Below are 144,179 nucleotides of genomic sequence, written 5' to 3'. Positions count from 1 at the left end.
GAAGTTGCAGTCCACTTGCTACCATCATATTTCTACCAGAGAAGAAAGTAATAGCATTGCATGTTAGTTAATGGTGCCATTCAGGCACGACAAATTATATGCTTTTCCCAATTTTCGTACAAATTTTTCTTTACACTCATCACTCAAGATTGATTATTATAAAGGCAAAAGTGGATAGTGAAATTTCCTAAGCCTATACACGAATAAATTTTCCAAACATTTTCTAGAAAGACAAAAATTCTATATAAGTATACGCTTTTACGGACACTACTACCCAGTACTGAGAGTTATCCTTAACATTAACCTATAAGTCCAAAACCACAGCGACTTTCTCCTAGCGTTTAAATGAATCTATCATGTTCGACATCATCGAGCGCATTTCTTCCTAGTGTTTATATAAACCCAAGTGTAACACCTCCAGAGCTTGTTCTCTTAAAATTTATAAGTGAAACTCCGAGAAATGAGAGTGAGACATGATCCAAATAGCGATGCACTTTTTGCACTTCTGAGGGTCATACTGACATGGTTGGGGCCGTGAACAGTGCGTATCCGTGCTACATGTACAAAGTGTGTCACTACTTAGATAATATAATCCATTCATTTTTATGAGCGTGTTCAAGTCAAACATCACACAGAGTTCGTTCTCATAGCGTTTATATGAACTTATATAGTCTAACACGCTCCTGCAATTGCCCTACACTTGACCTATATCAAGACTGACATCAGCCAGCGCTTGTCCTATACTTAACTGATTTCAAGTCTGACATCAGACAGCACGAAGAGTCAGCTACAAAGGACTATCAAGTCTGACATCAGCCAGCGCTTGTCCTATACTTAACTGATTTCAAGTCTGACATCAGACAGCACGAAGAGTCAGCTACAAAGGACTATCAAGTCTGACTTTAGCCAGTGCTTGTCCTATTCTTAACTGATATCAAGTCTGACATCAGACAGCACGAAGAGTCAGCTACAAAGGACAGTCAGCACTGAACGCTGACTGTCTCAGCTCAGTTCAGTTGAAGGGCAGAGTAGCGACGGTCAGCTGAGATCCTGTTCGCTTGCTCAGCCACACTCTGGAAACATTTAAAAGTTTCAATCAAATCCGAGAGTATTTATCCTAAGCTCAAACCATAAAATTTGGGAGACTTTAGTTGAAGACCAAGGAAGATTTAGTTTTTTACCTTCAGAGTCAAGCGACCTTATTTAATAAAATCATATATATTTTCACGCCTTGCGACTTGATGATCAAAGGAGGGTGGACTATAGCCATAATAATGCAGATGTTGCACTTCAATCAACGGACGTAAAAAGAGAATGTGTTGAATTTCTCTTTAGTCTTCATCCTGAATCGGGTCCTGACCATGAATAAAATTCATACAAAAGGCATATTTCTCTTTTTTTTCAGAAAAATTATATTTAAATTAAATGGAAAACAGTCAATCCACTTAATATTATTTAAGCTGCTCAAATAACTTTTTACCTATTGTAATTCTTATTTAGCCATGAAAAACATTATTGATTATAAATAATATTTTTTGGACGCAGAAAAAACTGCTTACCCGATGCCGGTCTAGCTATTGTAATTCGTATTTAGCAATGAAAAACATTGTTGATTAAATATGATACTGTTTAACGCAGAAAAACCTACTTTCCCGATGCCGGTCTAGCTATTGTAATTCGTATTTAGCAATGAAAAACATTGTTGATTAAATATAATACTGTTTAACGCAGAAAAACCTGCTTATGCTTACCCTATACCGGTTCCGAGCAAGAAGGACACAACGTTGGTCAGGAAGAATGAAAAACATTATTGATTAAAAATAATAATGTTTGACGCAGAAAATAACTCTTTAGCTATTTTAATTCGCATTTAGCCATGCCAAACATTATTGATTAAAAATAATATTTTTGGACGCAGAAAAACCTGCTTACCCTATACCAGTTCCGAGCAAGAAGGACAGAACGTTGGTCAGGAAGAGCGTGTAGAGAACGCCGCGCGAGAACAGCGCTGATTCGCCGACTTTGAGGCGCCGAAGACTCGCCCCACGACGCAGGTTACACCCGACGGCAGGCAGCCTGGCACAGCTCGCAGGTCTGGGGAGGGTGCAATTTTAAATTTGATATAACAACGCTGGAAGTTTCGGGGAAGCTGGAATTTCAGAGTAAAAAATTAAAATCTAGCAGTTCCGGGTAGGATGGAATTTTAGAGTAAAATTGCAAAAAATGGTGGTTCTGGAGAGTGGGAAATTTCAGAGTACAAAAAGTTGATCACGCGGCATGTCTGTACAAATATTTTGTTTTATACTTCTATTACTTTGGTGAATTATTTCTATAGGCTATCATTTATTTGCGCTATCAAACCAATTGGGAATTTAGAGTTGAATATTTGAACCGGAACTAAAATTTCACTTTTATTTATATTACAGGGTAATTCACGGAAACTTCCTGATTTGAAAGCTCGTAGAAAAAGAACTAGTAAAGATATCATTGCAATATAAATTTTATTAAAAAATACATCACCTGAATTTTTGTATCACTAAGTTACTAAGATGTCATCGGGCAAATGACGTTAGTCGACATTTGAAGTTGCGTTCACCTCGCTGAAGCATATCGACGGGTAAGTTGCGATGGCTTGGCGTATGTTGTTCTTCAAATGAGGTAGCGTCCTAGGACAGTCATTGAAAAAAATTTATAACGGCGTCAAAAGTTGGCTTAATTAGCCCTTAATTCTTTGAGAAAAACGAACGCGCTGTAACAGTGATTGCAGCTTGGTACACGCAAATGGCAGACGTCTTTTTTTTGCCAAAACTGGCAGATATGAATGTCAGGGATGTCTGGTTCCAACAGGATGGAGCCACGGCCCACACCGCGCGATGTTTAATGGATCTTCTGAGATAACATTTGACAGAGCGCCTCATCTCCTTGAGAGGTGACCTTTGGCCGACCCGATCCCCCGGTTTGGCTGCGAGTGATTTTATATGGGGTTCTTCAATTAATTGTTTCCAATGATTGTCCAAGGACCCTGCTTCATTTGAAGAACAACGTGCGTCAAGCCATCTAAAATAAACCCGTCAATGTGCTTCAGCGAGTTGAACGGAACTTCAAAAATCGACCAACTGAATGCATTGATGATAGGGGCCGTAATTTGTCCGATGCCATCTTTGAAACTAAGTGATACAGAATTCAGGTAATGTCGTCTCTCAATAAAATTCATATTGGAATGATATCTTCACAAGTTCTTTTTTTGTTGAGGTTTCAAATCAGGAAATATCCGTGAATCGCCCTGTATCTAAGTGCAAGTTGTTTGTATCGTCGGCCTTTTCTATACATGTTAGGACACAAAAATTTGTTTTTTTTACTATACTGGCAACTTTTTTATTAGGATGACAGCGTAAAAATTTAGCTACAACTATTTTCCAAAATAATACTTAATTCGTAGAAAAAAATTCAAACCTGGTTCTGCGTGTGGTGGCAGTCGCTGCCACGACGGTGCCTGCCATAACTTAGAATGATTCTTAATGTGTAGGTAAAATTTCAACCTGGTTTTGCGTGAGGTGGCAGTCACTGCCACGTTGGTGCCAGCCATAACTTCAAATGAAACTTAATGTGTAGGTAAAATTCCAACCTAGTTCTGCGTGTGGTGGCAGTCACTACCACGACGGTGCCTGCCATTACTAAAAATGACAAAATGATACTTAATATGTAGGTAAAATTCCAACCTGGTTTTGCGTGTGGTGGCAGTCGCTGCCACGACGGTGCCTGCCATAACTTAGAATGATTCTTAATGTGTAGGTAAAAGGCCAACCTGGTTTTGCGTGAGGTGCCAGCTGCTGCCGAGGCGGTGCCACTGCCGACGGGGGTGCCACCACTGCAGCTGCTGCTCGCTGTGCTACCAGGGTGACTGAAGTGCCATTCCCTGCAGGGTGCAAGTCTTATGAGGGCATTTTCTCATTTATGAAAAAAATGCACAATTGTGCTCGCCATGTCCGTCTGTCTGTCCGTCCGTGACTTCATGTTTTCGTCGACGAGAAAATGCGCTCTCTGTCACTCACTGCAGTGAGTACTGAGTTATATTTTTTATTGTGTTTAACTGGGACGAGTCATGACCGAGTAATCATGAATTTATTTCAAAATAATATGTTGCATGGTTAATGAACTCAGATATAGTGAAAGTGCGAAGATAATGAAAAACAACAGTTATGGAGGATATTGCTAAACATTTACGTCATTACCTTTTTTTCACTAAATAATAAAAATATTGTGACTAAACTAAAACGGATAATAATCAACAAGTTGACTACCATGAACATAATATAATAGTGGATGAATTAAAGTCTTACATGGACAAAAGCTGGCCGGGTCTCCGGCTCTATTTTAAACTAAAACGTATTAAATTTAAAAAAATGAAGATGAAGGATGAAATGATAATATGAATAATATTAAATGACGAATAAGAATTTTTTGCGGTAGCTGGTTGAGTCCTTTTCCAGCTAGGTACAAAAACATTGTAACTACTAAAGTGGAATTTTAATGAACAACTTGATGCCCATGATTATAACGAATTAAAGCCCGACTTCGGCGGTAGCTTATCGAGTCTCGTCGTGCTACAGTTAGGCAGAAAAATAATTTAATCAAATCAAACGGATAATAATCATAAACTTGATGACCATGAATATAACAAAGGGCGAATTAAAGCCTGACTTGGGTGGTAGCTGGTCAGGTCTGCTGCTCCAGTCCCAGACCCAGTCGGTGTCCGTGTTCTTCTCGACCCTGACGAAGGCGTCGCTGTCTTTACTGTAGTAGTTGATGTATACGGTGCCCAGCTGCTCCAGCCTCCCGTCCGCCGTAAGCTCCGTGTTGGGCGAGTTTGGTGGCGACTTCGGGCTGAAAAAGATATCAATAGGATTAATTACATTGAATTATTATTTCAGTAATGAAAGTATTAAAGAGGAGATGAGGATAGAAATCTTATTAGTGAAGACGACAATCCCGTTCATAAACCGCATGCAACTGAAGTTTACGGCGAGTCACTGTGGAACGAGCACTAAAATTGATGGGATTTACTATCAGCTCGCGATGGTGTCCTTTAGTACTATCTTATATAGTCTATAGGATATGTGATGAAGAATAAAAATGATAGACTTCAGTCATTTACGCTCATCTAGAATTCTTGAAGGGGTATAAAAGTTACGCTCGCTCCTTTCGTAAACAAGAATGTGGGATGTATGTAACTAGCGCTCTTCTAGCATACAGCAAGGAGATACACAAGTAAATTACGCTCATCTAATAGCGGTTTCAGCGTTTAATAGGCCGTAGGCCTTTCGCCGATTCATAACATTCACAGTATTTTGCGGTCTCGTACTCGCAACTCGCTGCTACAATTCTGCTGTGCTTGACCGCCCGGTTTCCTTGCCGATTTTGACCAAAAACTGGCGCACAGAGCTGGGATCGAACCCGCGCCTCTCTGTGCCAATCTTGGTACTCTGAACTGTAACCACTGGGCGACTAAGCAAAGCGACTAAGAGAATCTAGCATACAATGAGGAGATATAAAAGTAAATTACCCTCTTTTAGCATACAATAAGGATATATACAAGTAAATTGCGCTCTTCTGGCATAGATTGGAGACAGATACAAGTGAAATGCGCTCTTCTAGCATGCAATGAGAGATCCTCGAACAAGTAATTCACACTCTCCTGGGCAAAAAGTAACTCACGATCCCCTAGGAGAGTCTCGTCTCGAGGAAGAGAGGGAGACCAAGGCAGAGCTCTGGTTGCTTCCTTCTCTCTGCGCCTCTTTCAGCAGTCGCAGGTACTCTTCGCCGTTGCCGAATCCCAACGGCCCGACGCTGTCGTGCTGCTCGGCCCAGCTGGCGCTCGTCATTGGAACAGCGCTCGAGGACTGCAGCAACATCGATGAGTCCTGTGCAACGAAAACGTATAGACGAATAATATGGTGAAAACGTATTGACGAATAATATTGTGAAAACGTTTTAGACGAATAATATTGTGAAAACGTTTTAGACGAATAATATTGTCAATTTTATGAGAAAATTTTTAATGGGAGGATGATTAGAAAGGGTTTATGAAGTGTTTCATCCTCCGAGTAATACTTATTATTGACGCAAAAATAAGAGCAAGGAAGGATTTGAGACGGGGATAAGTTTACGAATTGTATAGAATTCCAATTTAATGTAGATTGTAGAAGAAATGTAAATGGCAAAGATATTTTTGGGAATAGGCAGTACAAATTCAATTTCAAAATTTTAAACAGGAGACGGATACATAAATGACAGAAGTGCCAAAATAAATATCAAAAGAACGTCCAGACCAGTCGCCCTGATGGCTGAAGTACAAAAACTGCAATGAGAGACGATGAAGGATCTAGGAGAGTGGATGGATATACTAATTAAGGAACAAAACTTTAAACGAGCAATTTAGAACGATTTAAAAGAGTACATACCATATGTACTAATTCAATGTCAAAATTGAGACTATGAACTTGAACGGATTTAGGAGAATGGATTAATTCAATGACAAAAATTAAAAGGAAAACATTGAAGCATTTAGGAGAAGGATAAACCAATTACACGACGAAAATTGAAACGAGGGACTTAGAATCATTCAGCACATATGACGGTACCAATTAGACGATTAAAATTTGTGAAATTTTCGATTCTGAAGCGTTTATACTTCATCCAATGTAAAATGTATTTTAAAGGACAATAACTATCACAAAGTGAAGTGTTATCAATAGACTTTTACCCGTATTTATACCCTAATAGAATTTTTTACGCGCTCTACCTGTAAAAATACCCCGTTTTACCGGGTTGAAGCCCAATACTTCAGTACATGTTCTACCCCAATACAACCAGAATACACGTACGATTGTCAACAGGAATACTAGAAAAAATAGCAGTACCGTCACCTGTTGTGACTTCGGCCACACCTACAACAGAAACAAATGGCAGCAAAACAAAATAATAAACGTTGGCCAAAGTGACTGGGGTGACTTTGGCCAACGTTTATTATTTTGTCTTGCTGCCATTTGTTTCTGTTGTAACTGTAGCCGAAGTCACCCCAGTTGACGGTAGTAAATTATTCACAAAGTGTCCAGAATATTTACCAGAGATTGAGGCACCATGAAGGGACTACTAGTGACGTGAGGTAGCGGTGGTGGCAGGTCACTAGCTGCAGCACTAGTGACAGCACCAGAGGTAGCACCACTATTGTCCAGGTGGGTGCAGGGAGGTGGGTTGGGTGGATCCTGTTGCTTCTGAAGAGGATGTGGCGGAGTCGGTGGGTTGCTTTTCGTGAGATCTACCCAGGATTCTGAAATAACATGAAATTAATAGTAGATTCCCAGTGAAAATTTACAGGCGCGGCAGCTTCTGATTTGGATTACCAGAGGCTGGGGCGACTCTAAATTTTGTTACCCAGTGAAAATTTACAGGCGCGGCAGCTTCTGATTTGGATTACCAGAAGCTGGGGCGACTCTAAATTTTGTTAGAGTAGGTAGGTAGTTCCATGGACATTGTAATTAAAGCACTAAATTCTCTGAAATTTGTCTATGATTTGACGGCATTCAAAAATAAAATACAATGGTCACAATTACAAAAACGATTGCTGAAGCGAAAAGAAATACGAACTAGATTCATATATAACTTAACTGGATCTATCTACAAATATTGAGAGATGTATCCTGAAGAAGATAAGGGGGCTAAGGCAAAAAATCGAAGTTCCGGATATTGAGGCTCCTGAATGATATGACAATGCAATTCTAGAATTGACCGCGAGATAATTTAATTAATTTAACAAACAGCCGGAAATGTAATAAATAGAAGTTTAATTGGACCATTAATTAACAGTAGTATAACAAGAAAAAACGCTGGATGAGCAATTACGAAAAAAATGTAACTCAGTATTCACTGCAGTGAGTGACAGAGAGCGCATTTTCTCGTCGACGAAAACGTGACGGACGGACAGACAGGCAGACAGACAGACGGACATGGCGAGCACAATAGTGAATTTTTCCATAAATGAGAAAATGTGCGAAGATGAAGAAGATTATGGTAGGTCAATACGCGGCGTTCTGAGAGCCAGCGCTGCCTGGAGAGAAACGCTGCCTGAGCTATTTCGGGACAGTGGGAGTGAAGAGAGAAGCGGAGGGGGGAGGTAAGAGAGAGAGTGGGGAGAGAGAATGCGGAGCGAGCGAGAAGAGAGAGAGAGGAGAATGAGAGAGTGTGAAAAGAGAATGGGAGCGGGCGGGAAGGGAGAGAGAGGAGAGAAAGGGAAGAAAGAGAGGGAATGGAGAGCGGACGTAAAGAATGAGAAACAAGAGTGAAGAGAATGTGAGGAACGGAAGGGTAAGCGAAAATGAGTTGCGGATATCGAGAGTGAGTAAGGAGCGGGAGCGAAGATGGTGTGAACTGTGAGGAACGGAGGTGAAAGAGGTGAAAGGAGAGGATATAGCGAGCGTAAGGAGCTGAAGAGCCCAAATAAGGCGATAAAATGGCACTAGAGTCAAGAGTGGGACTGATGAGAGGAAGAGAATGGAGACGCAGAAGACTGAAGTTCTCTTTCAGCTTTGTATTGAAAGAGAACAAGGATATTGACCTCACAACGCTGCCTACGAAGTTTACCGATGACAAAGCACGCAGTCACTGGAACAATGTAAACAACGAGCGTCGGCGCGGTATCGCTTGTGACAGCGCGCTTGAGAAATCTAAGAATGGCCGCCAAGGGTGACACTACCAAATGGTAGCTCGACCACCAAGTACATTTGGTAGCTTGACTACCAAAGATATTTGGTAGCTTGACTACCAAATTCACTTCGTAGCTTGACTACGAATAAAGAATGGTAGACGGCCAAGGGTTTCCGATACACCGGTGGTCCTAAAGTTGGTTTGATTGATTCCTGGGAGTAACAAACAGTTTTTGCTTTTTGGCATAATGGACATTCGTTTTTTATAGACAACATATGAATATTTTCACGGCTTAAACATACCCATATAGTAGGTATATCAACGACAACAATTGAGAAAGGATAACATGCTTTTTATGACATGTTAAATTTGAAACGAGATACAACCAAGCTCAAGGTTTTTTCGAAAAATTTGTGGTAAAAAAACATCAGCCGTACCTCTCACGGGCCTTACTATCAAAACTAGTTACAAGTTGGTAACTTCGTCAGCCAATCAGAGGCGGCTTTTCAAGCTAAACCCGCCAATCACAAACGAGAAATCGACGCTACGTGTACTTGAGCAAGTATACATAAGAAAATATAACTCAGTACTCACTGCAGTGAGTGACAGAGAGCGAATTTTCTCGTCGACGAAAACTTGAGGTCACGGACAGACGGACAGACAGACAGACGGACAGACAGACAGACGGACATGGCGAGCGCAATAGTGCATTTTTTCCATAAATGAGAAAATGCGCTAAAAAGAGTAATATTAGCATAAACACAAGGTCGCATACGGTACCTGGCACACCTAGTAGCCAGCCATTGGCTGGACTTGCCCATCTTACGATTGCTAAGGCGACCAATGCTGTTTACGGTGAAATGCGAGGCGGAATTTTTCTTTCGCGGTTAATTTCAGGTTTAAAACGTAGCATAAATATCATGCAAAAATATCATAGTTAACTAAATTCACGCCCGTATGAATGCATTCTGAGATTTTCTGACTCTTGATTGAGTATACAAACTGAAATTTATTTGAAAAGTAAAGTAGCAGCATTCAATGAAGATCAATTATTAAACATTGATGAGAAATCCATAGAAAATCGAAAATTTCGTTGAGCTTAAAATGGCATAGCTCGGAATATAGGTATCATACTTGAGGTTTGAAAATACCATTATCTAGAATCCCGTTATTAATTTTAACCCAAATTATTTTAAATATCAGAAAGTCAAATTCAAACTAACATTTGACATAAAACTAGTCACGTTTCGAACTTGGATTTTTTCTTTTTGAATAAATAAGAAGTTCACCAAATAAAATCAACTAAAATTCCCAATCTAATCATTTTCATACTATTTTGCAATGCCTCTTAATTCCCGTATTAAAAGAGAAGTATCAGATTCAGGTTCTCGACAAAGTAGTATATTGCGAGTTCGCACCTCAATTATTGACCCTTTACATTTATACATACTGCGGCAGGCATCAAAAGCATGTAAGCAAAGTTTTAAAATATACAGTGATAATTTGTGATAAGTGATAAGACGCCTCTACTTGCAAACTCTTAGAGATCCGAACCGGAGGTTCGAGATTTTTTGCTCTCACATACGAACATGTTTCTGCTTACGAATCGAATTACATTCAGAACCGATTCGGTGCTATATTTTATTTGTCTACATAAAATACATATTAAATGCTAATATTGCTTCCATTTCAATTATATCCAAGAACATTTCCTAACACGGGCACGGAACGACGACTGAAGTTCGTAAGTGGAGGTATCATTGTATGTTAAACTCGACGCTATATAATAGGACCCGGCATAAGAAGCCGATCACTGTGGACGAAGCCACAAAAAATGGGATCATCAGTCACTTCAAGAGGAGCTCTTAAGACTAGTAATACCATCCTCTTCAAATTTCCCAAATTTGCATTTTAGAATTTAAAAAAACCAAACAATTCTTTAAACCACCTAATTTAATTGTCAGGAACTTACTTAAATAACCCACAGTTAAAAGAATGAGTGTCATGATAACTACTTCATGATTCAAATATTACATACGATAAGAACGATTTGGCCGTAATAATCGCTGCTTAATTAAAAGCAGTCTGAACATTCAGACAATAGCGATGAAATTCAAGAAAATTGGGACTATTCCATACTCGAAATATGCCGCACTTCAGAAAATATGTGTATATTAATACGTTAGAAGATGTAATATATTGCATCAAATATGAACAAAGCATTAACAGGCTCAAGAGTTGAACTACAAATTTCACCTACCTATTTAGCGATCGAAGTATATATGCTAATATAATTTCAGCGGGAAAAAAAACTTGATTCAGAAAGTAATGAATAAAATATCTGTCATAATAAGCGGCGCAAATGAAAAAAATACTCTTAAAGCTGCAAATGAAAAACAATAGACATCAACAAAGAAATAAATAAAAAAGTTCGGAAATTAATATTAAAGTAGCTTTCTGATTAAATTAAATGTGCGCTTCCATCAAAGAGTTAAAAATGACCATGCCAATAGGTGATTCCACAAGATATCCAGGTTGTCGTAAATCTGTTTCATCTGCGTAGATTATGGAGGTAAACTGTAAAACTACGCAGGCAAAATGATTATTTGTGGTTTGGAAGCTCTGTCAGTACAAGCTCGTAAAGGCAGCCAAAAAAAGTGAAAGGGTCATACCGCATCGCATGACAAACTCATTCACCTTGTTACTCGGTTCAACAATTGCCGCGAGGAAAAAATGGTTTCCCTCTGAAAAATGTTGACATTGATTGATATATAAGCTTAAACTAAAAGACTGAAAATCTTTGGCCACCCAAAAAAAAGCATGGAAATTACCAGCACTAAACAACGTGTAATCAGTCAAGAACTCAAGAAACGTAGTCAAATGTTGTGTGTTAGGCGTAAGTGATAATGACTACAGCTGTGATGTAATATGAATGATTAGTATAGAAATAAATTAACGAATCTCAAGAGTTTCCATTTCTTTACCGAATTGGAAATGCAGCCCCGCAGGCTTCCGTTTGTAAACACGTAGAAGCTATAAACCAAGTGGTGAGCTGTGAAGAAAGACATTGATCCGCAGAACTTGTCGATAGTATAAATAATGCCGAGGCTTGGAACAGCTGAAACGTTGTTGGATGGAGCAGCTATATTGCAACAGATGTTCAGTGGCAGGAGATTCATAAATAGATTCAGTGCACCTGCGTGCACGATAGTGTAAGAATTTATTGGCTACGATGGCTCCGAAGAGTCGGAGAAAAATGCTACGATGCTTCGCTTGATAAAGATTTTATATTTTTCACAGCCTATATTCATTTCCCATTTCAATCAATTTAGATTACAGCATGCGATTTCTGAATAAACATGACCATGCATATGCTGAATTATAATCATATGAGATGCTCAGTAGTGGAGCGATAAATATTTCATTTATCGGTGAACAATGACAATTAAAAGCAATATTTATAAAAAAGTTTACACAGAAAAGTGAAAACGCATGAAATTTTTAACTAGAAGCAGATACACTCCCGACTTATCACATTAAATACTCGCAAACAATACACGAGGCACTCATGGCCATGCATGGTAGCGTGTTTACTCTGTACACAATACAGATCACCACTTGTATATTAATCATTATTATTACGACCCTGTATTAATATATATTAATGCATGGTCTATCTAATTGAACACGACAGTTAATTGCTGATCGTGAATGATAAACTAAGTAGTAAGATATCCTAAACCCCTCAATTAAGATCGACATAATTAAACAAGACAGTTAAACGCTAATCTTGAACGGTAACCTACGCAATATGAGACCCTAGACATCCCAAGGCCTACATTATTAAGCATGACAGTTAACCGCTAATCGTAAACAGTAACTTACGCAGTATGAGCTAAAATCGAACGTAGGTTTGAGAATTTTTAGTAACGAAATTAACTTAGTTGCGTAATAAGCATTCTCCGAAATGCGTCCGCGCAGTGACTACACAACTAAATGCGTAGGCGCTTCACTTTAGCAGGCCTAATACGCAACAAAACTGAATGACGATGCCAGACTATTTATAGTAGCGTGTGATGCGAATTCGAAATAATAAAAATATTGCCGCACAGTAAATTCTAAATAGTTAAAAACATACGAACGAGCTGCGTAAATTGTACAAGATAATAAGTATGAATAATATTATTATCGATAAGATGAGGAAATTTAAATAATTTACTGACGCTACAATTAACAACGTATGAAATACTAATATTATCGAAGTTTTTGCTATCAATAACCGTAATTCTAACGTAAGTTGCGAAAAAATATCAAAAGTATTACTACTCTCATTACAACGAAGTAACGAAAAGCCGAATGGTGTAAACAAAGCAAGACCACAAAGCAAATTCAATTTTCAGAGTGACGCTGAATAATTTTACGAATAATAACTAAGATTCGCTGTTCATTGCACATACGAAAAAGGAGCAGAGGAACAATCCATTGTGAAGATTAAGAAAGTTTAAAACCCCGGCAGATGACGATGTTTTGACTGCATCTCTTAGTGGACACAAAAACGTCACAGTGGCGCCATATTGGCAAATGAAATAATTTTTAGCATTTATTATACCTAGATCTACGTAGTTCGAAATTTTATTTGATACCTACATGATGATGCTGGTATCCATGATACTTTACTTGTCTACTCATAGGACTCAAAAAATATAACTCAGTACTCACTGCAGTGAGTGATAGAGAGCGCATTTTCTCGTCGACGAAAACGTGAAGTCACGGACGGACGGACGGACAGACAGACGGACTGATGGACAGACGGACATGACTAGCACAATAGTGCATTTTTTCCATAAATGAGAAAATACGCTAAAAATGATGAGTCTAAAAAATTATGCTTCACCACTTCGAGTCATCGAGTCACAACTAAACTTCACCGTAACTCGATCTTTCGTGGCCCTCAGACACCAGACGCCGTCAATTGTCAAGACAAAGAAGTCATAACACAGCTTTGGAAATTTGCTAGCCAATTGAAGGTTGGTCAAACCAATTGAATTGGTTGGTCAATAGACCAATTCATTGGTCAAATCAATTGAAGGTTGAGATGTAGTGACAGTTTGAACCTCGAGATGAAGCGAACTCTATAGAATATTCTTCGAATAAATACATATATTTGTAGGTTCATTTTGTAATTTTAATAGCGAGAATTTGTTGAACAAAATAATCAATAGATGTAATTACAAATTTAAAAACGTGTTTTTGACTGGTAAATTGAGACGGTTTAGTTAGGCACTTTCAATTATTTCCGATAGAAACAAAAATTTGTTTTATTGAATAAGTAAATACAAAAGTAATTAGTAATTAATATTGTAACATAACAATGTTATTTCCATTTGTAAACTAAAATATTTCATTAGGCTGTTATACTTACTCATGAAGGGAGGAGTATCCATGATGTTATATTTTGGCAGTTGAGTGAAGGAAACACAAATGAAATCTTCTTGATTAAGCGAATTTAAATCTACACAAATTCATACTATACTATCACATGAGATTCTGTAATCTTAGATACAAAAAAAATTACCAAGGACCTTCACAAAATCTTCAAGTCCGCTAATAAAGCTTCACGTTAATTGATGCTAATAATATCCAGATTATTACGAGACTCAAGTTTAAATGATGCTTCAAGGATTTAAGAGCAGTTTCCTGCACAAACTTTGTTAGTCAATTTAATAAGTTATTAGCTCGAAGGTTTCGGACAAGGTCGTAAGGATCAAAGTGAAGAGTTTCTAATAAAAAATTTCCGTATTTGCAGAAAAAAAATTCCGGGTAAGTAAATCCCGCTACAGATGAAAACTAAAATTTTTTTTACCTGAATCCCAAAAGGAACGCAAAAAAATAATTCCATGCACACAAAAATAGCCGATTCTAGTTTTAAATGCATTATTTTTGACGCAGTAAAGTATCAGCTAACATCAACCGCAAAAACTGATACCGATACAATCCAGATAGGAAATTTGATATGGAGGCGGACTTCGTACGAAGAACGTGCAAAGAACCATGATAAAATAGCCAAATTAAAAAAATTATTTTAAGAAATCGTCTTGCAATAGCTTATTCTGTTCTTGTCATTTAGCAGCATCATTTGAAGACTATGTTACTACTTCGAAAACTAACAGTCTGCCAAAGGTTTCTAACAAGAACGAGTGAAGGTCCATCAAAATTTAGCAAGATCGACGAAACTTAACACTGATTTTTTAATAGGAAATCTCTCTAGAAACAAGGTATGTTTCAACCCCAGCAAATGAGACTAAAACGCTGCTGAAGTCATTAGACGATAGAGGGACTAACTAACCTTCTGCAGTGAGCGTACGCAACGAAAATTTCTCATCAAAAAGCAACGTCTGGTGGAGGTAATAGGACGTTTGCATGATAAAAAATTACCAACAGAAACATTGAAACGAAACATAAAACGTAAACAGACACAGCATTATTTTTATCCTACAACATTATACAACGATAGATCAAACGTTTTCTCGGTAGAATCTAGATAATATAAAAATATTAGTTTGCAAAGCCACATTTACTTCAGTTCCGTGCATGGAAGGCAGAGCATGTTTACACGCAGCGACATTAAGTCCTGACCTCGCATTTTATGGTAATTTTCTTAACGCGTGACTCGCATTTTGCCTCTAACAACTATGACTAAAGTTGACATACGGTGATCATGCTTATATTGAAAATGAATATTTCCGTTGTTCTGACCAACAGAAATATCATAAAATTTCTAATTCAATATACGTTTTTTATACATTTATTAAGAAAATTTAGGAAAACGTTGAAAACAACAAGGGGATTATTATTCAAATCATCTTATAACCTAATTCATAACTTTGATTTTATGCAATACTTCTTGCACTCACAAAAATCAATTTGACCAGTATTCGACTGAATTCAACGTTTAAATTTGCGCAAAACGCAAACAAGGAAATCCGTTTCCTCTGAGAGCAAAACGAGCGACATCCTTTAGCAAGCCATGACAGAACAATTGTGGCGTTAGCGAGTGTTACTTAAAAGAGGATCTCCTATTGGGCACACATTTGAACAATATTAGAACAAGCCCATTTCAATAACGTTCAATTAATCGCGTCCACAAGAACACTAATATTTACATCAATGTTGACCCTACCTACGTTGAAAAGGTTCGATCGGAAAAGCTTAACAATGCTTATGCTCATGATTCAATGAGAACAACTAATTTGCATGCATCAACTGAATCAAATCTAAAAAAACTGCTAAACCTTTTGAAACTAAAATTTTGGACTCCAGCTAATTCATCTTCAAAAAGTTCTGAAAATAAACATTCAGCTGAACCGTTCGGGAAATAAATATAGGTTGCTCAATTTGTCAACAAACATTTATATAAATCCAATAAAATTGAAGCAAGAAATTCATTTATTTCTTGCTTCAATTAAAAATTGAAATTTTTTAATATTTATTTAAAATTTCTCGTTAGATCTTTACTCATCATCCAAGTAGAGAATATGTCCCAGAAGCGATGCACTTTTTGTCTCTTTGTGGGTCATCCTGGTCCAATTTGGCACATTAGTGCTAAGAACAGAAAATGTGTCTTTATTTGGACACACTACCCAATAATTTTTCTGCGTGCACGAGGAGACGACAAAGCTGCGGCAAACCGCGCCTTGTTCTTTCGAAAGCGCGAGGCGGTGGCAGGGCGAGAATGACGCAATGGAACATAGGGTCTTGCCTCAGCTTTCATTTCAGTTATCTAAAAGATTAGTTTTTATTTCTTTTATGTAGCATAACGCCTGTTAGTGAGACACTAACTATTATAGTACTATTTTAGTAACACACAATACAAATTACTTCATAATCGTAAACTCATGAACGATGGACTTTCCGTAAGTAACTAATGATTACCAAAATATCAAGTCCCAGGACCATGAGATAGTTGTACAATGAATCATATTTTAAAAGAGTACGAAAAAAAATGATAAGAATCCACCAGTTACGATAAAGTTAGTGGGCTTCGTTCCAATAAGTTCTTAAATAAAAACAAACTTGAGTTATTGCTTAGAAGCAGAGCTTCAAATTTATCTTTCCCGGAGTGATCGAACTCGAAGAAATTCACAAAGGTGTAATATTGTATTGAACTATAAATATAGAATAGTACTGTGTTACGATAGAAATAAAAAAAAAATAACTTAATTAAAATTTATCTGCCTTTTGCGAATTTTCAAAAGAACTCAGAAGTTGAATCAGCTACTTAGCTAATGGGACAAGAAAGGTTTCTTCAGAACTAACCGCTTGCATCTGCTTAGTCTTCATATGCTATTGCGTACTGCTACGCAACAGTTTTAATATTAACCTACAGCGCTGCAGGCTTCAGTATGCATTGCATTGATTGCAATACTGTAAATCGAAATGAAAGAACAAATTGCTTTTGATATTCATTTCTTTCAAATTGAAGTAAATTTTTACAAATTCATAATAAAGTATTTCTGTTTAGAATAAATCATGACCGTATATCACCTGGAAGAATAGTCCAATTGCACTTATTCAATCCTTAGTCAGTAACAAACGCGCGAGTGAACGGGAATATTTGAAATATACGAACAGACAATTTTGTATATATTAGCACGTTCAAAATGAATATCATTCTATATACAGAAAAACCTAGCTTTCTTATCAACACTTTGCACTATAAAAATTTTATACAGAACATAGGTTATTGGGAGATGAATAAAGAATGAAAACAAAGAGTTTCAATAACCAGCTGTTCTCTACTGAAGGTGCAGACGCGCATGCGCACAACGCCAACGGTATCAGGCACTTATGATAACGCCACACTGACATGAGCTATCTCAACGTTGAAAAACTCGCAACTGTCAACAACTCTTTTCGATTCTCAAGAAACAAAAATCTTCACACAATACGTAAGAATTAACACAAACAGTCACAGTGAGCAGAAGTGAACTCTTCTGCGTTCTACCCGTTTGAAGGTTGGCATCATAGTGGCAACACTTCGTGTAGTGCATGCCAGGTATCGCCAGATACATACCAACATTAAACCACATAAAGACTAGATATGTTTTTATTTCAAATTATGGGTTTTAAATAGGTCACGAAGCAAATTATTGCAATAAAATCTAGAGAGAAATGAGATGTTTTACATAATGTAGTAGCATTTGCTCTTGAAGAAAAAAAATATAAGGAAATGTTCGTAACGCAATCATACATGATATAAGTCGAACGTTACTGGTGAGAGTTGAAGGAAACCTCTTTGAGGCTCCTTTAGACAGGAAATTTGCAAGTTTGAAGGATTAAAATAAAGGACATCACCGTTAACCTTAAAGAAAGAGAGAAAGCAATTTTGTAACTAGGCAGAATAATGTGGAGGATTTTCAATCGTTGGCAACTTTGCTGGTCGGACCATCATGCGGAGCGGCAAGCCGCTGTAACGTCACGTACGCAAAACATTAGAACACGTACGCAAAACACCTGGCAGAAATTTTTCTCCAGCAGTAAATTCTTTGAAAAATTAAGCATTATTTGATAGACATAAATATTTCTTTGAATTTCAAGTAACGAAGTGTTGCGCACCACTAAATGATTCCTGATACATCACTATTAAGTTTTTCTATAAGAATCGTGGATTTCCCGAAACCTAATTATTCATTCAGAAGGAGAATTCCGGCAAATGCAACAAGAAACAGTAATAAAATATTTCGACATCAGAAGTGTAGACATTCAACGTCAGCAGTATTGATTCAAAGAAATATCAAAGCCAACAAACTATTATTCAGAAGCACGTTGGGTGCTGGTGAACGGTGTGAACCCGAGTTAGGTAATTCAACTTTTCAGGGCGCACTTACACTCAAAAAGAAACAAGCAAACACGATACGATGTTTAAGTTGAAAGCAGATTTAATTCTAAACTTAATTTTCGGTACCGGTAGTGTATAACGTTTTACATTATTAAAATATGCACTTTGCACCAAATATTGAAAATAAAATTCTCATCGGATTGAGAGGAAGTTGCCAATGGTGAACTAACCATTCTAACTTTACTTTAAAGTTCAAGCGCCCTCGTAGTAATATAAAAAATGTTGAATATAGAGTAGGCAGTGAAAATCGGCGGTAGCGTCATCGGGAGAAATTGATCACAATTCAGTTAATACGGATGAAAGAAAAAAGTTCATCATAAGCAAGTTTATATTTCAAGAAGGAAAATAAAATAGAATATCAGCCCAGGGTGGCGGTAACAGTAAAATGAAAAATACAGGAAACACGTAATCGAGTTAATGAAAACTGAGAATATGGGTCGGTAATTAACTATTCCTAACTAAGCATTCTGGAAGGAAGACAGGAACCTGTGCAAGTAAATGAAGTGACAAAATAAACAAATTCGTATGTGATGCAGAACAACAAAGAGTAATAATGATGAAAGTCCTCTTTAGATCGACCCTAACACAGTTATGAGTTCACAAGCAAAAGGATACATACATCATTGAGGTCATCCTGTCCGATTAGCGACTGCTGACGCACGCAGGCATGCATATAAGTCGACTTGAACGCAACGGGTTAGACTCGTGAATGATTATCGTCATGACACATCTCAGCAGATATTGCACTTTAGTCGCCGCTCGTAAATAATACTGTAAAATACTTCTAAAAACTACGATTTGGAGGGTTTGATTACCATAAAATGAATAATAAGCTGTGGCAGTCGTGCTACAAAGTTGTGGTTCAGTTTTGTTTACAAAAGAAAAACTCGTTTCTAATGGAGGTCGGTGACACAAGTGCTGTAGCAGTGTGGACTGACTTATTTGGCATGGACGCCTGGGTTTATTCATAATTGCATTGTCTGATAATAATAATAGTATATTCATGTGCGGCATAAACTTTCATCTGGCACGAAAAACTCATTTGCAAACAAATAATTTTCGTTTGTTGTTTGATAAAATTACTAAATAATTGATATTCAGAAAATGAATATTTGAACTTCATTCAATAAGTATCAATATTTGCGCATGAGTGGAATAGTACCGTAACTCTTATGAATGAGGTTGGACATCATAAAACATAAAACAATTTATAAAAAATTACCACTCATCAATTAGCAATTGACAGGGTAATATGACGTCAATACAAATATGTACGTAGCTTAAATAAGGATGAATTGTGAGGGCAAATATGATGTCGCAGAAATGCAAAGTCACATAAATATAAGACACCTGGAATTAGGCCACAGAAAACGCGCTTCGTAACTAAACAAAGGCAAATATTGTTTCAATAGAGTCTGATAAGTTCATAAATGATATTTTGTTGAGCATGAACGTCAATGCCAAAGACAAGAATCCCATCGTTCAGAATCGTCCTCGCTGCCAGCCCTTACTGCGCACTAGACGAAAGCGCAATTTATGCTTCGGGTCAATCAACTTTTCCTCATAACACTTATTTGCATCAAAATAGAAACACGAACTGAGAAGGAGTATGGAGGAAGGAGTTATATAGGCTATTTCTCCTGTGCAATGGACACTAGCTTGACTGAAGGAAGTGGTGATGTGGCATGCGGCATCAATCGACTGGCGCTGCAGGAAGAGACGTGGCAACGTTGCTCACCAGATGAGCGTGACGTAAGAGGGTAAACAAGTGGCACGTGTGCAAATAGGGATGCTCGTCTCTCAGCAACGGCGACTAAACAAACAATATCGATACTGGTAACTAATGTTAAGAATTTCAGATGAACCTAATGATTAAAGTGAGATTTTAGAGCTGAAGTACGCACCGTAAAACCAGGAAAAATAACGCATAAGTCGACGTTAAAAGCGACAGCATACGCAAGTTAGGTAGCACCGTAAGCTAAGAGTTGACTCGTTCAACTGCTGATCTGTCACTCTGAAAATGCAGCGTCGTACATTCATCAGGCACCCATTCAAATTAATATTCCCGCCTTTCGAGTAGGAAAACACGATCAGAATTAATTCATGATAATGAACTGTCATGAGAATATAGACTCAGATGCCCTGGAAAGAACAGCGATTGTTAATGCAATTGTTCATGGCACAAACCCAAGAAACACTTATTAAATCGTTTTACCGACATAAGGCTACACCAGAAAAATCGTCACTCTAACATTTTTTAAATAATAAGTCATGTTCAGTGTAGCTAGTAGGGGACTTGAGATATTGATTGCTGGAGGCTTTTTAACAGTTGTCATCCCCAGCAGCTAACATCTCGTTACCAGGCCTTCATAGCATTAACGAAGGGTAATGTATCCGTATTTATATGGTTAAGAAGATAAATACTTTCTTAACTTAACGGAGACCGATTGAAATTAAAAATACAAGAGCAAATAAATAATTTGACAGCTGCTGGTGAGACGTCAATCGGCTCATGTTTGCCACAAGCATGTTAAGCGTTGACTACGTAAAGAATACTTACTGTGTCCTCGAGCGATGCTTCATGAAGCGAATTTCAATTTGTCCGCTCATAATGCATTTATTTTAATCTAAATTCGCGCTAACACAGTATAACTGAAGGTGACTTACCGCTCAATTCTGCTGCGTGTTCTGAATCGAAGTCGTCTGCAGCATCGATTCGTTCATCAACAGCTTCAATGTCGACTCCAGCTTCATGGGTGCCATCGGCAGGCACTTCGTCTTCATAATTTTCATCATCCCTTTTCACATCTACGAACTCTTGTTCGGACGGTGCACGTCTTACTGGTTCCTCATGTGAATCTTGTGAAAGATAGTCTTCGTAACCGAGAAGGTCGCAGGGTTCGCTTTTAGAACTCTCAGTTTGGTCCGTTATAGGAGATGGTGCAAGATTGGACGTTTCGGCGACCTCTAAGGGTTCGGTCTCATAGAAGGACGGGCTTTCGAAAGATTTGGAAGCCCCAGAAGTTCCGCATGAAATGAAATCAATGTTATCGCTTTTAGCAGGCGATCCAAGATCATAGCTCACGTTCAAATGTATAACAGTTTCGAGCAGAGATTTAGGAATCTCGTTAGAAGTTAACGTGGTCGAACATGGCTGGTCAGACGTGGATATGTTCTGTATGAACTCGCGATCAATACCTGCATCTCCAGTAAACATCCTTAGGTCGGGAATAAGTAACGAGGTTTGGTTGATGGCACCATCTACTTTCTGTTTCTGAGAGATAAAGTTATTAAACTTTAAGTCGTTATCTTCGAAGATATTCTGAGGATTAATTTTACGACAGGTCTTACAGCTAAAACCTGCACTACTTTCACCACATATGCAGGATGAAACATCGCTTGATTTCGCTATGGATTTGGCCATTTCAACGTTTTCAACTAAGGAAGGCAATTGCTGATAAACAGGTCCAGTATTGATGGTGTAAATATCATGGATGCAGGGATTTTCAGGCAATTGCACAGCTACAAGTTCAGAGAAACTGGGCGCTTTTAATAAACCATTGAATGTTCTGGATGGTTTCTCACTGGGAAATTCGATGTTCAGATCAGAAAGAGATTTTGACCGTACAAAATTTGTTTCCTCCTTCAAGTCAGAAGTAAGCCTAGCGCTATTGGTAAGCGATACCAGGGAACTAAACGAATCGTTTGGAGGAATATCAGACATAATCACGAGAAGGAACCTGTGAAGGAAATTAATTAAATTTTTTCATACTTGAAGTGAGACATTCTGAACACAAAATGGTGAACTAATGTGCGAAACAAAGAGCTAAGTAAAAGAAAAGAATGTGCTTGGCCACAAAACAACGTTAGTGTTAAGAATGTAGTACCTAATTGGCTGGCAGTAGTTTATATACAGAGTGATTCACGGAAACTGCCTGTTTTGTATATCGCGCCAAGCAGCGAGATGTTGTAGGAAAGGGGCATTTCATATGAAAGAGAAGGCCATGAAGTTTTGTGCCCAGCCTTGTCAGCTGCCACTATGCATTTGACAAGAGAGCAGCGTGCGTTTGCTTTCGAGGCGTACTTTCCAATGGCCGTTCCGTTATCACTTTTCAATGAGCATTCCGTCCTCGGTTCCGTATTCGTCCTTCACGTCGGTTTCCTGATCGGAAATCGATTGTTACGTGGGTGAACACATTTAGGGCCAGTTATCTTAAATAAATTTATTACGACTGTCCAAGGACCCCCTACCTTATTTGAAGAACAACATAAGCCAAGCCATCGCCAACATACCCGTCAATATGCTTCAGCGAGTTGAACGGAACTTCAAAAATCTACTAACTGAATGCTATGACAATGGGGTCCGTCATTTGTCCGATTTCGTCTTTTAAACGAAGTGGTACGAAAATTTAGGTAATGTATTTTTTCAATAAAGTTCATATTGTAACAAATCTTTACTAGTCTATTTTTTTATTGAACTTTCAAATCTGGAAGTTTTCGTAAATATCCCTGTATAATTAAGGTGGAGCATGTAAAAGCCGTCTGCCCAGAAGATGAAAGAAACGGCCTTTCACCGGACGGAACTGAAATTCAATATGATAACAATTATAACACCTTGAGTAGAGGTGGAAAAGAATACGATGACCAAACGACAAACAGCAATGTAAAATACATTTTATAACAGGGAATAAATAAATCTAAATCCCGAAGATTATGCCATTATCGCTGAGCATGACGAACGACTTGCCCAGGAATTAACACTCTTACTTGACATGGCCGAAGGCTACCGCCTACAACAAACCATTCCCTTAATGAAGAACCTAGTCGCCTTAATGAATTTTAAAATTAACATTTTAACTCATCAAGGTTTCTTATCATCAATTCACCATATATACATGGGAGCAAGCAGTTTGTCACTTGTGTAAAGCAAAGCTGGTAAAATAATTGTTTTAATATTCTGGAGCTTTAAAAACTTAACTACAAGACAAAATCAAGTAGGATTAAAATAACATACATGCAAGTAAGAAATAAAGATTCAAAAAAAGTTGAGAAAAGGGAACCAAGTTGTACCCGTAACAAACTCGTTTTTATTTTTCTCTATAATATTAAATTGTTAAAAAAATTCTACAGATGAAGCATCAGAATTTCAAACATTAAACGTTTACAGCACACTTTCTGTACAGGATATATTTTCTTAAGCGTTGCGCGTCTACATTACCGTGTCCTGTTGGTTCTCACCCTACCACAATGAAAGTGAGTATATAACTTATATTTATATAACTGATAGACTTGCAAGTCAAATGATCAAAGTGCAAAGGCAAGATCGGTCTCGTAGGTCAACACCCTCTCACTGCTTGCTTCTTTAACTGCAACCGTGCCACGTGAGACGAACGTGGCCAAGGCATCGAAGCGAGCTGTTATTTCATAGGTTAAACATTTTTCAGATTTACAAAAATTGCTAGGAGTAATTTTTAGTGTAATCACTCTTTCTAAATTCAAAATTTTGTTTGCAGGCGTTGGACACTTGGTATTTATTCATCGCTGAAATTTTTGAAAAAGGTAACCTAATGCATAAATCTTCTTTATTTTTTTTATTGTTCTCAGGCTGCATTGAGAGCGGGAAGTTGATTATTTATAGAACAGACAATTTTAGTCAGGCAGTGGGTGCATGACAATTGACAAAAAAAAAAAAACCTTGAAAGTGATTGGCTTCAAGAAATGCAGCACAAAGCTTGGACTGAATTCTGCTTCAAGGTACAGTGGCAGTAAACATTGCGGATTAAATCTCGTCAATCGAGTTTCATCAGGGATTACTTGCGATAAACATCATCGTGTATTCAAAACGTGTAGTTAATTATGCTATTTTTGAGCACAACTTGTAAGCTCCTAATTCTTCAAGACTGCTTGGATTAATTAATTATTCTAGCGCGCACTCGGTTCATCAGAGACAAATATAAAACTTTACAATGACGATCCGAATACGAGCCTGAATTGAAACGGAAGAAAGTAAACCATACCAAGCGAATAAACACAAGTTTAATTCATTTATAGCCCGTTCCCACATACCAGCTTTGTTTATTGTCAGCGTACGCGCTTGCAGAAAAATTTTGCAGGTTAAAATTGGGATTGGATTTACAGCAATACATCGCTGAAACGTGTAACAAAAAAAAAACTGTGTGACACAGCACTGCAATTGCATGACGGCAATGATGACGCGAGCATGTCCGACAGTCCGAGTTCAGCGATGTTCTGAACTGCACCGGGCTGGTCGCTTGAGCTTAGGCTAAGCATTTCCCCAGGCAAAGGCAAAGTGGCAACCGCCAACCACAGGCTCGCTGCATTCAATAAGCTTTTAGAGGAGTTACGTACTTGCGCTAAAAACGCAAAACTTCATGCATCCTAGAAATATATCTGTTGATTGAGTACCATGACCTGAGAATAATTGGTTTTAATTCTATTCCAAAAGCTAGGAAAGGCATATTAATTTGTGTACACTTCATTCAAAGAAAAACGAGCAGGTAAAGCTCACTACTGTAGTTGTAGTGTGAAAGAATGAGTTTAGTGGTAAAAACGTATAAGCGCTTCATGCTAGCAGCTAGGGAAGCAGTAGCGGATGAAATACAATTGAAAGAACTCCATTAAGTATACATAGATTATAATTCATAAATTTGTCCTATCACACGTCATGGATACCTACTAGTCTACTACTTTTGGTTTATAATTTAGGTCCTGTAAATAGCCTGTAATGGGATTCGTATTTTCGAATATATACGTTCTATAATAATAAAATAAATCGTTGTAGCCTATGATACCTAATTTATAAATATACATCGAGATGATAATAACGTAGACTTGACCTTGAGAATATTATAAATAAGAATTGAATCGTAATTGAAGGTAGAGAAGTTGGAAACAAAATGGAAGACATGGCTGCGGATTGCAGTGTTCAAGTACTATAGGCTAATAAGTAATATGCATTATGTTTAGCACTCAAATCCAACGCACTAAAATATCTAATCAGCAATTTGTACTAAATGGGCAATAATTATTTAGGAATGGTATGATTTCCCTGGATAATAAAAAATTCTGTCAATTAACACAGCTCAACACAGAATACAGTTACACTGATGCGTAATGCTGCAGTCGACGCTAGGCGCTTCGAACGCGCCATCCCGGCAACAAGTTGCGTCGTTGGCGGCTATGATTCTACGAACGACCTCGAATTCGCAGGTGGGAGGAACGACGGCGAAGATCCGTTGAATGCTCAGTGACAATATAAAATGCTCGCGAATTTATAACAGAATTTTACTGAAGCTAATTTTAAAAAAATGTACATTAATGACATTTATTAGGTATTCTCAATAACACGCAGTATTAAGAAACAAAGGATGGCGAGGCTCAGTCATTGGATACTTGGACGCCTAATTCTGACAGCAAATAGTAATGCAATAAATATAAACGTTAAATTTCCCGGAATATTGCTGTAAGTTAATAATGCAAAAAACTGACAATAAATGCTCATTTCACATCTATAGCCGTCGATATTTCAGCACTAGTGTCACAAATTAACAAAAGCGTTGAAATAATGGGAGGACGAACCACAACCTCACTCGACCAGCACCAACCTCACAATGCCTGCCGCAGTGCCGCGGAGCGGGAGTGCGTGAGTTCTGCTAAACTCTGATGCGAGAATCCTTATAAAATGCAAGGTTGTGGCGTTGAGAGAAACTAAACTTGGCTTATCTGAAGTTCCTCGGCTATAACGAAAAAAGTCGATCACTACATACGAGCTGAAACTTCAGGGATGTACAAAAATTTTAACAGCATAGAACTTGACTTGAGGGCATCAAGAACTTAACGATTAATTTTTCTCATCTGAATTAGAATCTGGAATTAATACCTACTACCGTAGGGAAAAGTTGTTCTGTATTCAGGATGAAAATTATTTCTTGCTACTATTTTTTACCTACAATTGTTCACTAGTCAAACTCGCGTAATCTCGGTTAATTATACTGAATTATCTTCATAAACAAATTGTCTCAACACGTTTTATGATATTTTTCCATGTCCAGTGATTCCACGTCAATTAACATAAGTCATTGAAAAATAATATGTACGGCGCAAAAGAGCTAAAATTGATTAAAATAACTTGTAAGAATGTCTGCAATTTGAAACTCTTTATCGAATTGCTTTTAGTTCAAGGGCTCGTCGTCGGTAACTGTTGACGTCATGAACGTCGGCCTTCACTGATAAAGACGCAATTTCTGTGGCGATCATAGTAGACGTATTTTCAAGTTAAATATTGACTTTATACGAGTTGATTCAAATTTTGACTTCGCACAAATTTCTTTGCTGCAGACAGCAGAAGCTCAAATATCGAGGCGTAATTTGTCAACTGGTGCATAGAACAGAAAAAAACTGAAATATTTGGAACTGTCAACGAATTTGAATGATCTAAAGATAACATGGGATTCACAGTGCATTATCCTATTGATAATCGAATTAAATAATATAACGAATTGGATTAGACTAAAAATTGTTAAATTATGGATCGGATTGCAATACGCTCGTGAATGAAATTTAAGGAGTGGTAACAAGGAAGAATGTGTACAACTGTAACTCACTTGAGATAAGGGAGAAGAAGGAAGAGATTGGGCGTGGACAATGATAGGGCTAATTTTTCTTTCATGTGTAAATTTGGAGGTCATGGTTCGTTTAAACACAATATTACAGGTTTAATTTCTAACTAATGCACTTGAAGAAGACTTATATTTATCATACAAAACAGTACTTAGTTGCTTTTTCAGTGTTGTTCTTATTCATTACACCCTCCATGGGCTCACTCTGACCAGCCTCCTCTTATCTCTCTTCATCTCACCTACTACTGTTCTCTCTTCATCTCACGGTCTCACCTACTACTGTACTACTACAGTAGTAGTAGTATGTGGACGCATATTTATAAAATTGACTGCTTAGTATCACATCACAGCCATTTACCATCTTCCCATGCAGTCTCGGGTTCAAGTGCAAGTGTACGGTGCTTTTTGCTAGGAAATAAATCTCGCAAATCAGCCTGTCTACCATACAAGCTTGTCTTGTCGCGTACGATCCATACAAAATCGACAGTAGGATTTGCAGTGGTTAACTATGGTGGTGCTGGTCGTAAATAAATTAATATAATGTTTTCCTGTAACGAATAAACGTCTTAGTCTAAGAGATTTTCATCTAATTATTTGAGTCTTCTTCAGTCTGAGTTCCGTACATCTGAACTGACCACTTCTCTGCGCTGAGCCGTTAGTATAACGCTTGGTCGACAGTAAGAATTTTCTAGTATATTGATTGCAACGCTTTTAGGTAAGTGATTTGTGCGCAGTAAAAAAATATATAAACATGGTTTTGCGTTTTGATCGTCCCTCAATAATTGATCCATATAAGTGGCATGATAAACGAATGCGAACTTAATCGGTAGATCTATTTGACTATTTCTCTTCGAAAACCGATGATTGCCATCTGACCTTTTGGCTTCAACATCACAACTCGCATTTGTGTCGGAAAAAATGCATAAACGATGAATGCAAACTATGAATACGATATTACTGGTGGATTAAGTCCTTTATAGGACGTAACCTACCAGATAATTAAAAAATGAAATATTAGAATAGAATAAAAAATGCAATTTTGGGATAGAAAAGTACAAGGACCATTTGCCACAAACTTGGATATTAATTAAATTTATATTCTGCTTTGAATGATTTTTATTTCTCATGACTGCGAACATATCTAAAACTCGCAAGAACAGTAATGCTCAATATAGTCAGGTAAACAACTATTACCTACTATTTCTGCCAACCTCGGCGATAGGATGTTTAAATATTTTCTCCTGAAATTGCCGCTTAGTGTTCCATACACACAGATTGAGTTCCACAACATTGTCTCTACTCTTGAAATGAGAAAATCTCTGTGCTTGACTTTACTATTAAGTTCGGAACCGAGCTTGACTTCCCTAAAGGACCTTAACATTCTAACATTGCCTTAATTGTACGGGGTTATGATTGGTGCTAAGTGCTAAATCCGTCGTACTTAATGTATTTCGCATGAGATAAAATTTTTTAGTACCTAAAAGAAATGGAAATAGGAGAGAAAATGAATTTCGATATTCACTGCTGCATTTCACTTTACTCTGTTCATTCTATGCCACATAGCTACTGGCAAAGTTACATGCAATCTCCTATTGAATAGTGCCAACTCTTCTGAAATTCCAAACTATCTCATCAGTGTCGATATATTATGGCAATTTAAGCCCATATACAAGGTGAACGTAATGCACGGGCAGTCCATCAATAGAAGAAATCCAAAATTGTAGCTGCCGAATGGCCTATATGAAGTAATTTAGGCAGTCGATACTGCTTCGTTGCAGACTCTTCCAGCCAGCTACCGGCTACACATTGGTCCGCAAAAATTACGGACCAGGCAAAAAGTCGAGCAGCTACCTCAATCAATCGTTAGTTATGGAAAGATCGGGTTCCAAAGGCCGGATCCCTTGTGAATCAAGTCACGAAAAATTCAAGAATCGGCAACAGGCCATGGGCCTATTTCTTCAGTGCCGACACTTCTATTCTAGTCTATTTCTCATCAGCTAGAAAATTAATCAGCCTATCGCTAGACTTTGGCTAACACGACAAAATCAGTTGTTTCCGACCCTGCAAAATGGCGTGCGCCGTGCAACGACATGCTGATTTAACCAAGTTGCCTAATTTAGGTGAAAATTAGAATTCTTGATTACCAAAAATATTTCATAATCGAGAATGCATAAAAATACGAGTTTTTTTCTCTAAGCAGAACAGTCGGCGCTGGAAGTTTATGTTTAGATTCTAGCTGGAGGTTAAAGGATAAATATCAACTAGTTCGATTCCCGCCAAAAAACTCGCTTCCGTAGCTGCCATGGCATAAGCCAGACGGGGAGTCTGCATCGTACCTATGTCGGCTATGTGATTGCAGTTACCTTACCTGGTCTCCATTACTTTGTTCTCAGACAAATTTTGCCGGTGTTGGAGTTAACTGCGGTGTAGCTTTAGAAATCCGTGATAGACATGCTCGGGTTATTTCGTCACAGATTGGTGGATCAACTCCCTGCTGGTATCGTGGACGCTTCTAGACCTAGTATAAATGCGTTCAAGAACACAGACTAGAACTAGATGAAGCAATGCAGGAGCATATATAATGATATATGTCTACTAGAAGATTCTCCCACCTCACTAATTGGTGGATGTACAGGAGATACTTAACTTCGACGTCAATTTTGGATGGATCTGGTCAAAAGTCCAGTCCTCAGAGATCTGCAAGAGACAAGGCAAGAGCATACGTAATATGAATCGGCGACAGATCAAGTCAGCCTTCTCGTCAACACCGTCATTGCTATGCTAAGTAGTGCTAACTATTACTATTCTATGCTAAGTTAATTAAGGGTATTTAACGTCAGCCGTGCGGACCAAAGCACTGACAGTGATCACTGATTATGCAGTGTTGGGTGTCAGCGTAGTTCATTAACTTTACCTAGATTGATTGCGCAATGTTGGGTATCAGCGTAGTTCATAAACTTTACGCTAGACTCTCTACCTTTGACTATGTTCATTCCTACTCATTAGCTTCCATTATCTAATCTCATCGAAGACGCTGTTTGGCCCAGCGTATTAGCAAACACGGCTTGCACCGTAAATACAATATTTCGTGTGACTGCTGCGTGCATGACTACTCTCGAAAACCGAAGTGATCTAAAACGCAGGGAATATTCTTAACACAAAACTGCGCTTTGGGCAAAATAGCGGTTGGGGAAATCGCTTCTTATTATTATACAATATGCATGACTAGTAAAAAGTGAAATAAATTGTAATGCAGCCCTACGAGTTCCAATCATCATTACATTATAATAACATGGCGCTTCTAAACATGTGTCAGTCCGTTTTTTGCTTATAAGAACGAATTAATATCTCTTACATTGAAAATATTTCCTATCCTCTAGGATTATCAACTGTAAGCGAGTCAGAAAAAAAATGTAACACGTTAGAGGGAGTAAAATCGAGACGAAGCTGTAATATGTGAATGGGTATATTTATAAACACAGTTGATTTAGATTTTAGAACAAGTCATGGTAGTGAAAAAGTTGTGCTAACACACATCGATTTTGATTGACGTTATTAGTGGTCTCTGTGAAGAAATTGACGACCGTAGAATAATTTTTAGAAAACTTACCAACGTTGGAATTAGAAATTGGAATAAAACTAAGAAATTAACGACTTTTTATGCATATATACTTGAAAAATGGGAATGGAAATGAAACGAAGTAATTGATTACTGTTTATTATGCATATAAAAAATTGACACGAAACGTCCATGCATATATACTATATTTGTGTAGTTTGGCAGAAGAAGCATATATACAGTACTAGTAGACATTTTTAACAAAGCTCGTTAGGAATAAACACATTTTAAGCCTGTAAATAATAAACGAATTTCGATTATTACAATTAATTGACATAAGCCAGAAAAGAGATATGCTTTTGATTGTAGAATTTTCAGTGTATTGACTTTGCTGGTTGGCTACCTAAGACTCATTTCACTCGTTAAAGGTTCAAGAGCCCGAAATTTACACAAAAACGGTTAACGTCAAAATTTAAATGTTCGTACCTGCAGGATAGTTTTTATCAATAGATTGAAAATTGTAGGTAAAAAATACATTGTGCATTTCCTTTCAGTTTAGAAAATGTTTCTCTCTTTTGTTACGATTCGATGAACATTGACGAAATAGACATCGGTTTCATAATAAATCAGTTTTTGTTTAAAAATCGTAGCAAAGCTAGTTTTCTCTTAAGAGAGGTGTGGTTTGGGCACACTACACTAAAAGCAGCTGCGGTGAGTCAACAGAAAAATCTTATCAGTAACAATAAGTTTTCGAATCCGAATATACATAATGATGGAACTGAAAGTGCGTTTGTATGAGGTGCAGCTAACGTTTTTTATATAAATGAGTCCTTGAAGTTAATGAAATTTTATAGCATGGAATGTTCAAGATTTGTGTTTGAGGCAGCATAAATGTTTCTTAGAAAGTAATTAAAAGCTCTTTGACAACATTCCGCTCAACAAGTTAATGAAGATAATTACCACCCGAAACATCGAATGCATTTTACTGCAAAGAATTATTAGCATAACAATCCTTTTTCGGTAGAGCTTCAACTTCTTATTACTTTCTGAACTTTTTCAGTTCAAATGACGACACTCGAAGGACATATCTAGCCAGGTGGATGTTCGTTAGACTTGAGTTTAATTTTGAACCTCTGCAGACATCATTTCTTTTCCTTTGAACCCATCGGATCCATGTTTCGCTTCTCGAGGAATGACTTCATAACATCCAGTCTCTAAAGCTTGGTGATATGCCCTTAATTCGTAGGCATCTGCATTAGCTCCGTAAGGAGATAATTTCTTCAAAAGGGTTGAATTATCACAGTAAGGCACTTGTAATTCTGCAGGGTATGCCCTTGGAGCCAATGTCAGCGCCCTTACTGCTGCATAAGACAAAATACCGATGCACAGCAACGCAAGGATGATCCCAAAACTGATTTTATATTTTGTGTTGCCCTCAATTTTGATGGGTCGATCAATGGCTTGCTGATCCTCGAGAGACATGATTAAATTCCAGTGGGAAAACTTGGATGTTCTTTCGAAATTTGTTGACGATGTTGAGCTAAATACCGTCACTGAGGCCGACACTTGAAATTCTAAGCATTAAATGTTGAATAGCTTCCCGTTTTCAGTTGAGTTCATCAATGCATTGAAAACAAAAAATTTTCTATGAAAATGCCGATACCTTATAATTTACTACGATTTATCACTTCATAAAGTTTCACAAACTTGACACGTCAGGCTAGTTTACGATGCTTTTTTTTTGTTGCGACTGAACCCGGATGTTTTTTTTCGTGATCTTCAGTCACCACATTCCGTCACGAATTAGCTTGAGTAGATAATCGCGGGTCAAATTCACAAAGTAAAAATGCTTGATGTCAATTATCAAGCAAACAATCGCGCTGAGTAGGCTAGTAGGTAAACTGTGGCGAGCTCACTTGTTCGACGCGCAACATTACTGTCGGTGTGCGGCGCTGGAATATTGGAACGACTCGAGCTCTACCCACACACAACCTTGACGTGCATACACGGCTGTAGACTACGCGCCGTTGACGACACAAGGCAATAGTTTAACCAACTATTCATATAACATTTCAGGATAGAGGTAACTGAAGCAAATTATTACACAATAAAAATTATATAAAATAATTCTCTTTAATTTGACATGTACGAATAAGGATGAAGACTAATATTATCAATGTTAAAGCGTTAGACATTTCCTTCAGATGCAATGAATTTCTAATGAGATAAGCATTTGACCAAGTCTGACCGCTTGTGAGATAGATGATCAAGGTGATTCCATGTCGATCTGGAATTGAAGGCCTAAAATTTATAGATGCGTTCAATGGATATCTCCATAGGGTTTGTATGAGCCTTAAAACATAAAATCCGACTTGAAACGCGATACGATATGTTAGAATGTATGCCACTCTTTAAAATATCTCTGTTAAATTTGGGTAGTTTTATTTTCTGAACATTATGGTTGCAGTGCAGTGTTTTTCCACATTTAATAGACTTCCGCATACATTGGTTATGGGTACATCGGACAATAATGCTGATACCCACCACACAAAGACGGCTTTGAGACCAACATAATGTTTAACTCATGTCGTTGCTATGTCGAGGTTATGAGAGACTTCTTGAAACTCGAGTCAACTGTGCCCTCTGATCGTGAAAGCTCATGAGCAGTTACAACGTAGTTCTTCCACTGTGCGGTGCACAAAGAATTTATCTGTTGAATTTTAAACTCTAGGATGAGAAATGCTTAAAGTTTTCGCGCTCACTTCTGTGGTTTAAAGTTGTAATCCATTATTAGTGAATATTTCGTTTACAATATGTTAATTAAAAAATGTACTGCTGATGCCTAAGAATACACAATACTTCAGATTTTAATAACCCAGAAACGGTTTGAGAAATATTCTAAAGATTTTGCCATTAATTGTACCCATATTGATAGTCGATATCCGTACTAATTGACCACATGAATGGTCACTTTTAGTATTATAGGCATCTTCACTATAGTACCTACAGTAGGCATCTTCACAATAGTACCTACAATAGGCATCTTCATTGACTCCATATTAGGATCAATAATAGGTGCGCAATAAAAAAACTACTGATGTTCCTGGTCACGCCTCTTCAGGTAAAGAAAAAAAATTAATGTGAAACGATTTGTGGAAGTTTGTAAGAAAGTTTTGCGTTTACATTCACACGAAGCTAAGTGCACCTTACTGTTTAATTGATTTACAAGAATTACCTGGTATACAATGACGAGTTGGGCAGAGTAAAAGTTATAAAATTTGAGGATGAGTAGGAGGACCATTATTATAAAGCTAATTATTGGATCTAGCCTGCAGGAAATAAATATTGATTCTAATCATTCAATTCAGTATTTGTATTTAACACGATCATCGGTTCGAAACAGTGGTTAGCCTAATTACCATCGATCATTTTATTTCAATTGAATAGACCTAAAGTTGCTTCGCAGATCGCATTATTTTAATACAAACCATCAAGACATTCTACGTATACAATCAAACACTGAAAAAAATATTAGGCAGATTTTCACTGATAAATGCGAGCATATAAAGCAATACGACCGGCCAATTGTGAAGAAAAATGCTAACGTGAAGTTATTTCACTATTATGCACAATGGATTGGACTTTTCTGCACCAAAATTTCAAATTAGTCAAATTACACGTATTACACATTGTCTTGCGAACCTTTTGTTCGCAAGACTATACAGTATATAAATAGCTACACAAATGCGTTGTCAACAATACAGAAATATAACGATTTCATTGGATTTTAGTAGGAATACTTAATATATAATAAATAAATACAAGTGTTATTTGTAATTAGACTTTCGATTTTCATTCTTTATAAACTAAGTGTACTTTAGTAGAATACATTTTCAAGGCATTTTTTACAGAGAATTTCATGAAATTGGAGAAAAAAAACAATAAAGCACAGATGATTGAAAGATAAACTGGTTGTTGTAACCTCGCATTCGCCGAAACGAAAAATAAAAAATCATTACTCAGAACCAAATAATGATTATTTTAGAATATTTATATATTAGAACTCTCCAAAATCAATGAAAATTGTAGAACATCCAATCGTTCTTTTTCCACGTATGATAGTTGGATTTTGAATGAGATCGAGTATGACGGTCAGCCCTCATGTCCGGAATGAAAACTGCGCTCTTGCAGAAGATATTTCTTCCCTATAAATTATTTATAATTTTTTGAACGGTATGAAAAAATTACCTTCTGGACCAAAATGAAACATCCCGCATGCTGGTTTCTATAATGGATTCAAAATGTTGGATGCCTATCCTGGAAATCAATATTCAATTTTTTGAGTTGTGAAGAAACGTTGCGTAAAAAATATTTCAATGACTGAGCGTTCTAAAATATCAGAATATATCCTACTCGCTAAAAGTTTGTAGATTAGAATCACAATGGCATCTAAACAGAATAAAATAATATTTTTTAACTTGCCTAAAAGATCCAACAAATTTTTACTTCGGGTTCGCTATGCATTTTAGAGATGAGTTAAAAACAAAGTTTTCAAATAAATAAAAAATTCTTCACAAAGCCTGTGTATTTCAAACCATAGAATTATTTTAAAAAGTTTAGTATACAGTCACAGACAACAAACATACAAAACACGAAACTAATAAAAGAAAACAAGGGTTTGACGCCGCATTGACTCCTCCGTACAAGCCATAAACAGAGGAACCATATCCATGATCAGGATCCTCAGCTGAGAGAATTTCAAGTCTAGAATCCGCCGGTTGGTGAAGCTGGGAAGGATCTCCTACCAAATGTAGGTCTATATCTACCGGCAGGGTTGCCTGATGTGGTGGGAGATGAATGCCTGATTCTAAGGCACAATTTTTTACAGGTAAACAAGCACCGAAATCATTGATACGAAAACACGGACCAACGCAAGGTTGAAGAGGGATCGGAGGAACCAATGGTCCATGTCTAGAAGGTTGAGGAATCGACCCTCTCACTGCATGCTGTTGGTTTCCAAGACACAATTCATTCCTGAGACAATTGCAGTTCAAATCGGGTGCGTAACACGGATTGCCGCAAGGTTGACACCTGAAATTTGATTCTTTTTGGTACGAAAACTCTTGTTTGTATTCTTGATGATGGCCATGGTTGATAGGCGAAGGATTTGGATAGTAGGCAGGATGATTGTCGTAATTCATTACAGAAATTACGAAGAGTGGTTGCGCAAAAAGCATCAGAGAAGACGCAATGAGAAAATAGGTTTTCATTTTGATGAGTATTCTTTCAAAATAAGTGTAGAAAAAATTACTTCCACTCAGGTCTTTCCGACGGAATAACCTTCATTCGCTAAGTGGAATTAACGTGTCTTCAAATTTCATTATGAAACACAATGAAATCCTAAAGGTTGGAGTTGTTAAACTCTGTATTGTATTGTCACGAAACGTGTAAAGGTTCAAGAGGTTTCCAATAACAAGAAAGAGCAATATGCATCTTTTTCTGAATGGACTGTACGAATATCAGTTGTCACACATGACATCAAACGTCTTCAATTCTGCCGATGCTCACAGAAGCTGATCATTTACTAACTCGTTTCCGAGCTTTGGAGTGGTCATTGCCAAGTCGGAACTTTCCAGTCCAGATCAAGTAGATAAACAGCAAACGGAAGTGGCCAGATAACAATAATGTCTTAGACCTGACTTAATAAGCACTTAGGATTATGCAAATCGACTTCTCAACGGCCTTAACTAGTATCGAGAGCCATTAGTCATCAAACAGATACACACACCTCAACGTTAGTAAACTCGTGTAGACTAATAAATTGAAAACGAGAAATTAACACGGGAAAAAATTCCAAAAACAAACGCCCTACAACATCTAGAAGATTAAAGTCTTCTACTAAGAATGAGGAAAACTTCGAATTATATGCAATTAAAAATGAAACATCGACTATTCAATTTTTTTGGAGAAATGCGATTACCGAGCGAATGATTTATTCGATGCATATGAATGCCGAGAATGTGAAAGCCTAAAGTAGTATTCAAAATTCACGTGGAGTTTATTGAGGTAAATTAATGCAAAATCTGTTTGAAAGCTGTATGAGGTTTGTTTCTTTAAATTTAGACGATTTTGCAAAGAATGTTGTTTACAAGAATGCTAACCCTCAAAGAAATTCATTAATTATTGTATTTTTCTTTAAGTTCACTTTATTGCGTGAAAATATAGTGATTCAATAGACAAATATCCCCAAGCAGCAGTTCACCGAAAATATTTTGCCAAAGATTCAACCGTGTAGTGAAACTAAGACGATGAATTCAGCGCACGATTCGTTGCTTTATACACAACAAAAACATCATAGGATGAATTTAATAGCAAAGCCGTGAAGCCTTCCATGATGGTCAGCCAACAGTTTTATTCTAAACTCTGTTAAGGGAGGTTTTCCGTGAACGTAGCACTGAATTATATCCGGCTAGGTTACTTGCCTATAAAAAATGAGCTCAGCGCCGCATTCAAACAAGAATGAAATGCAGCATAGTTTCTGTGTAAAAAGAAAAAATATTAAAGTCGAATTGGAACAGGAACCATAAAATCACATAAACAGGAATAATTTTGGAAAATTAAGGTCGGTGATCATTCTTGAACATCAAGCAATGTTGATAATGATTAATTAACTGCATGATGATTAGTTTTTATCGTTAAAATATAAAATTTTTACATTAGGTTGGGTTCAGTTGGCGTAAGATATTGTATATAATTGGTTAACTTCGTTATCTAACAGTTACTAGGAGTTTCTGAAGAACATAATTTGGGCACCTGCTTAGGGTAATACAAAAAAGCCTGAATACAGAAAATTAACAAATGAGCTAGTTTTGCCCGATGAAAACAGACCAATTTAATGCATTAAATTTTCAGCGAGTATTTCGATACCTAGGAAGGAAATTTATAAAAATTCTAAGAGATGATACCATACGAAAAATTTACGGTCATGTTATAACAGTTAACGTCTTCTATAAAATGTTCAAGCATGTAGAGACAATGAAGAATAGAGCTATCATTACTGATACCTTCAGATACTGTGTGAAAATTTATAGCAAACCTTTTAAGAGCCATCCGGTTTATGCATAACTAGCGTTGAAATTGATCATAATTAGTATAAATGTGTCTTCTATTAATGAGAATTTGGGCGCGTAAATTGTTATATTTCAAAGATTCCTCGTCTCTTCCATCTATTTTTCGTATCGATTTGAAAATAATAGTGTAATTAACTCCCAGCATGTAGTCGAATTTTGTTTTCATATATACGTAAGATCAATATTGAATAGGTAAAGAAAGTCAACTGATCTTAATGATCCGATATTGAAACTCAACAAACTTATTTCAAGTCTCATTTGTGCAGCCATTTGTGTGTCTCTTTCGCCAGATGATAAGTAATTTTAGCAACATCGCAGAAAAATGCCGAGACCTATGAATTTCGATGGCGTGTTCATTGTTAGTTGTCTTTTATGTTTGGCAACTCATTTTGTAAACACAGCAAGGAGTCATGAGAATCACAATGGCCACGAGGAACGATATCCTGCAAGTTACAATTTGTCACTAGAAGCGGTTGGAAAATATTCCTCATTTCAACACACACATTCCACCATACTTGACCTGGATGGCGTAATGGTTCTCAGCTGGACTCCCGATCTCGAAAAACAGGTAAGGAAAATTAGTAAACGTGATAGAATGTTAATTAGGAAAACAATCTCAATAACTTGAGATTTTTAAATGGATGCTTATTATATCATTGAAAATTTAACTATTGTATTAAATGACAACTGAAACCATGTTTTAAGTAATGAGGTTGCGATTATATTAAATTAAAATAATATTAATTAATAATTAATAGTAATAATTGTAAAAAATAATATTTAATGAATTAGGCAATATTAGAATTTATTTCTAATTTACGATAAATTAAACATGCAAATTTGTGAATAAAAATCCTCAGTGTAACCTATCAGACACTGCAAGTAGCTGGTAAGCTTTACTTATGTTTATTAATTTAGTAACCCGCGGGCACCGTATAACAGTCCTGGAGAGCCTTATGGTAGAGAAATAATTATTTTCAGAATAATATGTGATACGAGGATAAATGTTCTTATACATTTTCACCGGAATCGTAACAACTCAAAGTGAATTCATAATTATGATGTTTCGTTTCCAAGGAAGTAACGTTCACCATATCAGCTCGGACTCGTGGCTGGGTTGGTCTAGGTATCAGCAGCAACGGAGCCATGCACGGCGCTGACATCGGTGAGATTTGCGATCAAACTTTGCTCGACACTGGGAGGCAATCACCGAAGCGTATTGTTTGCATACACATATCATTACAAATAATATTTGTATGGTAGCAAAAACAATGATGACGTTACATTGTAATGATTAATCACTGTAATCATAACAGGATTATGGTGATTAATGTGATGGTAAAAACTCAATAATAAGAGAAGTGTGATGAATTCGGTAATGTAGCAGTAAATTTCTTACTTGAAAGAAATTATTATTTAAGGCACTTAGGTTATGACGACGAAACATGAAATTATTATTTGAATTTAGGATTTGATATCAGTAGCTTTTCAAACACTGATATGCTCAACATGACCACGTTAATAAATGGCATGAACGTAAATATGATGAATAAGGCAATCAGAGTTATGTTATGACTATGGTGACTATGCTATGAATGTGGTAATTTTAGCAATAGTATGCATGACCTGCTCTCAAAATGGCACGAGCATGGAATTAATAATAATGTAACAGATAAAATAAAGAAATGGATTTCTCACGTCAATAATAATAATAATGGTTAAACTTTTTTAGGATGACAGAATAAAAATAATTAAATTGAAGTGTAAATGTGATTTTGAAACATTATAATGGTGACTGAAGTGATACAATTTCACTAATAATATATGAATTATATATGAATTATTATATGAGTGTCAGTAGTAATGTAACTTAAATTAATGGAATAGTTCTAGTATAATACACGAGACGACAAATATGTGTTATTGTGTCGAAATTCTGAGCATTAAATGATTTTTATTGCATTAAATTCGGACAATGAAATAATTTTGTTGCATCGAAATACTGACTAAGAAATAGTTTAATTTCATCAAGATACTGAATATGAAATAATTTAATTGCATCACAATACTAAATATAAAATAATTTAGTATTGTGATGCAATAAATAACACCACAATACTGACTATGGTTTATTATAATTGCATCAAAATACTGAATATGGAGTAATTTAATCGCATCACAATACTGACTATAAAACAATTTAATTGCTTAAAATTATATCTAACGAATAATTTAATTGAACCACATTATTGATTATCAAATAATTCGATTGCTTCAGAATGCTGACTACGGAATAATTTAAGTGAATTAAAATACTGACTTTGGATTAATATAATTGCACTACAATACTGACTATCAAATAATTTGGTTGTTTCAGAATACTGACTAAGGAATAATTTAAATGAATTAAAGTACGGAATATTAATTAATATAATTGCATCAAAATACTGACTATGGATTAATATAACTGCATCAAAATACTGACTATGGATTAATATAACTGCATCAAAATACTGAATATAGATTAATATAAGTGCATCCAAATACTGACTGTGGTTAAATTTAATTGCATCAAAATACTCACTAGTGATAACAATACCTCAGTGACGGCATGGGTGAAGGGCGACCGTGTGTACGTCCAGGACCGTTACGGTGACGGTCACAAGACGCCGCCCGTGGATGACAAGGGCCACTGGCAAGCCTTGGCAGCTTATGAGAACAACACGCACACGGTCGTCACGGTCAAGAGGGACATCAATACATGCGATCTGCAGGACTTTCCTCTTACTGTGAGTACAACTTATATTTTTAAATTCTATACTCGATGCAAGGATATCGATTGCGTACTGTACTGTGAGTACAACTATGTTTTTAAATTCTTTACTCGATGCAAGGATATCGATTGCGTACTGTACTGTGAGTACAACTATGTTTTTAAATTCTTTACTCGATGCAAGGATATCGATTTCGTACTGTACTGTGAGTACAACTTATGTTTTTAAATTCTATACTCGATGCAAGGATATCGATTACGTACTGTACTGTGAGTACAACTCATGTTTTTAATTTCTATACTCGATGCAACAATATCGATTACGTACTGAACTGTGAGTACAACTATGTTTTTAATTTCTATACTCGATGCAACAATATCGATTACGTACTGAACTGTGAGTGCAACGAGTGCTTTTAAATTCTATACTCGATGCAAGGATATCGATTACTGTACTGCAAGTATTCATATATTCAATGCAATGATATCGATTGCGTACTGTATTGTGAGTACAATTGTGCTTTTATTTCCTTTACTTAATGCAAGGTTAACGATTACTGTACTGCGAGTACAGCATTGGCAATTAAATCATAACTTCAGTAGAATTTATGTATGAATAACGATAATAATTGGCCTTGTAATATCGCAGAACTGATAAGCCAGTGTCAGGGCTGGTGGAATAAAACTGTTGACTCAAATAAATAAAATTATAATTCCGTGAGCAGAACGATACTACGCGATTTATCTTCGCCTGGGGCCCTGTTGATCCTGAAGGAGAATTTCCACCATACCATGGACCGAGGCGCGGAGCGAAGTAAGATTACGGTCAAATTTCTAATTTAAATCTATTCCTGGGGCCATACTTTCAAAACTCGCTAAGTGAACATAAATACTCACGCTCTATTTTCTTATCTATGATTGGTGGATTTGCTTGAAAGGCCGTCAATGATTGGCAGATGAACTTACGATCTCTTAACTTTCTTTGAAAGTATAGGCCCTGGTATTTGATTGGAGTAGATAATTCAGGGTACGAAGAAATGATGAAAAATTGCTTACATTAAACATCCTTTTGCTTCCATGATTGAAAATTAGAATCCAGTTTTCATGATTTATGTTGATTTTTAGCGCATTTTCTTATTTATGAATAAAATGCCTTATTGTGCTCGTCATGTCCGTCCGTCCGTCTGTCCGTGACTTCACGTTTTCGTCGACGAGAAAATGAGCTCTCAGTCACTCACTGCAGTGAGTACTGAGTTATATTTGTATTATTATTATTTATATAATTTTTTTATTTATTTTTTATTTTTTTTATAAAATATATATATTATAAATTATTATTTCAGGTTTGCGCTCGCTTTGTTGCCATTCCACAAACCCACTCCGAACCTAAAAAATTACAAGACATGGCGTATTTCTCTTGAGACTCCGCTGCCTCCAGACAAAAAAACATTTTACTGGTGCCACATTGAGAAAATTCCTCAGTTGGCGAAAAAACATCACTACATCGGGGTAAGTAATTGTTCCAGCGATTTGTAAAGAATAAGCTTACTTCTTGTAGAGGAGATCCACCGCTGCATATTTAGAACGGAAAACCTCAAACAATCACCGAAGACTTAAAATGATAGTAGGAAACGAGATCAAATGTGGCAAAATAACTTATAACATTAATTAGGAAATGAGGATATTTAGAATTTCAAGAGATTTAAAGCATTAATAGATTTAGAGCACTAGGAATTAAAAACAATCAAGAGTTTTATGAAATTAGGACATTTAGAACATTATAAGATTGAGACATTGTAGATTTCGAACATTATTAAGAAGGGTCCAGAAAATAGTAAGATTATTGAGAAATTCCAAAATTGGTTTCAAAATAAATCATTGGTTTAAAAAATGGACAAAAACTGCGTGCTGGAAAGCCTTTTCGCAACGGATAATCCAGACTCCCTAAATTAAAAACGCTTACTAACTTGTATAATTATTTTCTTACAGTTTAGCATGATATACGGCAACAACTCGAAGACATTTTTGCATCACTCTGTTGCGTTCGAGTGCAGAAGTAATGACCCCAAACGTCCAGCATCTGATATATATGAACAGGTATTTATTTTTCGTGTAAATTTGCATTGTCTATTGATTGTACTTGTGTCCTTAAAATGTGGTTGAAATTATGACTGAGTTGGTCTCCTAAATGTTTCTTGTGAAGATATGACAAATAAATCTGACGTTTTTCTTGCTTTTAAATTCTTGATTAACTCGCGATTTAGGAAAACTAATGATATACATATTCGTGTACGTATCTTGTATACGAACAGAACGTTGGGCACGCCGGATACGAGTGCTATACCCCCAGCATGCCAGACCACTTCAAGACCTGCGAGACATTCTTCATCAACTGGGCCATTGGAGGCGAGGTTATTGTCACTAAATAAATACATTGTTAAGGATAGTTAAGATATTTATATATTGATTCACTTTCGTTTGATACATGACTAGCAAGCACTTCAATGCCTGCAGTAACTTTTCCCTCAGTTAAGCTAATTTCGAGGGAAAGTTTAGGGTGTATGAATGAGCTATTAGCAACATTTGGCGTAATAATTTCAATTTTTGATGGCAATGGAAAGTCACTGAAAAATCTGGCAAGTCATAAATTCGAAATATAACTTGTTTTAACTGTAAGTACGAGTGAAATTTCATTTCCAAACTTCAACGTAACTAATAATATTTATGCATTAATTAGTTCGAAAGTTTTTAGCAGAATGTAAGCGTTTGCTTTAATGTTTACTTGCATAGTGCTCAATCGCGTAGCCAGAATACGTACAAACGAGTGTATTCTGGGGCTAACTTCTGAACCGGTCTTTGGATCCTTTGTGAAGTAACGTAATCAACGCATTGAAATGGGAGGAATAAACTTCAAAAGTTATGAGCCGCAGAAGGAGCTCTACTTGTGTGATCGCTGTCTCGACGAGCGGACTCGCTGCCTCCAAAATGAAAATTTGATCTACCCCGAACGCGAGCCTGAACCTGTTCCACCCGATAACTACAAGGATATTTTCCAAGCTGCCAAGCTCAAAAAGCATCGAAATGTGCACAGGAGACATCGGGCTCACGACAACCAAGGTGATGGCCGAGAGAGAGTAGCGCTGATGTGGAAATCTGAACAAGATGGGCAGATAAGGCAACGTCACCCCAGACCGGTGGAAGTTCTTCAGCGTTGCCAGGAGGTTTTACCTCCCGTTCAGAAGAAGCCGTTGCCACGGCCTCCAAGTCGCTACAAGGAACTGCCGATACGGAGGGACGGCATTGCTGAAAATTACGCTGGATGTGATCCACACTCAAGACGAGAGTTTGAAGATGTGGAAGTGCCTCAGCGTTGCCAAGATGATTTTCCTCCCGTTCGGACGAAGCCGTTGCCACGGCCTTCAAGTCGCTACAAGGAATTGCCGATACCGAGGTACGGCACTCTTGAAAATTACGCTGGATGTGATCCACACTCAAGACGAGAGTTTGAATACGACTTCAGGAATTAGGGTGCAGTTGTTTTTTAAAATGGAGTTCATCAGCAACCAATTCTACATCACGGGCAGTGAATTCCATCTTTTGGTTGACTTTGGAAGAATAATTAAAACTGAACATAGAGTTATTAGTTATGTGTGGAGCTACTCGTAACATACGAATTTACTTGTGATGCGTAAAGTTAGTTGCTGTACAATAAGTTACCTGCCGTACGTGGAATTATTTGTTTAGCTGTGAGGCTAATTGTGATACTAGAAGTCACATGTTTCTGTTTAGTTACTCAGTTAATAGTTCACATTGGATTGCTGGCTTGAGATATTCACTGAAAAAAGGCCTAATGCTAAATTTGTCAAGAAGGGAGCGCAAAATTAGCAATATCACGGAACCCTTACAACGCATCAACAGTGCTTGTTCATTAGTTAAGGAAGTCTATCCAGGAAAATGCAAACCTACCTGCTCAGGGAAACGAAACGACGCACTGCCTTAAATGTTGTAGTACAGCGAAGAAAAACCTTAGAACAAATTGCATCACGTTTCTTGTACAGTGATTTATATTTTTACAGTGATTTTTGCTACTACTACGGAACTTATTACGGAACTTCTCATAATCGTCTAGTCATCGTTCTCAGAAAATGTGTGGCGGCTACAAGACAGAAGATTTATAATTTTTAAAGTAGTTAAAATATCGGAGATTATTTCTTAAAATATAATTTCTGCAATAAGATTAACCTCCTGAATATCCTAAACGATATAAATGTACGTGCTTCAGAATGTTGTTATTGAGTCTAGCTGAATTTCCTGATGATGTTCGATGTAAGAATTGCTTTAAGGTGATTAAAAACTTGCGTCGCTGCGTTTAAAGAGAAACACTATATAATAGTATTTAACGGTTATGCTGCATGTCAATAATAATAGTTAACGGCAATACTGCACAGGGACTATAAATTTCCTAATAATGTTCGAAGTAAAAAAACTTGCGTCGGTGCGTTCAAGGAGAAACACTAATAATAGTATTTAACGGTTATACTTTATGTCAATAACAGCAAATAACGTCAATACTGCCCAGGGAGCTAAAGGAATATCACTTATAATTGTTATAAAGAGTTATACTGTGCAAAGGGAGATCTTCTGCCTCACACGGTGGGTGTTCCATAAGACTTTTAATTATTTTTTTTCTTTTGACTCTAAACTTTATTAATTTTCTGACTGTATTTGTGTTCTAGATTTATCGAACTGACGATGGAGCTGGTCTCCGAAACGTTTTCAATTGAGAAATGCTGAATTTTTGTGGAGTTTTCTTCGCTTTTAAATTTCTAGTGAATCTGCGATTCAAGCAATCTAGTGACATTATTATTTATAATTGTTATGAAGGATTATACTGTGCACAGGGGGAACTACTGCCCCAGACTGTGGGTGTTCCCATCGGGGAGCAGTACGGCGGGGCTGACTACCTTCTCATCCAAACTCACTATGACAACCCCCATTTGAAACGAGACATTACGGTGGCCTTCTCCATGGATATTTATTACACTGAAAATCTCAGGTCTGTAATCTGTGAAGCCATCGTTGATCTTCAAAATAAATGAACTTTTCTATAAAGCTTTTGACCTAATTGGGTCAAGTAATCTGCATTAGAGCGGCGATGAAAGGAAGATTTCAGTATTTAATTTGATAACTTCATTCAATAAAGCATGGAAATTTTTTACAAGTTATGAAATTTTATTGACAATTGGAAGCTAGTTAATTATTCTAGCAGACTTGGTTTGGTAAACATGTTCTCTTACAACTCTCGAATGCTCACTTGATGAAAAGGTTGAATCAGTCAACATACATTGTTTCAATAACATAAATATCTTTTTACAAGGCCGAATGAAGCTGGAAATTTCGCAGTCAGTCGCGCCATTAATTGTTACAAATAAAATAATTATCTTTTTACAAGGCCCAATGAAGCTGGAAACTTCGCAGTCAGTCGCGCCATTAATTGTTACAAATAAAATAATTATCTTTTTACAAGGCCCAATGAAGCTGGAAACTTCGCAGTCGGTCACGCCATTAATTGTTACAAATAAAATAATTATCTTTTTACAAGGCCCAATGAAGCTGGAAACTTCGCAGTCGGTCACGCCATTAATTTCGGCCTAACAATTCCACCCAAAACGCCACTGTGGGTGACAGCTGGCCATTGTTCCGAACACTGCACCAGGCAAGCATTCCCACCTACAGGAATTAACGTCTTCATGGTCTTCCTACACGCACATTACCTAGGTGAAAATAAATGCTTATTAATTTTCATCTAGATTTTGTGTGATAGATCAGTTATGCATGCTTCGGCAGATGAAGGAGATAAGTTTAAACCGCATTACAATTATGTATTACGATTAGATATTCTAGGAAATTATAGAAAATTATTGTTCCGTTCGGTTTCTATACATATATATATGGTTAGAATATGTTATAGGTACTGATTTCAAGGATAATAGTAATGTAGGGCTGTCAAACTCGTAGCTGGAGTAGTTCACTAGGAAATGAGTACAAGTAGCACAAACTGTAGTATGAGAATATATGCTGCACAATTGTACTATAAGAGAAAATGCTGCCCAGACTATAGTACAAGGTTACATGCTGTGCCGACTGCCATGATGCCATTGTGATTTAAAAGTTCCCTTTTGAAATCTGCAACAGGTGATCAATAAACTCATTTTCTATAGAAATATATAAATTGCTTTCATTTTTGGTTGCAATAAGGAAAACTTTCTATTATGATATTTTACTTTGCGTTTGTAGCATTAATTTTACAGTAAATATTTCACCTCGACTTTAGCCTCAGAACTTTTACATACAGTGGGGGGAAATAAATATTCGTACACTTGAAAAATCGTATTTTAATGTATGTAAGTACACAAACTTAACAGGAAAAGTGATGTGTACGAATATTTATTTCCCCCCACTGTATAAGGTAAAGAGGTATGAAAATATTATATTTTCACTTATGTTTTACAGACATGGAATACGTGTATTCATTTTATGCAAAGAAAAAAAAATTGCAAGAAATGCGTCGGAACGACTTTCTCCTCATTCTTTATTCACTAGTTTTTTATAACGGTATTTAGTTTATAGGATCGGGCAGTTCGCTTGTAATAGAAACCTTAACTACTAACTAACTAGAATAATTCAAGTGAGGAGACGACCTGAAATCTGGGTCGTTGTCAGAAAAATTTCTTGGAAATTTTTCTCATTTATTTCCACAAATTATATGATCAGAAGGATATGCAATTTAAGAACCATTTAAGAACAAGTAGTTTATCGAATTTGAATTTCTGCGTCGATTGGGTTCGAAAATTTGAGATAAAGTACTTGAATAAAATAAAACACTTATTTAACAATTTCACAGCGAGGGCGATAAGAGTGCGACACTTCCGGGATGGTGAAGAACTCCCTCTTCTGGCTGAGGTAGGTACAGGCTTATGAATTAATTAATAATATTTTTATTATTGTGTTGTGCCTTTAATCTCATGCATCAAAGTCTTTAATAAAAATTATCAAAAATTAAATTGAGCTCGTAAAATACTTATAAAGCTATATCAACTAATTATTTAATTGATAAGCAACTAAACTGATGTGTATTGGCTATTTATTGGAAAGGTACACAGGCATTGGAAAGGTCCTTATTGGCATGATTGATTACTATGTAATTATTTATAGCACAGTTCGGTAAAGGTGAATAGCATCAATATCACAATCAAAATATATAGCTTGAACCTAAAATCGTAAAATACGCTGATAAACGTTTTCAAGTTCACTCGAGAATAACAATATATTAATTTATTTACGTTGCATTTTAAAGAACTGAAAGAAAGCTATTGAATGGTTCGAAGCATAAAAACGATACCGTCCACAGTATTTCAGATTAATTTTTTTTTGTGTAGGACTCCCACTTCGCGGCAGATTTCCAGCAGTCCAGGAAACTGAGCGAAGAAGTGTCTCTTCGGCCCGGCGATCACATTACTGTTGGTGAGCAATTTGATTTATTTTAATAGACGAGACACGATCGTTCTTTACAGGTTATATAGAGCAACATTTAATTGAAACTTGCATGCTTAACGAATTAAGATTTGTTTTTAAGTGTGCTAACAGATATTAGAATGAAGAAATGTGTATACCTTATGACATCTTAACGCACAATTTCAAATGAAATGACTGAAACTGATTTTATGATTTATATAAATTATAGAAATCCTCAGAGCACATTTAATTTCCGTTATCGACATATATAAACCCATTATTGGTAAAATTCCTTGCAAATTCGAAGTTTCTTTTTAAATTAACCACATTCTACCGCTCCGTTGTTCTCGCGAATACGCTAGAATTATTCCGGATATCAACAGATTTTATTCCGACATTAACAAAAATCTGGGCAGAATGCGACTACCAGTCAACAGATCGCGACACCGCTACGTTTTCTGGCTGGGAGGCAAAGGACGAAATGTGCCAAGCATTCATCAGTTACTACCCAAGAGTTGACTTGGCCTTATGTAGGTCCACTCCTACCGTCAACACGATGAGGGACGCTCTCGAAATGCCGTATATACCCAGGTGCTCATCAAACGGCTAGAATTATTTATGGCTCCGTGTGAATGTTTATGATTCCGTACCAAAGAATGTTTATGGTTCTGTACCAAATTCGTTTATGGTTCCAGTATCAACTTAGAAAGTTTATGGTTCCGTACCAAATTCGTTTATGGTTCCATACCAATTTAGAATGTTTATGGTTCCGAACCAAATTCGTTTGAGTTTCGCAAGCGGTCAATTCTGACATGTTTATATATACAGTGGGGGGAAATAAATATTCGTACACTTGAAAAATCGTATTTTAATGTATGTAAGTACACAAACTGAACAGGAGAAGTGATTTATATTATGTATAGAGGCGCATTATATTAAAAAATAGCATCAATAGAAATTAAATCTCAATGCAACAAAAATTAATGCAACATGTTAACTTCTTCGGGTCAAAAAAGTATTCGTACAAAACAACTTTTGACTAATATTTCACACCAGAACATTCCAGAATGTACTAGAAACATGTAGCACGTTCCAGTAATGTAATCAGTAACCATAGTTAACGTATTTTGCAACTACCAGATCATTCTGCAACTGCCCGTAGTACAAGAAGGTCTCAAAAATGGCTAAAGGTAAAGAACTAACAAGATCCCCAAAACAACTATTTCTATCGCGTTGGAAGGAAGGAGAAAGTTATAGGAAGATTGCTAGCCACTTGAATGTTCCTTTTAGTACAGTTGCTTCGTTCATTGGACGCTTCAAGACCCGTGACAGCGTTGAAAACCAAAGACGATCAGGTGCTCCTAGGAAGATTTCTGCACGATCTGCTAGATTATTGGGACGAAAAATCCAAGAAAATCCACAGATTACTCGAGGAGAGTTGCAAAGTCACCTGAGTGCCTCAGGAATTCAAGTAACCAAACAAACGATAAGCAATGAACTTCACAGAAACGAATTAAAATCACGCACCCCAAGAAAGACCCCACTCCTAATGAAACGACATCGAGATGCCAGGCTGAAATTCGTCAAGGAGCATAAGGACAAAGACTATGCTTTTTGGGAAAAGGTTCTTTGGACGGACGAAACAAAAATTGAGCTTTTCGGTCGAAATTATCGTCACCATGTGTGGAGGAAAGACGGTGAAGCCTACCTTCCAAAGAACACTGTGCCTACTGTAAAGTTTGGTGGTGGCAACATCATGATCTGGGGCTGTTTCTCCGCAAAAGGTGTTGGTAACATATCACTTATAGATGGTAGGATGAATGCTGCAAACTACCAGAGCATCCTGGAAAATAATTTGACGACTTCTGTTGAGAAACTAGAGCTACCTGGTGGTTGGATTTTCCAGCAGGATAACGATCCTAAGCATACTGCAAGATCCACAAAGAAATGGTTCGCTGATAGAAATGTACACGTTATGGAATGGCCAAGCCAGTCGCCGGACTTAAATCCGATTGAAAATTTGTGGCGGTATTTGAAGATTCAAATTAAGAAAAGGTCCCCAACAAACATTGAGAATCTTAAGGTGGTGTGCCAAGAAGAATGGTATAAAATACCAGTCAGCATCTGCAAATCATTGGTCGAGACGTATAGAAATAGTCTGGTATCTGTTGAGCTGAATAAAGGGTATTCAACCAAGTATTAAATTAAAATAATGCGGATTTATTGTTTTGTACGAATACTTTTTTCACCCGAAAAGTGAACATGTTGCATTGTTTTTTGTTGCATTGAGATTTAATTTCTTTTGATAGTATTTTTGAATACTATGCGTCTCTATACATAATTTAAATCACTTTTTCTGTTAAGTTTGTGTACTTACATACATTAAAATACGATTTTTCAAGTGTACGAATATTTATTTCCCCCACTGTACCTAGTTTGTGATCACATTGCTGTGATTTAAATATGATCATAATGTGTAAAGGCATATTTGAATAACACGTTTAGAGAACAGCGCCCAAATAGCAAATAAGTGTATTCTGAAGATATTAGTATAAAATCGATCTGGTAAAATAATAAGGTCTAATTATCAATTCATGTAACAAGCACTATTGTTAAAAACGCAGATTATCATAATTGCGATGTTGTTTCACATTCATCAGAATTTTTTGTAATATATCGTGCAATACTTGAAAAATTAGAACCCGAGCCATTTGACTGATCCATGATAAACGAATTCTATTCCATCAAGTAGCAGCAGCAATGCAACTTAAACTGCCATGTACATGCATTTATTGAAGTGTTAGAAATTGTGCATACGCATTCAATAGGAATGCGAAAAATGATTGTTAATAAACCTAGGACTATTTATTCAGTGGCCAATTGGAACAATAAAAAAGTTATATTCTACCATACGAATGTCTGAAATATATCTTCCAAACTCAAGAGCAGCCATAGTTCTATTAATTAATAACATTTTTATGCTAAAAACTTGAATGAGATTGCAACGCGATAAGTAAACGATTCGACTAATAACATGATTATTCATATCTTTGAATCGGTTATTTTCAGCGGCCTGAGGTGACATTATGTATGAACTATTAACATTTCATCGACTTTTTCTCATTCAATAAACACTCTAATTGAAAAATGCAGAACTAATTACCTTACTCTAGCTTCAAATTTTCCTGCAATTTACAAAGTTTCAAGTAAATCTAATGATTGATATTCTGATACCCTGATAACTTCTACCTTATTTTCATTAGACCAGGATGGGCAATTACAACAACAATAATAAAATTCAAATTTCAATTGACAGAATAAATCACTATACAAAGTTCCAATTAAATTTCATAATTTTCTAATACGAATGTATATTTTGCAGCGACGTTGATCTATCGGAATACGTGTTCTGTATGAAGCTGCTCAACGGCCAGCACTATCAGCCTTCTGTCAACGCCATCGACTGGAACGCAAGAGACAAGCGCAGGACCAACCAAATCATGGCGCAGGGCGAACATTTCATCAAGTGTTTAACGCACGGTCGAGTCGCGATGAATGTAAGTGACTAGAGAGTGAACTTTTCATTTTGTGTTTAACGCTCCTCCAAGTCGCAATCGAAGTTACTCGGGAGTGAACTTTCATAAAGTGTTTAACGCACGGCCGAGTCGTAATGAAAGTAAGTTCCTAAGGAGTGAACATTTCATAAAGTGTTTAACGCACGGCCGAGTCGCAATGAATGTAAGTTACTAAGGAGTGAACTTTCATAAAGTATTTAACGCACGGCCGAGTCGCAATGGAAGTAAGTTACTAGGGAGTGAACTTTCATAAAGTTTTTAACGCACGGCAGAGTCGCAATGAAGTGAACATTTCGTCAAGTGTTTAACGCTAGGCCGGGTCGCAATGAAAGTAAGTTCTAAGGAGTGAACTTTCATAAAGTGTTTAACGCTAGGCCGGGTCGCAATGAATGTAAGTTACTAAGGAGTGAACTTTCATAAAGTGTTTAACGCTAGGCCGGGTCGCAATGAAAGTAAGTTCCTAAGTCGCGAACATTTCATCAAGTGTTAAATGCGAGGCCGAGTCGCATTTGAAGTTAGTTCCTACAAGGGCGAAATTTTCATAAACTGTTTTACGCACGGCAGAGTCGCAATGCAAATAAGTTACTAGGGGACGTGCAATCATAAATAGTTCCGAGTATGTCACTCCGTCAGCCAATTACTAACGGCTTTTCAAGCTAAACTCACTAATCGCAGGAGAGAAATCGGCCGTTACGTGTACTAAGCGCGATATGTGCACAGGAGCGAGTTTTGAAAGTTCGGCATCAGACGAATTTATTGAGCCTCAAAGGTACGCCGGGGACTAAATGTGTTCAAGGTTCTGGAAGTTTACGAGGGGGGAACTAACGCAAAAACGTCGGTGATAGAAGGAGAATGTGATCAAAAGATAAAAATATATTTAGATTTCGGTAGTCCGCAAAACAGCAACGCTCTGGAAAGAAGATTAAATTAGTTAACTAATGATTTGGTTCGTTAGAAGTCATATAATAAAAAACATGAATTAATCGAGGTAACTATACAGTAATCCATATACCGAATCAACATATGCTTTTCTCTATGATAATTTTATTTAAAGGTATCAACATAAAATAATCTTGCAAATTAATTCATAAATATCTGATAAATTGGTAAACAATTTGAAAACAATTTTTAATAACGAATAATTTTTTTTTAGCTGGATCACAACACCACGCGGTATCCAGGGAATGCATCTCCTTTCCAGCAACGACCGCTGCATAACCAGTGCCTTGGAATGCCGGACAGCGATTTCTACGCGGAGCACAGCCATCATCATGAACATGATCACCATGACGAGGGCAATCATGGTCAACATGATCATGGTCAACATGATCATGGTCAACATGATCATGGTCAACATGATCATGGCCAACATGATCATGATCAACATGATCATGATCAACATGATCATGATCAACATGATCATGGTCAACATGATCATGGTCAACATGATCATGGTCAACATGATCATGGTCAACATGATCATCCCGATCATCATGATCAGAGGGTTCAGAACGGATTTCAAGATCATGCAGACGATGAAGAATCTAACGAGCGTCACTCAGGAGACCACGAACATAGTTCTCATGAACATCATCATTCTGGCGATAGTGAAAATGACGACCATGCCCATCACCCTGAACATGATCATCCTGATCATAATGATGACAGTGAAGATGAACAAGACATGTTAGACTATGACTATGAAGAACAAGATAGCTCAAGATCAACGGAACTTAAGGTTCTATCATTCTGTACCATTCTTGTACCACTTACATTAATGGTGTTCATAAATTCATAAATATATTTCAAGCATAATATAGGAAGATGGTATTGTTAAACCTGATGAAAATTATGATTTACTTAGAAATAAATTCAATTGTAATTGCAGTTGGGCACGTATCTTTCACGTATATTTAGTTATGAATTTCTTTGTTACATAGAAAGTTGTTTCGAAATTGTACAGGGTAGACTAAATATTTTATCCGCGAAAAAGGACACGGACACGAACGATTTTTACATAATTATAAAGTATATATTATTTTCATGAATTATGCATAATAGGAGTAAAATAAACGATGATTGACACATTCGATTTTCATTCGTAGTACAGTTTGAGGTAGGATGAAGTTTGTGAAGACAAATTATTTATACTCGTACTGTAAACAATATTTGACTAATAAAATGAGCAAATCCTTCCAATCTTGGAAATAATGTTGCTCATCTATGAAAATCAGGAAATAACCATTATATTTTTAAACTAAAAAACTCTAAGTGGATCATTCGAAATGAGCTGAAATTAATTAAGTTATACCAAGATACATTTGACTTTCACTGTGTTTGATGGTCGTTATAGTTATTTAATTTTGAATGCTAAATTTATCTAGAAAAGTTAGATGGCACAGCTAGTAATGTTCAGTAAAAGTTTACTATATGTGGACCGAAGAAACGCAACACTAGATGAAGTAAAATAAGCGTCATGTAAATGAAAAATTTAGCATATTGTGATATTGAGATTCAATATTGCATTATATTGAAAAAGAATGATGCTTTCAAAAAAGGCATTTGAAAATCAAAACGAAGCGTTGACAATTGCTGTATAGGATCAGCAACATGAGCTCGAGTAAATCTTACCGCTGCAAGAATCTACAATCGGGATTGTGGGCATTTGAGGGTTCGAGGAGATTTGGCCAATATCACATTGAAGAAAAAATGGATGAGAGTGCCGATATAAGAGGTTACCAAGAGACTTTCAAAAGCTATTGACACTTCGGCGCGCACGCTCGTCAATCTAAATCAATAAACACAAGACAATATTTTCTAAATATAAATCTTGGGATTAAATTCTGTGAAATTCAGGTGTCGATGAAATTTGGATGATGAAAATTTACAATGCAACGAAATGAATGAGGATACCGCCATGGGTTACTATGAGACATTGGCAATAGCTTCCGACGTTGAGGCATGCACGCAAGTCAATCTAGCTAGCGAGGGAGGTGGCAGCGAGAGGGTAGCTGCCTACCTACAAACATTCAGTCAGTACATCTGGCTAGGTGCCACGCTTAGCACAACCCTCCTCTACTCTCCTCTTCATGTCGTGCTTAACCAACATGACGACGATAGCTTCCGTTGCAATGAACACCTGACTCCGAACACAGTTTCGTGCAACGCTCAACCAGATACCGTCAAAAATTTCAAATGTAAATAGAGTTTTATGATGAAACCGCGCTTCGGTAAGAAGCGTGAACTAATTATGGACTGCCGTGGCGATTTTCGTGCATGTGTTGAAGCAGTGATAATGAGGCATATCGGTCATAGCTGCCCGAGGTCTTCGCTCAAAGGGCGTCCGTGAGCAATGAATGTGCACAAGCGAACCGGGACTGGCTATATATGCAGCATTCATCTTTACTTTTCAGTGAATGCGACGCTAGTGAGTTGGTGAATCAAGATCAGTGAATGCGACGCTAGTGAGTTGGTGAATCAAGATCAGTGAATGCGGCACCGGATAGTTGGTGAATCAAGATCAGCGAATGCGACGCTAGTGAGTTGGTGAATAAAGATAATTGGTGAATAAAGAGGAATGCGTCTCGAATTGATAACAGTTACTAAACTACGTTTTTAGTTTACACTAGCAATTGCGTTGATTAATACTGCACTAATCAAAGTGTAGAATAAAAATAAAAACTTTAAAATCTTATCAAATTCGCGAATAGGTGAGTTCACCTTTAAAAGAAATCAACCATGACAATATACGACGAGCCAAGTGAGTGTTGTGGTTGTGGTTGGAATGCCTATTTGCTAAGGCCAGAAACTTTTGTTCCTATCTTCTATTTTCAGTGCGTGCAGTAATTGATTCAGATTAAGGGAGAAAATCCTTGATTGCATTGGGCATTCCCCTCGTACGGCACCTGATATGACTTCATTTTGGATCTCGATAGTGATCAGTCGATGACTTGAGTCGATATGCTGGCGAACTGGCGTAATTTGACTGGAACCTTCACCTCCTTTACCTATTGTTTCTACTCAACCTGCCCCAGCCCAACACCAGTCGTTGAAACGTTATCCGGCACCACCTTGCGTGGGTATCTTTACTACCACCTGCACTGGAAGAGAATAACCATTGACATAAGAAGAACTACGGATCCGCACAGCCGGTCTAAAGTGTCGTGATTAAAAAGGAAAATTCTCGCAAGTTTTAAGTTAAGTTAAATGTGGAAGACATAATTTAAGTTGCGAATCACACACTCGATGTCTTTTAATTGTGGTTTGCAGAACGATTGTACGTTCATAAAGTCCTTTTATTAATTCCAGTTTTGGTGTTCGGAAGCACCAAAACGATCTCTGAAGAAGAGTTGGTTGGAATTGCTTCTTTTGAAGTTTGTTTGGCGAATGTACACGTTGCTTGTAACGTGTGAAGGAACTTTTTCTAGTTCCTTCTTGGTTGGAAGTCATTCGTTCCAAATATTTTTAGCTGTCTTTGGACCATTCTCGTCGTCAGTATTTTGTATATATGGAATTTTTTAACTACATTGAGTTTCTTACGAAAGCGCGGATACAATTAAGGAAATAAACATAAAAATACAAAGTTCATTTTCAACACAAAGTGTAGCGAAATGCAATAACAATTCGCTGTGGCATCTTCGTCATTCCGTCCTCGCGCAAGTGCCCCAATATTTAAATCTAAATTCAAATTAAACTGTTAAACTGTTATAAATGATAGCTCTACAATAACTCTTCGTTATTTTTAAATACAACTTTTGGTAAATCGTGAAGCACGAAAATCGTCAAGTGGAGATCGCGTTCGAGACCACCAGTAGAAGAACATTCCAGGCGAGAGTGGATCAATCAAGTTTACAATAATAATCCGAGATAAAAATTACTACGAATAACCGAAAATAATATGCTTGTAAAGGATTCGACAGTTTGATAAAAGTTATGCTCAGGAGAAGAAGAGGACAAAAAAGTTTAGAAAATGGACGCCTAAGTTTATTTATTTACTTTGAGATCTCAATATCTCAATCATCACTTTGAAACAGTCAATCGTTTTCTAGCGTTTCACCGAACGCGAAACTCACTCGGAGGGATTTACTTGAAGTATTTATCGTCCACCTTATTCCATACTTCGAAATCGTCAAGATGATGTTCACTGGAGGAGCAACTAAGAAAAAAACGCAAAGCCAGAGTACTAGCAGCAGCAGCAACAGCAACAGCGGCCATAGGCGAACACCCCACGACAGATACATGGTCGACAGACAGCGATACTGCAGCTACGAGGTTGGTAGTTACATTAAATATAAATAAAAATGATCATCAAATTCAAATATCAAAATATGACAATAAATATATCGAGAAAACATACAGCAACAATGGAGGATGCTCTTATGCAACTGCTAAAAGTAGAAAATTGATTTCGAAATTTGATTCTATAATGCCTCCTTATAACATTTCGAATTGATTTTACAAATCGTATATGATTCACGTGTGGAAATTTTTGGAAATGGTAACAATTCATAACAAATCATTGATTCTGCTTTGATCAGTTCACAATATTATAGAATATCAATGCATAGCATTTAAATCGTTGAAATCGGAGAGCTGGAACTCCATCAGCGAAATGGCATTGACTTGAAAAAATAATTTTGTCCATATCCAACACACAGGAAATGAACTGAATAAATACTTGGTGGAGATAAAGGCATGCATCACCCATTTATATTATATGATATACGGTTGCGAATAGTAAATGAAATTAAATGAATAAAAGTAATGAACGAGAAAAAATTACACTTCTCCGTTTTTTACGTCTAAAAAATCAAAGTTTTTTTAAAGACTGCTGTCTTGGTGCGATTTTCAAACCAAAGGTAATGAAAACACATGTTTATTAGAAAAATTGGCATTTCTCAATTTGAAATAATAGTATCAAAATGAAGCTAATATAAAGATAAAATATTATGTTCATTGTTACATTATATCGCAGGCAATCAGATTTTACTCATGCAAAAACTGTCTTTTATTTTGTCACTTGCATTTCATTATTCAACAGGCTTTCGGGTTAAAATGGCTCGAAAAATGCAAGTACGTACTTAAAAAAAGATACTTCAATTATTTAAATAAAAATAATAAATTTGTCTTTCTCGATTGTATATTTCATGATATTAATGAAGGTAAAAAATTGGCATTAAATTAACGCATGCATAAACTTATCTCTGTAATTTGGAGTTATATCAGTAGCGAACTTTAATAATGTTCCGAATGAAATGCGCTATATTATGATGAACATTCAAGGCATTGGTCTCAATCTGTTTTCGCGCATGTGAATCGCAGATTTCATCCATTGATAAATCGTGATGATAAATTGTTAGTTTAAAAAATGGAGAAAAATATGAATCTACAGCAAAAAAGTAACAAACCGATGAGGAACATTCAATAATTTTGATTCTGCTGTTCTGACGATATTAATAAATAATAAACGAACGGATGTTCCTACAGTTATAATTTAACTATGTGTGAATTATAACATCGATAATATGAATCACTGCACGCAGACAAATATTAAAGAATATAAGGATAGAAAATATAGCCAATTGTCCTTCCACCGCTCTCGATATTGAAGGGCTTAATTAAATAACATCAAATAATGAATTTCTTTGCAAATACAAGTAAAAAGTTCTTCTCATTTCAAGTCAATCATAACCATCCTGAGGTCAACGCTTCAAGATTTTATCGTGTTTTCTGCTGACCTAAGAATTTTCAACTTGAAAGCTTTTATAGTCAATTAGTGCCGCAGGTTCAAATGGTCATCTGGTCATTAGTTTTCAACAACTCGAACGAGATCCGCTGATAGTAAGATATCCTATGACCAAAAATTACCCCATGACCGTGCATAATTTAACGATCACAAGATATCTTAGGACCATGAATTATCCCATGGTCGTGCATAATTTGACGATCGGGTCATCTAATGATCGAGCATAATTTGACGATCGGGTCATCTGATGATCGTGCATAATTTGACGATCGGGTCATCTGATGATCGAGCATAATTTAACGATCGGGTCATCTGATGATCGAGCATAATTTGACGATCGGGTCATCTGATCTGATGATCGAGCATAATTTAACGATCGGGTCATCTGATAATCGAGTATAATTTAACGATCGGGTCATCTGATGATCGAGCATAATTTAACGATCAGGTTATTCTATGATCATACGTTATTCGATGATCGGATGTTATTAGCTGATGGTACATAAGATGATGATCGGGAACGTTTCGTCATAGTAAGCAATTTGATTATCGTATGTAGTGTGTATAATCCGAATTGATCTGATGTTCGTAAGTAATCTGATGACTGTAATTAAGCTGATTAGCCGTTAAATTTTCCTAAATATTAGTTGATTCAATCGTTTTTCACTACACTTTATATTAGCTGGAACAGCAATCAACAGTTCAACACGGATGACTATCTCGCATGCCAAGGACGCTCATGCATCTCACAAATGGACTTGTTCTATCGAAAATAAAAACTAAAACATAATTGAAGGAGCTAAGGTATAAATATAATAATAGCATAAACAAGAATATAAATAACAATTTAGATACTTTTTAGGTATAAACATATTAGTTATATTAATATTATTATTAATATACAAATATTATATACAACATATACTTGTATATTTGCAAAATTTTGTATATTATAATACAAATGTCATTAGTGTTAATAATAATAATAATAATAATAATAATAATGATAATAATAATAATTATAGTAACATATTAAAAGGTATTCGCCATTTTCTATCAGCTTTAGCTTTTACTCTGGCATTTTCTATGCAGCAGGTGAGCTTTGTACGCGTCACTTCAGCTTGACCCGCGCATCGTTTACCTAGCATTTTTTGTCACGTCACAACGTCACCTGAAATAAAGATTGCAAACAAAGACGAAGAAGGAATTATGTTATTACGTATTAAAAGAAGATTGCAAACAAAGACGAAGAAGGAATTATGTTATTACGTATTAAAAGAAGATTTGCAAACAAAGACGAAGAAGGAATTATATTATTACGTATTAAAAGAAGATTGCAAACAAAGACGAAGAAGGAATCGTATTATTACGTATTAAAAGAAGATTGCAAACAAAGACGAAGAAGGAATTGTATTAAAATTAAGAGAAGATATGTGCGAAAATTTGACTTTCAAGCATTGATCGTCATGAGTGAATTCCATTAGGAATTTTTAGTACTTAAGACGATCGTACAAAGTATTAAAAATGATTATGTGATGAAATATTTGTAGAATTTTTGCTCATACAGACTATTTGTTCATAGCCTATATATATAACGTAATAAATATATACAAAATTCACGAAAATGAAGCTCATTTTCAGAATTATTCGAATGATATGTGAAGAATTAATACCGGCAAATAAAATTACGAACTGAAAATTAAAATCTGGTACCAGTTCATCATTAGATAGAAACATCATAAGGACAGGTTATAAAGAAACCAAACAGGAAATAAACAGTAAATTTCTGAAAAACTCGGTCAGTAATGCAGAGAAAAGCACGTTTCACCATAACAGGATAATTGACAGCCTGGTGAATCACGAGACGGGTAATGCTTCTAAGTTGCCCTGACAATGCTTCTAAGTTGCCCTGACAATGCTTCTAAGTTGCCCTGACAATGCTTCTAAGTTGCCCTGACAATGCTTCTAAGTTTCCCTGACAATGCTTCTAAGTTGCCCTGACAATGCCTTTAAGTCGCTCTGATAATGCTTCTGAATTTCCCGAGCAATGATTCTAGGTTACCCTGACAATGGCTTGAAGATCCATTGGAATGGCTCTAATTTGCCCTGTCAAGTTGTAAAGTTGCTATAGCTCTGAGCTCATCCGACAATGGCTCCAAGTTGTTCCAATGTTGGCACACAGTTGCTATCTCAATGTCTCCAAGGTTGCCTGTCAATAGCTTCAAGTTTTCCTGTAAATGGCTCTAAGTTGTCCCGTCATTGGCTCTAAGTTGCTCTGAGTCTTGCCAGTAACAAAATTATCCCCACAATGATTCAAAGTTTAGCTGCGGTGGCTCTTACATGTTATTTCAGCCATAGAACTGGATGAAAATGAAATCACTTATCTATAACATTTTAAACAATTTTTAAACAATTCTTTGTAATTTTTTTTTCTCTGTAGTATTAAAGTAAGAGATTGTCTTATTAGGTGATGCATGGTATTTTGAAACAAACTTCCGACCGAAGTTATGCACAAACATTTAATTGTAATTACAAATTTGTTTTTAGCTGGTCTTCTGATATTATATACCATATATTATACCAAATAGCTGGTCTTCTGATCTAAGATAGAAGACAGTTTAACCACTATAGGAAACAGCTATAGGATTGAGTGATTTTACATCAGCTTGCTCAGCTGAGGGCAGGTGTACGTTAAACCTGGCAAATTGTTTGAGACAAACGGTCTGATCGTCGGTCAATTTAGACGACGCCGGTCATTAACTTTGGACATCCACTTACACGGCTACACTGATGTCACCGCCTTCGTCGTCCACCGACCCTCAGGCATTGCCCTACCACCGGTATTCGCAAAATCGCCGAAAAACGGTCTGAGGTGTCGGCCGCTGCGTGAAATTCAACGGTATCGCAGTTTTTAGCGAATTTTCTCATTTATAGATAAAATACACTATTGTGCTCGTCATGTCCGTCTGTCTAACCGTCCGTCTGTCTGCCCGTCCGTGACTTCATGTTTTCGTCGACGAGAAAATTGGCTCTCTGTAATTCACTGCAGTGAGTACCGAGTAATATTTTTTTTAATTGTGGTTTAGGTTTCATATGTTGAAATCGAACTTGACAAAACCGGCGACTCAGTTTAATTTCACTGGTAAGTCTGCCACTAGAACGCCAGTCAGACCGTTACGGCGTTTTTCCTAACAGTGCACCGGTGACGGGGTATGCCTGAGGGATGGTGGATGACGAAGGTGGTGCATCAGTGTTGCCTGAACAGAGTATCTCACCTGGGGCCATACTTTCAAAACTCGCTAAGTGAACGTAAGTACTTACGCTCTATTTTCTTGTCTATGATTGGTGAATTTTGTTTGAAAGGCTGTCAATGTCTGGCTGATGAACTTCCGATCTCTTAACTTTTTTTTGAAAGCATAGGCCCTGAACAGAGCAAAGAAAACGAGTCATACGGGAGAGAGAAAGAACACGGCTGGTCTGAGATTATTTTGAACGCTTAAACGCCGTGTTGACCCAATAATAGAATCTTCTATGTCTGACTTCAGTAAATGGACCACCCAAGCCAGACAAACTAAGACGTATTGCTTTAAACTCAAATCTTTAAAGAGTAAAAACAAGACGCAGCCGTAAATCTTTTACACTGGCTACGAAGGTCAGCTTGCGGGGATATAAAGTAACAAAGTAAAGAGCACACAAAGGTGACATATCATTCGAATCAGAATTGGAATTAAATATAAAATATAAAATAAGAATTCCACCTAATTCAATTGTCATTGATGATAAAAATAATAGGTTAAATTTTCACGTCTGTGACAGGAAACCCAGGCATTCATTTAGAACGTATTATTTCACCACAAAGGTACTTTTTTTTGTGGCAGATAAAGCCGAGAATGCTTGCCATGTGAAGGATATGGAAACATCATCAATAGCCAATTGACGGATTTCGATCGAACAGCATATAATTGTTCATAACTTTATTCAAATTAGAAACTTTTGCTTGACTCATCAATGAACGTAGTGGACATTTATCAAAGTCATTAGAGAACTTATTCTAATTTCAAAGAAGCCAAACTTAAAATCTATGCTTCGACGGAATTTCAAGTCAGAAAAGTTTTTAGGACGTTGGTTTTTCGTTCGCATGTTTATGAAGTCGTTTTTCACTACACGTGGTTGGTGCATAATAACATGAGGCGTCCCGAGGTGTCACTGGGCGCTACAGAGATGAGCCTTTGTTCTTACGACGTCGTAAGTCGTTATTAACGTCACTCTTAGGGAGCCAAACTTCACCTAGAGAATGTCACTTATTTAACGACCAAAATTAAGCCTACTTTACTGACAGGTGAGCCTACTTCAGTATGAATTCAGTAGTCAGTTCAGTACTTCAGTATGAATATATTGAGTGGCCTGTTCAAGAAAAATCAAATTACAAATTTACTTTGATATGATTTACAAATTAACTTTACTTCATAATCTCAAAGTAAAGTAACACCTCATAGTTAAAACACTCTCATACTATTTAATTTCCATGCGTGACTGTTGATCATACATTTTACATAGTGTTTATTCATTTCATTCAAACTTCAGAAGATTACATTATTCATAAGAAAATAATTTCTTAATGGTACTAATTTCATTATTAGGTCAAACATTGCAGTATTTATCCATGACAACATTTCAAGAGTTAATACATGCATATTGTTTCTATAATTGTTTGAATTTTTTTTTATTAAATGAATTTTTCATGTATCACGGATTCTCTATGTATAATGTATTTTTTACGTAAAACGTATTAGACAATTTAAATATAAATTTCTTTTATTTGAAAATCAGCAGCTCTAAAATACTTTGTAGGCCTTGATATATACTTCGTATATATATCATATACTTCGTATATATTGATATATACTTCGTATATATCAAGGGAGTTCACAACAAAACGACTTGCGTATGCGTTATATGACTGACGCAATTATAACCCGCCATGATCTTTCAAAGCGTTGACTTTTTGTCATACGTCTGCGATGATGAATGGTTCAGCAGCTGCAACTGAAACTTCGATTTAATTAAACAGCTATAAGTATGCGCGCAGACGCAGCTATGCGAACGACTTTAATGATTCGTGCAGATGTAACTATGCGTGCAGATGTAACTATGCATGCAGCAGCAGTAAGATGATCGTCTGATTTACTGCAGTTGTCGTTCAACGAAAGCTACACATAAATGGAAGAAAAAAATGTAAATGATATTCACTGCAGCTGTTGCGGTTATATCCATTTAAAAATAATGGTAGATTTTCACTGCTGTGGCAGATATGAATTATAAGTTGTCATTGATGCACTTGCAGTTGATATTATTAATTTTTGCAATAAAATAAATAGGAACATTATCTAGATTTATATAAATGGGAACTAGACAAGTAGGTTCTGCACTAAGTTTCAACAAACTAGCAACACGCCTGTGAGTTTAGCCGAATCACCAAAATTTTGTCGGAAATTATGTGCATGGTTCAACGTCCTTATAAAAATATAGATATTTTTGCCCCCAATATCGTCGATAAATTCAAATTCTATAATTCATTTAGCAGGTAAAAAGTGATAGATCGATTAAAATCTAATTAATTTATCCCACGGATAATCCCTAGGCTCAGACAAAATTTCGACACAAGGGCTTTATAAGGAATTTTCCATGATCTTCGGACAACACATATAGTTGTTTCCGTAAGTCTAGTGCAGGATATTATAAATGAATCAAACAATTAAAACATTTCGATGCAATATGTTGGTGCAGAATTCCATAATCTAAATATTCAGTCAAAGGTATCTGCTCAGTTTCAGACGATGATTTATTCGCTCCTTAGGCAGATTTGAACCGATAGCAGGGTGTGAGATGTTAAGTAAAACTTAGAACTAAGAAAGAAGGCAACTGAAGGTCAAAACAAAAATGTTAAAGAAAACATATAAATATGGGATATTGTTATTACCTACACCACAAGTGGAAATATATAATGACTTTTCGGTATTATTTGAAACGATGTAAAGATTTAAATTAAGATCACCGAAAGCTAAATCAAGAGATCCAACACGATCTCCTACCCTATTTAAAGAGCATAATCTAGTGCGCTAACATGATGTCTTCTTTAATATACCGTAAACAATCACACTTCTTTACTTGGTACCACGAGTGCCAGAACCTCGTCCACAATATAAATCAACTTGATGAATTTTGCGAGTATCGCGAAAAATATTCATTAAAGCTACGGCCTGATAAACTGCCGTCGAGGCTAAATTGTATGATCGTGTTTGCTTATAATATAAAATTCCACCCATAGCAAGCAGAGGGGCTTTTTGCAGCGCATGACTCATCACCAGTAAAAGATGCCCATTGAATAATAATAACAATAATGACCAAATTGTACTGTTAATTGTGTTGAAATGGTCTTAGAATTTAAAACAGAGAATTGCATCTGTCCCAGATTTATTATAGCTTAATCAGATGTTCTTAAGATATCTCAGCAAGCCTCGCCCGACGAAGAGCTAACAGGTGCTAGCATTATGAGTTACTTGAGGTCTCTGGCGTCAGTCGAGATGATCTAGCAATGCTCCAAGCAATCGACCGAGCTTACGGGTTCTTAAATTTTATTTTATTATAAAGATTTCGATTAACTCTCAATTGTAAGAAAATTTTAAATTATTCATAGGAAAAGTATCTTTGACAATTACAGCGAGAAAAATTTACAGAAATATATTTTAAGCTTAAACACTTATATTCATTAGGAACAATTAAGACTCTACATTCCAATGAGCTAGCATGCACTTTTTATTTAAAATTTAAATTAGATTGAAATGTTTGAAGTATTGAGTTATCTGATAAATCATCAACAAGCCTGAATTAAGAAGAAATTTACTGCGTTGAATCTGAAGATTTGCCGAATAAGGGTTACGTAATTGTGGATCTAAATTTGCGAATTTTTTCAGGAAATTTAGATAAGCTGCTCAGGCTCTACGTTAGTGTATGTAATTATCAACTAAAGTCTTAATACACTGCAGTTAACTATTTTTTTACCACAAAAGTTCATGAACGCAAAATATAACACTTTTTATTAACGGTGCTTCCAGAAATTGGCCGAAGCCTCAATCGTTAATAAATTTATATGTCGTGAATAATTGAAACCTAAAATTTCCATCGTTTAACATGTTCAGAAAATAACGAGAAATTTGAGTGTAATTTTGTATGAAAGGGTGAGAGAAATAGAGAAAGTGAATACGCCGTACAAGAAGTGCATATCTTTAACATCAACACAAGTAATGAGCACAATAATTTTGTAAATTTAACTGATAAATTTGAGAAATTAGTAGGAATATATCCGAAATAAATACGACATAAAAATTTGACTAAAATATTAGACGACACTTCCAAAGCAGACAAGCGGTAAATGTACACACTGATTGCTCAAGGAAAAATGAATAAAAAACCTAATAATTGTTGTAGATAATTCCAATCACTTTTACACTCAAAAATTGATGACGGAAACTTTAATTAATGTAATTCAAAACAAGTGTTAATGAAAACGTAATTTATGTAAAAGCTAATGAATCATTCGCTGTTGCATTAATTTATGGGAGAATAAGAATAACCTTATTACATTTAATGGTAAAAGAAAACAACATCAAGTACTTTTCCATCAACAGGTTTCGAGACAACGACCAGATCGAAGTGGCCGGCAACTGAACTACCAGATTCGACAGCAAACAGCACAACGAGATGGAGATAACAGTGAGTAAAATTGGTTACTGTAAATTGAAAACAACTGTAACAGATCGTATTTGAATTAAATGTGTTCAAAAAACAAGATATCTCATCACAATGTTGATTTTTTGTTGATGGTACTAATTCCATTGCATATTGTGTCTCGACACACACACACATCAAAAAATTATTAATCAATCTCAAAGTCTCGTACCTATTTCCTCTGTCACTGAAAAATAAGAACTTATAAATTAAGAACTTGAAACTAATTGATGTATTGTCTATGATGTAAAATTGGAAAACTCAAATTATTCCACGTGACTATTTCACTCGTCATCATCACCATTTTTCACGGGATTGAATGATCAATATTGACACATTAATGTTAATTATTGTTTTTGCATAACAGTGAGAGGTTATAGTCTCGATATGGTCAGAAAATGATATGATGCACTTGGATTGTGTTCACGTTCTCGGGTAAATCTGAATATGAACATAAAAAATATAGTTTATTCCGAAATATTTAACCCTCTTCCGCCGAATGTAACTCTCTGGGAACATAACTTTCAACCTAAAATTATACGTAAACTATTGAGTGTAGCAACCTGAGGACGTTTGTACGCAACAGAGAACATGGTAAAGTTTTCGTACGTGGCGGCAACCTTCAGTGCAAGTCATTTTGCCCTCACTAGAACGTATCCTTTTTGGGTGCGCTTGCGTGACAATATGGCTCCGGTTACTCATGTCAGGGTTAGAGGGTGCTCCGGTTACAGGGTTAAGACTTTTTGCGGGGTTGCATACGCAGCAAATTAACACAGGTAGACTTACGCCTGACAGATTAGATTGACTACCGTGTAAGGCGATTATTACAATAACAGGTTAAGATAATAATATTTATATAAATGAAAAAAAACAGGTTTCTAAATCTCGAAATTCCCTGTTCACTCTCAAAGTGCGGTTTATTTTGAATAATGTTTATGTTCATCATTTCATGTACATATGAAAATAGGAAAACTACAAACCAAGTCCAGGGTGTCGAATCCGTAGATTCAAACTATATTTTAATTATATATATATGAAAGAAAACGGGTTGGTTACATCGTCACTAAATCGGCTAAAAATAGAGTATACACCACCATATTATCTCAATATTCCAGCTCTTTTCATACACGGATCATACAATGTTCATTTAAACGCATTCAACATATTTTTTAAATATTCCTGTATTAGTTTTCTGTGAATATGAAGAGGAAGAAAGAAAATTCAGAGCATTTTATGGTAAGCCATTCTATATTCCTCATTCCAATAAGTGCGGAAAAACCATGGAGAAGAAAGTCACTGAAACAAATCGTGCAAGTGGATTAGTCACCAAAGAATCATAAGTAATTGAACAGAAATTAAACTACAAAAGTAATAACTCCACTCAGGAAAACGCCAGAATTTCATGTTTTTTCTCAACGTTTTCCCAAAGTTTCCCAATATTACAAATTTCATTACTGCTTGTGGGAAAACGGATGAAATTATGTCGACATTCAATAATTGACTGAATAAATATTAATTGAATAATTACCAATTTTTTGGTAAAAAGCACGAACACCTGACAGGTCGATATTGCTTTGAATTATCACGATCATACCGGCTGCAAATACGCGTCATGTCTCATATTTTGTATATAAAAATTATCCTGTATATAGTGATCACATGTAGTATTAAATATACCATACATATTCCTAAATTCAAGGTTCTCTAAATATATTTTTTATATATCCTGTTTGCCTGGGGCATGCGTGTTGTGCATAGTGTTCCTATACGTATGGTCGATTCAGTTAGCATTTTAGGTTTCAGTTCGGTGCTGGCTCTTGACTAGAAAAAAAAACAAATATTCGGGAGAAATGTTTTGATTCTGAAGATTCGTTTGACCATGTACAATTGTTTATATATCGTAACCTATTTTCGAAACAAAGGATTTTACTTGCCAGTGATAAATTTTGTGCATTATTAACTTTATTTTACCAAAATTTTACCATTTTATACTATTTGTTTTAACAGAAAGCAATTTTATTAAGGCAGATCGACAAAAAAATCGTGTATTCAAAAACCTTTCCAACGAATAAAAAACCTATTAACGAAAAAACTTTAAATAATAAAATTGTTAAAATCTTCTCCACGAAATAATTGTAAATTTCAGCTCCAACGATCGACGAAGAGGCAGCGTTTCTGAGTGTGTCGGGCATCACGCGCAGACGAGGTGCCATCCGACACCAGAAAGTTCACGAGGTGCAGGGGCACAAGTTCGTGGCGAAGTTCTTCCGGCAGCCAACCTTCTGTGCCTTCTGTGGAGACTTCTTGTGGTAGGTGGTACTGATGGTTGCGTTGACAGTTGACCTTCTGTGCCTTCTGTGGAGACTTCTTGTGGTAGGTGGTACGGATGGTTGCGTTGACAGTTGACCTTCTGTGCCTTCTGTGGAGACTTCTTGTGGTAGGTGGTACGGATGGTTGCGTTGAGGAACTATGAGGAAAGTGTGTTAGTTCTTCAGACAGTTGACTTTCTGTGGAGACTTCTTGTGGTAGGTGGTACTGATGGTTGTGTTGACAGTTGACCTTCTGTGCCTTCTGTGGAGACTTCTTGTGGTAGGTGGTACTGATGGTTGTGTTGACAGTTGACCTTCTGTGCCTTCTGTGGAGACTTCTTGTGGCAGGTGGTACTGATGGTTGTGTTGACAGTTGACCTTCTGTGGAGACTTCTTGTGGTAGTTGGTACGGATGGTTGCGTTGACAGTTGACCTTCTGTGGAGATTTCTTGGGATAGGTGGTACTGATGGTTGCGTTGCCAGCTGACCTTCTGTGCCATCTGTGGAGACTTCTTGTGGTAGGTGGTACTGATGGTTGCGTTGACAGCTGACCTTCTGTGCCTTCTGTGGAGACATCTTGTGGTAGGTGGTACTGATGGTTGCGTTGACAGTTGACCTTCTGCACCTTCTGTGGAGACTTCTTGTGGTACGTGGTACCGTGAGAAAGAATAAGCAGGTCAGTGGGAAATGAATTACTTCATGAGAAATGATTTGGAACAAATTTATTATTGGATGATATTTTACACTATATAATTTGTCGTAGGCACTACGACATTAAACGGATATTTCAATGAGGTAACACGACTTGCGAAACAGGTGGACTGAAAACCCTAAAAGGCAATTGAATGCATTTAATCCTGAAGTCAAATTGGCCGAAATTAAAACCGTGGATCTTCAATTATTACCAGTTCAGTCAAGTCAGTAATTCCTTTGTAACAAATAGATTTGAATATAATGAGTATATTCACAACTGAATTGTAATTTAATTTGGTAAAGTGAGTGTGGGAGAAATCTGAGGAACGATTGCAAATGCGAGTGAGATTTATGACGACAGTCAATTTGATTAATTCATCTTTCGGATAGACGGCCTAAAGGGAGGAACTGCTGATTCATCCAATGTCTATGCAATAACAAGTTATCTAGGTAATATTTCAATCTAAAATATTGCCATTTAAGGCATCCAGTTCAATCACCAGATTTGACTCCACAAGTTTTTGGTATTTCTAACTACTTTGAATTTCAGAAGTCTTATGACTTTTTCTGATCACAAAAGCCTGCAGGGTTATTATATATAAATTCATTTTAACACTAAACAACAATATTGAATTGAGACAGCTTACTTCTGGCATGGCGGGCGTTCGCCTCTATATAATGTTGACCATTCACTGATCTACGTAATCTAATAAAAATATTACTCAGTACTAACTGCAGTGAGTGACTGAGAGCGCATTTTCTCGTCGACGAAAACGTGAAGTCACGGACAGACGGACGGACATGACGAGCAGAATAGCGCCTTTTTCCATAAATGAGAAAATGCGCTAAAAAAAACAGAGATAGAAAAATCCGTAGAAAATTTCCTATGCATCCCAATTCCTTTAAGAAGTAACGATCAGTAAAATAAGTCATATTTTTTACTTTCCGCATTCTTAAATTAACATGGGAGAACTAATTCCTTTCTTTTGTCAAATTTTCTCCATTTTTTTGCAGGGGTTTCGGGAAACAAGGCTACCAGTGTCAAAGTAAGTATACAGAAAATTCAGAAATTGGTCTTTTTCGTCACTTGTCAAAATTATTGCAAAAATGGCTTGAGAGCGTTGAAACTTCCTTAAACGAAAATTTCCAATTTATAGGAAATTTCTATCATACTGCTTAGAGTCTTTTTCCGGTAGCATTTCACAGTAATTCAAATAAATCGCTCATATTTTAAAATTTCTACATTGACGCAAAAGCGTTGATGGATTTTTAGGTCGAAGGAAAATCTCGGTTAACTGAAAAAGTTACCATTAACTCGCATGCTTAGTTCTTTCAATTGAATGGTTCATATTTCTTGAATTTTTCAAAGTGTTGGCTGACTCACGTTGAAATGAAGTAATTGCCAAGCTAGGTTACTGATGAGTGTAGTGGATCAGGTACTCATCTGTATGTGTGACGTCTTAGGTGTGTTGTGTTAGGTGCAAGTCAGGTTAGTGTTGTTATTGGATGAGGAGCTAGTGAATGTGGGATCAAAGGTAGCAGTATGGATGTGTTGTCAGAGGTAAAACTTCATCTCGATCGTTAGGTGAGAGTAATACCTGCTGGTGAAAAATGATAGCTTAATTGGAGTCAGAGTTTCATGATTCCAATAGGATTTACGACTGTGAGAGAACTGTGACTGTGAGAGTACTGTGACTGAGAGAGTATCAATGGTGTAAAAACTATGTTTTTGGTTGACGTATGTAACTTTTTCATGTACAACGTTACATGAACGTCTATGGAAGCGATATCGTATGCACAACTTTGATAGTTTATTCAGAATTGCTTTATGTTTATTATCAGGAGTAGAACTGTGACACAAATATTTGGGTAAAACTATGCTGTGTTTTGTCAAAGGTACAGCAGGACTTGTGCTGCCAACCGTATATCTGCTCAATACAGCTGTTGCCGATGGCATCTAGTGTTTGCTTTCAATTTGTAGCGCCGATGCTTGACTTGGACTGTAGCAATACTACAGCTGTAATGGCAGCAGCCATTACTGGTGCCGCAGCTGATGCTCCTACAGCTGAAGCCGTTACATCTGCTGTTCTAACAGATTCAACAGCTGATGATAGAACGTATTTAGCATATGTTGTTTACGGTTGTGCTAGCCGACTTTATTAATGTAGCTAAAACAACTGCCAAAGCGTCTGCTATCCCAGCTACTGCTTTTGACAGTTCTTGCTGTATTTCCTTTCCATTAATTTACGGTAGTTTATTAGGACGTGTTTTCAGCTCCTAAATCTCGTTATTGTTGAAGATCATGCTTCTGATTTTTTTATCGCATTTTAGCGATGGCCATTACATATGCTGTAAATAAAGGCTCAATAGGCTGGAAAATAAAGAACTGCTAGGCAGAGAAATAATAAAAACGCACGTATAAGAAATAAAAATTCACATTTAACCATAGAAAACTATTTTTCAACGTGATATAATTGTAAATTATTTATAATAAGGAAGTTCAGAAATAATTAAATGAAAGATCTAACTTCCCAAGATTTCAAATATCATTAAAATCAACTCTAATAAGGTGCACAAATTAGAAAAATTTTCGCAAGATAATCATGTTCTACGATGCATATTATAAAATTTGTCAATTATATACATATCACGAATACCGTATACGTTCAACCCAATTCATAAACATAAAAGCAGCTGAAACAAATTCAGTCTACCTGACTATATTTTTTCCATCGGTCGTCACTACTATTTATTGAACCGAAAAAAGACTCACTTTACCGTCGAATTCGAGCCAGTTTGATTGAATCGGAGGTTCGAAATTCAGGATCGAGTCGCCGCGTGGCTGTGGTTAGGGAACGTAAATTGTTTCCTTTGCATAGCGTCGCAGGCAAGTTCGAGGTTTTAAGAGACATTTTAGAGCCTGTTGACATGAAGCCTAAATTCTTAGGACTTGACCGGGAGGGAATGATTTGGTGGCCGGCGCGGATATAGCGAGGTTTAAATAGAAAGAGATCGAAAAAAGTAGAAATGTCAATGGAATTACAGTGTTTTTACTTCATGTTTCCTGTCTCAAATGTAATTGGAATACACCTGAAATTGTCCAGCGCTATGATACAGTATAGTATACCTAAACTATACTTGAAGGGTATACTATACAGTAATACTAATATTAAGTTTGGTGTTTGAAACGCTGTGTATTTCGTTTCAAGCCGCCGCAAATCTTCAAAGAAGAGTAAAAAAAATGTAAAAATCTTTCTTGTGAAGTAATGGTTTGCTAATCGAGGGATGAGATTCAACTATGATTGTCACTGAGTAGTTGTTAAGACTGACTGTAGATCCAGTACCTGAAGGGTATACAGTTGGAATTTTAATATCCTGTTTATTTCCAGTGGTTCGGATCTTGTTCAAGTTTGCGTTTTTACTTTATTTACATTGCATTGACTTTATTATTGACTTTTTAACTTTGCATATTGTGAATTGATTTCAGCGACATGGATTGTCACTGCTATCGCTCATGAAATCAAACACACATTGTGTTTTGGAATTTTTTTAGTCCACCTCGAATGGAAGGGCTGGCGGGCAGACTCTGAGAAATAGATTTAAATTCATTCTCCCTTCTACAACAAGAATCATAGAAATGAAAAAAGAATGGAACGCAACGTTACTTATAATCTAAAATCATGAATGTACTTCATAAATATGATATTATATCCTGGCAGTGCAATAATGATAATAGATTTATGATACAGAAAACTTTGGACAAAACTTTTTCAATAATTTCAATAATATTATGCGAAGGTATCTGTGATCCACTGAATCTGCCTATAAATATTACTTATGAATACTAATTATTAATAGGTAACATTAAACATTATAGACCTACGTAGGTACTACTGATGGGTGTTTTATCATCCAGGAAGCAATTACAAGAAGGCTTGCCTTGAGTACATTGGCAGGTCAAAGTAATTAGCAGACTACTGATTTGTTATAAGTAAATTATACTAATTCGTTAACACTTCACGGTTGCAAGACCTCATTTAATTGGACAGCACACGCTAATTAATCGTCGATCTACGAATAAATAAAATGTTATCACTTATGATTGAAGGCTGAAATTTCATATGATAGACACATTCAGAGTCCAATATTTCCGCTCTGAATATCAAAGTTACTGAAAACAATTTTTTAATTAATGCTAGCTGCTAGCTACACTAATTTCATGAGGTAATAATACATTTTGCTTCACATATGAAATACCTTGACGCTTTCCAGGTATTTTGCAAGTGTTTGCATATTTTATTTCAGAAAAAATTCATGAGTTGGCAGAAAAATGTGAAATGTAATCTGTGAAATGTAATCTGTTTTTTTTTAATAGGATCATTATTACTTTTATTTCCCGATAAAAAATTTCGTTCTTCAAATGCAATTTTGATATTTTAAATGAGCGTGTCATCTCATAATTATGACTATTTATTTATGTGTAGTGAATTGTGTTTTTCAGTGTGCCAGTGCGCCGTACACAAGAGATGTCATGAAAAAATCCTCGGCAATTGCCCGGAATCTGGGAAAGAATCAAAACAAACAATTGTAAGTTGCGGTAAGCAGTGCAAATATCTGCATATATTAGGTAGATACGGTAACAATACTGTATACTGTAGAATATTGTGGTGGATACTCTACTGCGAATATTAGGTTGTTTTTGTAACGAATGCGAATAATATGTCCGTTTTTCGTAGATAATTTAAGCAATGTGATATTTTTTTTACATATATTAGGTACATTCCGAAAGCAATGCATATATTCAGCTTATGTTAAGAATGATATTATAATTATTAAATCAATAATTAGATAGAAATTATTATATATTATATTAGCTGATAATAAAATATTCTGAATTTTATGCAAACATTATGCCGTTACAGTAAATGCAAATATCCTGTAAATAGTAAAGACTTACTTTTGGCAAAGCGAACATCCATTAGGAGTGAAAGTTACCTCAGCATTAAGAAACTAAGATAAGGAAGAAGGCCCTATTTTTATTAAATGTTAACAGTAAACTAGATGAAGATATCAAAATTGATCTCTATTAGTAAGTAGTTAATTTCAAGTTAAGCATTTCAGCATTGGTTTTCGACAGTATCTACAAGAGCGGTTCAAAATCAACGTCCCTCATCGCTTCCAAGTCCACACCTACGTCAGTCCAAGCTTCTGCGACCACTGCGGCAGTCTTCTATGGGGTGTCATCAAACAGGGGCTCAAGTGTGACCGTGAGTACCGTGATGTTAACAGGGGCTCAAGTGTGACCGTGAGTACCGTGATGTTAACAGGGGCTCAAGTGTGACCGTGAGTATCGTGATGTTTACAGGGGCTCAAGTATCATAATGTTAACAGGGCTCAAGTGTGACCGTGACTATAGTGATGTTAGGGAAGTGCGGCCGTGAGTATCGTGATGTTCACAGGGGCTCGAGTGCGTCCGTGCATCGTATTGTAATATTTACACGGGCTCAAGTGCGTATTATTAACGAACTTGAAAACAGAATATTTTCAATTATTAGGTTCCCGAGTGTGGGAGAACTGTGAGTCGTGGAACCAGTGTAATAACTGAAATTGATTCTATTACATACAATTGAAATCCTATTTTTTCAACGTCTGCGATCTTGAATGAGACTACAATATTGATCGATTATAATATAGCGTTTGGAATTTTATCAATCCTTGTATTTCTCATCAATGCAATGGACAAGAAACTTGCATGACATTGCAAAAATCTAGAAATATTTGACAAAAATTTTAATGTGCAATAATGCCGGGGTTAACTCTTCTTTACCATAGTTGTTGTGTCACACGGATTTTGGCCTGTAACTTGTACACATCAAGGAAAAAAATTGTACAAATTACAAGATCTCTAGAATTTTTATCTATCTGGGTGAATTCAAAGAATAAGGAAAAATGTTATAAAATAATTTCTGAACATTTGCAATTGAACAAAACACAAGAAGAAGACCTTCTAGATGTAACAATTTCCGAACAATCCCGGAGCTGCGTAAGTGAAGTTTCTGTAACTCGTCGTATGTCTTGAGCGCTCAGGCAATCTGGAAATATGTTCAGTACTTTGGAGCTTTATCCTTTGCATCAAGTAATTGAGCCAATGTGTCTTTAGATTTACAGACACAGCAAGTTTGAGCCAAAACTTTCGAGATTACCTAAAGAAGGCAAGCAAGTAGAAGCTCCGACAGCTGGGCTATAGCTTAGAAATAATCGCCTGGAAGCGACTGAAATGGTCTGTCGCCGACGCCGTTCGAGATTTGTCGCTTCTTTTAAGTAATTGCCCGCAATAATAATAATAATAATCGATTATATTCTTTCGAATCGATCTAATTTCCAGTTATGATTTTTCAGGTGACGAGGCTATCAAGTCTTGAATTGCTGCAGATCGTGCTTTTAAAAATAAATCCTGGATAATGAGCAAACCTTTTTGTTGTGGAAAAATTTCAAAAACTTTTAGCAATCTTGGAACTCCTACAAAATGTCATAACGATATATATCTCTTTTTTAGATACGAAAGATGACACTGACAAAATTTTCTTGAGAACTTCCTAAAACTATTCCACTATTTCTTCATTGGCCGGTCTTTTTTTCTTTGGCTTGCAAAAAATATGAACCGTTCGAAATATCCCAAAGATTTCCAAGATCCGTTCGAGTATCGAAACGTTTGATTTGTCTGGGATTTAGTTAAGAGATTAAGATTTCATGTCCATGGATTGGCACAAGAATTTATTAAGAACTTCATGGTAGTCGAAAAAATAAGATTCTGCTGGCCATCGATCGCAATGTACCATTAAGAAATAAAAAACGAAATCTTCTAGGCACAGATTTCGGAGAAGATTTATGCAAGAAGCGCCGGCATGAGTTGCTAGCTGATTTCACGAATATCTTTTACGTTATGTCCGTAATTTTTCGCGGCGGCTGACTTAAAAAAATTACATTTAATAATTTTCGCCGGCCAACCGTTAGCAACGTTTTGGAAAGCTCTAAAGCTCTGTTTAATTTCTAAGGGTGGAAATAGTTTGTTGTCGTATAGTGGGCGTCATTATTTATACAGTGCATAAAATGTACGTATGTAATTTAACGATGAAAAATTTATTTACTGTGAAAATTTTGGAACGCGTAATACGACATTTGACTTATAACTTGCTTTTAATTTCCACTGGAGATGATAGTCTAAACTAAGTTTTTGTAATTTCAAGTATACCTAATATAATTAGCCTAATTTTTTTACAATTGCACATATATTTAAAAAAGTTATTTTCAAAATTAGACACCTTGAAACCCATTTAGACGGATTTAACCACATGAAAGCTGTTTTGAGATCATCAAGTTTCTAGATAATCTGGGATTTAAGTATTCCACTTCACATCCTCAAGATATATTGCTAAACTTTGACAGAAAAATTGAAAATCATGCAGAATTATTGAGGGCAGATAATTGCATGGATTCCATGCTGTTTTTTCAGTTCCTACTTCGCGGACCGTCGATATTTTTCTTGAAGGCAAATAATGCCTTCGAGTGCTTAATCATGTTATTTAGTGCACTATGTAAATAAAATTAAAAAATATTGTTCTATTGCACAATTTTCTAAATATATATGCAAATAATAACGATAAAAAGTGTGGTTTTGGTAGTGGTTTTGACGCAATGCGTGTTCCGTTTTGATGTCTTCATCTGTCTGAGTTAAAAGCGAATCCAAAAATCCTTCTTTTAATTACGTTCATAAAAAACTCATAGCAAAAGGAGAAGCCGAGGCTTCATTTGCACTTCCAAGCAACTTAGAAGCCTTGTAGTTTCTATGCCAAAAGTTTGAGGTATAATCGCCCGAGGAATAGTCAGCATATTTCTCTGTTTTCTCTCAAATGCGGGACTTTTCCCCGCAGACTTTTGCGTGAATGGCACACTCTGCCTAACTCTGTGAACTAATTTAAAGCAGCCGTTGCAGTTCCCACCAAGTAAATAAAGTTCCTGTTTGGAGTGTCCCCGAGAAAGGTCGGTTAGAAGGACACTTTTGCCGATACTTTGAAGAATAGTTGGAAGCTCAGCACATTTGCGAAAGTCTCCCCTCTGAGGGGGTGCGTGGACGCTTGGCAAACAGCCCTCAACTGATAATTGTTTCCCCTGAAAAGTCAGAGATTTCTAGAATCCAGCAGACTTTCCATAGCAGGTCGGCAAGGGAAAATTACTGGTGGCAAATACGTCGTCAGTATTTCTCATTATGTCATAAATAGTCTCAGGCGGAAGGGCTAGTGATGCAAAGAATGGATGAAGGTGAGAAGATATTTTTATAATCTTTTCAATTTATGTATGTAATTATCGAGGACGATACTGAATGTTACCTGCTAAAGTTCAGTTTCTTGATGCATAAGATATGTACTAGGTTTAGGTTAAAAATTTTAGGTAATTGGATGTAGGTTTAAAATTTGTTGGTTTTAGGTTATTTCAATCAAAACATGGACGTATCAGGAGATCACAGAAAAACATTTAGAATTCCTAGAATTATTCGTGATTGAGCATCAAGAAAAATCAGAAGTTCACCACCGCAAAGGGCCAAATTATTTTTCGTAAGAATCGCGGGGCGTGAATTATTTGCTGGAATTCTCATGTTAAGGCTAAGAATTCACGTGCAATTCTTCTTTGAGGATCTCACGAGCGCGAGGATATTCATTCAAAGTCAAGACGGCTTGCAGTGAGGGGGGGCTTTCCTTCTCATTATTTCTGTCTAGAAGCACCGGTTGTGGACCCAGTATATTCAGCATTACGTGAAATTCACTTATAACTTAAGCGATATTGTCTGAAAATTTGGATTTTGATCCAGGTGTAAATAATGATTAATAATTATTAATCATTATTTGCGTCTTGGATATCGTGATTACTATTACGATATATAAAATGATTTTTACGATGCATGATTTATGATGAAAAAATTCAGATTTTTAAACTCGATGGCTAAGTAACACAATCGGTGATAAAAAGAAACTAAAAGTTTGAAACACTAACACTAAATATAAGCATGTAGGTATCATTTAAATTTTTTAACATGATTGTAATTCTTCCTGAGCGTGCAGAATCTGATAACGAATCTGATCTGATAAAAAAGAATCTTATCCGGTCATCATAATTATAAGGAATGAATTAACTACAGATAAATTTATTACAACTCCAATCATTACAATTGCAATGGAAAAAACGCATTTGAACTAACAAGATCAATGTACGGTGCCCATTTCGCTCCCCTCAAGTACATACATAGCTCGACATCGGCGACCGGGCTGGCTTGCCTTAGATTGTCACGGTTACAATAGACGATGAAGATTTGTCAATGTCTAAGTTTTCCAATACGACGCCTTAGGCTAAATAGTTCCCTATAAAATAAGAAATTGGCAACAGCCCCTTCCGGTGAAGGGCCATTGATTTCAATCGCAGCAAATCGAATCGCCAGCTGTACTACGTACCTGCAGAAATAAAGAAATTTCCGCTTCCAATTGAAAGACTTCGAGAAAGAAGTGCGCACAACGAATGAGGATTGTTCTGGTAGCAATGACTGTCGCGTGAAGAAATTGATCGCATTAACAATCCAAGAGAGGCCTAACGTGTGCAATAGTTCACATTGACGATCCAGGTACGGCCAAAGTCGTGCATGGATCGCTTCGATGATCCAGGTACGGTCCAATGCGTTCAATATATCGGATTAATAATTCAGGTGGTACGGCAAAACCCGTTCAATGCATCGCATTAATAATTCAGGTACGGCTCAACGTGTTCTATGGATAATAATAAAGATGCGGCCCAATGAGTACAATGGATAATAATCCAGGTACGGCCCAATTCGTTCAATGCATCGCATTAATAATTCAGGTACCACCCAAAGCGTTCAATGGATAATAATAAAGATGCGGCCCAATGCGTTCAATAGATCGCATTAACAATTCAGATACTGCCCAACGCGTTATATGGATAATAATAAAGGTGCGGCTCAATGCGTATAATGAATCACATTAAAAATCTATGTACGGCACAACGGGGCCAATATTTTGCTTTACGATACAGGCGATTGATCAAGTAATTAATGTGTAGTTAATTTTATGTAATTGACGACACCAAAATGAAATTTAAATTCCGGAACGATGATGGTTTTATTCAGAAGATGCTATCTCGAGTTTTTTGTTTCACTGAAGTTGAATATTCGAGGATAATAATGATTCCAAGTCCTTAATTCTGCACCATAATCTCAAAGTATTCATTCCATGTTAATTCCCGTTATTGTAAAAGTATTTAATTTTCGAGCGGCTGATAGTTTCCCCGACAAGTAAGAGATACAGTTGAACGTGTTCTCAATTTCCCGGACTGGTATAGAATTCTGGTATAGAATTATTCAGATTTCCGGATGATCTAATCTGATTTGATTATCTATTTTATTGATAATACATATTATCTTTCTGGGAAGGATAATACATGTTTCATTCACGCCAGCCTGAATCATGCATATAATGATTCAGGCTGGATGTTTTAGACCTTTTGTAAATAGGACCTAAAGATTTAATTTTGTGATATCGACTATATGTTTTAGAATATGAGTGTGTTTGCCCAAAGTCTGGCGCTGGAAATATAACAAGTGCTTTTCGAGCGCGTTTACACAATATTCATTATATCGAGAGATAACCGGGGCCTTAACTTTAAAGGTTGAATAATGAGGCAGAGAGAAGAGCTTCCTGAATACAAAAATTGATAATCAACTAAAAATTTACTGGAACTTTTGTCGAAAACCAAAAAATTCAGTTTCTTAGAATTTTGGAACGGAAATTAAATGAGAGGTAGTGGTCGTTGATTAAATTTACAGGACTGCGAGTTAGAAAAATTAATGTTAGTAGGGGAAGGAGATTCGAAAACGGGAACAGGATGACAAGACTCAGGGATTGTCTATTCCGAGAAAAGCCGAGAAGAATTAATGTTCTCAAAAATTTAGGGTCAATTATTAAAATTATGACAAATATAATATTGAATTTTCACCCCAAACTGATTTAGAAAGGAATAGCGTACTCTTGTGATGTAATTTATCAAGCATTAATCTTACATAATCATATTTAACCACGATTATCAGACGACTACAATAAACTTTTTCTATGGGCGAGAAGGGCGGGACGTGCATGCTTGCTGCTGGACGCGGTTGCTGCAAGAAAATGATTGAATCGCGCGCAGCAAGTCAAAGAAGCTGAAAAAAATACCACCCGTCACTCTCGTGTCTCGCGAACAAAAGACCATGCAGAGCTTGAACAGAAATAAAATGTTTGTGGCCAATAAAAGCCTAGAGAGAATGAATCTACTTTATCTTGTTGCCGGAGAATATGTTAGGTAAAGTCGTGTGCCGCTTTTAAGACGAATAGAGATCAAAATTTCTATTGTCTTCTTGTACGAGATGGAAAGTTTTTTTTGAAAACTTTGGAGGATGTTTAATATAATAAGTTTGTTAGATGATTTCAAAATAGGATTAAGTTTGTGAAAAAGCTAAAAAAAAATTTGGAATAAGAAATTTGATTCTTATTAAAAATAATTTATGCACGAGTAGTTCAAAGATTATTTAAAAAAGATACGAAAAATATTTGGCTTCAACTCTGTTTGTTTCGCCAAACTTGTAGAAATTAGAAGCAAAAATAATGTAATCATGAATCGCTTGGTAAATATTCATAAATTGAAAAAACGAAAAACGTCACTGATATCGATAAGCACAACTATTTTTTCAGGCGAAGTTTTTAGTATCATAACTTCATGGTATGCTGATAACTTCATGGTATGCTGATAACTTCATGGTATGCTGATAACGTCATGGTATGCTGATAACTTCATGGTATGCTGATAACTTCATGGTATGCTGAAAACTTCATGGTATGCTGAAAACTTCATGGTATGCTGAAAACTTCATGGTATGCTGATAACTTCATGGTATGGTATACTGATATATTCGTGGTATAATAGCACGTGCACTGGCTCGATAAATCTCTCAGCAAGTTTTTCGAATCTGTTAGCATTATTCAGCAGTATTATTTTATTTATAAATCAAATCTATAAGAAAGACACAATAAGGCTTCGAAACTCTCATAGGCATTGAGCTTCGAATTTACCAGTCATCAAGACATCAATTGAATATATCCGCTTCGTGAAACGCTCAAAACTTTAATTGACGTGGAGAAAACATCTCTTTTGAAAATCTAATTACTGGAAATTAATTAGTTAAATTCAACCCCATGGGTAAATAAAATATTCAAATTTCACCATGATATGAAAATTGTTCTGGGGCATTCGAGCAACACATTGCTCTGTTTGTTGCGTGTTACAGAGCACGTCTTACTAATTGCAGCCTAGACTGTTTACTTTGCATCAGACATGAGCATGTGAGGTGTCCATGCCGATGAAATTCTGAGCGGTATCAATATTGAATGAGACTTAGTCGAAGCTGCTGTCCAAAGAAGAAATATAGTAACTGTGGGAAAATTCTCGATACAATATTGACGTTTAATACAGAATTTTTTAAAACACAAGTTGATTAAATTTGAAATTTACCATAATAAATTTTTAAAAGATTAATGCTTAATGGGATGGCAAGAGTAGCACTAAATGCTTTTACTAGTCTAATATAATTTTTTAGGCTCTAAATTAGCCTTTGTTTAAATTTAATCCATTAAATCCTCAAACAATTTGTAACGCGTGGCGCAAAAACTTGTGCTTATTACGAAGCTTTCTGAGACAGCGTAATGAAGGGACATTATTGTGTTGTGGCATGCTTTGAGGAAAAATTCAGTATTCAAGTGAGAATGTTGGATAAAAATTATAATTTATTTGTAGCTGCTAGAAAGGAGAATGAAATTCATTCTCTGAAGTTACTAAAACAACAATAAATTGAAACAAACTCATCTTATTTTTTTAACAATGCACCTTCATTTTAAAAGTTATGTTAAGAAATTGATCCTACAGTTTGAGCGGAATAATTTTGGTATTGGACGTTAACGTGCAGAACGCAAACTTTATACATCACAAAATTCACTGCATGAAATATCAATAGAATCTAAAATTTACTGAAGGTTTGCTTCACAAACGGCAAACTTTTGCGTACAAATTTCTAAGTAGACCTGTATGTAACTTTTACTAAATGAATCCTTTGTAAAATATAAACTTTACAAAAAGCAAACTTCACTGGAGGTAAATTTTTCATTTACTTATATAAAAATTTCCATAGGGCAAAATAAATTTAAATGATACATGACGCAAGGTTTACACAGCAGAACATGTGAAAAATGAAATTCTTTCTGGACGCAAACTTGACGAAAATTCAAGAACAGAATCAAGTTCAGAACAAAAATTATGCTAAAGAAACCAACAGAACATAAAATTCAAACACAACAGTACCGAAATTTTCTAAAACAAAAACTTTACAGGACGTAACATTACAAACATTCATGTTTCGGATACAAAAAGCTCGAGAGAACGTGTGTGTTGTGTTGAAGACTTAACGAGCTCACTAATTAGATAATTTTAAGGCCTAGTTTCCATTGAGGTTAGTTAGCGCTTAACAAGCTGGCTTTTCTTTAATTACGTTTCGAGCAGAAAACTCGCTAACTGGGTTCCGACTTCTTTAGAGGTTTTCTGGCCAGGAAGCGCTGTTGGCTTAAAAAAACGAGAAGTTTATTAATTTTTCTGCAAATATTTGAATGTGTTTTGAAGTTATTCTTTTTTTCCATGATTCGGAAAGAAAATTTACTGCCTTAAATGTGATCTACGGTCCTGATGCAAAAAGCTAATATTTATGAAGTTGATCAAACTGTAATGGAAATGTATCCACAAAATATTCCTTAGTTTTTTTGTGACTTTTTGACGTACTTTTTGCGATATAGTTTAAATATTCTTATTGAGATGTTGCAGATTAAAAAAATACAGATATAAATAATAATATAATCGTTTCATCTATTACAACTTATATTTTTAAATATAAAATCTATAAAAGTGTAAGTAATAATAGATGAGACGTCTGAATGCTTTGCTTGTAAGCTATAGTATACTAAGAACATTAAAATCCATATTTTTCATGAATTCATTTCTGTTTAGCAATCTTGCTACATTCATTTCATTTTTGTCTCCAAAATAAAAATTCGCAAACTTGACATAACATTTTAAATTAAATTTTTGAATTTCATGGTCTTTCGCTTTAGCATCAGCGTATGAATTTGGCGAATGCCGACAAGGAAAATATTTTGCCGAGCTCTCGATAGCCATATTTTCGAAAAAAAACTTGAAATTTTCTAAAGGAAGACGAAATAAAAGTTCTGCAAAAAAGGAAAAAAACAGAAATTTTGCTGAGAAAAAACTAACTGAACTAAACATCAATTTCAATTACCCCAATTACATCTTAGGGAACAACTGAAACGACCATTCAGTTCAACACTTATCTTTTAGTATGAACAAAATTTTTTAGAAACGATCTATGGATGAAGATTTCCGAATATAGCGATATGATACTATATTCGTAAAGTACAGAAATACCATTATCATTACATGAATATTATGATAATGACATTTCTGTACTTATTCTTACTTCTGAATGTCTGTCATACTTTGCCCTCAGTTCATTCCTGTGACTCACCAAGGGTCGGATTCCACCACCCCATGCGTCGAGTGAGCCACAAACTCTACCCTTCTTAGCGAGGGAGCGTTTATTGATACGAGGCATTCCTTCTTAAAATAGAACCCTCGCGCATAGATACCGATGCTTTTGCAAGATGATTCTTCTTACCAATTATTTCAATGTACAGAAAACAATGAGCTACAACGAGGTTTGAATTCAGGACAAGAACATTATAATACGGGCGAATTTTTTCAGATCTTATTAATGGTTTCAGATATTAATTGTTACTAGTATTAACTCTGAATTTGAAATAAAATCTTTGTATTAAAAGACGTAATAGAGATCACTATTGGTACGAAATACTGTTTGTTTTTTACACGATAAATTTTGCCACGATAAAGTGCTATACTATATTTAAGTTGTTTCAATCACACGAAAAGAGTTAGCCATCTTGGTTGTTATTGGCAAAAAAAGTCAAAATCTTCAGCTGGATTAAAACTCCATTTTATGAGGATGCCATAGTAATAAAGTATGGAATGAATTTCGAACATAAAGGAAATTACTCGAAGCCCAGGGTGAAATTCGTTCAGAATTTTAACTATTTTCGAAGATTATTTGTGTCGGACGATTTACCTAAACTTAAAAATACCTGCTATTCAACACTATTGCAGAAATCAACATATATACATAAAATACTTTTTTGAGACATAGAATATTCAGTGTTCGTATTCATCATGTTTCTTCTATTAAATATTTTGCTAATACGAACGAAAACTTCAAATATTTAATTAACTCCATGAAGTATGAGCAGCACGGGTTTGAGCTACCAACCCAATAAGCTGTTGGTGAATTTGAAAGGAAAACCAATGCATGTTTTCAATCGTAATTCTCGTAAGCTGTTGGAGAATTTGATAGGAAAAGCAATGCATGTTTTCAATCGTAATTCACATAAGCTGTTGGTGAATTTGAAAGGAAAAGCAATGCATGTTTTCAATCGTAATTCACGTCTGCCACGACACCTGCATGCTTGGCAAGCGCCTTCAGCGGTTGGCAGCGGCGAGTGCACCAGACAGCTCTGATTCAAGAGGCGCCATACTCGCACCAGTTGTATTTACGCCGAACTTACCAAACTAAAAATATAATTCTTGTGCGCACTAAATGTATCTTTAGAATGTGGGTATCTGAATGTATCTTTAAGAGGTAAGCCAGTAGAATAATATCAGGTAAACGGAACAATTTTTGCAGGTCTAATAGCAAACAGGTAAACCGACAAAATCAAAACCAACTCTCGTTGGGTACAAGACAATTCGAACAAAAGGGCATTCAAGTTAATATAAAGCATCACAAACCACGAGAGTAAATAAGTTAACATTACATGTTGAATCAAAAACAGCATTCATTCTGCTGTGAAAAAAATACATCTCTATGGCAAAGAACGGTCGGTTGCCATGGCGACTTTCTTTGTTAAAGGTCCACTTTGGAGCTTGTCAGTCTAGTTGGAGTTTCCACAGTTTTGGTTAATTCAGGACTATTGTGAAGGGAAAAATATTGAATGTCGACTTAATTAATTGTATTAATCAGCCGCAGTGCACAGTTAATGAGAATACGGATATGACATCATCGTTTCTAAATATTGTCAGTTTAATATCAATATTCATAATATTTTCACCTATCATATTATTCCAATAGATTCATGCATGCACATGAACATTTTGTTCCTTGGTGGGGAAGCAAGAGCCTCACTCTACGCACGGCACGATTTAGTTAATTAAATTATTAGGCAAAAGAGTTCTATCAAGTTCAAATGTGTCAGGCCCTATAAGGTTAAAAGATTAAAATAATGCGATGCGTTATGCATTAATTCAAATTTTGCGGGATGACAAAGTTAAGAAGCGCTCATAATTTGTATGAGTTTAGGAGTCGGAATGGTGGCGCTAAATTTCATCCAATATATGCATTAAATATCTGTTTAATCATTAGCGTTAGATTACTCAGGTCACATGTCGGTGGTATAGCTTCATTGGTATTGGAAGTTACACAACTCATTGTTAAGTAAGTCAGCGAAACATATATGTAATATATTAGGTTTAATTTATGTCTGGAGGTGTTGAGGTAACATTACACGCTACGAGAGACACATCCTTGACATAAAACCAAGCCCTTGACCGTGTAACTGAAGATCTTACGTGGCACAAGCGTGCAATGACGACGGCGATAGAATGCTGTATTTCCCGCTAGAAATAGCATGAAAAATGCTGCGTGTGGCCGAGAATGATTCCAAGTGGCGTGATTGCTGGTAATGTTGAGTGTAAAATGGCAATGCAGAGTGCAAGGCAAATTTATCACGATTGCTTGTTTCATGGAATGAAAGTTCGAGACTTCAAAAAGTTGACTGCTTCAAAAGTTGACTTGAAAGGCACACTGCTTATTTCATTTCACAAATATAACTAAAATACAAAAAGAATGAAACTGCTTTAGAATGCGTGAATAAACCTCTTACCAACAATTATTATATTGAAAATTAACAACTTTTACTGCATCAGATCACATACAGGATGAATTTGGAACCCAATAAGCGCGACCATTACAAAGCGGAATAAGCGCTCGATATCTATCAAAACGCTCATGTTATTATTTCTCAACTTTCATTGCGATTTAATGGAACTAAATACATCTGTACACTATTTCTATTTAACAAAACGTCTGAAAGAGGAAAGTCAAAAACAATTGAAACAATGGAAACAATTTTTCCATAATATTTTTATTAAAGCATTTTGTAAGAATTCACTGCATAAAATTGAAAAGAAAGTTTACCCAACGAATGCTATCTTGTTAATTTACTTGTGCGTTGTGCAATATAAAAATTTATGCTCTTTGAATTCCTTAAGTAATTGCAGGATATAAAACGCATGAATTGAAGAAAAATGTCATGCAAAGAATGGCATTAACTTGTTTATTTTTTAGTTATTTAGTTATAGGTGCATAACTACATTTATTATATTATATTAAATCATATAATATTACATAATATTATATTATATTATATTATATTATATTATTTCTATATTATATTATATAATAAATTATTATTGATTATTATGATTGGCAAATGATTATTATTTTTAAACATGATGAGTGCAACATCCTAATATCGAACACGTCATCTTGGCAGACCCGACAGTGTCACGCTTGCCCCCAATGCGACGACGGCCTCTACGCTCCCTAGTTGCTGTGTCACAGTTTTAATTAGTAATTATTTGATAATGTTATTATTATTATTCTTATTCCTTAGTTATTGTTAAGGAGCTATCCAAATGAAAGTGCAGTTATTGCGTAATATTGCATTTGGGTGATAAACATGTGAGAAGAAGCTGATTGCGTACTTTTTAAATGTTAGAAAATACGCAATTTTGCCGATTTTGCAATTCGTGAAGGTTATAAAATACGAAATTAAAAAAAATTTAGCACCTGGATGCATATTTCACAAAACAGGCATTCAGGTCTGTCAAGTATATCCGGGGCATCCAGGTCAAACAGGCATCCAGGTATGTCTAGGAATTTGATAAATTATTTTCAATATTCAGGAACATAAATCCGTCTATAAACATATTTTGTCTCCTAAATCCGCCAGCATGCGAAGAAAAAGCGGTTGCGACGAAGTGTCAGAAAACAAATGAAAAACATTTTCATTCAGTTTACAGTGTAAGGAGTTTTATGCTGTTGATATATGTGACACCTCCTTACATTTCAGTCATGTTTTCTATGGGTTAGGATCTGCATGACTAAAAAAATTGCTGCGTCAGACGTTGGCAAGACTGAGAAGTCATGGCAGAAGTCGCAACAAACTTCATTTCAGTGGCAATTATTATTGCTTAATGAGATGCACAGTGAATTTAATTATTACCTATATTACAGGTACAACAGTTGTTACTGTTATTACAGCATAAGCTTTATCGCTGCCTGCCGCTGTTTTATAACTGTCTGTGCAGCGGCAGCCTCGGTTGAATTTGCAGAAGTTTAATATCTTTCAGTGTTACAGCTGGTGTCTTTAGAGCTGCATTCGTCGCGTTTACCATTATTACGACTGCAATTGTTACGACTGTAACTGTTACGACAGTAACTGTTACGACTGTAAGTGTTACGACTGTAACTGTTACGACTGCAATTGTTACGACTGTAACTGTTACGGGTGCCACTGTTACGACTGCCACTGTTACAGCTGTAACTGTTACGACTGAAACTGTAACGACTGAAGCTGTTACGGCTGCCACTGTTACAACTGCCACTGTTACGGCTGCCACTGTTACAGCTGCCACTGTTACGCGCGCCACTGTTACGGCTGCCACTGTTACAACTGCCACTGTTACAGCTGCCACTGTTACGACTGCCACTGTTACGCGCGCCACTGTTACGACTGCCACTGTTACGACTGCCACTGTTACGGCTGCCACTGTTACGGCTGCCACTGTTACGACTGCCACTGTTACAGCTGCCACTGTTACAGCTGCGGCTATGGTGCAGTTGGCACCCAGTTGGCCTGCAGCTGTGTATGAGAGAGGACTGGTGCTCTTAATGTCTAGAATTTGCATGATATTCTTGATGATTTAACGTGTTGATAAATACTGCGAATTTTTAATAATTGAAGCGCTTATTCTGCGATTTAGAGCTCAGCAAAAGTTTGGGGTTTTAATAGAAAAGCTAAGTTTGGGCACATTCTCAATAGATGTTTTTATTTTACTCACTCAATGCCAATATAAATTTTACTGGTATAACGTGCAATGTGATAACGTTGTTCAAAATTACGAAAAAGTTAATTATAGTGTTGTGTGTGCATTTTCGAGGAGGATTCGTGTCCGGGAGGAAAGGCATAATTTATTGCTGCTAAATTTGCAAATGTTAGATTTTTTCATAACAGGAAAATAATTTTAACTCGTTTTCTCGGCTTCAAATTTTCTCGGAAAATACAAATAAGAGTAGTTCTCACATCAACGAACTTTTGTCGACTTAATATGAAGTTTTGAGAAAATAACGTGAAAATCAATTGAGTTTGTGACTTTGCAATATTGCGTCCACTTGTTTTTCATCCTTGCAGATTTTTCACCTCTGATGTCGATGACTGTGTAAACAAAAAAACTGAAGGATAATGTAAGCAGCATCGTGATCTATTTAATATTTATATTCAAAATTGTGGTTAAGAACGTACGATTGTACAGGTATATCAGTAAGTTGAATACAATAAACTTCTAACTACCGCATTAGTTATTTCAAGGACTGAGTAGGTTGGCTTACTCGAACTCTGCCAAAATTCCCGCTGTAGAAGCCTCCAAGAGAGGGAAAAGTTTAATTTCTTCGTATTTGTTTACATTTAAATTGTCTATTTTTACTTGCTTAATAATTGTTGGTAGGCTTTATTGGAAAATTGCATTGATCAATATTTTTGCAATATTTTTCTATTATTATATTTTGACAATTATAATTGTTTATTTGAACTTAATAATTGGACTTGAAAAACTTATCCATTTCGATTTTGTTCCAAAAGTCTTGCAGTCTTAGGCAATTTTCGTAAATGATAACAATTGAGGAATAACTATAGCTCGGGCTAATTACATCCGCGAATAGTCTCTGATTTATTGAATTGATAGTCATATACTGGGTTCATTTCAAGAATATCTTATCTTGTAGATTATTTTATGTTCATCATGTCATAGTTCAAGTTCATAATTATCTCTGACAGTAATGAATTCAAATCAAGTCTAATCTTATTCAGAACCTTTTAAGATAGTTTAGTTTGCACATTCGTTGTTTTTCACGTGCATCCAAAGGAAAACATTCATGTAAAGTTAATCATTATTGCAAACTTCATAAAAATTATTATCTTATTATAATTATTTCATATCAAGAATAATTATAATAGTCATTCAAGATCACGTGACCAAAAAGGTTTTTGTTTGTCGTTGTATTAGATTTTCACGATAAAAACTTATATAAAAAATAATTATATTTTTCAAGCGGATAATACCCATTCGCAAAATACTTTTCAAATAAAAGATTAAAAATTTTTTAAACTTATGTAAGAAAACTGAAATACTGCGATGATAACTATAAAAATGTACGAGAGTAAAATCAGGCAAATATTGCTGAGACTGGAAATTACTCAAGAGATGCACAGACAAAAGCTTGAAGAAATCAATATCATGTTTTGGTGATAAATGTGTGAAGAAGAAGCATGGCGATTATTGTAAAAATATTAAAAAACGGGTGATTGGCGTCACAATGAATACAATGAACTGTTTAATACAATGCGATACAATACAATACAATTTAATACAATACAATGAACTGTTTAATGCAATGCGGTCTCAGTGATTTAACTATGTTCTCTGACTGAAGACGATAAATGCTTTTTCTTGTATAATAAAGTGAACAGTATAGAAATAGGTATGAAATATCGCGTTGCGAATAAAATAGTGACGCTTCAATCTAACTTGTTCTAACAATATAGTTTTGGAAATTCTGAGAAATTTTTTAGAATATTCCCTTAAATTACAATCTCTGAGTTCTCCTTCATTAGCTCTTTTCGGAGTTACTCACAGAAAAGATCGACTCCTTGTTAATTAATTAGGATTATTGTAAGTGTGAGTACCTTCTATAGTTTCCCATTTTCTCCTTTTAGTTTTTTTTGAGATCCAGATAAATTTCACTTAAATCTTTGTAGAATGCCCTACACTTCATACACTTCTTACAATTACTCGAATTATGGCGCGGCTCGACCTTATAGTGGCAGCAAAACCTACACTCCATTCAGCCAAACTTCCGCGTATGGATCAACCAGCTCAAGTAACTACAACCTCACTCCCTCAACATCGTTCTACCCGTACAGACTTGGCGGACATTCGAGTTCCGGAAGCACTTCTTCCCCTTATGGGCTGAAATCTTCGGCTTCGTCCTCTGTTCTATCAAATTACGATGCCAGCACATCGCCCACAAGAAGGAAGATTTCGGCCGTACCTTCTTTTTTGTCAGGAAATACAGCGTCCCTTAGGAAAGCCTTTGGGGACACCGAAGCCTACGTCGAGGATCTGCCATCGGCACCGTATAGGTCTCGAAGATTCAATTCGGATGGAGATAAAACCTACCCAGAAAGATTTTACCTGCCTCGAAAGAGCACCAATAAGGTAGAAGCGTCGACATACACCTCCAAATACACATATCTCGATCCTCCTAAGCCGAAAGAAATAAACAGCAATGATATTAACTTGAGCAAGCCACCAACATCTTCAAGGTTGCATGGAGATGTGAAGCGCAATGATCCAGGGAAAATTTCTCGTAACCGTCAAGTGGTCCGTTTAACTATCAAACGAAATCAGGATCAAAAGAAAAATGTAAACGAGGTTCGAAAAAATTCCATCAAAACTGTGGCCCAGAAATTGCTCGACAAATACACTATTATTGAAAAGAAACCTAATACAGCAAATCTCCAGTATGGACCGCGCGATCGGTCATATTTTTATTTTTCATCAGACTCTGATGAGGTTAAGCCTAATCGTGACGTGGAAGAAGTTGTTGTTCGACTAGGGAGTGAATCTCTTTCAGTAAAGGACCAAGAGGAGCAAAAAAGAACATCTGCTTCTTCTCACATTCCCCAGAGTAATAATGACCAGAAGAACATTTACTCGGGAGCGAGGAAGCTTTCGAAGCCAGGAACAGAACTGGACGACGGAGTTGTTTTTTGTGCTGCCACCGACAAGTCAGTCGAAGAAACAGAACTCGCCAGCGCACAAGACGTAAAAGACATGATAGTAGCAGCATCACTACACCCAGATGTTGACATCGAGTCCGACGAAGAAATTAAGCAACTCATAGATGCGGATAGCGGCGAAAGTTTTCCCAATACCCCGACGATCTGCGAAGATACTGACAGCAAGAAAATATCAGGACGCACCGTGAACCCGATGGAATCTATCGTTGCTAAGCGTCGAGCTAGCGGGGATATGAGTCTCAATGACGGATCAATCATCGTTGACAAGCTTAGACGCTTTGTCAAGCAGCAAGTATCGATCAAGAAAGCGAGTGTAAAAAGGCTGTCTAAGACCGGCCCCAAGAAAGACACTAGTCGAGGCGATGTTATAACTGTAAAGCTACATGGTGTTAAGGATTTTGAAGCGAACAAAATATCGTTCATCCAGAATTCTGATGAACAAATTTCTGCGCCGTGTGAAAAGAATAATGAGAAATGCCAAGAAAAGGCGTGTGATCTATTGTCGTCTTCAGACGACACTCGGGAGCAGGAACGCCTTTGCAAGAAAAGCCCAACACCTCAGCTCGCTCTGATGAAGGGTATGGAAAAGATAAAAATGAGCATTGCCGTCTGCGATAACATTTGCAAGAACAAAGATGACTCTGAATGCAAAAGTAGTTATGAAAGTGGGCGTAATAGTTTATCTTCAGAATCCTACGGAAGCAGTTGCAGTAGCAGTGTTAATGGACCAACGGCCATTGTTGGAAGTTTAACCCTTGCATTGCAAACAAAGGATGAAAAATCAAACACTTGCCTTGAAGATGCGCCATGGAGGAAGAAAAGGTCACCGTACATCAACAAATCTAAAACTTCAGCTAATATCCTTAGTTCCGTTTCATCCTCTGACAATCCTTCCCTTAATTTGTATGATTTATCTAAATCTACTTCATCTTTTGCCCTTGATAATCCTGTTGACAGAGTAAATAGAGTAGAGTTCCAGTGTGGTAATGCTGCTTTGGATTTAAACAAAGTCACGGGGAAAATATCCATTAGTTTAGATTCCGAAAAATCCACCTTGAACCAAAAATCGAGCGCTCAGTCTAGAGAATTTTGGAACGTGAACGAAATCAGATACGTTAGTTTAATTCAGGACGGCGATCTTAATAGGGCTTCAAGCTTTGTTGATGACACAACCAAAAAAGTTCAATCTTGGAAAGGGGATGTAGTCACTCCGGAGAGTGAATCAATTGCGTGCCTACAGGACTCAGTCTCGACTTCGGAAATTGTGCAAGCAATGAAAAAATCTTCCAGTTGTACACGAGCAGAAAAAGGAGATGAAGAAATAAACTTCGACGACAGGCGCTCTAATTTGGACACGGCATGGGTGGGTCACAAAAACTCTTCAAATGCGAACGCCTCATCTGAAGCATTACGGCCGGAAGCTAATAAGAAATCTCCGAGGCCTTTGATCAAATTTGGAAATGATGCCGCGAATATAAAAAATCTCTTGCAAAAAGGGATTGGAACCAATAATAATCGAATTACCAAAGTTAAAGACAGTAATGAAGATGGAAGGTCTCTGCAATTATTCGAGAAAAAAGCTCAAATGAGTTCCGACAAAGTTTCTGCGGCAGAACCTGCGAGGAATAACAAGAGTCCTCCAAGCGTGGACCCAAATAAAATATCGAAAGGAATTGCCCACGATAAAAAATTTCTCAACGTCCGGACTGATGATACTGATCTACCTGATGTTTCAAAAGAAAAAAATTCATCTAATGAAGATGATAATTCTAGGGTACTTAGCTCTCCATCATCGAATAATGTAATGCTAAACGACACGAAACGCAACAAATTGAGTGAAGAGCAGAAAAGTGCTTATAGGGAAGCATTAGGTGTAGGAGATGTAAATGAAAAATCATCAGGAAAGATAAATTTGGGAAGAAAATTGACCTCAACAAATGGAAATGAAAAAATAAAAATATCACCATCGACTTGTGGTTGTACCCAAATTTCTGATACTTTCGCTAAAGAAAGTGACACAATAATCGGGAGAAGTGAGCTTTGCCAAACAAAAACTGATAATAGATTAACTGGTGGACAGGAAGAAGATAAATCCTCAATTTTCAATGATAAAAATGAAAAGAAGGTGCATCCTCTACCAATATCCAACGGAAAGAAAGTTGACAATGAAATCCACAACGCGCGAAACGTACTCAAAAAACGGCCGGTTGATAAGGGAGGAGGCAATGAGAAAAATAAACTTGAGGCCAACAAAGTTACTGAACCGACTTTGAGAAAAGTCTGGAAAATACCGGTATTGGATCCCAAGCCCCCACCCGTCGACCAGCTTCGGGAAGTTAGGAATGTTTTGAAAAGACCCGGGAAATTAGGCATAGGTCTCGATCAGAAGAAAATTAGTGCCTCCGAAGCTCAACAGTCTGCCATTCCTGCCAATAAAGCCAATACCGACGGCGCCGCCTTGCCTGGTAAGCCAAAGAAGGTTTGGAAAAGACCAGTGGCTTGTCAAGCTCCGCAGAAGGAAAATCAGAGTGAATCGGAGGATGACGATTTAAAAAATGCTAGACCCGCATATCACCGCAAGAAAAAATCAGCATCAAAGTCCCCACCATTGTCTCCAAATACTAAAAAAAAAGTTTTACCAGATAGTAACAATAAAAGTAACAAAGATCCCTCCACTAAGTCGAGCGACCGCACCTCCAGCCAAGCGCCTCAAGAGCAGGAGCAAAGTGGCCTCAAACTAAAAAGTCCGCGCATTTCTGCTGCTTCGACTTCCATTTCTGGAAGTCCAAATTTCTCTTCAACAGTTACTGAAGGAACTCAGCCTGAGAATCTAATTGGACTTTGCGCTTCAAAATCTGCCGACTCAGCTTATGGTTCAAGCCCGAGCACTCCTCAGCCTAACACAGCATTACAACGAGAGCTCGGGCTGCGTTCCGAGGCAGTTTTAAAAAATACGGGATCTTCCTCTACCAAATTAAACAACGAGGAAGGTGTTTGCAACGGTAAGCGTTTTTGGCAAAAAATTACCTTTCCAGTTATTGCGTCCTCTCCTGACATTCCGTAAGAATCTTTTATCCTGCAGTAGAGCCATACTTGCGATTTGATTCAGTAATCCTGTCCTGTATAATGATGTTTTTAGCTCAATTGGAAAACACAAATTTTTCATAATTCACGTCTGCATTACTAACCGAAAATTGGCATGTCTAGTCTCATATCTGTCCCAGTTGGTGGAGTTGTTACGACCAAATCGTGTCAACAGTCACTAAACTATGAGCCTTGCTAATACTTTACATAAGGTCCATCTCAGATAACTCTTATTAACTCAGTAGTTGTGAATAATTACGTTATTTTTAACAATAACTTGATAAGGCAAATGTCTTTTAGCTCAATTTACTAAAAACTATGAACTCTTTTGCTGAAATAATAGAAATGAAAAAAAAATCGTGTATTGATCGAAGTTGCAGTTTTTTGTAATCTATTAACTAAAAATGAATTATCATGTTCCCAAATAACATATTACAAATTTTACTCCGTCATTAATCTATTCCATAATTGATTCATTCTATTATTTCCATGTTACAATGTCATAGTTTATCATTAGTCTCTTCAAAACGCATGCAAATTCAATAAAAAACGACCATGAATTTCCATGTCGCGATTTTTCATGAACCTAAGAGGCGGTCGCTGTGTTATGTCGGTCTATCGAAGCTCTCTAATTTTCTCGCCATCCGAGCACTCTTACCTCGTTTTTGTCTGACATTTTCCATTCTTTAGGCGCGCGCAGATAACCCAATTTAAGGAAATTTCCATAGCAGCCGCAGACAAGCTCAGAGGCCGGCTTTCGCTGCGTCCGCGCACGGCAAGCTCTAGGCGCGCAAATTAATGTTTCAGAGTCTCTACTGAACAAAATATGGAACTTCAGAGTATCTACTGAACAAAATATCGAACTTCAGAGTCTCTACTGAACAAAATACGGGACTTCAAGCTAACCAAGGACTCATTCAATGTATTATTTTAATGTTCATGTTCTGTGAAGTTGGCGATGTTTAGGCTTTTCAACGAATAAATATAGTTCCAGATATCGTCTGGAACTTCATTTTGTACAAAAACGATGTCATGTTTAAAGGTTTATGTTCGTTTACCATGAGTCCATTATTAGAGACAGACCAATCAAGGCTCCGTGTGAGCTTAAAGGAAAAAATTCTCTACGAGCCTCGAACTGGAAAGTTCCATTAATTTTGAAGATAAATTACCGCTCTGAAAACTGCGGGCGATTTTCAACCGGGCTTGGTCCCGCCCAAAACATTTTCAAAGCTCATACTGGAATTGCTAAAAACAAATTTACGGATGCATTTGCTTTCCTTTCTAAGTAAGTGCCTTCCAAAGAGTTCGAGGCGAGAACCGCAAAAAATCAGCATAAAAAAGTTGCGGGAAGCTTTAGCTGGCGGAGCTTCACGTTGCCAGCCAGTTGTGCAGGTTTTCTGGACCAACGTCTTTAACTATGGAGTTTTTAAATCATAATAAATTATTTTAAATGGATCTGGTGGTAGATATAAAAAAGAGACAGCATTATCCCGTGCAATTTTATAGGTCAACAAGAAAAAGTTGTGCGGGTTTTCTGGACCAACGTCTTTAACTATGGAGTTTTTTTTAAATCATAATAAATTATTTTAAATGGATCTGGAGGCAGATATAAAAAATATAACTCAGTACTCACCGCCGTGAGTGACAGAGAGCGCATTTTCTCGTCTACGGAAGCGTGAACTCACGGACGGACGGACAGACAGACGGAGGGACAGACGGACTTGGCGAGCACAATAGTGCATTTTTTTCATAAATGAGAAAATGCGCTAAAAAGCGACAGCATTATCTCGTGTAATTTCATAGGTCAGCAAGAAAAAGTTAATAATGCATCAGATTACGATTTAGAGCGTATGTGTTCCAAACAGTGAAGAAATGATGAAAAAACTTTGAATAAACTTGATGTAGTAATGTCTTGATTTCGACTTTAAGCAAATGATCGAATCCAATAACTAATGTTATGAGATTCATAACAACATAATAATAATAACGTAATAAAATAATATAATAATAATTACATAATAATATTAACATAATGATACTAACATAACATAATGTAGGATCTAGGGCGAATGCGTTAAAATAACACAGCACGTATTAAACCTACATTAGGTTATAATGTTTTAAATTTGTATTGGCACATATATATGACACAGAAGTATTCAACCGTTTGAAATGTAATAAGAATTGTATTTTTCGAATAGAAAAAAAATTAATTGACAAATTTCGATTTGCTGATGACAGATAGAAAATCTTTACGTTATTATTTTCGGATTCTGCAATTAATATTTCAGCAGTCATACTGAATACCGCAACACGTCAATCATGTAGCGGGATTTGGCCCGCAGTTCATAACTATTAACAAGACGAACAATACAAATCCGGGGCCATACTTTCAAAACTCGCTAAGTGAACGTAAGTACTTACGCTCTATTTTCTTGTCTATGATTGGTGGATTTTGCTTGAAAGGCTATCAGTGATTGGCTGATGAACTTACGATCTCTTAACTTTTTTTGAAAGTATGGGCCCCGGACGGCTGGCCCGAATTGTCCCAGTGACAGGACGACACGAGGCGTGTGAATCACAGCCCTCTTGGCAGCTCGGTCATGTGGTCTGAAATAGCCCAGGGAAAACCACCTGCAAATATGACCCTTAAAAGTTCCTTGAGTTCCGTGTTTGAACCTTGCTGAACCTTGGTGCTTTGCTTGAAGCGGGTGCATATTTTGTCCCAAGCAATCGTTTGTAAACAAAACGAATTAACATAAATATATAGATGCTCTGGGCGAATGCTGTGATTAACATAAAACGTATAGATGCTCTTAAATAAGCAATAAAAATTATACGGTAGTTGCGGTTTATTGCGACAGCAGCGACAAATTGAATAAAAAATCTCAGGATTAATTCTTTAAGCCTAATCTCGAAAAAGGTATATTTATTGACCGCTTTATCTGGAAAGGAAATAAAAGCATTAGGAGCAATTCTGCAACTTGGGGAGACGAAGATATTCAAATAAAATTAGATAAAAAAGCTGAGTTATTCCCAAACTGTAAACGTTATTAGGGTTTGAATGTCTATGCACAAAGAATCCATTAGAAGCAACACATAATCAACAAGTACATTAAAGTATGACAAGAAAACAAGTGAAGGTGTAGAGGAAATGCATCCACGGTCGTAGATGCCAAGAAATCAGGCCTTGTGCCAAGAGCCAGCCAAGTACATAAGAACGATCAGTGATAATTTTACTGCCATTAACTTAGTGAAGAATGAGTGGTAAAATATGAGCCTAGTGATGAGTCTTGACCTGCTATTAATGTTTTAGTTAAATCTCATCATCTCGAGATAGCTGCATTGATATCAGAATAGATTATGGCACCAGATTCTTGGACAACATATCATGGCGCAAGTTAGTTCATGCACAGGAATGAGCGAAAATTTGGCAAAAAGATGAGCCTAGACCTGCTATTAATGTTTTAGTTAGAACTCATCATCAAGAGATAGCTGCATTGATATCAGAATAGATTATGTCACCAGATTCTTGGATAGCATAATGACCCGAGTTGGTTCATTCACAGGAATGAGCGAGAATTTGTCAAGAAAGATGATCTTAGTGATGAGTCTAGACCTGCTAGTGATGTTTTAGGTAGAACTCATCATCTCGAGATAGCTGCTTTGATATCAGAATAGATTATGTCACCAGATTCTTGGATAACATATCATGGCGCAAGTTAGTTCATGCATAGGAATGAGCGAGAATTTGTCAAATTGCGATGCATTTTTAGCGCATTTTCTCATTTATGAAAAAGGCACTATTGTGCTCGTCATGTCTGTCCGTCCGTCTGTCTGTCTGTCTGTCCGTGACTTCACGTTTTCGTCGATTTTGAGAAAATGCGCTCCGTCACTCACTGCAGTGAGTACTGAGTTATATTTGTTGACCTCGTGCTGGTCTTACTTACCCAGATTGCCCTGGCATAAGGTGGAATCAGCTCGTGCTCTGGGTGGGAATAGTGTTTATTTTTACAATATGTCCCATTAATTTTTCTAAGTGTTGATTAAAGAAAATTATACCCATTCCCCGGTAAGAATGTTCACGTATCGTCTACATGAACTTACAACTCCATGCTAAAACCTTGTAGTTCACTGAACGACATTGCAATGTTTACGGGAAATTTATTCTATCAGATCGTGTTACTTTTTTCATTATATTATTCCATCATCGTTTTCACATATTTGCCTATCAATAATATATTTCGCTTATAATCTAAAATTAATTGATGTCCATAAACAAGTTTTCTTTTTTTCAAGAAATACTTTGTTATTGAAAGAAAACATAATTTCGCTGAATTTGAAATATTTCGAGTGACATAAAATAAAGACTTATATTTACGTAGTACCTATGCAAGATTAATTTTTCAATGATATTCCTTACAGAATTAAGCTAACAAACAAATAACTAAGTAACCTTTTGCTTGCCTCGTGTATATCATTGGCCCCTTAAAAATAGGGTAATAAACTATCAGTTCATGCGAAAAATGGTAAATCATATTCGTCTAATTTAAGACGTCAAAGTTTACACGGCAATAACATGAACAAATATAAAAGATTTTTTCTGCAACCAATAATAAATTTAAATTCTTCACTTTTCACCGACAAATTTCATGTATTACTAAAATAATAAAAGATAAAGCCTGTGTCTATTAATCCATAATTAATATAAATTGGCTATTTACTGCCACTTAAACGAAAGGTTTAAAGGTGTTAAAATAATTTCATAACTATCGTAGAAAAAAGACGTACATCAACTGTCTCACTCATCAGTCTCTTTACGCACCACTCGAACGAAATATTTTCTTAGGAACGACGATAAAATAAAGGCTGAAAGAGGCAGAAATAAACTCAGTTCATTTACTAGCGCGCACCTGCGCCTCTACACTCAGACAAATGGAGAGACTTTGTCCAAATAATGACGCACTTTTTGCTCTTGTGTGGGCTATCTCTTGCTCTCTGTATTGCACGGCCGTGAGGGTGTATCACTGTTACCTATATAAAGAGCGTCACTATTTGGACAACTAGACTCATCAATTTTTCTGAGTGTACAGCCGCAAGGCGCTCAATATAAGCCCAGCTACAGGCCGCGTGCCTGAGGCTATTTCAGGAATGTGCCGTTTCATACATGAACTTTACACTCAGGAAATATGAATGGTCACATTGAACAAATCGTGATACACTTTCTGCACGTATCACTGATATATACGTCCTTTTGCTAGGCCAGAATGGGTCAGGATGCAAGCCCAAAACGAGTTTCAGTAGCAAAAGTGTATCGCTGTTGGTGCAATGAGTCATTTATTGTGGGAATAATTTCACACATCAGGTAGGAATGATTCTACGTAACATGTTATCATCTGTGCGCGGATTAATCGAACTGGTTGATTGATGATATATTCGTGCTGATTTTAATTATTTTTTTTTTGCAAAAAATTATTTTCGTGCACAAAGTGCTAATTTAATGTATAAACGATATAAAATTTATTAACCATTGCTAGAAAGTTTTGCGAATCAAAATAAATTTTGAATTGGGGGTTACAAAATAGTAATTACTGTCTAATAGTAAGAAAAACGCGGATACAATATCTATATATAATCAAAATTAATCTGTTGCTGGGATCATGAGATTTAAGTAAAGTATTTTTAATTATTCAATCAAGGCACTCTTAAAGCCACAGCCAATTAAAAAGTTTTCTTTATTAAACCTATAGTTGTCTCTATTCAATAAGCGATAATAAAATAATCTCGCCTCCATACCTCAAGACCGTTACGCTTCTCAGGTAATTATAAGTCACACAGCTCACGCTCTACGTCCATCATGAAATTACTTATTAAATTTACGGTGTTCTTAAAATCAGCGTATATTATCAGTGCTTCGCCAGTGCCGAAGCTTAAACTTTGATTGATTCAAGCTGGCTTCAAAGGTTTGAGTTGGGCAAGCAATATTTGGTAGAAGCTGAATATTTTCTCATCTAAAATATTTGATTACGTATAGATTTACTCGTTCGATTTGTTAATTAATTTGATTAATTTCATTTCGTCTGAAATAAGTGAATCATGATCTTCTTCATTATTATACAAATCACCATGTAAATATGACCATAAATTAGTATTTTTTCCCAAATAACCACTTGAAATTGACACAATAATATTCTCAGTTACACCTAACCTAATATTGTGAGATATATAGGATTATTAACCCGAAATAATTACGGGTACTTTAATGCATATTCTTTGCCATGAAGCTGCTACTCTCCTCTATCATTACTATTAATTGTTATAATCAGAAATGCAGAATCATAACTAAAGTAAACATTGTTCCTCGCGGCCGGCGCTTGAGAAGAGAGAAAAATGCTTGTGTCATAGTTCACAAAGGAAGCCAAGAAGAATGGCATACGAACACAGCCTGGTAATGTCCGTTATATTTCAGTCGATAAATCAGTGACATGCGCTTTGTTCGAGAGCGTTGCAAGTGACTTGGATTGCAGGATATTAGGACACCATTAACCACCCAATCGCGAGTTTGGGGTAACTCGTGAAGATTCTCAGGTTGCAAGCCTCACTTTAGCTCCCTCGGATACGAAGTGCCTGAATGGCAATGGTAATTTTCTGAATAATGGAAGTTGCAGCAACGATAGCCGCCGACGCTGCCTTCACGCTCTGATTTCGCTTGCACTCGCTGAAGAAATTCCTTACCTTAAGATCTGGTCTATGAATTTTGTGAATCGTATTATAAACACCAGAGCAGATATTGCGAAGTGAATTGTTTTAAAATTTCAAAATTATTTCCTTCTTTCTTGAAATAATTTGTATCCAGAGCACGAATTTAAGGGTTACTTCTGAGCAATGAAAAATAAATTCGATAGTCAACTTAAATTTGAGCTATGTATTGTAGAGTTTGCGGAAACATTTGTAACTGAAACTTGGTTATAACTTCAGGAATTTTATAGAAATTTAAGCGATGCAATACATAGTATCATTTTTATTAAATTTATGATTGACATAAATATCACGGGCTGAAAAAAAATATGTGGCCTAAAAAACTGATTGCTTGGCAACGAGCATAAAGCATTTCTTATCTTATGTCATGTTACCCCTGGGGCAGAAGAAAATTCAACCAATACATGGATGGCTCGAATCAAAATCTTTTTGAAAATCAAAATTAATTCTTTTAATATACACGTCTATAGGAATATTTTGCAAAAAACGTCGCACGGTGTTAACCGAATCAGCAATGATGTCAAACAACGTTTCAACTGTACGTGCAATATTGGTCCTCGTTAATTACTAAAGTGCTTCCGGTTCAATTATGGACAACTAAGAGATAAATCATAAGCCATTTATGCTCGAAACGATGCGATCATCAGCAGGCAACTGCAAGGACGCCTCGATTGGTATGCATTAGTGACTGCATGGTTGGTAAATCAGTTGGTATCTGCACGACGGCTCATATGAACCGGGCATACCAAATGAACCTGGTCGCACATCTTCCCATTAGGCTCGTATTTTTTGCGTCAGCCTCGTAAAATGGGACAGAGTGATAATGGTTAGGTTATGAGGAGTCGAATGGCGTTCTCTCTCACGCCGCAGTATGAATACTAATTTAGAGTCGGCGGGTTAGATATACCTAGACGGGCTTTATTGGGCTCAAGCTCTTACAGCGTGGAATGACGTACTTGAATTGGTGTATTGGTTTTATTATAATCAGTGCTTGAACAGTAATTTTCTGCATTATTAATTAAAGTAAAATTTTGATGACAGTAAATAATCAGAATGATGTTAGCGCGGCAATTAATTATGAACGTGAGATCAGTATGAAACGATACGACGATAATTAAATTTTGGAGATGCTGCACCATATAACTAACGTTTGATAAATAAAACGTGTCATGTATGTTTTTAATGCTTCCACTGAAGTTTGTTACCAAAAATATTTTACTTATTTTCCAGTGTGCGGAACAAACTGTCACCGAAAATGCGAGAAGCAAATACCCAACCTCTGCGGTGTGAACCAGAAGCTCCTAGCTGAAGCTCTCTCTTCGGTGAAAAAAGGTAATTTATTACAATGAACCTAGCAATTTACTGCTAATAACAATGTTTTCTTTAGTTATTTGCATATGAATGAAAGAAATATTTTCATGTAAATAATTTCACAGAAATAATTTCATAGAAATAATTTCACAGAATAATTTAACAGAAGTAATTTCATAAAAATAATTTCACAGAAATAATTTCATAAAAAATTTCACAGAAATAATTCCACTTAAATAGATTGGCAGAAATAATTACACAGATATAATTTCACACAAATAATTTCACAAGTATTTTCATTACGAATAATTATTTCTATACTTAGGTCAGTGACGAGTCTAGTTTTCAATATTATTATATTTTATATTTTTTCGTCTCCAGAGAGGCGAGACAGATTATGCAGTTTTTAATCGCTAATAAATCTTGATTCCTGAGAGTTTAGATAGCTTCTACGACTATGAAAAGATCTCAAACATTTGTGCAAATTGTCATTGAATTTTCAGAATTTTGTTATTATATAACAAAATTCGGTATTCAGAGAAACATCACTATTCACTGGTAAGAGAATTAAATCAAATAGTGATTTTCACAACAGAGATCTCGCATTTAATTGGCTCGTTTATCTTGTTAACAGAGACATGTGGACAGAACATTGCGTCTGACCGGTCAATCATGATCGTGACAGTTGGCCGTATGACAGTAGCAACAATGTATTTCTGTCATGCTGACAGGGATAGCTCTACTTAAATCACAAATATGCCTTGTATATAACAACAGAGTTGTGATAGAAATTGCAATAATCGCCTCGTAATTGACGACAATATTTCACAAATCTCACATGGCTAACTATTTTTGTCTCTCGAGTATTCTTTAGTAAATTTTTGACATTGGTACACATAATGAGGTGATTTAATGTCCATTAGTTATCACATACACGAGAAAATTCATGCACTAACATTGACATGGTGGTCTTGATACGAGTGTGCTCATTACCATTGCACATGGTAGCTTTGACACGAATTAGTGTGTTAATTACCATTGGGACATGGTAGCCTTGACAATAGTAAGTGTGTTCATTAACATCGGATATGGTAGCCTAGATACGAGAAAGTGTGTTCATTACCATCGGCTATGGTAGCCTGGATACGAGAAAGTGTATTCATTACCATCAGACATGGTAGCCTTGGCAAGAGTAAGTGTGTTCATTACCATCAGACATGGTAGCCTTGACAATAGTAAGCGTGTTCATTATCAACGGATTTGGTAGCCTGGATACGAGAAAGTGTGTTCATCACCATGGGACTTGCAATGGCAGACGTGATTATTCTCTTTTTAGGAGAGAAATAAAATCAATTTTACTTTCTAGCCATCCATGATTGCTATCCACAAATTTACGTACTATTGTTAGGTATAAATGAATTTCATACAAATAATTAATGAATAATAAATAAATAATGAATTTACAAAGTAAGTGAAAATTACTGATTGGGTCGCTGAAAAATTGTCAATTGAAATGGAACGTTACGTCAGAGAGGAATAAATTTATCCCAGTTGATTTGTTATGAAGAATTTTTACAGTACTATGCATTTTTTAATAGAAGGTCTACTGAATTTTTTCTTAAGAATCAGTCTTTACAGGCTCATCTTTTTCACGCGTGGGCCATTATTTTCATGCTAGGCTGTTTCATGAGAGCGAACACTCACACAACGCTCTCTGTATACTTTTTAGCGCGTATGGATGGCTTTATGATTATGATATGTTTTTACCTGTTTAGATTGAATCAACTATTCGAATCTAGATTTGATGTAGAATCCAGCTTCATTTCGTGTATCAAATACACATGCAGGGACAAAAAGAGATAAAAATCTTTATGATTTTGTTGTTTTTTTTGGCACGGTTGATATCTTGTTTTTTCTTTAGAAACGTTTGCACTAAGAATCCTGTCTCCATTTTTGCATAACAGGTACGTATAAGCGATTATATCACAATCCTTCCCAAATATTTTTGTTTGTTATTAATTCTAGCAAATAACTCAATTGACATATAAATTAATTGTTCGCGACCGTTTGTAGCAACAGTGCAGCGCAACAAACCCTTTATCTCCACCTATTATGTTTTTGATAAATATTCACAGCAATAATCCTGCACCACCAACCCCCATGCTTACCAAATGTGTTTCTAAGAAAGGTTATTTGCCCCAAAAATTTGGCACTATCAATCCCCTAAGTCTATTGCTCGTACTTTTAGAGAAGTTTTGCACAAACAATCTTGAATCATCAATCCCCCATCATATTTCTTCGTATTTTTAGAAAGGTTTATACCAAAAATCCTGCACAACCAATCCTTCTTCTCTATTACTAGTATTTTTAGGAATGGTTTGCATCAACAATCACGTATAAAATAATCCTGCGCCACTAATAGTCCACTTCCACTTTTCGAAATTTTGCATAAATTTCTGCGGCCCTAAAATCCTGCAGCACAAAAGTAAAATCTTTATTCTTGGTTCTTTTAATGAACATTCACAACAGCAATCCTACAGCAATATTTTTGTTTATATTTTTATGAACAGTTGCAATTCTCTAGGTGAATTTTTCGGCAATGATGTAAAAGACTTGAGTTAATTCAGTGTCGTAATGGCTTCAAAGTCATTCCAACTTAGCCCATTATGGAGTCGTCAACACAACGGACAGCCCTACAGAGCCTAGCTTTCCGATGCACCGCGCTACAATGCAATTACACGCGCTCCCAGAGTGGCTACGAAACTCGAAAATAGTTCTGAAAATACCATCTGTACTTAGGAACCAGGGTGTCATTCCTCATTTTGGAAAATTGTATCTGCATAGACAATAATGAATAGAATATTCTTTGAAATTATATTATAAAATATTTATTTTAACAATGATTGTGTAAAAATAATTAGGGATTTACAAGCTTTTGCACATTCTTGACTTAGCCAATCGGTTTAGGAGTGTCAGCGAGAACACTCTCAGCACGAAAAAAACCCATAAGGTGTCAGTGACATTTGCAGAATAGTTAATTGTATTAAAACTTACTCGCGCTATCGTGTTGGAAACGCGACACAAGAAGTTCTCTTAGATGTATAGAGAAACCTATTTTCCCCATGTTATCTGACGCTGCTGCCATCCATTGAACTTCCAGAAGTGCATAGTTATTTAGAATGTAGAATGTAGAAGTAGAATGTAGAAGTAGAATGTAGAAGTAGAATGTAGAAGTAGAATGTAGAAGTAGAATGTAGAAGTAGAATGTAGAAGTAGAACGTAGAAGTAGAATGTAGAAGTAGAATGTAGAAGTAGAATGTAGAAGTAGAATGTAGAAGTAGAATGTGGAAGTAGAATGTAGAAGTAGAATGTAGAAGTAGAATGTAGAAGTAGAATGTAGAAGTAGAATGTAGAAGTAGAATGTAGAAGTAGAATGTAGAAGTAGAATGTAGAGTGTAGAAGTACAGTGTAGAAGTACAGTGTAGAAGTACAGTGTAGAAGTAGATTGTAGAAGTAGAGTGTAGAAGTAGAGTGTAGAAGTAGAGTGTAGAAGTAGAGTGTAGAAGTAGAATGTAAAAGTAGAATGTAGAAGTATAATGGAGAAGTAGAAATAGAATGGAGATGGGGAAGTAGAATGACGAAGTAGAAATAGAATGTAGAAGTATAATTCCTTGTTTGATGCACTTCTTCTGTTTGATCACTTCCTCTATGATGCACTTCTCAAATTAAGTGAATTTCGATTAAGTTTCCTGTTCTGAACGCAGGAAGCACAAGCGAGAGCCGCGAAGGTAGACCAGCGCTGTCATCTTCGTCAACGACAACAACCACAACAACGTCAGACGATGACGACGAAGGCTCGACGACGGAAACGGACAGCGACTTTAGCGGCCCTGCGGAGATAAGATCTCCGCTCAAGACGCGGCCCAAGTTTAAAAAATATTGTGTTGATGACTTCCGCTTTATCAAAGTCCTCGGCAAGGGAAGCTTCGGTAAAGTGAGTAATATTTCAATACAATATAATTCCGGTTAGGAAAAATAAATAAATGTGAATATCAAATGACCAGAGCAGTGGGAGGTAGCGAAATCAATTTTAGTACTGGGCATCAATAGCTGCAACATACATTTACCAAGTCATTTGTGAATTACAATAAAATTTTAATTAATTTCGGCGGTATATGTGCTCGTTACCATATTCCAGCACTGTCAGTTTTCTTTGCCTACTCAATATTACCAAAAAGCAAAGCCTGAAAGTGCAATTTAGTTTGAAAGCATGAGTATTTTGATGGTGAATTATCACCGGACCAGAATATGGACTTCATTACTATTATCTATCTATTGACAATATTGGGAAACACGTCTCCACGTATAAGTACTAATTTTACCAACTAAATTATCTACGGTTATCACTCCTGTTCTTGCTCACGTTTTCCCTCGTCTTCTGACATGGGAAAAGTTTCTAGTCCCTGTCTCGACCATCAATCTTCAAATTACGCTCGTCACCGCTTATGTTAGCGGCAAAATTCGCCGAGTTCCAAGGGGACGCAGAAATATTAGGTAAAGACTTACATAGCTACCCTTTGTGATGAATGTTGAAGACTATAAACACCCTTAATAGAAGTCCAATTAGCTATGACAAAGCAAGTTTGAGGAGCTGCGCGCAGCTACTTTTGCAATAAGCTAAGGAAGGCGCGCTTTACAACACAACTAATAACGCTATTCAAAGGCGGGCCTCGACAAAACTGGGCTTGTTATCTGCCTTTAGTGGAAGCGGAGGAGCGTGTGTGTCGTAGACGCTGTGGTGACGGGGAGGGCATTGTTGTTTACACCAAAAAATGCGAGAGAACAAGAATGTGGAAATTAAAAAAATGACTGAAAATTTGAAGGAGAAATAGTGTGAGTGGGTAGTCTGTGAAATTCGGGGAGTGGTTTTGAGCGGTCTGTGGGAGAATAAAACAATTTAATTCGAAAAGCTAGCATCATATGATAAATACGTGAATTGGAAGTTTCCGGAAGACGGAGAAGGATCTTTAGTATTGGTATTATAAAAAGCATAATTTTGATATTAAAATAAGTGGAAAGCAATCGGGAATGCGATAAAATGCGGATGGAATTAACATTATATTGAGCAAATGATGGCCTGTTTGATCTTAGTTATCTAACAAGAAGAACCTGGTTTTGTCTCTGCATAGAAACGACTTGAAGTCAGCCTTTGGTTTATACTGACTGCAGAGAGTCGCCACATTGACTGCATCAGCCACATTACGATTCCTAAGGCATTTGAGGGCTTCTGCAGAAGAGCAAACTCTTTAAGATCTACGGCTCTAGACTATCGAGGCTGTCGCATGCTTGCCTCTTTCTCCCTCTAGCAAATTATCTAACTTTCGAGCTTCAATTCGAAAAGCTGCCTCGACCAACGACAGTCCCGTCTGAACTCTTGCCGCGTATCTCAAAACAAACGTTTGTGAGGGCGAAGCCTCGGGCTTGTGATCCTCCAGAGATGCCTTCTTCACTTTATTGAGTCATAGACAATTTCATGTAAAGTTTCGTGCGGTGAAGTTGGTGTACAACGAAGGGGAATCTGATGAGAAAATAACACGGATTGGCGGCTCCATGAAATTCTGAAGGGATGGCTAATTTAAAGAAAGGATGATGAATAACTTAAAGAAATTCATTTATGTGAATGATGATTCCAGTGCCATAATCAATGAAGTGAATTCAGGAGATAACTTTCTGAGTATTACCTGAATTTATTAAATTTCATGAGTATAAGATCAACTAAAATGACGAGTCTCTTGCACCAGAAGCATATTCAAATGTGTTTTCCCAAATATTCTGGTTTCAATATAAATAATTGCGATATTAAATTAGTGTTGTGCGCTAAAGACGGAGAAGGAAATAAAGAGTTGGAGGTTGAGTTCATGTGAATAAGTATACGTGAACGTATTATTGGAAACATATTTGGTATATAAATTAGTCTGGTCCTAAGAAGTTGATTGAGTTATTCAACAATAATCAATTTAAGGTTTCTTTGAATAGAGATTATCTTCACCAAATTTATGCTAATTAAAATTGAAGTTCAGTCCAATATTAACGAAGAAATAAAGACTTAACAAGTTCAAAATAATGAAACTTCAAAAGGGGTGGGAATATTTTTGACTGGAATATCATAGCTTAGAAATTATTACTTCAGAACAGAAAAATTAAATTTTGTCTGCTCACCCTTTCATGTTTCACATTAATCAATTAACCTAACATTCTATCAGAACAAAAATTCACCAAATAAGTTTTATTCAATTCCTACATCATTTGATCTTTCCCAAGACCCGTTAATTCCCAAATCCCAGAGCTTTGTTGGTACATAAACGAAGTCAATAGATTTGAAAAATGACATAAAAATGACGTATTTCTAACAAATAAAGCATTATTTCTTATTTCAAGTAACATGCCAAACGATGTTTATGTTTGATTTCATGTTGAATCGTTTATTTAACAAAGCGAAACAATTTCATTTCCATTGAATTATCTGGACCTATGTTTTGGGTTTCATGTAAAATCATAGAAATTTTCATTGTAGATTTCATTTTTGAACTATTTTTTAAAGAGAGATATTACGACAGCAATAATCGACGTAGAATAAACGAAAGTAAACAAATTTAATTGGGGGATTCCAAAAAAATAATATAACTCAGTACTCACTGCAGTGCGTGATAGAGAACGCATTTTCTCGTCGACGAAAACTTGAGGTCACGGACGGACGGACAGACGGACAGACAGACAGACAGACAGACGGACATGGCGAGCACAATAGTGTATTTTTCCATAAATGAGAAAATGCGCTAATAATCAAATAAAAACTACAAACGATAAATATAAATTTCTATTTCTCTAGGTTATGCTGGCTCAGCAAGTTGGCACCGAGAACTATTTCGCTGTAAAGTGCCTGAAAAAAGACGTAGTGCTGGAAGACAACGACGTCGAATGCACTCTAATAGAGAGGAAGGTTTTAACGCTCGGCACCAAACACCCGTACCTCTGCCATCTCTTCTGTTCCTTCCAGACTACCGTGAGTATAGAACCAAAAATCAGATAATTTTGAACTTATTGAATCTATTGTATATAAATATTTCAGTACAATAGGTTATTCTTGGGCCAGATTTATCGGCACTGAGCAATCTTACCTCTGCAATCTCTTAATTCTATTTCTCCCAGACTGCCGTAAGGATGTACTTCCAAATTTTTTGATGTGACTTTAAATCAATCTTACAGTCAATCTTGATTTATTTCTTATTTATTTAGTAAATTTTTACGATTCATTTTCGCTTCTATGAGAATAAAAAATCGTCACACACAAGTCGACTAAGCCCCGATACACGAGGGCTCACAGCATCGAATAGGGATTATTATTACCATTCAATTATTACAATTTGAGCATCGAATGCTATAGATACGACGATTAATCTTACCAAACTATCGCAAAGTTTCTCCTTAATTCCAAGGACTTATCGAAGTTTCTGACGCATTTTTTCGCGGATCAATTTGGAGGCGCTCTCGTTATTGTGAAACATTTTAATATGAGAAGCATTTTTGACGCCAGTTAAACTGTTGGTCGGAGTGAATTTTTCAGCATAACCTGGCAAAGCAAGGAGGCCGTAATCCAGCGCATTGGAGTTTCGCGATAAGTTCTGCATAATATCGGGACTCTCGAAAGCTTATTTTAACGCTGCAGCGTGTACATATTAAACCGTTGCCATTACTCCATATTGTATTTCTTCGGCTCCTGCCCATCTGTAATAATAGCGTAAGAGTTTAACCTGAGAAGTTAGAAATCAGCTGATAATCGTGCAAGCGTTTTGCTGCTGTTGTTTAAAACTGTGAAAATGATTTACTTTTCCATTCAAATGTATAACAATCAATGTAAGAAAATTCGGATCGGAAGAAAGGGGAAATCAGGCTTAACTCTCGATTCTGGCCTAATGAGGAGAAATAGAAAAGGGTGAAAGACTACGTAGGTTTTTTATTCAAAATTATTTTCGAGTTTCCATCTTTTCGTTATTAGTGTATTGTGAGTTGCTAAAAAAATTCACATACGGATAATTGTATTCAAGTTGAATAATTTGCAAAATTCGTCATGTAACGTGAATTAACATCGTCGAGAATCTGAATTAACCAATGAAAGTTTTCATATCACCGATTTTCTTAAATCCCAAATTTTACGATACAACCAACAGAAAAAAAAATTATTTCAAGATCCAATATTTCGTTAGTTTCTTATGATCAATTTATATAGAGCAAAACTCAATGCAATTTTAAGTAGAAATTATTTTGAGGAGCTGCTAAATTACATAAAATAAATTATTTAACATCTGTTCTTTCCTCCATCTGGTAAATTTAGGGCAATCACTCAAAATAGCAGCTAAATTAATTCGTTTTGCTACATATACATAAGTGCCAGCCTCTCGGTTGCTGATTTAATGGACTAATAATGGCTTCATCTAGGCCTAGTTCAATTTGGAATTCTCGTGGTTATGAAAGTCACGCGTGGCGGGATAAGATCGGTTATTCACGCACAACAACAAGCAATTGGAATTGCAGCAGCTCTTTGATATTGAACACAGAACCATTCTCTGCTCAGACGGCATTCAATTGCGACAAATTGCTGCGACTGACGTCGAGACTTAGAACGGAAAAATAGCAGGCGGTCCGCTAATCGGTGAAAATTTAATTGAAGGATTCATGCAAGTCAAAACTGAGATACGAATAACTCAGACACCGAAATAACTGCTTGCCAAAAAATGTTGAAAAATTTGTAAGAAAATTGAAGCTGATAAATACTCCATGAAGATGTTCGAAAGGAAATGAATAGGGTATTTCATAAAAAAAAACATCTCTTTTGACTGAAGTATTTTTTGAAGCCTAAAGGTATTGATATTTTAAGCCACTGTTATTCAGAGCAATTTAATTATGAATTTGTGGCGGACTACTAGTGGAATGAAATTGAAATTATCTTAATTTAGTACTAGTACGCCATTTATGAATAATAAAATCTAACCGAATAGCTACCTGTCAGCATCTATTCGCCGTGCTCATTTTCATCGTAAAAATTTGATCGTAAAAGTAGGTTCACAAAAAAATAATCTGGGAGATTACTGCCAGAGCCGCAGTCGGCATGAGCGATCTTGGGAATAATCACGATAAAAAAAATGTTTTCCGGGTCGGCCTAGCATTAATCATGGCCTTTCCTAATCTCAATAAATTTAGCACGCGTTTTCTCGGAGAGTCAAATTTTTTGTTCGGGAACCAAACGAAAGTTTTTGGCCAACTTTGAAAAGACTTTTGTTTTGATCTTAAGCCAAGGCTCGATTAGAAGACGTATTTTTGGCGAGCTTCCTTCCAGCTCTCTAAACTCTATAAGAGTTTGCTGGCAGAAAATTTCGATATGATCAGATCAAAATGAAATAATTATTGGCATATCGAAAACTTTATTCGCAAATGAAAATTCAGTTAGCAAAGTCGATAATGAAAGACTAAATCTCAAGCGAGCGTCATATATTTTGACAGATTGGTTTATTGCAAATTCGTTCAGCACACAAATGCTGAGCAAGGGTTAAAGAACTATGCAAAAAATATCGATAACGAGGTGTATAATTGAACACAAAAGCTCTATTTTGTTTTACTTTCATCCAAAAACTATTCAATGGAGTGATGAACTAGTGAATTATTTATATTCACATAAACCTTTTGAATACTTTACAGATAACTCGCTTATGAGCATAAATTATAAACCAAATGACTTTATCTATCGAATGCATGACAATATGATTCAGTTGAGATATTTAGTTCACAACTATAAGAAGAAATTGATTGCACGACTCGTAGATGAACACGATAGAATAGCTTAAACATTTCGGAAGTGTTTAAAAAAGGATTCCGATTATGTACTCAAGAAATTGAACGTGTAAAAATACGTTTAGATTCGAAGCTAATTTGATGCACTCAAAGTCACTATTGCACTGAAACTCGAAAAAATGCAATAGCTTACATTTTTTAAATTTGGGAAGTTGAAAATTCTGTTAAATTTAATAAATTGCGTACCTAATTTTGGCTGGTTTTCCATTGTTTATTATTTGACTCTAAGAGATAGTTATGAAGTTAATGAAAATATCGAAAGTAAAATAAGAAACTTTTTTGATATCCGTTCACTAATTAAATTGAGAATAAACTTACAAAATTCTTAGAAGTATTATCATTCATACAATTATACTTTCACTGTGTCACCACCCACTATAATGCTTGCAGTGTTCTCCTCAATCTTAACTCTCGATCATACATTTAAAATACACGTTTTAGATCCATCTCGCGATATTGATTCAATATTTTTTACTCCACTGTTCCCGTTCACACTCGCAATGTTTCCAGTTTCTTCAACCAGCTTTTCCTCCAAAATTATCATGCCATAGTATTGTTATTGCTGTCTCCTAAACTCATCGTTGCTTTCACTCTTCCCCGACTCCAGAATTTTCCTCAATGTTTCCTCGCTTCAGCATTGTTTTCATTGTTCCACCCCAGAATTTTGTCACTGGTACCTTGACCCAGACATATTTTCATTAATCTCACGCATTGGCATAGTTTTCACCGTTCCCTCACCGTAGCATTATTTTCACTCTTTCCTGACCCCAGCATTGTTTTCATTGTTCCCACGAAGAAGGCTATGCCTGATATTTCATCCTTCCCTTACACTGTTTTCATTGTTTCCCTTGCCCAGAATTGTTTTCACCGTTCACTCACCCCAGCATTGTTTTCATTCATCCCTTACCCATGCACTGTTTTCCCCGTTTTCACTGGTCTCTCAGCGCAGTGTTGTTTTCAGTGTCCCCACACCACACCTCCACCACACTTCCACCACACCTATACCACACCTCCCCACGATTTAGCCTATTCCCGATAGATTCCTCCATCACTGTTCCTTCGAAGCTGGCTATGCCTGATAGTTTCCTTCCCCCATACACTGTTTTCATCGTTTCCTCTCACCCCAGCATTGTTTTCCCTGTTCTCTCACCGCAGTGTTTTTTTCACTCTTTCCTGACCCCAACATTGTTTTCATTGTTCCCACGAAGCTGGCTATGCCTGATAGTTTCCTTCCCCCATACACTGTTTTCATCGCTCCCTCTCACCCCAGCATTGTTTTCCCTGTTCTCTCGGGAAGGGGTGGGCGCTTTCTTGCCCAGTTCGGAAATTACTGCGCTCATTACTTGACCAGATTTATGTGAGGCGCGTACAAGTCTGAACCTAAATAGAGGTCGTCCATCACACCAGTACCCAACTCTGAGCTTTAGGGCCTTTTTAATATGTTTTATGAGTATTTCCTTTTTAAGTCTGCTTTATGAGTTGTTGAGTTGCACGAGCAGTTTTACCCTTAGGTAAATCAACACCGTATTATCAATGGCCGCTGTATGGACATCTTTGGTGCTGGAATGCTTCGCTCGTACATCAAGTAATGAGAACCGCGTTGTATCTGGAACCGATTGTTTTACAAATGTTAAACGTGGTGTGAGCAAACAAAAAGTGACTCGTGTGAATCATTCGTAATTGATCGGAAGTAAACAATTCACTATGATTTTTGAACAAGAATATTGGATAAGAAGTAAAAAATATGCAAAAAGCACAGACCCCTTAAGCCGAAAAAATGGCAAAATGTTCATTTGCTAACTGCAATCTATATGACTTAGTGTAGGAGGTACTGGAACAATGTACCAAGGCAAAATAAAACATAATGAAAATGCTAAACAATGGACCATTACATTGCCACACTTAATTTTAAATGACCTTGATACAACAAAAACAAATCTATGGAATTAAAATGAAACATTCAAAGGAGAAATCAAACCAAAAATCATCCTAACCAGGAATGCTAATAGGTGTGTCATGTGTTATGACAACTTTTTGTCCCGAATTCTTCCATGAACAACAATTTTTTATTTTCTTAAAAAGAAGGAATTCAAACTTTTTCAAAGTCAAAATCATCATAAACTTTACTTGCCCACTCGGCCACATTATTATGTCTAGGGTTAATGTTGGAGTGTGATTAACAGAAGTTTAAATGTTCAACTTGATGAGATAACTCATCTATTTGCGATCATTCAGCTATTTGTGATAACTCGGTTTAATGTGATAACTCAGCTACTGTGATAACTAATCGATTGGTGATAACTCAGCTACTGTGATAACTCAGCTACTGTGATAACTCAGCTACTGTGATAACTCATCTACTTGGGTTTACATAAAATACATCAAGTCTACCATATTCGTGACTCCATCTTAAGCTTAAACGTCGCAGTTTGGGCACCGGACGCCCAGGCGCTAATCATCTAATTAAATCAGACCTGGTGTCTGGAGGCAATCTATAACTGGAATAGGCTTGTTGAATATTGTCTCCCACCAGGCCGAGGATGAGGAGAGTCAACAAAATTTATTAATAGTTTTTTTGGTAAATTATTAACTTGCGATTTAAGTACATTAATGATATAAATATATATCACGAATTATTGAACAGATTTGGTCTTCCTTCTAATTGTCTTTTATCAATTCACATATTATGAACGAAGCCAATATACTGACATATGAGATGCAAAATTTTCTTATTTTAAATCGAAAAAATTTACATTAGCAATACAACACCTGCTGTAGGTGATTTTCAGCACTGCAGATGCACTGCAGAAGTGAAAGATATCAGGTAAATTATTTAGCTCAAATATTTTAGAAAATGTGTTCCAAAATTTCAAAAGCAACACATCAGCTGCAGCACATCAGCTGCAGCACATCAGCTGCAGCACATCAGCTGCAGCACATCAGCTCTTGGCAGTCCGCCAGAAAAAGGAACCTGGACGTCGACAAGGCAGCGAACGCTTCTTATCGAGTTGCTTCTCCGCCGCGTGCTTCTCATTTTCCCTCTTCCCGTTTGCCAAATTCACTTTCCAGCCTCAATGTTTTGATTTTTCTTATTGTGAGCAATTCTTTCTCCCGTCGTAGTCTTCTTATTTATTTGTCTCAGTCCGTCAAATTTATTTATACACTTTAGGCTTCAGATTTTTCTTGTTCGTACGAGCCGAATTCATATCCTATCTCAATCCATTTTTTTTCGATTGTCCTCTTCATCAAAATTGACTTTTCCCCAACATGTTTCTCAATTTCCTATTTCTAGTCACCCAAGTCTCTCGTTTTAGTTTTTTTTCGTCACCCAAATTGACTTTCGCACATCAGGCTTCTCACTAACCTCGTATTATGTCGCCTTTTAAAGCCATTTATTTATTTTAATCAGCAATCTAGGATTGCTTGCATGGTCACAATTTTTTTACTTTGGTCTCGGGAGAACAATAACACTTGTTATCATACGAGAACAATTAGAAATATCTTATAAGAGTTTGGAACTGAAGAAGAAATGAAAATTGTCACTTAAACACTATTTTCTTTCATGAATCATATTTTCAAGATAGGTAAGCAATTCTTAATAAGGTGATGGATATTATTTACGAGTAACACGATAAAAAATATATTTCGGGTTATAAAACATCCGCATTGTGTAAGAAATATTAAGTTGGAGTATTTCTTTCTCAATTCGGAACGTAGAATGAATATCCCGTGAATTTGTTTTTTTGGCCCAGAAAAATTTGGAGCATTTTTGCGTGTGTACGCCAGAGACGAAGGAAAAAGTCAGCGTCGACTGTATATAATGAAGAATTAATTTGAGTTTCGTGATTTAATTTACTGAAACAAAATTTTCCTTGAGAATTCATATTGGTTGTAGTTCTAATAATTTCAGCCTTCAGCGAGGGAAAGTTCTCCGCGAGTGCAGTACTAATAATTATTCTATACCTTGGGATTAGCAATTATTGAATGGTGAACTGTTACTGTATGCAAAAAAAATATATATGGCTAGTACATCGAGTAGTGTTCGATTACTTTATGTCTACGGCACATGTAGCAAGCCACATAAACGATTGAAATAATATTGTGGGCTCAATCCTTACGCCAGCTAGACCCAAACACTCTTGCTCATTTGTGGCTCGTGTCGTCCTTCAAACCCCTTTTCTCCCTTCCCAAGGCTCAAGTCATACGCGAGTTTCTTAGTTAAAGGGTGTAATTCTTAAGTGTAGAATTCTCAAGTCTTGAGGCTTTCCTGAAATTCATCAATAATGAATCAACGAATGTAACCTAATGGACTCATAAATAAATACAAATGAATACATACGCAATTGAATATCCTAATTTTAGACCAACAACTGAATATATTTTCACCATAGTTTACAGCCTAGATTCCACGCCTATTTACACACATTTGCATTCCAAGAGCCTCTTAACTACCCTGATTACACACGACACCTCCTTCACGGTTCCGCACAACAATGACAAGCCTGCCATTCCTAACCCGTGCACGTAATATACAGATTTCTCTAAACCCAAAAATAATTGTTGAATATAAAAATACTTGATGAATTAAAACGTGCTCTATAAAACCCTAACAATAATATGATTAAACCATAATATAAAAGTGAAATTTGATAGCGCAAGTTTCGGCTAAGAAATACTGTCCCGAATCTTGCATCGCTCTAATTAATAACTACGTATGTACGTTTTTGTAAAAAATACGATAAATGAACGTTCATGTTAACTAATCACACGGGTGTTTTTAACGATACAAAACGATACAAAATATACGAAACTTCACAAAAATATACAAAAGTATATGGGGTATTCTTAGAGGGCAAGAAGTGTTGCCTTGAAAACTGTGCAAGAAGAAAGAAATGGCGTTTCAAGTGGGGCTATAAGGTCACCGGAATAGAGATGATAAATGGGAATAGTCGTCCTTTCAGTGCACTGTACATTACAGCCGCAAATTGGATGAAATGGCGCAGAAACGAAAGCCTTTCCCTGGACCATTCGCCTCGTCACTCCTAGTACTTCTTTGCACTCAATCTTGAAAGAAAGCTCCTTGCCTCTCGACCTGAAAATGTCACAAATACTGAAAGCATAAGCTGCACTCTGACTTTCCTTGATCAAACGCGTCACTCGGGCATTTTAAAATAAATACGATAAAATATAAGATCGAGATTTCAGTGAAGATCAATCTTGCCTTAATCTTCCTGACGATTGACTTAATATTGAAGTAAACACTACCATTTATATGACTAACAACTAGAATCATTGCCTTCAGATTTTAGATTTTTAAAAGATGGTTTACTAGTGCAGAATGAATGGGTAGAATTGGGATTAGGGATAATATATAAATATAGCACTTAGTTCCAACACTCGATTCGATGTCTTTATTCTACATAATAAATACTGTTGTATACATTTCAATAAATTTCTGCAAAACTAAATGAATTATAGATAAAATATTAATGAATTTATCTCTGTTATATAGTGACTAAATTATATTCTTTCATGTTATATGGAACAGAAGAGAATTTCCACTCGATTGACTTCTACCATCTCAGGATTTCACTCCTTAATGAATTTGATTTTTTTGTGCTCATGTAAAAAATTTTAATAATGAATTAATATATATAATAATGAATTAATATCGTCAACCATAATAAAACGACTAGCATTCAATTTTTCTGAAGAATATTCATCTCAAACCTTCGTTAACAGTATGGTGCACAACCGAATATATTAGAACTTGCCATGCCATTTCGAAATAGCCAAATTTCTCTGATGTTGGGTGAATTATTCTTAATTTTAAAAATTGTTCTTAGTTAAGACTGCTTCTTTCTTGCAATAAATATATTTGCATTCAAACATTGAATTGGGTACAAAATTAGATTCGTTCATCTTATTGAATATGTTTCGTCAATTAAAAATGTAAAACTGTAAAAATATTTAGATGTGTGTTTTCATGAAGGTTGTGGATTAAAATGCAAATACAGGGTGCGGCGCGGGAACTTACTTATTTGAATTGCGCGCCACGTGGCGGCCATTAGTCCTAGGAAGGTGGCGCCATGCGCAATATGGTGCGCGGGCTATGAAGTTTTTCGTCCACTCAGTTCAGTTGCGACCATGCAGTGGTCGAGAGAGGAGCGCGCTAAATGTAGCTCTTTGTAAAAAAGAAAGAATTAAAACGCTATCTTTAATACTTTTTACTTTGTGATTTTTTTAAAAGAGTAAGTTCCCACGCCGCACCCTGTATCATATAAAAGAGTCGAAGGGCCGAATAATTTTTCATATGACAGAAGTAACTCAAATATTGGCTCGACTATCCGTGGACTTCTCATCCGCCATCTCAGAAAGAATAAAAATTCTCGCAAAAGCACGGTCATGTTTTTGTTTTGCGTAAGTTCCAAAGCCATACGTGGAAGCTGAAATAAATTTTCTTATCTAAATTACCCCAACAGAGCTCTACAGTAATATTATTTCAGTTGACAGTAACTTTATAAGATTTTTAATACATATATCTCACAATAATTGTATCATTACAAGCAGAAAAAACGTTTCATCAATGTTATTTCAACGTCAGATGCCTTCATGGGTAATTATTATTTATTGTATAACAAAGAGTGTTCTATCTTTGCAGTCACACCTGTTCTTCGTGATGGAGTATCTGACTGGAGGAGATCTCATGTTTCACATCCAGCACTCCGGACGTTTTGATGAATATCGCGCATGTTTCTACTCCGCGGAAATTTGCTCTGGCTTGAGATTTCTACACAACAAAGGCATAATATACAGGTATGATCATATATCATGGATGTAGATAGAAAGAGTTTATTAGACTTTTTGGTTGAGCTTCTAATAAAATGGATGCTGTGGAGGCTTACTAGAGTTATAGGATTTTGTGCAAAAGTAGTAATATGTATTTAACTGATATTAACGAACGCACCGCACCTACTTTGCCTACCTACTCTAATTTTCAGTATGTTACCTTTACATTTCTAATATTATAATCATATAAACATCATTATATTTTTAAGAGCCCGGGAACAGGTTCCAGAGTTTAGTAAAACTTCAAATGCAAACCAAAATATACAACCAGCTATATTTAGTATACCGGCATAAAATGAGACTCACTAACATTGGCAAAGTTCATCGTTTTCTATTGTACATAAAATGTCATGGAGAGAAAATGTTGTCAATGTCATATCGTTTGACGCGCATCTTTGAGCTCACGACAAGCTCAATCAATTTTTTAAAACGCTCCTGTGCCCGGTAGCCTGGATACATAACAACCTTACCGGTACGAAAAATAAAAATAAAAAAAATACTCTGCTGAAAAAATTTTATAGGTAGTAAAGGTTTGCGGCGTTCGGTAGGAATTTTCAAGGCAAAATTATAATCATGACTATCGACAGTCGTTTTTCGTCACGTTTAATCTCAATGTCAGTATGGCAAAAGATGTTTAGTATTTTCAAAGTCAACTGAATTTTGAACTACGTGGTAGCGCGGCAATTGTTCGAGAATTCGTCCTCCAGTCACAACCGTCATAGCAAGATTTTGAATAAATCTGTAAAAGTGCAAAATCATTCCTAGAAAAGTAATTTTCAATCTATAGAATCTAAACGCCAATTCGACTTGTATAATAACTACTGCGTGAAATTTTCCACTTTGAAAGACTGAAATAAAACCTTTTGAGGACGAATTAAAAAATACTGTGATCTAAATTGAGGTCTCTACTGCATGTAAAATAGATAATTAGCATTTGCAAATTTCTTGCAATACAATCATTGATTTGAAATTTTTTAATTCTTTTAACTGAAGTAAACTCTAAAGATATGCAATCTTTCGATCTGAAATTTGAAATTTAATTTTATACTAGATTACATGGTTTTAAGTTGTAGATAGACTTAATATTGAATATCTTCAAAGCGGCAAAAAAGTTTTATTTAATCATCAAAAAAATTGGTCTTAACTGCAAATAATTTCTGATATGGAATAATTTCACAGAGACCTGAAGTTGGACAACATTCTACTGGACTATCAAGGCCACATAAGAATCGCGGATTTCGGCATGTGTAAACTACAAATTTACCTCGACAAATTTGCGGACACTTTTTGTGGGACTCCGGACTACATGGCACCCGAGGTGAGTGTAAATACTATATACTTTGAATCCTGTTTATTTCGATATAATGTTAGGTCTTGTTTAGGTTTTATGTCTATCTTTGAATTTTGACTTTTAAAGTGATTTTATTCATTTTTAGTTTAGTCGACCTGATGATGGAGCTGGACACCGAAACGTTTTCAATATCGATATGGTGAATTTTCTTGGCGTTTTCTTTGCTTTTAAATTCCTTTTGAATAACTAGAATTCTTCGAGTAGCGATGACTGCAAGGATAGCATTAAAAAGAAGCAACAGCGCCGACGTTTCCTTGTGTAACAGCTCAAAGCTACTACTCGTAGTTTCGTCATAAATTTCATAATATCTTAATTGTAGTACATGTGCTCCTTGAAAATGTTATAACTTCCGATGATATTTCTAATTTAAGCATCTCCTTTTAGGTAAAATTATTCAGGAGATAGAAAAAATTGTTGATCATAACCATCGCAAGCAAAATTTATTGCTAATTTTACAAGACTGGGAGCGAATCTCACTGTGTAAGTTGGTTGGTAAATTTGTAATTTTAGGAAGCTCAAAGCATCATGGCACTTTTTTCAGATAGGTGCGCTTACCGTCGAATCACAGAAATTTCAAATAAAACTTTAGGTCAAATATACAGATAATAATATACAGTCAGATATAATATACAGGTCAAATATACAGATTGTGATAATAATTCTGAAGGAGTTTATGATTACAAAGCGTCAATTAAAATGGATTTGCAGCAGGTGAAATATGCAGATGATAAAAAATGATGCAATGTCTTAAACTCACGTCTTAAAAAAGTTTACAATAAAGCATGACCTTAATCTCTCATACTTTCTTTTTGCTTGACGTGAATGCGAGTCCAAGACGTTCTTAATTTAAATAAGCTGCCTTGCAGGACGAGCAGTTCTTCGGCGAGTCTTTGCAGACGCGACGCATGCGATGAAGTTTTATTTTCCTGAGACTAGTCACTAACTTTGAATTTCTTGAGTCGGTTGGTCCGCTTTTAGCGTCATGCGTTTCCCCTTGCATGAATGCACCAGCTCCAGTTAACTGTGGTCCATTATTCCTACGAAGTAAAATGTTATTAGCCGGAAAGCTGCTTTAAAACCATGACACGGCAAACCACAAACCCCGGACTACGAGCCTTTGTTTTGGTGGTATCCATTGTTAACAAATGCTTCCTCTGTAGTCCGCCTGTCCCGAATAGAGCGTGAAATTTTCTGCGACGTTCGCTGTTGGGCCTCTGCAATACAGAGGCATATGATGTGTTCTTGAGAGATGGAATGATTTATTTAGACTTCTGGACGGATTAGGTTAGGAGATAAAGTTAAAAGTGCAATACAGCCCAGTTAGTGTCTTATTTAGTTTAGTCGATAGTTTGATGACAATTTCATAAAAAATAGAAAACAAAAAATCTTGCTTTCCGAATAAGCACTGGACCAGCACTATTGTTGTTGGAATATCCGCCATTATTTTAAAAAATTAATTAAGGTTTCATGCGTGTACGCAGCCCTCAATAGTTCAATGGCAAAGAATACTTAATGTTTCACTATTTGGTTCTCAATAACTCTCAATAACCCCGAGTGTCGTACATGTACTGCATTCAACTGTACATCTACTAACTCAAAAAAGTTACATGAATTATTTCCGCCTGGCTCAGAAACAAGAATTTCACCTTCATTTCTATATTGCTTTTACCTTTTTTGTTGGTGCAAGAGCAATACGAAAATTTTGTCATTACTTTTTACAATTTATTTGCGCTGCATTAATTCGATAAGCTCATTATGATTTTAACCAACAAACCGTCACCCTGAATTACTAGAGAGCCCCTTGCTGGTTGATGACTGAAAAAACTGCCGATAGTACTCCATTACTATCGATAATATAAATACTAATATCCAACATCGAGACTATTACCTAATACTACCAATATTAATACTATCTAAATATCAAGGAAAACGCACCTCGCATCCTTTTATTTTTGCTCATGGCGATCCTTCGTCTCATCACCGTCGTGCAGATGGCCTGTTTCCCAAGATCGAATCGTCTACTGTATCAAACAGAGTAAGCCTTAAAACGTATAAAATAACGTAAAATTGATCACAATATTCAAGGACTCGGAAATAAAGGACGATTTGCAGGAGCTCACATGCACTTGTTATGCTCGTGTAATGGCCGCCATAACCATTGCAGAACCCAAGCGTCGAGCGAATGTGAATGTATCAGTGTTTGAGATGGAAGCGTGTCAGTGTTTGAGAGGCAAGCGCATCAGTGTTTAAGATGGAAACGTGTCAGTGTTTAAGATGGAAACGTGTAAGTATTTGAGATGGAAACGCGTCAGTGTTTGAGATGGAAACGCGCCAGTGTTTGAGAGGCAAGCGCATAAGTGTTTAAGATGGAAACATGTCAGTGTTTGAGATGCGAACGTGTAAGTATTTGAGATGGAAACGCGTCAGTGTTTGAGATGGGAACGTGTTAGTATTTGAGATGGGAACGTGTTAGTATTTGAGATGGAAACGCGTCAGTTAGATGGAAACATGTCAGTATTTGAGATGGGAACGTGTTAGTATTTGAGATGGAAATGCGTCAGTGTTTGAGAGGCGAGTGCATCAGTGTCCGGGATTGAAGTTGTTTGAGGACAGCGTATCTCTGCCTCTCTCATGTAACTCACTTTAGCACTGCCATGCGTAGAGATGAAACGCTCATGAATTTATCTCATACGTCTGCTATACGCGTGATGTTTTTCGCACTTCTTACCAGCCTGTATATTAAACATGAACGAATAAAACGTGGAAATGTTCAAAACTTTCAAAACTTTGATGTTATTAACTTGAGTTGACAAAAAAAGATTGTGATGCTTGATCATATTCGATACTATTCCCGAGCAAAGTATGTCAGTGTTTAAGCGGAAGTGCATCAGTTTTTAAGTTTAAAATGGGTCAGTGTTTGAGATGGAAATACAGTTAAGGGAGAGCTCAAGAAAATATCTTTGTTTGGGAAGCAGCAACTGGAAATTAGGTAACCAAAAAACGGCAAAACGCGAATACATGAGTTAGGAAATAATTTATTTCATCACTTTAGTTGTTCGTAAATATACCTTTATCCTTTCGGAAAACTTGCGTTTGAGCAAATAAAGGAGATGGAAAATCGTCCTAACTTTAAACATTTGAAAAATAGTAAATTATGGAACAGTAAATCAAAAATATTAGTTTGAATATGAAGGGCAAGTAAGACAATACCGAGGGATCCGGAGAAATAATCCCTTAATCTATAGTGAAAGAATCTGCTGAAAAAAGTCGTTACTCAGTAGACATGATAGCAAAACTGGCGCAGATGATAGAATTATTGTTGGCCAGTCACACAGTAGCTAAATTAAGATACATCGATTGTGGTATATTGCGAGTTTAAAAGCGAGTGAGGCGCGAGATGAAAAAGATGCATGATTGAAGATTGTACTAACTTCAGACTATTAAAGCACATCAGTGTTTTTCGATGGAAGTGCTTTAGTCATTCAGATGTAAACGTCTGTGTTTGAGATCAATCCAAATCAATCTAAATTGTTGTCATTTTAGTACTGACACGGAAATTATTACCGCTTTAAAATCAGACTAAAGTATCGATGAGTCAAGTGTACTATAGGAACCTTAGTGAAAAATGACATGAATTTATTGAGTTTACCATCAAATTCACTGCGAACAGTTAAAGATATCGCCCCTGAAAAAGATTATAATTGAAGGATAAAAAGACTATTGACTATAATTGATTATAATTGAATGATAAAAAAGCAAGAATTTAAATTAATTTTGACGCGTTTAACTTATCGAAAACCTATATTATGCTAGGAAAGCCTTCATCGACTGGAATGTTCACCAAATGGAAGAAATAAGAGTCATGAGGCTGTTGATTTCTTGACTTATAAATTCTGAATGTCTTTCAAATTTGGCAAAATTAACTTTTCCAAATAGTTGATGCCTAAACAACATTTTCGTAGGATAATTTGAGCACCGTGTGAGTAAATAAATACTAAAAATTAACGAATATTTCCACTTATTGTGAACTTGAGATAAAAGTGCTGATGGAGCGTAAAAATCTACATCTGATTCAAAAATTGTTACGAGCTGCGTAAATCATCTAAAACATAAGTAAAGTAGACTTTCCTATGTTTCACAAATTTGTAGGCACTAACATATTCGATTTTTTTATTGCAATATTCACACGCAAGTGAATTGCTTTTGAAGTTGGGTACTTATTCAGTATCTTGAAGGTTAAGGCCTCTTACGTTCAAGGAATTAATTCAAGACTTAATGACAGTGCATAGCTTTCAACGTTCGGTATGTGTTTTGATCTTTGAGTTTAAGGCCTAACGTCAAGGCAATGCCGAAATGCTCGCCGAACGCAGAGATCGCAGCCTCTGAAATTCTGCTTATTCTGCGGCCGGACGAGGAAAATGCAAATTTTGGGCCTCCTCTGGTTACCGTTAAGAGGTTACTTAGGCAACGAGTAATGCACTCACTTATTTTTGTAGGCTCAAAGCCTTTGCTCGACAAGGCGAGTTTGTGTACATATAATACTAGAGCAAGAAGATTCGAGCACGGCTAATAGCCAAAACAATAAACAACAAAGAATTTATAAGACTATAGAAATACGTATAAATAGAATATACGTACTGTATATATGCCAAAAAATAAAAGGTAGGGGCAGTAAAATGGTAATGAATACTTGTAAAATTAGATTAATTCTATAAGAGAGATTAATTCTTTAAGAAGTGCAATTTTTCAAACGATTGAACGTTTTAATTCTATATCAGGTTATAAATATATACAGTAAAATTTAAAAACAAAATTGATTAAGTATTTCATGATGAACTTTGCGATTTCAAGGAAAACACTCCCATACATTCAAGGGATCAAACATCGGCTAGGTGAGAATGAAAAAATCATAATTATTATCAATTATAAATATTAAATAATTAATTCTTGGCCCGGTGGTGAGGACCGGGCACAATATTATTATAATTTCTGTAGCACAATGTTGCTGACCTATTTCAAGAGGATTCTAAACCTTCATTAAAATTTGCCGACAATCTCACCTTTGTATGCAACCTATTTACATTAATTCAGCTCGTATGTTATCATAAACGCTTTTCTATCATTCAACGACATCACTACAACGACGCAATTTCAATCTGGCAATACAGTTCTTCAAATATCAAGGTAACCGGAAAAATTACATATATTAAAAACCAAATCCTTTCATACAAATTGATTGTGTTTTATCATTCAAGGTGACATAGTTATTAAAGAAAGGCTACAAATTCATTATGTTTTTTCGTTCAAGGTGACTTAGTTTTTAAAGCAAGGCTGCAAATTTTTTGTGTTTTTTTTTTGTTCAAGGTGACATAGTTATTAAATTAAGGCTACAAATTCATTGTGATCTTTTTTTTTCATTCAAGGTGACATAGTTTTTAAGGAAAGGCTACAAATTCATTGTGCTTTTTTTTCGTTCAAGGTGACTTAGTTTTTAAAGAAAGGCCGCAAATTTTTTGTGTTTTTTTTTGTTCAAGGTGACATAGTTATTAAATTAAGGCTACAAATTCATTGTGTTCCTTTTTTCCTTCAAGGTGACATAGTTTTTAAGGAAATGCTACAAATTCATTGTGTTTTATCACTCAAGGTGGCATAGTTATTAAAGAAATGCTACATATTCATTGTGTTTTGTCACTCAAGGTGACATAGTTTTTAATCAAAGGCTACAAATTCATTGTGTATTTTTATTTAAGGTGATAAAAGGTCAGCACTACAATCAGTGCGTCGACTGGTGGAGTTTCGGCGTGCTGCTGTACGAGATGATGGTCGGCAAGTCGCCATTCAAAGGCTGCGACGAAGACCATCTTTTTTGGCTCATCTGCAACGAGGAGCCTTTTTACCCTCGCTTCCTTACCACCCAGGCGCAGAGTCTACTCAAACAAGTCAGTAAAGCTTTATATTGCTTTAAAATCTGTCTCCTAAAATAAATGGTTAATAACGAGGTGCCTTTCTACCCACGTTTCCTTACCACCCAGGCGCAGAGTCTACTCAAACAAGTCAGTAAAGCTTTATATTGCTTTAAATATGTCTCCTCAAATAGATGGTTAATATCATATGATTGTAAAATATTCAAGAATTCAAGGCAAGCTGGTTTTATAATTTAATCGCCATCAGACAAAGAGTCTCCTTAAGCAAGTCAGAGTAGTCTTAAATAGTTGTAAAATATTCAAGTAACGTGAGTTATTTAAGCTAATCACCACCCAATCATCAAACAGGGTTGTTGGGTCTTATATTTCAACAAAACATTACAGTCAAAAGGCAGCAGTTACGCTCCATATTGCTATAAAATATCGGCCATGCATGAATTAGGGAGAGCCTCATATGTTACATTGCGATGACAGAATTTAAGAAACTTTTGATTTAGTTTTCGGAATTGAGAATGAATTAAAGAAGTTGGATTATTCATTAAATTTGTGCTAGGGACATGGCAAAATGGCGTGCTGTTTGTAAATATAACGCAGGCACAATCATGAATAACGAAGGTGAAAATAGACAGCTGCGGGTTCTTTAAAAAAAATAATAATATTCAATCGGGTTGAAAACATATATTTTAGTATAAAAGGCGCAATAAAGATGACGGAAGGTTTTGATAGTACGAAAAATTAAATATTTGTGAGGCTGGAAAAAATAAGCAGTTTTCAATATATATCAAATAATAAATAAGTCATACCTTGAAATTTTGACTCCATAAATTCATAAAGGAACGCAACCTTTCCTTTATGTAGTTCAGCAACCGATTTGCCGGCTTCGCAAGATATTTCATTTTAACACAAAGCTTTTCACTCAAAATGAATTCGAAGCCACCAGCAATTGACATTTATCACAAGAATGGTTTGAAAACATAAATTAAATTATGTTCAAATTCAAAATAAGTTACAACTGTGATGAAGTTTTAAAATATATGAAATATTAAGAAGCGTCAGAGCTGCGGCTAAGCAACGGGAAATATCAACCACAGTTATCACAATCAACTAACCGAATAAATTTCTTAACTATATCAGATTAGTATTACGTTTCGGTCTAATAACTCTCTTTTGATAACGGATAAAAACCCAATGCAATTACTTTTTTTCACTGAAGACGTTTCATGGAAATTACAGTTGACAAGGAAGTTCATTCTTTATTCATGTTTATTATTTATTATTGTCATAAAAGATGCTTGGAAGCACAGCAGTGCTACGGATAGGTAAGGCAAGAAGGTCCCTCGTTATCTGGCCAAGTTTAGTGGCACAAAACACAAGAGGAATTCGTGTCCAAGTGTGACAGTGAGCGCAGCATAAGTGTTGGCCGCGCGTGTTGTGGAATACCGGCAGGCGGGGCGAGGGCCTATGGGGGAAGAAGTGCTGGGGGTGGAAAGATAGAGCTGGGGGATGGAGGAATTGTGTTGGGGGTAGAAGGATTGTGTTTGGGGGATGGAAGGATAGAGCTGGGGGTGGAGGGATTGTGTTGCGGGTGGATGGATTGTGTTGGGGGTAGAGGAATTGTGTTGGAGGGGTGGATAGATTGTGTTGGGGTAGAGGGATTGTGTTGCGGGTGGATGGATTGTGTTGGGGGTAGAGGGATTGTGTTGCGGGTGGATGGATTGTGTTGGGGGTGGATGGATTGTGTTGGGGGGATGGAGGGATGGAGCTGGAACTGGAGGGATTGCCTTGGGGGAATGGAGGGATAGAGCTGGGGCTGGAGGGATTGCCTTGGGGAATGGAGGGATAGAGCTGGGGGAAGGATTGTCTTGGGGAATGGAGGGATAGAGCTGGCGGTGGAGGGATTGCCTTGGGGGAATGGAGGGATAGAGCTGGGGCTGGAGGGATTGCCTTGGGGAATGGAGGGATAGAGCTGGCGGTGGAGGGATTGTCTTGGGGGAATGGAGGGATAGAGCTGGCGGAATTGAGCTGAAGGGTGAGGGATTGACCTGGAGATGGGGAGATCGTGTATAGTAGGGAAACAGGATCCCACGTGGGGAAGTACGGAGCAAGAAACAGTGAAGCGTGGGGTATAAAAGGGAAACATCAACCGAGGAAAGTTAAGGAGTAAAAGGAAAGTGCGAAGTGGAGAGAATGCGGAGTGTCAACATTGTGAACTCCGTGATTTTGAACTGTTAAGTGACAGTGCAAGACTTTCATGCTGAACTACAGGAAATCAATATTAATTCAATCTCTGTTCAAAGTGAGGAACACAACATATCTTGAGAAGACGAAAACCAAAATTATTAGTTATAGTGAAAAAATATTCATTGATTTAATTTTAACGAGGATTATTTAATTCAGCAAAAATTATAAGGCTTTAAGATTGTCATTTTCTCGGTGCAATTGAGTGTCGATGAACCGGATTTATAATTTTCTTCCGATTTTCATCATTAATAAATACTTCCAACAGTTTTGTAAAATCTAATTTCGTATTAACTTCTCATGTCTCACAAAAATCTCAATCTGAGAATAAAAAAATATGTCAAATTTGATTCTGAATGCCCTAAAAATAAGCGTTTGAGGAAAAATAAAAAATAACCCGGCGGTTTTCAACTCGTACCGAATTTTGCGAGAATTCTCGCCAGTTTGCTTTTGATCTGAACATGTTTTCCACTGAGTGAGCTCATCAATAGAAGGACTGACGAGCAGCAAGCAAAATTATTCGTGAAAAAACCAGACATGAAAACCAGGAGTTGCAAGGCTAGCGCTCACTGACAGAAGTAATCAGCTGATTAAAATTACTGCCTGGATATGCGTAAAGTTATCGCATCAGCGGCAAAAGTCTACGCGCAACTTTGCGTGTAAATAAGGCAAGCGTCTTTTACTTGCGCACTTTGAAGTTTTTATTTGTTTACCCGAGACTTAGTTTCGTTTGCTGAAGCTCGCAACTCAAGTTTGATCTCATTAATGTTTTAGCGAATTAAACGAGGGAAAAGAAGTCGTTAAAATTCACAATGTTTCGCAACCACGAAATGTCAGGAAATAAACACACACAAGCGCGTTTTGGATTGGTTGATACTCAAAAGTCACGTAAAAATTCAAACCACAAAATTTTTCAGGAGCAAATTAAAAATCGCACTTGGGGAAAAAAGTAAAATTTTTCCAATTTTGAAAAGTTTTTAAAATAAGATGTGGTAGGATTTTTAGGTAATATTTTAGGAAAAAAACAACCGATGAAGCGACATGCATGGATGAATATATTGAGGTAAAGCATTTATGCTTAAATATGAGAACATTTTGATATTTTTTATCAACAATTTTCCAGTTTGAAGCAAGATCTTAATAAGACATTCATCGAAGTTAGAACGACTAATTAACTCGGAAAGCGTCGTGCATCTCTACCGGAAGTTAATTTTCTTACGATTCTCACATATAATTGCGCATTCATGCATCGAATTCAAATGCGCATGTATGACTCATTATTTAATATTAATTTAATGTTTAGTTCATAATTTTTCATACGGAATTATTTCACCAGTTATTCGACAGACCTAAAAATATCATAGAGATCATCCTGATAATTTCTTCTTATGACCACTCTCATCATCGTCATAATTGCTTCTTATGATCACCCTCATTATCATCATCACCTCACATGAGCACTGATATCTCTGACTCACATGGATCGCACACATCATACTCATTATCACATTCATTAAATTAATTTTAAACCATGCAATTTCTCAATTTATAAATGCATCAAAGAATTGGAAGTTTCCAATCAGCGACAGTATAGCTCACGCGAAAAAATTATCCAGGAGTATATGCGTTTGAAAATAGGAAACATTTTTCCCCAAAATTATTCAAATAATATTTTTTATGGGCAGAGAAGTTCAATTAGCAAATGATACCAGTAACTTTTATAAATTTATTCTGCGATATATTTCACGCGCAGAGAAGCTTGGTGGAGAGTTTTCAATTCTATGAATGCTCCACGACGACTTCACTTAAGAAATTAGTGTCGGAATAGATTTATTGAAATTGAAACGGAAGAACATTTTAGTCAAGAATTATTCTTACATAAACTATTAGTCGTAAAATTTTAAGTTAGCTACAAACATAATCACTTTTTATGAGCAGCGAATATTTCTACCATACATTTTACAGAGTACGCAAAAAAAAAAAAAAATAGACGACAGCTTAAATGTTCACACCAACAATTCAATTAAAAAATTGATAAATATCAAAAACTAACAATCAATCCTTTTTAGTTTTCAATCAACCATTAAATATCGTCAAATGAAGCATTAGAGCTGTTTGAATGCCGTTCTTTGATGGTTTTGGTGGGAGATTTTCTGCATATTAAGTTTCTCGATAATCACTTGAGCCGCGCAGGGATGCTCTTTGTATCCCTGCGAACTAATTATCAATTGTAAGAGGAATTGCTGGAGCGTTCATTTCATCGAGCCGCAATTATTCTTAATGAGACAATTATTCATAATGAGAAAGCAAATCCAAAACAACTTCCCACATCGGGATGCCAGGGAGCCCGGGGGAGATGAGTTGTTGGGATATTTGTACAAATTTTACGTGGAATGCTTACTCCTGAAAATTAATTGAGTTAATGAAAGATAACAAAGATTTTTAATTAATCTGGATACACTGAGGTATAGGAAAATGAACGAATCATCATGAAATTTGTCGAACAATTTTATCATATCATTTACAAGTGATATGAGAGTTAGTCATGAATGAGGGAGAATTTTTTAATTTCAACTTAAAAATTGAGCTACAATGATGAGCAGAAGGGACCTTGCATCCAAATTTCAGAATTAGAAATATTTCTTACAAACGTGGTGGAAATCATATTAATTTTAGAATTTAGACCGAAAGATCAAGAACAAATTATACGTTTCCATTACGAAAATTAAGCCGACCAAATAAATGAGAATTTACCGACATTAAATGCAGTCAGATGTTGACTGCACGTAATTTCATGCCAGTTGGTTTTGAATAATTACAATTGGAAGTATTTCAAAGTCCCGCTTAGAATTTACATCTTGTAATGAATTGTGAACAAGCAAAGAATATTCCATTCTCATTGTGATCACATTATACATTATATATAAAATACATTATAGGTACATTATAGTATTTAGTGGTAGAAAAAAAAACAGAACGCGACTAACGTGAGAAATTGCATGGAGTGAGTTTTGGACGTTGGCTTGAATTTAAAACTAGCATAAGATATTATTTATTAAAGATTACATACGTAACATTTATAATATTATATTAATATTCAAAACTAATTATTAATTTCGTATTTAAACATTTCAGTTGCTCGACAAAGACTGTACGAAGCGGCTGGGTATTCCATACAGTCCATACGGAGACATTCAGTGCCATCCCTTCTACAAATACATCGACTGGAGCAAAATTGAGAGGAAAGAAGTCGAGACGCCCTACAAACCTAAACTGGTTAGTGAATGACACAGTATATCTATTTTAAATATCTAATTTCCGCACATTCAAATTAACAGCAGGAATAAATGTAAACAAACCTAAACTGGTCAGTGAATGACACAATATATATATTTTAAATATTTAATTTCCGCTCATTCAAATTAACAGCAGGAATAAATGTAAACAAACCTAAACTGGTCAGTGAATGACACAATATATATATTTTAAATATTTAATTTTCGCTCATCCAAATTAACTGCAGGAATAAATGTAAACAAACCTAAACTGGTCAGTGAATGACACAATATATATATTTTAAATATTTCATTTCCGCTCATCCAAATTAACAGCAGGAATAAATGGAAACAAACCTAAACTGGTCAGTGAATGACACAATATATATATTTATATATATATATAATATATATATATGACACAATATTTAATTTCCGCACATTAAAATTAACAGCAGGAATAAATGTAATTTGAGACTATATAAAAGATAGTACAATAGTAAGAAGTGAGTTCTCTACTGATGATTTTGGATTGAGTGGGATTTCGTTTCAATATGACTTAATTAAGTTTTAAAATAAAAGGAATAGTTAAAAAATTGAATCGTTTCCTGAATGTCTTCATCATTGTAGCATTATTACTACTATTATCATATTTAAAGATAAGAATACGCACAACAATTGAGATACGGTCATACCGGTTACTGTCTCAATAATTTGCAGCTGTTAATGATAAATAGCTTCCTATTTTTCTCCGGCAAGTATAATATGTGAAGCGCAAGCTTCACACTCTCTATATGTATTTCTCGCAAATGTTTCTAGTTCATGTTAACAAGACCAGCAATTTTTTAGCTAAAGTTATTCCGTAGCAAATTTCAGGCTAATTTTCCCTGAATTTATTCTCTTTAACACGGGAGGTAGGGATTTTTATCAGCGAGCTTGCGCGTTTTGTACGCAATCTTACCCGGAGATTATGCAAATAAAACGAGCAGTGCCGGCTATGCTCTGAATATCTTTACAATGGAGACAATTAGGGCTGAAATTTGCATTACTTCTCAGCCTGGAGACAAATTGCGAGATAAGTGCCTGTGTAAATACTAAGAGTCCCAAGGCTCGTTAAGAAGTTTCACAAAGGCAATACATCTGACGCGCTTCGAGGAAATAATCACGCTTCTATTCCGTGCTAAAATATTACATGCAGTTGCAGATTTTCCTTCGTATTTAGTTTTAATGGGAGATAAAGTGTTACAAATTGGCGAAAACGTTCGATCAAACTATTTAAAAGGGGTATTGTATTTAATTAAGAAGATGGCCTATTTGTGAGCAATAAAAACAATTGAATTTTTGCTATGAAGACTGTTACAATGGGATATGATTGGTATTACTTTTTAACTTTTTATGCGATACAATATGATGAGGCGGTGTAAAGTGTTTCAACAATTTTTTATGAGTACAATGACAATTATAAATCTAATTGAAATCGATCGTAAAAATTCCAACGAAAACTGTTGAAATAGCAGAAATATGTTGCAAGAAATTATGAAACGAGCACCAAAATTTGCAGCTCTACATTTCTTAATGTTGCCTTGTAGAAAATTCTAAATTTTCCAGCACTAATTCTAAATTTTCCAGCACTAGCAGACGTTGAGTTTTTGCGGCATTTCTCTCAGAGAACTTTGCTCGTTGTCGAGTGCGTTCGCCACCACTAATTAGAAGGCTGAACAAACAGAAGTTTGTGCTCTGGCACACTCGCCCTCACACAGGTCAATTATGCAATTATGCGACTGCACAGTATTGAATTTACTCATTGCTGGATATCAGATTCATGACTATTTCTCGAATTATCACGATAAAATAAGTACAAAATAAATGGGTATTTTATATCGCAAAAAAATTATTTAGCAAATTTCAGAGTAAGAGCAAACCAGGAAGAAAAATTTCAAGCAGATAGCACAAAATATGAGAAAGTTGCTCAAACTTGTTATACTAATCAATCGATTAGTACCACAAGTTCAATTGAAAATCTCAAAATTAACGATAAGATTTGAAAAAATTTCATCTCAATCGCAAATAACCACATATTTCATCCAATTTTACACGAAATAGAAACATGAGTAAGTAACGAGCGAGTAAATATTAGTTTATTTAAATAAGGTACTTCCTTTTCAGAGGCACATCTTGGACGTTCAGTTCTTCGACCCGCTCTTCACGAAGCGCAGCGCTGCGCTCACGCCGATTGATGACAGCATTCTTTCTTCCATGGACCAAACCCCCTTCAAGGATTTCTCCTACACCAACCCCAACATCACCGAGTAGTAAAACTACACAAGCCATGATATAACCGAGTAGTAATTCTACACAAGCCCCAATATCACCGAGTAATAACTCTACACTAGCCCCAATATCACCGAGTAACTCTACACTAGCCCCAATATCACCGAGTAATAACTCTACACTAGCCCCAACATTACCGAGTAGTAATTCTACACAAGCCATGGCATCAAAGAGTACCATTTTTACACTAGCCCCAACATAAAATAGTAGTATTATTACACAAAACTTCCCACATGGCCGAGTAGAATTTTTACACTAGCCCCAAGGTAAAGTTGCACTTCTACACTAGCCCTGACATCACCGAGTAGCACTTCTACACAAGTCATAGTTGCATTTTTACATCAGCTCCAACATAACTTAACAAAATTTCTACACAAACTCATGTATAACACAATAGAATTTCTATACAAGCCCTAGCTGGGATCACCAAGTAGCGGTTTGCCTACAGCAGCCAAAACTCAACCAAGTAACAACACTTCGACACCAACCTCGACATCACCCGACATCAACACTTCATCACCAACCCCCGGCTGACATCATCAGCGATGTCAACATCACCATCAGCAGCGCCATATACAAGATCCGGCATCAGTAAGCAGACCTTATCGTACTCACAACCCAACGCAACACTGATGGCCTTTTCGCAACACCTCCTTAACGGAAGACGAATCCAACACTACACCCACTCCCTATTGCACCTTGGTCCTCGCAAACCACAACATTACACTGAGCTTAACCCTCATTGACCTCAGCAAGTTGGGAAGCTGAACCATCGCCAGCCAAACACCCCCAAATAAATTTCTGTCCAACCGCCCCCACTAACAATGGAACTTGGTGATAGCTTCAACACCACAGAGGGCTTCTAATTCCCCAAAATCAACATGAACGAGTAGGACTTCTTCCATGCCAACCCCAATCCCAAAGAGTAGCAGACCGTTCAACGTTCAACGCAAGCAGACTTCTTACAAACCAACATCTTTCAGTTGAGAGGATTTTTCGAGGACCATCAGTGTGGAAATTTAATAATTGCACAAAACATATTCACAATTGAACCAATCTGGGTTCGAGAAAATAGCACAATTATGTGCCATGAAGTAGGCTTGTTATTTTATTACATAGACAGAGGAAAATATTTTGAAATTATGATATAAAAGACGTGAATCGATCAAATTTAATCGAATGATACAGTTATACGATGTTGTTTGGTATTGTTGAACTAGCAAGAAGCGGCTATTACATTCATAAAATTAGTTATATATCTGGATTTGGATCTCAATATGAGTGTTTTGAAATTTGTAATTTTTTTGTTGTAAGTTGTAGTTTCCATGGGTAGTCAACAAAATTGCAATTCATCCACGTTCTTTCGAACGGAATCGAGTGAAATTTTTTAAAAATCAAAATTCTCCACTCCTAAAATCGAAGAAGTAAGTTACTGCTCGTTGTTGCATAGGTAAGAGCAGGAATATTTACCATTATTACGGTTAAATGTTTTCATACCAACTGAATTTTGTGGGAGCTACGATAAACCATAATTAAACCATGTGTTCCTTTCCGATAAGAAGCTATTTTGCCATTAAAAGAAATTGTTCATAATACCTTCCACCACTGGCAAGCAGAACCCTAGAAATTATTTTACAAGTCGATCTGGAATTTAGAACTAGAAATACGATTATACAAGTATTTGAAGTAATAACTTGTAGGGCGGATTCTTGAAGAACAATTAGTTAAGCATAAAGGTAAAAATGAATACACTGCAAAATGAATGAATTTTATGTAACACATATATTAGCTAAGATGAAATGCTTCCGAATGAATGATGAATTTCGAATTTAAGTTAATTCTCGCATTTTCGGATTTTAAAATCTTCTGTATAGATATATAAATTAGAAACTTAAGTATTTTAAAAGCACTTGGCGAAAGAAAAAGTGTTTTTTAATAAATGTACATACAATTCAATAAAAATGACAACTCATTATCAAATATTTGTGTAAAAACTAATGATTTTCTTTATTTTATACATAGAATGTGACATTTATTTGTTGGTAAACATTCAATGGGTATTTTGTACATGAGAATGATAAGTTATTATGTAAGTGATATTCACTCGCATGACATTGGACGACACGTTAGATCCTGAGCATATTTCTTTCATGAACGATAAATCTAGTTCATCAATCAGACATATGTTCCATATTGATTGCATGAACGATAAATCCAGTTGATAAATCAGACATATGTTCCATAGGTTCCATGTACGATAAATCCAGTTGATCAATCAGACATACCTATGTTCCATATTTCTTCCATGAACGATAAATCCAGTTGATAAATCAGACATATGTTCCATATGTTCCATGTACGATAAATCCAGTTGATCAATCGGACATATGTTCCAAATTTCTTGCATGAACGATAAATCTAGTTGATCAATCAGACATATGTTCCATATTGCTTGCATGAACGATAAGTCTAGTTGATCAATCAGACATATGTTCCATATTGATTGCATGAACAATAAATCCAGTTGATCAATCAAACATATGTTCCATATTACTTGCATGAACGATAAATCCAGTTGATAAATCAGACATATGTTCCATATGTTCCATGTACGATAAATCCAGTTGATCAATCGGACGTATGTTCCAAATTTCTTGCATGAACGATAAATCCTGTTGATTGATAATAAATAAAATATTTATTTATTATCAATCTGACATACTGTATGTTCCATAACTTTACAGACTACGCAAGAACCTTGTTCAACATCACCAGCAGAAGTATTGAAGCGGCCACATTGAGTATTAAGTTGGGCAAATGTTAACCCTCCAAACTCATTACTAATTGTTAAATAATTTTACATTTTAAGATAGCTGAAAATAATGCGTAAACCGTAAACAAGTATAAATAGTAACTAAGTTACGAATTTTGTTACTTTTTCATACTTGTTCACGGTTTACGTTTTAAATTACAAATTTTGTCAAAAACTTTTGAAACTTTAAACTTTGAAATAATAGAATCCCAGGAAACGCGGAGTTAACAATATTTTTTAAAGTTCTTGGGAACAGAATTGCCTTCGCATCATTTACCGCATAAATATCACAGGTCCGATGAGGCCAATTTACTGTCATGGATACAGTACAATCAACTGTGCATTAAATTGCCAAGATATCGTAATTAGATACTTTCAATTAATCCTTTACTTTTTAATGTTTTGAATTAATGTAAAAGTGTTGAAGCTACCGAGTGGGACGAGCAGCAATAAAAACTTACATTTATCGGAAATAAATTCAGATCAGTTCGGCAGGAGCTGGGAAATTTTATTTGAGAAAATTTAGATAGAGACACTGTGTTCATAACGAATATATGTCAACACAAAACCATGTGAACAACTCTATACCACCCCTTTCTGTATCACACATACAAGAATGATGTACAACACTTTAAATTTTTACAGCGCGCAACAATTGTTGAAAAGACTTAATTTTATACAGTGTAGTTTTTTGGTTTCATGTCAATATATCTGGCCTAATTTATTGAAGTGTTGCTTCACAAAGTATTCTATGCATAATAGCTGTGGGTTACCAAAGTTGATCTTTGGATTGAATATTGATGTTATTTTGTGATTCTGGGTACTTTTTAAGCCATCTGTGTTCTTTATTGTCGAGCTGGCAAAATAAACAGGTTGGATTTCAGTGCATTAATATTTATTTATTATCCATACTGAGATTAAATAATGTTAAAATTAAACCACATTATTTGTTTCAATTATTAAAATTAGCGGTCAATTAGGACCCACCATAGATAAACGCCCTAACTTAATTCTAAAATATTTTATCATTGTGCATTAGTAAGGTTTGTTCAAGATTGAAGAATTATGTTTAGATAGTTATATCACCATGGATGGAATATTAAACGATTCAAATCTGTCGTTCTAAAAAATAAAAACAAAACTTAAGATCTAAAAAATATTTGATTGTTATAGTAACTCCGACGAGCGATCACATCCATTGGCTTATGATTTTTTCGCATAAGAATCACGAAAAAAAGGCAAGCGCTTTGCTTAACTTGATTAAACGCATTTATAATCTTGACAACTGTCTTTTGCTACATTAATAGACTCAATTTCGGGTTGAATATTATGCATGGTCGTAATATTTTTTAGTAAGTAATAATGAAAATTTCATTACATAGTAATAGTGAAATTTCATTACTCAGCAATGGTGAAACGTTCATTTTATTTGAAAAATGATGTTTAAATAATGAAGGCGGCGATGATCACTTTAACGATTTAGAACAAACCTATATTGCATTTTCGAATGGATGCCATCCTCGTATTTTCGTATTTTTAACGGAGGGGCGATGTCGTTTCCATATGTTTAATTAAAGGTGGAACGTCAAGATCGTATAACGCATAACCAGGCACTTACCTCGGTGCGTTACCCATTAGAAATTTTTCTACACACACATTTCAAAAGAAAGTTAAACGATTTCACTGATGCAGGCTTGAATCGTTGTTTTCCCATTTGTAGAACTAAGTTCGAGAAAATTTTGGAAATCTAAAAAGAAGATCATATTTCGTTTATTATTACTCAAACAAAGTTGGTTGCTTGTTTGATTGATATTTGGTGATTTGAAATTTATTGTTCGTTGCAGTGTAAAAGGACACGGTATATATATGTAATATACACCTCAGAAAAGGGAATGCAATGTTAAAATTAGGAGAAAATATTTTGCTTGGAAAAAACACCGATTTTTTAACCCAATTGCTCGACTCACAATACAATTAAGATGAATCATAGTAATTGAACTATCAAATAAAAATTATAATGAATTTTCAGAATAAGACATGGAAACTTCTACAAGAATGTCGAGTCCGCGTCATTTCAGAATATATATAAATGGTTATAAGCATACCAAACTCTCGTCAAAATAAATCAATTTTCTGTAACAAATCGCTGTAAATAAACTTTGTAATGAAATAAAATTATGCAAGAAAACTCTCTGTTAATATGACACTGCGTTGTACTCACCGATACCACGACCTGTCGCCATCCCTGCAAGAAATGAAAAAAACATGGGCGTTCAAAACAGATAATTAGATGGTAAAATTTTATTAAAAGATTATATTATAATATATAAATGCTTTAAGAAAATGTTAGTCGTTTTGCGTGTTAGAAGCTGAATTCTCCACAGTGTAATCAAAAAGGTCGGATAAATCTAAAATAAAAGTGAGCTAATGAAAAGGCGACATAAAGAAATCAACGATATCCTGATAAAACTCATGATGAAGCTATTCAAATTAATGAACCGATTAAATACAGTCAGCAGAATTAGTTTTTGAACTTAATTTTCTCAGTATACTAGTAGCTTTTACCCTTGACCGTACTTAAGTTATCGACCGTAATCGTATAGATTATCAGGCAGAAAATCGATGAGTATGACATGTAATAATTTGTACAAGCAAAAACTCGTGAAATCAAGTGGCTGGATGAAGCGGTGACAGCCTTTAGCATTTGTCAACTAGATACTATCAGTCTTCAGAAGGAATTTATGGAGCTCATTTGCATGCGTGTCCAATTGATGTCGAATAGCAAAACGCAAAATTTTGAACAGTGGTCGGGAGCGGTCCAGTCAAAGTTGAACTCGCTATTCCCAATTCGTTTGAAGTGAATTGACGGACGTGAAATTAGTTTCCCGCGTAGCGAGCATTGAAACGCACGCGTGTCCGTCCAAACTGTCCTCAGCGCTCGTGCATAAACATGAGGTGTGTTGAGGTCTGTTGAGGAGGGGAAGTGTTGAAAAGGAGGGTCTGTTGAGAGGGTGTGTTGAAAAGGAGGGTCTGTTGAAAGGGTGTGTTGAAAAGGAGGGTCTGTTGAAAGGGTGTGTTGAAAAGAAGGGTTTGTTGAAGAGGGGAAGTGTTTAAAAGGAAGGTCTGTTTAAAGGGTGTGTTGGGGGTCTGTTGAAGAGGGGAAGTGTTGAAAAGGAGAGTGTGTTGAAAGGGTGTGTTGAAAAGGAGGGTGTGTTAAAAGGGTGTGTTGAAAAGGAGGGTGTGTTAAAAGGGTGTGTTGAAAGGGTGTGTTGAAAAGGTGAGTTGAAAGGGTGTGTTGTTAAGAAGGGTGTGTTGAAAAGGAGGGTGTGTTGAAAGGGTGTGCTGAAAAGGAGGGTCTGTTGAAAAGGAGGGTCTGTTGAAAAGGAGGGTGAGTTGAAATGGAGGGTGTGTTGAAAAGGAGGGTCTGCTAAAAGGGTGTGTTGAAAGGGAGGGTGTGTTGAAAAGGAGGGTCTGTTGAAAGGGTATGTTGAAAAGGAGGGTCTGTTAAAAGGGTGTGTTGAAAAAGAGGGTTTGTTGAAAGGGTGTGTTGAAAATGAGGGTTTGTTGAAAAGGAGGGTGTGTTGAAAAGAAGTGTGTGTTGAAAAGGAGGGGGATTGTTGAAAAGGAGGGTGTGTTGTTAAGGAGGATGTGTTGAAAAGGAGGGTGTGTTGAAAAGGAGGGCGTGTTGAAAAGGGAGTTGTGTTGAAAAGGAGGGTGTGTTGAAAAGGAGGGCGTGTTGAAAAAGAGGGTGTGTTTAAATGGGCATTATGAACATTTCTTGCGTGAAATTTGGCATAGAAATTGCGCGCGAATTGGAATTGCAATTATTACAACAATTCACTGAATCTATTTATTTAAGGGCGTAGGTAACACTATTCTGCCTGAGGTGCTAAATTATTTTGAACAGAAACTATGTTAAACATAAAAGTTTCGTACCGCTCAATTAATAAGGAATAGTGATATGAAAACGATCAATTAGGAGTGAATGATTAAGATTCTATTGCCTATCTAGCAAAATTTTTTGAGGGACATGTTTTCCAAACTGAGTGATCAAATTTCCGGTAATTATAAGGTACGTATTGTAATAAATTTATTGGAGAAAATCAAGTCAATACTACGTTAAGCTTAAACATTTTTTTTTTGTGATTTGTCAAATTATGAGTTCACCCGGCATAATAATCGAGTCTTCAATATGCAGTGGAAATGTAATTGTTTTAACGCGTTTTTTACCAAATTTTGAAATTGGTTATTAGTTAGGAACTATACCACTAATTAAAATGTGATCTCGCCAATTAATGGGCTAGTGTGATGAAATTGCTTATTATCATTATGATATATTTTCAAAACCATAATATGTTGTAATAATTACCGGAAGAGAACAAAATAAAGTCACGTAAGTTTGTACAAAAATTAGGGCAAAGATGACGCAGAGCACGGCTTAGCAAAAGTGGTGCAAAGAGCCTATAATGGAAGTTAAAACTGCGAATAAAAAGAAAAAAGTTAAGTTTTTCAAAGTTCATTACATCAATGAATGATCCTCTAAGCGCAGACATTTGTTCTTTGGGTCCTGAATGAGTTCTCAGCAGGTGATTCATTAGAAAATTTATGTGTTCAATTGCAGGGAACGTTACCCCCTACGCAGCAACGCCTGTGCATAAGTGTTATCCTCTGGTAAAATATTCACGACGGTGCGTTTAAATAGGAATGGCGGCGGGCATCTGTCCCGCTAAATGTGGCATTAAATGTAAAGTGAGTCGAGATGAATCGTACATTAATGGCACATTGAGTCTGGTGAACACAGCACTCACTCAGCTAGGGTTAGACAATAGAGATCAGTGAAGTGAATTTGTCATTTACAAATACACGGATTAAAGGTGATGAATTAATTTAGCGTAGAAGATTACACAGAGTAATTTAGTTTTCATTTAAAATATTTTGTCATATACAATATTAGTCGAAAGTTCTAAATTGAATTCATTGCATCGTGATGAAACAAACAAAAAATGACCCGCATAAAAAATCAGTAGGCATAATTTTCCTACAATATTCTAAGGTGTAGCGTCAGATACTATACACAGATTTGATGGAAAAAGTAACTACTATTAAAATAAAACAATGATCGTTCGAGGCAAGTTAAATGTAGAGCACGACATAAGCCTTTAAACGATAATCCAGCAGCCCTTAATAAATATAGGCAATGGAAATAATACATGCATTTGCAAATTTAAATTAAGTGACAATTCACCGTTTGTCGCTTCAATTACTTTAGGATAAAGTATCGGTATTCTCTTCGCACGTTAGCTGACAGCACGACAGTTGAAGCGCAAAAAAACCAAGTTCGATGTCAGTTCGAAAGGCAGGTCACGATCCTTGACGAAAATCTCGCGAGTTTTAAAATGATAAACTCGAGTGGGACGACACGTTTCTCGGCAGATACGTGGCGTTGTTCCAGACTCGGCACAAGTTTTAGCAATAGAATTTTATTTTTTTATTTCAATTTTAAAAATACAAATTTTTACATACAATAATATATGTAGAACATGAGAAAATTCGGGCTGAGTTGTCTGTGAAGAGGGAGGAATGAGACGGTATTTGGGCCTTAATGGCAGAGAATTTTTACATTTAAGAATCCCTTAGTAATTAATGACTTTTAAATGTGTTGGAATCAAAAATAAAACGGAAATTTTAAATTATTTGTTATCGATGCAGGTACGATGTGATTGATGGTAATGTTTTTTTTTTTCTTGGCCAACCAAGAAAATCCCTCAAACAATTCTGAAATTGTCGCAAACCAAGAACCCCAAACAAACAGAGTAAAGTATTATTTACGTTTCAATAATGATAATAAACAAAATCCGATACTAAAATTTGTTAAAATATTAACGATATTAAAGAAAAAGAAAAATAATTTAGGACGTAAAATTATTTACGTCTTAAATATTTACGTCAGCTTCAAGCAGGTTCATTAGGAAGATTAAGAGGAACGCGCGAGGAACGAGAGGAGAGTTGGGGAGATCAAACAAATCCTCAAGGACGACGTGGGGTCAATTCACGTGATTAAACCCCCGCTTTAAAAGAATTAAACCCCCGCTTTGAAAGAATTAACCCCCGCTTGAAAAAATTAAACCTCTGCTTTAAAAGACTTAAAGCGCGCTTTAAAAGACTTAAAACCCCTCTTGAAAAGACTTAAACCCCCGCTTTAAAATAATTAAACCTCTGCTTTAAAAGACTTACACCCTCGCTTCAAAAGACTTAAACCCCCGCTTTAAAGGGCTTAAACCCCCGCTTCAAAAGACTTTAATACCAGCTTCAAAAGATTAAAACGCCCGCTTCAAAAGATTAAAACCCCCGCTTCAAAAGATTAAAACCCCCGCTTCAAAAGATTAATCCCCCGCTTTAAAAGACTTTAACGCCCGCTTCAAAAGACATAATAAACCACCGCTTCAAAAGACTTAAACCCAGTTTTAACCCCCGCTCGAGTGATTAAACCTCGCTTCAAAAGACTAACTACGATTTTCCTTGAATTTTCACCAGACCACCGACGACCGATCAAAGACCGGCGTATTAAACCCGATAATAAATAGGGCTTAA

General features: G+C 36.1%; 4 protein-coding genes across 6 annotated transcripts in view; 2 read left to right on the top strand and 2 right to left on the bottom strand.

Moving 5' to 3' along the window:
- The window catches only part of LOC108679772 (BCL2/adenovirus E1B 19 kDa protein-interacting protein 3), a 24,362-nt gene extending 1,981 nt beyond the window's left edge, over positions 1 to 22,381 (bottom strand). The window contains exons 1-7 of one of the 2 annotated variants that reach the window (XM_018168492.2): positions 21,269 to 22,381; positions 7,125 to 7,330; positions 5,716 to 5,921; positions 4,702 to 4,884; positions 3,806 to 3,916; positions 1,933 to 2,094; positions 1 to 1,073 (exon numbers count right to left, since the gene is read on the bottom strand). The exon at positions 1 to 1,073 is cut by the window's left edge and continues 1,981 nt beyond it. In XM_018168492.2, coding sequence (XP_018023981.1) covers positions 1,013 to 1,073; positions 1,933 to 2,094; positions 3,806 to 3,916; positions 4,702 to 4,884; positions 5,716 to 5,921; positions 7,125 to 7,330; positions 21,269 to 22,325 — 1,986 coding nt within the window. In that variant the 5' untranslated portion in view covers positions 22,326 to 22,381 and the 3' untranslated portion in view covers positions 1 to 1,012. Of the gene's footprint in view, positions 1,074 to 1,932; positions 2,095 to 3,805; positions 3,917 to 4,701; positions 4,885 to 5,715; positions 5,922 to 7,124; positions 7,331 to 14,125; positions 14,411 to 21,268 lie in introns of those variants that run through there. The other variant, XM_018168493.2, reaches the window with a different exon arrangement.
- A 15,812-nt stretch (positions 22,382 to 38,193) lies between these two features.
- Positions 38,194 to 56,204, top strand: LOC108679761 (DBH-like monooxygenase protein 1). Its single transcript, XM_047883626.1, has 16 exons — positions 38,194 to 38,497; positions 39,007 to 39,094; positions 40,534 to 40,718; positions 41,428 to 41,516; positions 42,046 to 42,211; positions 42,692 to 42,799; positions 43,015 to 43,113; positions 45,604 to 45,758; positions 46,305 to 46,480; positions 47,607 to 47,665; positions 48,142 to 48,226; positions 48,634 to 48,808; positions 51,600 to 51,774; positions 52,946 to 53,089; positions 53,120 to 53,543; positions 56,101 to 56,204. Exons 1-16 carry the CDS (start codon positions 38,252 to 38,254, stop codon positions 56,202 to 56,204), a joined length of 2,478 nt encoding a protein of 825 aa, XP_047739582.1. The 5' UTR covers positions 38,194 to 38,251.
- LOC108679770 (putative protein kinase C delta type homolog) lies at positions 55,318 to 134,775 on the top strand. 2 transcript variants are annotated; one of them, XM_018168491.2, is made up of 14 exons: positions 55,318 to 57,063; positions 66,226 to 66,310; positions 68,472 to 68,634; positions 70,342 to 70,373; positions 73,829 to 73,914; positions 74,465 to 74,594; positions 102,822 to 102,923; positions 106,667 to 106,896; positions 109,792 to 109,965; positions 119,470 to 119,624; positions 120,837 to 120,975; positions 126,759 to 126,947; positions 132,306 to 132,446; positions 134,612 to 134,775. In XM_018168491.2, exons 1-14 carry the CDS (start codon positions 56,926 to 56,928, stop codon positions 134,756 to 134,758), a joined length of 1,911 nt encoding a protein of 636 aa, XP_018023980.1. In that variant the 5' UTR covers positions 55,318 to 56,925; the 3' UTR covers positions 134,759 to 134,775. The 2 variants fall into 2 exon arrangements, with proteins under 2 accessions (XP_018023980.1, XP_018023979.1); XM_018168490.2 differs by lacking the exons at positions 55,318 to 57,063; positions 66,226 to 66,310; positions 68,472 to 68,634; ... (1 more) ...; positions 73,829 to 73,914; positions 74,465 to 74,594 and adding an exon at positions 90,668 to 94,750.
- Positions 134,776 to 140,519: 5,744 nt separating this feature from the next.
- LOC125178866 lies at positions 140,520 to 141,155 on the bottom strand (the record flags this gene model as incomplete). Its single annotated transcript, XM_047883625.1, is given in 2 exon segments — positions 140,520 to 140,735; positions 141,066 to 141,155. Coding segments are annotated over 2 exon segments (306 nt in total), but the record flags the coding sequence as incomplete, so codon positions are not given.
- Between the last annotated feature and the right edge of the window lie 3,024 nt (positions 141,156 to 144,179).

The sequence above is a fragment of the Hyalella azteca genome, unplaced genomic scaffold (assembly GCF_000764305.2).
Source record: "Hyalella azteca isolate HAZT.00-mixed unplaced genomic scaffold, Hazt_2.0.2 contig13348, whole genome shotgun sequence".
Lineage (NCBI taxonomy): Eukaryota > Metazoa > Arthropoda > Malacostraca > Amphipoda > Hyalellidae > Hyalella > Hyalella azteca.
Note: the sequence above shows the minus strand (reverse complement) of the source record. Positions and strands in the feature narration are given on the sequence as shown.

Coding starts and splice junctions, on each gene's coding strand:
- LOC108679761 (XM_047883626.1), top strand. CDS start 38,252: ATGCCGAGACCTATGAATTTCGATGGCGTGTTCATTGTTAGTTGTCTT. Junction 39,095..40,533: donor CATGCACGGCGCTGACATCG/GTGAGATTTGCG, acceptor ACAATACCTCAG/TGACGGCATGGGTGAAGGGC. Junction 53,544..56,100: donor ACTTAAGGTTCTATCATTCT/GTACCATTCTTG, acceptor TATTAATTCCAG/TTTTGGTGTTCGGAAGCACC.
- LOC108679770 (XM_018168490.2), top strand. CDS start 90,706: ATGCCCTACACTTCATACACTTCTTACAATTACTCGAATTATGGCGCG. Junction 106,897..109,791: donor GCAAGGGAAGCTTCGGTAAA/GTGAGTAATATT, acceptor CTATTTCTCTAG/GTTATGCTGGCTCAGCAAGT. Junction 109,966..119,469: donor TCTGTTCCTTCCAGACTACC/GTGAGTATAGAA, acceptor CTATCTTTGCAG/TCACACCTGTTCTTCGTGAT.